Below are 144,179 nucleotides of genomic sequence, written 5' to 3'. Positions count from 1 at the left end.
GCTGATATAATAATGCTTAAGTGCATAGGAAGCAAGCAAGAGAAGCTTGATTGCTTACTACAGGGCAGGAAGGCAACTTGGTTTTAGTAGACATATCCGAGACCTAGTAGTATGATTGTTATGAGTTAAATTTAACCACTGAAGGATACAGTTTGTTCTGAAGGAAGAGAGTGGAAGAGAGTGATGGGGAGAGGGGATGGTGGGAAATTAATATAGGAGAACTGCACCAGAAGGCCATTGGTGCACATGAGAAGAAAGGGATCTGTTTTCTGGCAATTATAGAACAAACTATTTGGCTACCTACAAGGGGAGGATATGTTGGACTTTTACACAGCACTTCTACTTCTTCCCCTGCCCCACCTTTTGTATGGCTTGCTTTGACCATCTATGAAGATTCTCAGTTATCCAGGTCATGGTTATCTGAAACCATCTGTGTTTTTGAGTCTGTTGATTTCTAAAGACTGCCTGGATAGTCCCTGCAGGTTTTTTTTTAAGATTTCATGAGTGGTCTGCCATTGCTTCCTTCCTAGGGCCGAGACAGACTAACTGGCCCAGCTGGCTTCATCCCTAAGGTAGAATTAGAATTCACTATCTCTTGGTATATACCAGACACTTTAACCAAAACATCAAACCAGCTGTCTAATAATACAAATATATTGCTCTAAAATACACAACTCTATAATATTAACATTGTAAGGCGTGCAATCACTTTTGAATGGTTCCTGCCCATTTAGTTGACTTTAAACTAATTATTTCCCAGTTTTAGTATTATTCATATTGATCCATGTATGTTATAATCCCGGAGGCTATTGTTCTTGTTTCATACTGTCCTTGGGCAGAAAAGCTGAGTGGCTATGGATTATCCTAACACAATTTTTCTTCTAATATTGTGACGTGAAAAAAATTGTGTTAGAAAACTATCTCTTCCTTTGAATGCTCATGTATATTGTTTTATCAGAGAATAATGTAATCAGTGTTGTTCTGTTTTCTCAACCCTTCCCATCAGTTTGAATATTTCCAGTTTCACTGCCAAGCTCATCTACCTCTATGCTGAATGGAAATACGTTCCTACAGGAATATGTCACCTTGTTGAGCCAAGAAGCCAGAAATATGAAGGCACATATGGTACTGTTTGTATTCCGAAGTACGAAAGAACAAAACAAGTTCACAAATACAGATGGTTAAAATCAGTAAGGGTGTTTAACAAAAACAAACAAAAATAGTTGTATGTAAACCAAACCCATTTGCCGCTTGCTCCTTTTGACCAGCAGAAAAGTCCTGTTTTCTGAAGCCACAGCAGCTGCCTTCTTATGACAAATGTCCTGTGTGGGTGTTCTTCTAGGGACTTCGAGTCTCCACAGATGCTGATCATTGTTCATTTTTACATTCATAGTTGCCTAATGATTTGAGTTTCTTGAAGCAACTTGGATCTGTGACTACTGATTTGTACGGGCCAAGAGAACTAGATTAGAAGGGTTAAAAAAAAAATCCAATTTCTTAAAAATATGAAGGCAGGAAAAAAAATCCAATTTCATCAGGCACTATAGTTTACAATTCATTTTTCAGTGACTCACATGTAATTTTTATTACACTTTGTAATCCACCGTGCAGTCCAAAGAGCTCTAAGCAGTTTTCACAGAGTCTGTAGGATATCTCCATTATATTAGGATACCTTTATTGTGTTTATTTATGAGTAGCACAGATGATGTTTCTTAGTTTGAGTAATGAAACTTCTGCAAGAAGACAACCAAAGTCCGAGAACACCAAGGATGTATCACTCTATTTTAACAGGATGACAATGGTGGTATAAGTCAGACTTTTCGATTCTACAAAAGAAATATGGAGTGGGAGGGTTCATATTGGATTTTGTAACTTTGCCATGTAGTTTTGGAGAATACATGTTATTTTTTTTAAAAAAACAGCAGTGGAGGTCTATAGTGGATCTGGTTATTAGAAAAAAGAAACAAAACAAACAAAAAACAATGGAGGGCTATATTGGATCAAACTAAAGATCTATTTAGGTCATAATTGTGTTTTCTGCACTGAGTAACGAAATAGCTAGAAGGAACTCACAAGGAAGGTGTAAATGGAAAAGGCCTCTCTTTAGATACTGACAGACAGTCAAACAGATGTTCTTGAACTTTATAATAATTTGCCACAAACAAAAATTAATTCCAGCTGTTGGCTATTCAAGTAATTTCTTCTATTAAATCCGCCCATCTGCGCATTGATGATTATTAATAGCTATTTTTATATCAAAAAGTAAAGAAAAAAAGAAATGTTGCAGATTTCCGAAAGGAAATACTTCTCCTTTTTAAAACATGACCATTGTGTGGTACTCCATGGCCAAGATCTGGTTAAAGTTCTATCTTGTAACTTACATGTGATGCTGTATCATATCAACATAGCATTCATCCATATTATAAAATGCTGGTATGCTAATGCTTTATGTTAAAGGAACAATGGCACAATTTAAGACTGACCCTTGGGAAATTCCACTGAGATAAGATTGAAGAAACACATATATGCTGCCCCCACCCTTCATGAAGGGCCATGGTAGAGGTCTATGATGATATATTTACTTTCATAGCCCACTGCAAGAAGAAAATTTAGAATAAATTGTCAATCCTGCGTTGTCCATCTTAAACAAAGATTGAGTTTCTAAAATGCATATAAACTTAATGTTCTGTTTGGTCTTAAGCCTGGGAAATCTGTAAATCAATATCTAGTAGCAATGTCATACTGTTCCAGAAGGCTTAAAAGAAAAATGTAGAAATAAATATCAGGGGATTTTTTTAATGAGACATTAATCATATCACTTTGGGGTTAATCTCTTGAGCTGCACTGGAGTGGATGAGGTAATATTGGCACATGTTGAGGATAAGATAGAATAGAAATGGATGAGTGGGAGAATGGGATGGTAACATACCATGAAGATTATGAGCCTGTTGGCTGAAGTCAGTATGAGCTGTGACTGACTAGTAATGTGTGAAAATGCCAGATTAGAACGGCTTTCATAGAGAATATGATGCCCTTGGCGACTCCAGTTTTGCATAGACTGTGCTGTAAAGAGGATTGCTTGCAGAAATAGTCAGATAAGTAATTGAGGGTTTGATATAGCACTGAAAAACACTTATGGAGCCAGCATTTATAGGGGATAAACTTTCAGCTTTGTCTCTATTGATTTACTTAGGAGTGTCAGCAAATGTCCTTGGAAGTGAGATGAAGATAAAATGCTGTTTATCTAGTTTGTATGCATCTGGTACTGTGTTCTACCACTATAGCGTCATCTGTTATTGAAATTATGGAAGCTGTGTATTTGCTTCAGTGCACAGTTTAGGTCTATTGAACTCACATATCCTAAAATGTCAATTTAATTGATGAGCATTTAGCAAATTGCAGTTCAACTGGATATGTGTCTATAATTTGCTTTGGGCTGAGGTCAATATTCAGTGGGTGTGCAAAAATAACTGGCAAAAAGGAAGCTTGACTTTGAGATATGTAGAAGCAAATTCAGTTTTCTTTTTAACGTCTTGGCTTTCAAATTGCTAATTCATTGGATTGACAGCTACTGCTACTACTGTGGTTACTCATTGGTGTGTACCCAGTAGGAAGTAACTAACAGATGTCAAATTTGCTTCATGGACAAAATCTGAAATTCCATGACAGTGGTTATTGGAAAGAGGGATGTGAATGTTACTCCTCAGGTAACATTTCAGAATGTATTCCGACATTTTCTTAGAGTTATAAAGAAACGATTGGAGAAAATTTGGCAGGACCTTTTGGGTTAGTGGCATCATTGCTTTGGAAAAAAAGGATTTCAAACAATACTTTGAGATACAGCTGTCTAATTTGATTGCAAGAATAAAAGTCAGACCTGTAACTACCTGGCATGAGCAAACAGATACTAGTCCTATGCATCCAAATGCTTACCAACAGTGTAAATGACACTCAGGGTCAATTGCTCTTCCATATTATAAAGATGATACTTGAAACAACATTCCTACTGGACTATGTCATATTGGTGGCAGGAGTGGGATGCTGTCGGTTCAGCCCGGTTCTATAGAACCGGTAGCTGCGAAGAGCCAGTTCAGTGTTTGGCCCACCTGCCTGCCCGGGCTCTAGACTGTCCTTTATTCCCTGCTTTTCCCTCCTCAGCTGCTTTGCACAGCACAGCTGAGGTTGAAAAAGCAGGAAACAAGAGGATTTTCAAATGCTGCCCACTGGAGCGCAGCGCATGTCAGCTGTCCAGGCAGCCCAGCTGATGATTTCTTGCAAAGGCTGCACTCACATGTGTTATGATTGTCCACAGTTCAGAGAACCAGCAAATCGCTCCACTGGCTGGCTCCTCCCCTCCCTGCCCACTCACTCCTTACCTGGCATGCTAGCCATCCAACTTGCCTGTTTTGGTAAGTTGCTATTTTTTCTCTCCCCCCCACCCCGACCATCAGCTGTTTTGCTCTGCTGGGAGATTTAGATTATCTAGAAAACAGGAAATCCTTGGATTTCTTGCTTTCTAGCTAATCTAAAAGCAGAGCCGAACCTTCCTTAGGACTGAAGCTTCTACTTTTTAGTGCAGACTCAGGTAGCTGATTGCAGATAGATCTCTAAGTGAATCTGTCATTGAGCAACTCAATCTGCCTGCCTGCTTTGCCTGCTTTTGGGTAAAAGTTGCTTTTTTATTATAAAAAAAATCAATATTTATATACATGGTGTGTTGTGAGTTAATTTTGTGCGTTTGCTTGCAAGCAAATTTTATGTGACAGACTCAGGTGGCCAACTGCAGATAGATAACTCTCTAAATTAATCTGTGATTCTGTGAGCAATTTAATCTGCCTGCCTGTTTTGCCCGCTTTGGGGTAAAAATTGCTCCTTTTTATTAAAAAAATAAATATTTACATAAATATTTATAATAGTTACATACAAGCCATGCCCACCCAGTCACATGACCACCAAGCCACACCCACAAATTAGGCCACACCCACAGGACCGGTTGTTAAGAAATTTGAATCCCACCCCTGATTGGAAGCTGTATTTTATATTTTGTATAGGACTGAGTGAGAGGTAGCTCATTATCTGCTGAGATTTTTCTCTTCTCTTGGGACAGAGGACTTTTCAATAGATGGATGGATTCCAGAGAGCTCTTTGAAGTTCTTGTTGAATTATTCCACAGCATTTGCCAACTGTCCTGCTGAGTCTTAAGTCTCTGGCTGGAACAAAAAGATGACTCAGACGACCAAATTGCAAAATTGTATCAGGCCCTTGGTGTTCCATCCCAGCTGTGGAATTTCCTTCAAGAGCCCTTAGACCTGCCCTATCACTGCTTGCATTTAGCCATTGGAATACATTTCCTCAATGTACTCCTTAATTGAAACCAAGGGAGAATCTACATTGGAGAGCCCTTATGTGTTTAAAAGGTGCTACAGTACATGTGCGTATGCATACAGGTAGTCCTTCACTTACAGCCATTCATTTAGTGACTGAAGTTACAACAGCACTGAAAAAAGTGACTAATGACCAGTCCTCCTAGGACTAATGCAGTGTCACATGATCAAAAGTTGAGTGCTTAGCAACCTGCATATATTTGTGATAGTTGCAGTGTCCTACAGTCATGTGATTGCTATTTGTCCAACAAACAAAGCCAAAGGGGGAAGTAGCTGTGCTTAACATCCACGTGAATCAGTTCACAACTGCAGTGATTTGCATAACAATCATGGCAAAAAAAAAAAGGTTATAAAATTTGGCATAACTCATTTAACTGTCTTGTTTAGCAATGAAAGTTTTGGTCTTAATTGTGGTTTTATGTCAAGGGAAATTTGTATTCCTCTTCTCATATCCATTTACTGTTTTGTGGTTGTACAATGGTGAAGATCCTATTCCGGTCTCTACTCTATGTATCACAGAACAGTGCCTATTCTGAATGTGGGAATAACAGGCAGAGTTTGAAAGATCAGGTATGCCTTTGTATTTACAGTTGGATGACATGCCAGAAGATGTAAATATAAAGGTAACAGTTCCCCTCGCACATAAGTTTTAGTCATTTCCAGCTCTAGGAGGCAGTACTCATCTCCATTATACAGCTGAAGAGCCAGCGCTGTCCAAAGATGTCTCCATGGGCATGTGGCTGGCATGACTAAACACCAAAGGTGCATGGAACGCTGTTACCTTCCCACCAAAGTGGTCCCTGTTTTTCTACTTGCATTTTTACATGCTTTCGAATTGCTAGGTTGGCAGAAGCTGAGACAAGTAACGGGAGCTCACTCCATTATGCGGTGCTAGGGATTCAAACCACCAAACTGCTGACCTTTCTGATCAACAAGCTCAGCATCTTAGCCACTGAGCCACAGCGTCCCCTATGTAAATATAGTGCTACCGTAATATTTATGCGCTTCAATCCTTCTGGCACCATTTCATGTCCCTATCTCTGAGGTCTAGTAATCATGAAATATTATGTGGATCTTAGTTAGGCTCTTATGCTTAGTTACAACTCCAATAGTATCACAAAATTTACCCAAATTTTTGCTCAGCTTAATATCTAGGAGAGCTAAAAAATGCAGTTCTCTTTGTGAATGAAGAGACTGTAAAGGATGAAAAAGACTGCTTAATTATGGTCACAAGGGATCAGACCTGCCAACAAAAAGTGCCTACAATAAGCATCTGAAGTTATGAATGTAATGATAAGCAGTTTCAAAGTTCTTCATTATGCTTGTCAAAGAGAAGAAGTACAGTATATGCAGATTATCTAATTCAATTACACATATAGGGATTTTCTTAGAAGACAAATGCCGGCACAGATAAAGGGCAAGACTTGTAGCTCAAACAATGGATTAAAAAATCTGATTAGAGTAATAGAATCAGATCATTGCATGGACCGGGATTATCAACCAATTTTAAGATCAAACTAAAAAGGGATAATGCAGATCAGTATAATCAAAATGGTACACCTGAAGATTTTTTTTCTTTTTTCTTTAAAAAAAAAAGCTTATTCAAAGTATATGTTTAAGGATGCATTTTCATCTGCATCCCCCTAACTGATGGGAAGTTTCAGGAGTGCCAGAATTTATTAAAAATGTAATTTATTTGAAGGGAGATTGCTGGAGATTGGTGGCATATATTCTTAAATATATGAGTTATTTGTATATACATATACGGGCTCCCTATTCAGTTTCATGTTCTACAGATACCCTAAGTACAGGCAGTCCTTGACTTGCAACAGTTTGTTTAGTAGTGACCGTTCAAAGTTACAATGGCACTAAAAAAAGGTGATTTAGGATTGTTTTTCACAACCTTTCCAGCATCCCCATGATCATGTTGTCAACTCATAAAATATTTCTCTGGTCTTTTTAGAGTTGCCAACAGAAAGGGAAGGGAAGCAGTGCAGCAGCTTGCAAAACCGAAATTGCATTCCATAAATGTTTTCAAAGATAGTAACTAGGTGACCAAATTTTCTGCCGCGCAAAATTCTAACTGGAGAGCATGATTGATGACTCTTGGCTATGGATGTGTCCCATTGGAGACTATGAATTTCGATACACTCAGGGGGTGGGGGGAAAACCAGGGTCAAGGGTGACAATGAATGATGTGTCTCAGAGTCGGCTACACCCAGGCAGTGCTAGCATGTTAACTCTCAATAAATCCTTTTTAAGTTTTGGAAGTTTGGCTCGAGACTCATGATTTAAATGGGTGTAACTGCCAGAATCCTGACAGATGTGCTCAAGATTCAGATGCTTGGCAACTGGTTCAAACTTATGACCATTGCAGTGTCCCAGAGTCATGTCACCCCCTTTGCAACCTTCTGTCAAGCAAAGTCAATGGAGAAGCCAGCTTCACTTAAACAACCTGGGTTATCAACTGCAGTGATTCACTTGGGCAGGAGAGGTCACAAAACGGGGCAACAGTTACTTAACAAATATATCACTTAACAACATAAATTGGGGGCTCAATTATGGTCATAAGTTGAGTCAACGAGGTTAGCTCCTGCCTCTTATGAATTTAGTGGGGGAAAGGCACAGTTTCTCCGTTCACCAGAGCCTACCCTCTCCAGTTTTTGGAAATCTATTAACAGCCTTTTAATTCTTTTGTGCCCAAGTTCTTGATTCTTCCTTATCAGGCACGATTTCAGGATATATGAGTTAATGCCCTACTCCGAGAAATCTGATTCAAGAATGACAGAATTGTCATTCCAACCAGTGGTGGGATTCAATTTTTTTTTCCTACTGGTTCTGTGGGCGTGGTGGGCATGGCTTGGCTTCGTGGGCGTGGCTTGATGGGCATGGCTGAGGAAGGATACTGTAAAATCTCCATTCCCATCCCACTCCAGCGGAAGGATACTGCAAAATCCCATTCCCTCCCCACCCCACTAACCTGCTTTCCAGCTCCGTTCTCCTATGCAGGGCAACAAAAGAAGACCCAGCCAATCAGGGGGTGGGGCCAGTCAGAAGTGGTATTTGCTGGTTCTCTGAAGTACTCAAAATTTCCACTACCGCTTCTCCAGAACTGGTCAGAACTTGCCGAATGCCACCTCTGCTTCCAACACTTTTTAAGTCTGCAGTACGAATCAGGGTTACCAAGGAATAAACCTCACCGCAATCAATTTAACACATGGGTAAACAAGGCCGAATCAATGTGATTTAAAAATGTCTCCCATATGGCAATAAATCATTCCCAGGGCCTATACTGCAGGATCATAAAAAGATGCAAGTGTTACATGGAAGATCTATTATCACCTAATAAATTCAAACTGCTGAATTCAAACTGTTGAATGAAAAATTCAAAACAATAACAAGGTTGGTTGATATGATTAATAGATGATGGTTTATCTAATCCCTGAGCAATAAGAACACACTGATATTTTTGGACAAGGTCAGATTCTTAGCAGGAGAACCATTGGACACGAGCAAGTTATATTTTATTTTCCTCTCTACAAGGGACTAATTTTTTTTTTAAAAAATCTAGAACACAATATACTCAGAAGTAAAGCCAATCAGATTATGGCATTTTTTTTTCTAATATGGGTGCATGAAATTGCAGTCTGAATGCCAATCCACATTTAGTAGTAACAGAGGAATTGCTTCTTTGCAGTCAGTATGAGATGGCATAATCTTATATAACAAGCCTTTTCTGGGCTACATGATGCCATATTTTAGTGTACTGCTGGTGACTTGTGTTAAACAAATGTTTAGGCTGATGGAGTCCTTTCCCCAAATGTGCTGGCTGCAGTTAAGCTCAACCAATTAATGCTCACTCATTCCACAGATCAAAAGGATGCGAGATCTGGTTTAGGCAAAAGCTCTTTTTAGTTCTCCAGAGAGCTCTTCCCCTCTGTGTAGCAAAGTGGGGCCTCCTACTACTTCACTGTACTAGCCTACCACCTCTGACCTGTTTTTTGCATATGGCAGGAGATTCAGGAACACTAGGTTGCATTTACGTACAGCTCTGCCACAGGAACACTCAACCTATGTTTCCAAATAGTTGGAAAAAAAGATGGAGAGACCATGTGATATGAAACAGGAGCTCTTCCCACCCACAGTGGGGTAGGAAGTGTCAGGTCTTTTGCTGGCTATAGCAAGGTGCGAAGCTTTCCTCCACTGATTCTGCAATCACATGGGTTAGCTCCATGTCATTGGAGACTTGGCTGTGTGTGTGTGTGTGGGGGGGGGAATAATATCCCTTGCTGCTTATTTCTCCTTTTAACAGGAATCCAGTCCCATGGATCAGCTGCTAACTGGAGCATTGGTGAGGAAAGAGTCTGCTTCTACCCCAGGGGTCTCCAACCTTGGCAACTTTAAGACTTGTGGACTTCAACTCCCAGAATTCCTTGCTGGCTGAGGAATTCTGGGAGTTGAAGTCCACAAGTCTTAAAGTTGCCAAGGCTGGAGACCCCTGTTCTACACCATTTGTCTTGCCGCTCTTCTGAGCCCTTGCAGAAAGGTGGGAGCAGTCTTTCGTTACCCAAATCTGATCCATGTTTTATAAGTTTGGAAATCCAGTACGTCCCGGGGAAGAGCCAAGCTGTAAAGAAGTAAGCTCCCTTCTTGCTGCTAAAAGCAGAATGATCTTTCTCTTCAGCAGAAGTGTTGAACAGGGTTGATAAATCAGTCAAGATTCGCATCAGACGAAGGAAACAAACATGACTTCTAAACCGAAAACAAACTACAGACGAATGTAGGATGTTTCCCGCAATGGGATGAGGATGAGACAAAAAAATGACATCATGAAAATAATGAATGAGACATCTTTATGCCACAGATGGTGGGCCAGGAGGATGAGCCCAGTCTCACATTGTAAGTCACTTCGAGTGTAAAATATAAATTGGGATTTATTTATTTTTAATTTTGCTGTTAGTATTTTTATATATGAGAGGATGGGGAAGAGGAAGAAGACGGGGAAGAATAAACCAAATTACATGTAATCATTCAGCTAGGAAAATGGCATCATTTGTGTAGGGATCTATTTGGCTGGAGATCGGGAGAAGTCACATGTCCATAGCTGTCTTACATTCATTTCCAGTCTTTGAAAAGAAGTTTTTATTCCTCTAAATTGCAAAAAAATCCAAAAACCATTATAATTCCAGGGAAGACTTTAACAATCTTCTCCCCTGCTTTTAACCAACAATTAGTTTTAGAAAATAGTCCAGGCTATTGCCTGGAATCACATATGATTTCTATTCAAGGAAGACAAAAATCTTATTCAAACCAGATCTTTAAAGCTCAACACAAAACTTAAAAGAATGACTCTGAAGTAGTCTCTATCCTTCATTTTCTAAAAATGAAACAAACATGCTCCTATTTATTTGAAAAAAAAAGTTCCCCTTCTTTTTTGTCTGCCATCTGGAAATGGAAAGTTGGGCCTGGGCGTTCTAAAAATCATAATTCATTTCATCTTTACGAATCTACTGTCTCTCCACTGGTAATCCACTGCCATTTTGTAGTTCTACTTTTGTGCTTGCTGATTTTCATTATAACTTATTAACAAAACTATGTACCCAGGGAGGCATGCTAAAATGCAACATACACTGATTTTAGATGCTCATATTCATTCTCCAAAATCAATACGAGAGAAAGAGATCATCATGTAAAAAATAAATAAATACACGGGCTGTATTTATGGAGTATCAAAAATCTGTTTTGATTTCTTCTGCACAGCAAGCCTAAAAACATAGTTCCTTCCTTTACTACATATTTTACAATCAAAAGAAGAGGAAATATATAACACACACACACACACACACACACACACACACACACACACATATATATATATATATATATATTTGTTTTCTGAGGTTCTCGGGGTATTTATATGTAGATCTTTGGTTGTTCGGGTTTCTCCCGCGTAAGATTTGAAGTATCTAGGCAACGTTTCATGAAGTCTCATTCATCATCTTCAGGCTTCTGTCTCCAGCTCTGTGCTTCTCAGAGTAATGGAGATTGCAGCTGCTTCCTCCTTTTAACTGCCAGTGGGGGTGGAACTTGATTGGGTGGGGGCTTGGCTTGAACTCAATCAAAAAAGAAGAAACGACCTCTTCCCTGGTCCAACACCTCAAAGCCACAGGACATGAAATTGATTTTAAAAATACCAGAACTATCGCCAAAACCGAACACTTCAACAGCAGAATAATCAGAGAAGCCATAGAGATAGAAAAACGCCCACACAGCATGAACAAACGAGATGACACCTCCCGCCTTCCAGCCATTTGGAAACCCGCCCTCATAAACAGACGAGTACCTAACATGAAGAAGGACACTGGACCCACACCCATGAGAGCCACACAAGATGCCACCACCACACTTCCATGTAGAAAACAGACTCCCACCCATTCAGAAAATGAGAAACGACCATGGACCAGAAGCTGCACTGCAGCTGCATCACTACCCACTTCAAACCCCTCTGAGCCATACATGAAGCAAACCAACACCCACTATGAAGATGCAGCAGGACCACGAACTAGAAGCCAAACAGCAAGATCACAACTCTCCAGCTCAAATCCCCAGCAACTAAAACTAACCTGAGCACAACCAAGCCCCTCCTGAACAGAACACGCCTCCAACCAATCAGAACACGGCTAACGCCCCAACCAATCAGAACACAGCCAAACCCCTACCAATGAGAACACACCCCCACCCAATCAGAACACAGCCAAGCCCCCACCCAATCAAGTTCCACCCCACTGGCAGTTAAAAGGAGGAAGCAGCTGCAATCTCCATTACTCTGAGAAGCACAGAGCTGGAGACAGAAGCCTGAAGATGATGAATGAGACTTCATCAAACGTTGCCTAGATACTTCAAATCTTACGGGAGAAAACCCGAACAACCAAAGATCTACATATATATATATATATATATATATATATATATATATATATATATATATATAATAGATAAAATATATAATGTATATAATGTTTTTTAGTGACACAAAAAAAAGGGACACTAGATCTTTCTTATGAAAGAGAAAGAGATGTATTATTTGTCTGGCTGAAGCATTTCAAGTGTTTTCTCTACAAATGCAACCATTGGGGCTTCCATCTCCAGACTATATATGTGCAGACTGGTGCTATAGATGGCAGCAAAGGGGTTTTTCAGCATCCGTTTTCTGCCTTGTTCTGGTTATCTAGTTTCACAGCCCACCTATTACAGCCCTGTAGATTAGGAGGTACAAGTACTTTAGGCAACCTATTGTAACAAAAGTCCTAAACGTCTTTCCAAAGACTGGCAAGATTCAGGTAGGGAGTAAACTAGAGCAGGGGTCACCAACCTTTTGGACTTCAGGGACCACCAAACTCATAATTTTAAACCCCGCGGACCACTAATATGAATTTTGACTGATGGTGACTTGCTGACATTGGTCGGACAGTCAGTCCCATATTCCAGAGCTGCAGTAGTCACAGGACTGGCCCTTTGGTCATCCCGGAGCAGCTGTTCCTCTACCTGGGTGCCCGGCCTGCCATGGACCAGAGGAGGTGCTCCAGGATGACCAAAGGCTCAATCTTGTGCCTACTACAGCTCTGGAATATGGGACCGACTTTCCCACCAATATCAGCAAGCCACCCCAGGGCAGATTTCCCTCTCCAATTGTTGGTCTTACCTTCCAGTTCTAGCTCGCATGGCTCTACTCAAGGTAAGGTTTGCGCTTGGCCGAAGAGTAGGGGCCAGCGGGTGGGTGAGCAATGTGGGTGGTGCAGCCTTGTGTTCCCATGCAGCCTGGATTAATTGCTTTGGGGGGAGTGCTTTGGGGGGGACATTTTTCTGAGGACCACCAAAATTTTCTCACCAGTGGTCCCTGGCCCACTGGTTGGCGACCACTGAACTAGAGCACCCATAAAAGAGTCACTCAAGTGAACAAGCTCCTAATGCCATAAATCAGATCACAGCATGTCATCAGTGCTGCAGGAGCTGAACAGAAGCAACAACTGGAATTCCAATCATCAGTCTGACACCAGAAAAGGTACAAACAGTAGACAAGTCCAGAAGTTAAGGAATCAGTAAAACAGACATATGGTATTCTTGATAATAAAGAAAGACAAATCGTTCAGAACAAATTTATTGATTGATTGATTGATTGATTGATTGCATTAGATTTATATGACCATCCATTTCACTGTAGTTACTCTGGGCATCTAACAATGGATAGAGACCCATAGAAATAAGAATAAAAAACAACTGGAGGGGAGAGGCAGGAAGAATAAGAATTAATTGTTGAAAAGGTTGGAAGTTACTCATATATTCCTTAATCTATCTATATTTCTTCCTTCCCTCCCTCCCTTCCTTCCCTTCCTTCTTTCTTTTTTCTTCTTCTTTTCCTTTCTCTTATCTGTCTTTTATTCTTTTGTTCTATAAAAATTCTTAATAAATATACATTAAAAACAAAAGAAAATTGCAACTTAGAGTGACATCAATTGATGAGAAGCCATAAAACAAGCCTACAGAAAAGGTAATTCCGCCATTTGGGGTTCCCAAAGGAAGTAATAATGGTGACTGCTAAGTATCAGTGTAGAAATGTATGCTTCAACCATCAGTAAATGTGTTGAGTCAAACGACTACTTTGCAATAGAATTGTGGTCTCCTGGCTATTGTAACAATGCCATATAGCAGCATCAGCAACAACAGTAGCAGATGTGTTCATTTATATATCTGGAAAAGGAATGAATAAGAGGTGTGATGTTGCTATTTAAAAATTGAATTGGTAAATAGTACAAAGGTGACCTAAGGTATTGAATGGGCCAGGCATTTTTCATAGTCTCAAGAGCGGAGAAAACCAAAGGAAATAAAAGAGAATTAAACTGAACAATTTGCAGGAAGAGAAAGTAAGCAAGAAATGTTCTGTAAGAAAAAGAATAATCAAAACTAGATTAATCCAGCAACAAAATGAATGGAAAGTAGACATAAAAAGAGAGTACTCAGAAGCCCTTTGGAACAGAGTAAAAATAATTATTCTATAGAAACCACAGAAATGGGTGCATTTTTACTAATAGGAAGAATGAGAAAGGATGTTTGAGGCATTATGAGACAAAGCGATGGTGGATGAAAATAAATATATACATGAATGGGAATGATTGCTGAAAAAAATGAGGATGAGGGAAAGGTACTGCATATTGTGTACAGAAATGATAAATGGTTTCAAGGAATGTAATCAAAGGATTAAGATCAACAAGGCAGAGAAAATGTCAAGTAATTGATTTGATGGTAACAAAGTATTGTTGTGGAATGCCGATATAGAGAGCTAAAGATGAAGAGCTAAATGCTACATTCAGAGTGAATTGAATTAAAAATAAAAATGAGGAAATGATTTGGATTGAAAATAAAGTGAAAATATACTAGAAAGGGTATTTTAAAGATTTGAATGGGAATGGTAAGTGGCATGTCACCGTGTGGAATTGAAACAGATATGACAAATGTGCAAGAAAAAAACGATGTAAAGGAAGGCATAAATGTCAGAAAGTGCTAAGGCAGTTAGAAGAGATGGTGTTAAAATATGAGTGTGGTTTGTTTATGGAGTGGATGTGCAGCTTAATTAATAAACACTGAAGACTTTATTCATGCCTGATGTTAGGAAAAATGTTGTCATTGTTCTCCAATGTAAAGCAAATGTAACAAAAGTGAAGGCACAAACTACAGGGGGATTTGTTTTGTTAAGCGTGTCTTGGAAGGTGTTTGGCACAATTCTGATCAAAAGAGCATTGAAGGTACCAGTAACTAGAAATAAAGTTTATTATCTATTTGTTGATTGTAGAGAAAGCATATAATGTAGTGGATAGCCTTGATTTGTGGATTTGGAATTATTCATTTTACTGAGCCCTAAACTTGGTAGAATCAGAGTTCTTCATAAAATGTCAAATTCTGTATATTGGAAATATACATCACATTTGTCTCTTTAACTTCTATTTCTTTCCTCTCAGAGCTATTGTGGTGTTCGGAAAAGACTGAGCTGAAGTCTTCACTCCGGTCCGTGTTTCCAGTGGGAACACAGACCGTTCCTATTGGCTGATGCCGTTTGACAGCCGGATATAAAAGGGAGCTGTCAAATGGCATCAGCTGTTGTTCGCCAGCTGGCTGCCTTGTTAGCGCGGCAGCCGCGGCAACCCTTTATTGTTACAATAAAGTAAAAGCTGAAGTTCGCTCCATGTTTGCCTCAGGTTAGTCCGCCGCTCCACAACACTGGCGACGAGGATGGGATCCCTATAAGAGGCAACCGGGCAAAGAATCGCTAAGCGAAGTCACTACAAAAAGAGCTGAAGTCACTACTGAGCTGAATGTCACTTTAAGAGCTACTGTCACTATTCGCGAGCGTGAATTTTAACTTTCCTCGAAAGATCCGGCACCACTGAGTCGAGATGACTTCGAACCCTGCATTCCCGCCTTTCAGACCGACAGCGGAAACATGGGAGTCCTAGAGAAACCGATTTGACTGTTTCCTAGATGCCATAGACCTTGCTGACATTTCCGACCATAGGAAAAAGTCCTACTTTTTAAGTTTTTGCAGAGCCATAGTGTTTGACACTGCTACGGCATTATTGACTCCACGTTCAATTAAGACTGTTCCATGGGAAGAATTGCAGGAAATTCTTTCCAACCACTATTCCCCTAAGCCATCCCAATTTGCCAGGCGTCATGCTTTTAGGAGACGGATTCAGGCTGAGGGAGAGACTATTAGTGGGGACATGGCTGCCCTATGAACAGCTGCCTTGCATTGTGGGTTTAGAGACTATCTGGAAGACATGTTATTAGACCAACTAGTTTATGGAGTCAGGGATTTAAGGCTACAAAGGTGTCTATTGGCTAAAAGGGATTTAACCCTTAAATTAGCAATTCAAGAGTCTCAAGCTGCTGAACTATCAGCACTTTCAGCAGCAGAAATTCAAGGAAATCCAATTAGCCAGGGCAGCTCAGCCATCCATTACGATGAAACCTCCTCAGAAGAAGGCTCTGAAGCAGCTAATGATGTAAATCGCCTCAGGCAGCAAAAAACCAGTCAAGGGGAAAACAGGCCAAACCCCAATCTACCTCCACAGCATCAGCCCATTTGTCTAAGCTGTAGGGGAAACCACCTCAGGGCATCCTGCAAATTCAGGTCTAAAATGCCAAAGGAAAGGTCATTTAGCCAGGATCTGTCAAGCAGGAAAGACTTTTGCCCAAAAACCTCAGACAACCCAACATTTCCAAAAGCAAGTTGAAGACTGTTTTACCTGCTATCAAGCCAAGCTGACTAACAAAGGCTCTAACAAAATTAGTGTTTTTGTTTCTATAGAAGGAAAACCTTGCACGATGGAGGTTGACACAGGCTCAGCACTGTCCATCATCTCATGGAGCACCTTGAAACAACTACTTTCCAGAATGGCTAAGAAGAAGCTTCATGGCTGCCAGTTAACCCTACGCGATTACTAAGGCAGAAACATCCCAGTCATTGGAAAAGGCAAGTTTTTTGTACAATTTCAAAATTTTAAAGGTCACTTGCCTTTAGTGGTAGTGGATGGTGCCCTCCCTAGCCTGTTGGGGTTAGACTGGTTCCCTGCCCTTGGCCTCCATATAAGCGGAATCCACTCTATTACAAATGCTGAAGTGGACACCTTGTTTAATGACTATGCTGATGTGTTCAGCGAGGGGCTGGGCTGTTATTCAGGAACCCCAATATCTTTCAACTTGGACCCTCAGGCAGTACCAATCCGTTTAAAGCCTCGAAGGGTACCTTTTGCAATCCGCCCCAAATTAGACATGGAGCTTGACAAATTATTTAAACAAAGTGTATTAGAGCCTGTGGACTTCGCAAAATGGGAAACCCCAATAGTGACAGCCCTGAAGAAAGACGGGAGCGTGAGAATCTGTGCAGATTACAAGACGTCATTGAACAAATATTTACAAATCAGCGCCTATCCAGTCCCTGTTATCCAGCACCTACTACATTCTTTTGAGCCAGGAACCATTTTCGCTAAATTAGACATGTCACAGGCCTATCAACAGTTCCTTGTTGATGACACAGCCGCTAAACTACAAACTATTGTAACACACAGGGGCGCTTTCAAATGTAGGCACCTCCAATTTGGCATAAGTGTAGCCCTAGGAATTTTCCAATACTTAATGGAAAGACTTCTTCAAGGATTACCAGGCGTAATTCCGTATTTTGATGACATTTTAATATCTGCCCCTGACAAGCCTCAGTTACTGCAAAGAGTGAGAGGAGTCCTCGATTGTTTCAGACAGCATGGTCTTAAGTTAAAGAAAGACAAGTGCACTATTGCCACCCCACAGGTAGAATTTTGAGGATACAGAATTGATGCCTCTGGTATTCACCCAATCGAATCCAAAGTAAGGGCTATTCACGAGGCACCCACGCCAACTAACAAAACTGAGCTCCAGGCCTTAGGACTTCTTAACTTTTACGCTTCCTTTTTGCCTCATAAAGCTTCCGTTGCAGAACCTCTGCACAGACTCTTGGACAAGCAATCCCCCTGGCACTGGGGACCTAGGGAAGCCCACGCCTTCCATGCTGTCAAATCGTTACTTACATCCAATGCAATTTAATGAACATTTACAATTTAATGAACATTTACCTTTAGTTTTAGCAGCAGATGCTTCTCCTTTTGGCATAGGTGCTGTTTTAAGTCATAGACTGCCTAATGGTTCTGAGGCACCCATTGCCTTTTTCTCCAGAACTTTTTCCCCAGCTGAGCGCAACTACAGCCAAATTGACAAGGAGGATTTGGCTGCAGTTGCTTCTGTCAAAAAATTCCATGAGTTTCTATATGGACACTATTTCGAGTTGATCACAGATCACAAGCTTCTGTTAGGCCTTCTGTCTGGCAGGAGACAAACTCCTCAGATTTTGTCTCCAGGAATGACCAGGTGGACCTTATTTCTGGCTGCCTATTCCTATACACTGGTTCATCAACCTGGCAAGAGTCTATGCCACGCTGACGCTCTTAGTCGCTGCCCCCTGCCTTTCCTGTGGAGGATCCTGCACCAATGCTGTTTTCCAGATCAGTGATCTCAAACTCCCCATCACTGCCTTCGATATCACTGCCCACTCTTCCAGGGACAAGGTAATCGCCCAAGTTCTTGACTGGGTGGGAAGGAGGTGACCAGCAATTACTTATGCCCCCGAATTCGTGCCTTTCAAAATTCGCCAACAAGAACTATCTTCTTTGCAAGGCTGTTTACTTTGGGGAACGAGGGTAGTTATCCCTTCCAAGTTGCAAGACTCAGTTTTAAAGGTCCTGCATGAGGGCCATCCTGGCATTGTCAGGATGAAGGCCCTGGCTCGCAGTTATGTATGGTGGCCAGGCATGGATGCTCAGATTACAAGTTGGGTGAATGCTTGTCAGCCATGCCAAGCTACCAGACCTGCCCCACCCACATCCACTCCAGGCAGGTGGGAAGATTCTGTGGCCCCTTGGTCCCAGGTACATATTGATCTGGCTGGCCCCGTTCATGGGTGTACATTCCTGGTGATGGTTAATTCTTTTTCTAAATGGGTAGAACTGACCTCGATGACCACCACAACTTCAGAAGCTGTCACTAAGGCTCTATCAAGGATATTCGCTACCCATGGCCTCCCTGACACCATCGTGTCTGATAACGGCCCCCAGTTTACTTCCTGTGAGTTTGAGGTCTTCCTAGCCAACCTAGGAATAAGGCACGCACTTACAGCTCTTTCTCATCCTGCCGGTAATGGCCTGGCTGAAAGGGCAGTCAGATCAGTTAAGGAGGCCCTGGCAAGGTTTGGGCCTATAGAGTGGCACTCTAGGCTCGTTAAGTATCTCCTGACCCAGCACACAACTCCCTGTGCCACCACTAATAGGTCTCCAGCTGAACTTCTCATGGGTAGACGTCTGAGGACCACCCTAGACAGACTCCATCCGCATTATGCCCCAGTCACACCCCTAGGGTCAAAAAGCCAGGCAAGGGAGTTCACTGAGAATTACCAGGTCTATGCCCGGAACTATGCGGGACATCCTTTGTGGATGCCTGGGCAAATTGTGGCGGTAACTGGTCCTAAGTCCTACAGGGTCCAACTGCAAGACGGGCGCATCTGGTGCCGCCATATCGATCAGCTTAGAAGGCGTTGGAGTGCGTCTGCAGATGGCCCTCAAGACGTTCCTGCAACAGAGAAACTGCCGGCGCCCAAAGAAACTTCCCTCGGATCCGACAGGAATGCAAGCCTACCTGAACAGCCATCTGTCCCTCGCCCAGAAATGCCTGAAGCCGAGACACCAGCTTCATCGCACCAGAAGTTGCCCAGCAAGCAGAAAAGTTCCTTCCAGCAGCAGCTTTGTCAGGACTTAGAAGATCTGGCCACCTGCGCAAGTGCCCGAGCTATCTGAAGGACTATGCATGCTCCATTCTGTGGGAAAGGAGTGTGGCATTCGGAAAAGACTGAGCTGAAGTCTTCACTCCGGTCCGTGTTTCCAGTGGAATCAGCTGTTGTCCACCAGCTGGCTGCCTTGTTAGTGCAGCAGCCGTGGCAACCCTTTGTTGTACAATAAAGTAAAAGCTGTAGTTCGCTCCGTGTTTGCCTCAGGTTATTCCGCTGCTCCACAACAGCTATATTATATTATAACTTGAAATCAAAAGAGAGCTAGGAGTGAACAGAATCAAATTGTGTGAATCAAATACCCCTCACATTTTTAACAATACCAGCACAGAGTAATCTCTATGTATCTATTTATAGTTTTCCAGCAAGGTTTGCATATTTTTATAGACTAAGGGATTCAATTTGCATAGATTTAATTTGTAATCATTTGCTACAGAATTGTGGTACAGAGAAACATTCAATTTCAAATTTTGTTTTATGCAAATCAAGCCCCGTTAGACTCATATATGTTGATTATATATTCTCTACCTTAGAGAAAAAGGTAAACCTTATAGCTATAGGTTTATGGGCAAGATCAGTTCTGTGGTGTTCCTAGTGCAAAATTGCATTTTCAATACACTAGCTCTACCAGGATCTTTCAGGCTGACTCTCTCATTACCTTGGACAGTTCTGGGCATGTGAATGCATTGGAGGTATTGATTCTTGAAATATTCCAAACACGCTCCAAAATAGTAGTTCCAGATATTTTAATGAGATCAGCACTCCATTTTGTCGGGAATACATACCATTTACCAAGAGACACCTGAGATTTAAATGGAGGAATAGCCATTTACAATATTCCTTAAAATCCTGAAATGATATATCCACCAAGTGCCCATTTTGTCCATTTCATATCATGGAAAACCATGCTTTGATAGAATCACTTTCCATTTCATTAAAAAAAAAAAGGTTTCCCATTTCATTAAAAAAATAGTTTTCCCTAGCTTTTGGCTTACAAGAAATTAGACAGACAGACAGACAGACAGACAGACAGACAGTGTGTGTGTGTGTGTGTGTGTGTGTGTGTGTAAAACTAGATGTATATCTAGATGGTACTGATATGGCAGGTTTTCTTCTCAGTTGAGGCATCCCACTAAAGTGCAAGTTTACACTGTCTAATTTTCCAAAGGATATAGTTTAAAAATGTCATCATCTCAGAAGGGCAGAAACAAACTGAGTTACCAATTTTCACACCTAATTCTCCGTAAGGTATCCCAGCAATGACCATACTATTGACACTGATCATCTGAACAATCAACAGGGGTTTTTCCTGCAGCAAGATTGCCTGCCTTGTTGCAGTGCTCCCACATGTTCATCTCAAAGCATGGAACAGGTTGGAAGCACCAGTTCATGAAAGATTAACTACAGGGCTCCAACAGGCAAGCAGGCTCCCGTCTGTGGAATAATAGAAGTGAAAGACAAGTAATGGGAGGTGGTGAGACCTTCAAAGGGTCTTGTAACTCAAGTAGGGCTGTATTTCAAAACCCCAGAAGGCAGCAAAGGATTATGATAAGCTGTGTTTGGACTACAAGACTGTTCTTGAGACTTTTGTTTGGTGGAAGGCCTTTGGTGAACATTTCACTTTCAGGTCTGAGTATGCAACAAGACTCTGCTGGGAATTCATCCTCTTTCCCAACTGTGGGAGGGAAAAGCCAAGTCGGTGAATTATATTCTGGCTTTCTCAAGCCACCTGAAGCATAGAGGCAGATGTGCAAAAAGGTGCATACCTAGCAGACTTTCAGGAATAGAATATCCTGGGGAAATACTGTGAATTAAACTGGATTTAGTTAGATTTATTTTTTCTTTTCACTTATCTCCTACCTTTAATTTGTTTGGCTTGTTCACACTCCTTTTATGTGCTTTGTAGTATGCTGCTTACCCTGAAAGGGAATAGTTTGCTGGGTATGTATGTACAGTATGTGTCAACTAAAAAGCTACTCCTTTGGTCTTTTTAGCTGCCAGAAAAAGGGAGTGGGGGAAAACAAGGCATTCTTGAAATGCCTAGATAATCACCTCAGCAGCCCAAAATTGTCGGAGGATAAGAAGGTTATTGGAGATCATGGTGGATGACTCTTGGAGACGGATGTATCCCATTGGAGAAGTCACATCCAAGGGGCGGGGGAAAGACTAGAGTCAAGGGGAAAATGTATGAAGTGGTTTAGTACTGGCTGCACCAAGCCACGCACCAACACGGCAATTTCTAATAAACCAATTTACTTCTTCTGAGATGCGGCTAGAGACTTTTGAGGGTGGATTTGTTGGAACCCTGACAGCATGTAGGTTTGTATCTTTATATATAACTCGAGTCAAACACATTTAGCTATGAAACTACACAAATATGTGTTTGCTGTTGCTTCGATATCTTGGAGCATTTTCATGTTTTACACATGGCATGCTTAAAGGATTTTCATGATGCAAATTATACTCAATTAAGCATTTGATGGTTATTGTTTCTCGTACTTTTAGAAGTGCAATGTTAGGGGAAGAAAGTTACACTTCCTTATACGGGACTGATGTTTTATTAACTAAAATTTTTGCAAAATTTGTTTGGAGTCGTGAAGGTTTTCACTAACACTAGTGAATAATAACAGTGAACTGAATATTAATGCAAAATAGAGCCAAAGCACTTCATTAGCATCCAAAGGAAGGTAATAAGCAAGGAAAACACAAGGCAGAATTGAAATCTGAACACCAACACATAAAGATTCACAGAGCTATATTCTGGAAAAATTCCAATTGACCATACAGTTTAAAAAAATTTTAAAATCACAGAAGGAAAACTTTCTGTCTTTCTTTCCTTGGTGATCTACACAAATCTTTCTCTTTTATCAAATCATGCTCTCTCCATGCCAGCTAATTCAAAGAGTGAATTGTGTATCCTCTCTCTCTAATCCTTTCCCCCCCTGTATCTAACTATTTATTTATTTATTAAATTTATATACTGCTATCTTGTGGTTCAAGTTGACTCTGGGCGACCATGAAATAAATGCACTGGAATTATTGTTTTATCTCATGATGTTGCCTTCTTCTCTTTCCAGCCCAACTTCAGAGAGCTCTTAAGTTGTCCTTAGCTGTTTTGGTTCTCTTTGGTTCTCTTTCCTTAAGCAGATAACAAGTCGTGATAGTTTCACTGTGAGTAAACTATGACATGTCTCAATGATCATTTTGGTGCTCAAATTATTCTTTAATAGTGCCTAATCTGGTACTTTTGATGATATTTGGCTTATAGTTACATTGTGCTTTAGGCAGTGGTAGAATCTTCTTATCTCAGATCAAGCTTTTTTCTTATACTGCCAGGTCTGTGAGCTAATCACCATTTTAGAGATCTGGATTAACCAGCTAACTCATACTGGTTGTAAAAATGCACAATTAAAAGGAAGGCAGAGAGCCAGCTGTTTTTTTTGTGTTTTTTTTTGCAAACTTGTGTTTACAGTTGTAGCTGATATCTGGATTGCTATTCAACATTTACTGTTCTTTTAGAAAACTGCTAAACCATGTTCAATAAGCCACAGAATTGCATTGTTCCAGAAAACCATTCCACCCATGTTCAGAAGCAGAAGCATTCCACCCATGTTCAAAAATATTTGACAGTGGGAATTGGCTCAGAAATTTACAAACTAAAAAAACCTCTTGTCATCTCTCTTAGCCTGGAAAGCTGATCTTTAGGTTGGGAGAAGCGGCAAGCAAAATAGGTTGGTGTATCCTGGCAGATGGCTAATCCCTGAGGCCTATCCATCAAGCAATCCAACCAATTGAAACCTAAATTTTATTAGACCTATCAAAGAACGTTGGAATAATATTTGGCTTAAGAATTGACAGGAATATCAGTGTGATAAAGTGTTTTGTACTGCAGGAAGTTCACATTTGAAAATTATGCTAACCTAAGGCATTTTGTTGATTGAGATGGGCAATTGTATGGCATACAAAGTCAAAATTTAAGAAGTGTCATCATAAAGGAATTGGTGTGGCCTTTTCACTGCATTAAGTTAATTTATAAAGCAGGTCAAGGCCATCATTCTTGTGTAATAGGCACCATGGACACAATAGGCTAGTCAACATCCAGTTGATAACTTCTGGAAAATATTCTCCCTGCATGCAGATGTGCGTACAGAATCTTCTGTTCATAGTTCCTTCTCTAATCCCTCTCTTTATTCATACATCTGTAGCTCAAGATAACACAACGTGTGTCTAATAATGCAAAGTGATACCATCATAAATTGGTTCTTCCTTAAACTACTGTGATACTCCATAATCTGGTTGACACATAACAATAAACAATTATGCGGTTGGTTGGTTGTGGCCTAGCATAATAAAAAAGCCAATCCTGAATAAGAAAGATTAGGTGACAAGTTGGCTCAGTCTCTGGAAGTTGTGAGCCTGCAAAGCTGCAAGTATTCTCGGGTAAATACATACAAAGCATTGGTAGCGAAGCACATTCCTTGAATCAAGGATTGTATCTGTCATAAAACTTCTGTTCTGCAGAAAGCTTAAAGTTTGCAGAATACTTACAATCACACACATGCATGCACCCACACTGAGAAATACATTCTCAGGGCTACCAGAAAAAAAAAACTATCTTATTTTCTTGCTTGATATTTCAGTAAAAAATGCTTCTTACATAGCTCAAGTTACTTGCTTTAGTACATCTAAAGTTACAGTATAATTTAATACAACCACAGTTACAGTTTGACTCAGCAGCTTCAGGACATATTTTAATAATTCAACTAGCTGATTTATCTCTTTACTGATTTATTGGGTTCTAGGATTTGAGGTTGGATTATACAGGAAATATTCCACAAAAACATATCAACATGCCCATAGATCTTTTGTATTATGGGAAATTTGATTTTGGTTAGGATTAAGATACAAATGCAGACCCTGGGTGTCATTTTTCTATCAGTTGCTCTGTCATTTCCTCCATGCATTTTTTCATACGCCTCCCAGCAATGCTGTAATACAGTAGCACTGTATTTCCACTATAAGTTAGGCATGTATAAATAAATAGATAATTCCAATCAATACAAGAAAAAACCATTTACATTCTAAAAACAAATGCAGGTAGATCTCAACTTACAACCACAATTGAGGCCAAAATTTCTGTTGCTGTGAGATATTTGTCAAGTGAATTTTGCCCCACTTTATGACTTTTCTTGCCGCAGTTGTTAAGTGAATCATTTAACCTTTCTTGCTGCACTTGTTAAGTTAGTAATACAGTTGTTAAGTGAATCTGGCTTCCCCATTGACTTTGCTTGTCAGAAGGTTGCAAAATGTGACTCCAGGATACTGCAACCATGATAAATATGAGTCAGTTGTCAACAGAGGTGGTATTCAGCAGGTTCTGACCAGTGCTGGAGAACCGGTAACGGAAATTTTGAGTAGTTCGGAGAACTGGCAAATACCACCTCTGACTGGCCCCACCCCCATCTATTCTCTGCCTCCTGAGTCCCAGCTGATCGGCTGGGTCTTCTTTGGTTGCCCTGCACAGGAGAACAGAGCTGAAAAGCAGGTTAGTGGGGTGGGGAGGGAATGGGATTTTGCAGTAACCTTCCCCCAGGAGTGGGGTGGGAATGGAGATCTTACAGTATCCTTCCCCTGCCACGCCCACCAAGCCACCGCCACCAAGCCACACCACGCCCACCAAGGCATGCCCACAGAACCAGTAGTTAAAAAATTGGAATCCCACCACTGGGGTACCAAGCATCTAAATTTTGATCATGTAACCATCGGGATGCTGCAACAGTCGTAAGTCTCCTTTTTGAGTGCCATTGTAATTTTGGAACAGTTGCTAAATGAACTATTGTAAATTAAGGAGTGCCTGTAGATACAGATACTTCTCTTCACGTCAGTGAGGATACAATCTGCATTAACCTTTGCCAAAATTTGAGAGAAACTTAAAATATTCTTGGTCATACATTGGGGTCGATATATGAACTGCTTGTTCAAAAACTGTTAGTATCTCCACCAGATCTTCTCTGGGGGTTTGAAGCAATGCAACTGTCAAGAGAGTTTTCCAGTTCACAGTTGCTTCTAAGCGTGCATAGGACACATGGTTAGGCATAGTGTGCTCTTTGTTTCAAAGCATGAGCTCAAGACACTCATAACCCAAGTGCAAAAGTGGAAAATGTTAGAAAGGTGACATTTATTTATTTATTTATTTTATTTGTCAATTGCTTACAAGATAATAGATATAAGTATAAACATGAGTAAGAATACAGGAAATAGGTACGAATAAATGGGGACAATAGGACAGGGACGGTAGGCATGATGGTGCACTTATGCATGCTCCTTACAGACCTCTTAGGAATGGGGTGAGGTCAATAGTGGATAGTTTGAGCTTAAAGGAGTGGGGGTTAGAGGATGTAAGAACAGACTCAGGTAGTGCATTCCAGGCATTGACCACTCTGTTGTTGAAGTCGTACTTTCTGCAATCGAGTTTGAAGTGGTTTGAAGATACATTGAGTTTGCATCTGTTGTGTGCTCTTGTATTGTTGTGGTTGAAGCTGAAGTAGTCATTGACTGGTAGGACATTGTAGTAGATAATTTTGTGTGCTACGCTTAAGTCTAACCATAGGCGGTTCAAGGTTGTCCAAGCCCAAAATTTCAAGCCTGATGGTATAGGGTATTCTGTTTCACTTCCAATAGCATTGCAGATCATGGTTCAGTTTGTCTGGCTTCAGCCCAAGATCAAGTCTGAACTGTCCTTTCTCTCTTTCTGAGTAATTGTAGGCATAGTAATTTCTTTTTTCAAAAGAAGCAACCATTTTGCAAATCTCAGAGACGGGGAGGGGAGAAATAGATATGAAAACGCTCCAAGCCCATTTTCTTTTTAGTCCTTTACACATCTTTTAATTAATTATACCTGTTTAGATTCATCAAAAGCCTCAAGATGGTCAATTTCATCATCCTATCATCATTTTATTAATGCTGCTAAATCTTTCCAGTTTATTTTGCCCTAGTGGTATAAGCAGCAGGCATTTTCCTGTAGCTGCAGAAAAGGATGATAAAATTACTTTCCTATGTTGCGTTTAGCAGCCCTTGGAAGTGATAATTGCTCTAAGTCACATTATAAAACAGTATTTTTTTTAAAAAAAAAAAGAATGAAAATAGACTTAGAAGAATGAGTTGTAGAATGCACCATACGCTCCTTAAATGAGATAATTATTGTGCTGTAGGATGTACTGTCTTTGTGGATCCATTCTGTAGATACCTAAGGAATCTCTGGCATTTTGTATGAAATTGGTTTGAAATTTGTCACAGCTGTAGAGAACATCAAGACAACTGAGAAGTCAAACTACATGTTATTTCAAAATCTAGCATTTTTTTTAAAAAAATAGTGGAATGTTGTGGTTTCTAAGGATGCTTTGCCCCTTTAATTGTTCTTTTCTTAATTGTTGTGGAATTAACAATGTTAAAAAGGACTTCTAACATGCCTTCTAATTCTGCCTAGCTTGACTAGCTAAAAAAAAAATCTGCCTTATGTGACAAGATGGAACTTTTTCACTGCAAATAGAGCCACTTTATCTGCTATTTTGGGAGATGGAGACAGTGGAAGATGGCTGGCTAATGCAAGACCCAAAACAGTAACAATTATGCAGGACTACCTATATTACATTTTTTTAACTTTATACATTATACGTTTATTTCATTTAGAACTTAACTATAACATTCAAAACAGTTCCAGGACCTGATTTTTAAGAAACATTCCTCTTTAGGATATTTAGAAAATTACTCTCCTCTTCTTTAGATTTCATAAGCCGTGAGGACATACATGTTATTCAGTGGAATCTAACAATTGGAGTTTGAATATGCTTTGGTGACAGCTGTCTTTGTACAGTCAGGGGGAAAAAAATGAAAACAAAACAAAACAAGAAGATGGGTTGCTGACAATTCAAGCAGATGGACAGGAAAACAGCATTAGAACATGAGAAATGTGAAAGGTCGAGACAAAGCAGCTCAGAGATTTCCTGTGGCTCCTTTGTAATATGTATCGTAATGGATTACCTTTAATTAAGCAACGAGCATTTCTTCAATGCTAGATTAAAAATTTAAATTTCAGGCTGTTTTTGGATTTAGTTAACACGGAGGCTAGCATGGTACTCAACATGCTTCTTTTCAACTGACTTTTACATTTATTTAAGAGGAGGTATCGGGAGAGGGGATTTAGAAGGGTGCCTTGATTGCTCACCTTAAATGATTACCCACTTACTAAGCATAATATTAGCAAACCAATGCAATCGCTCGTTGAAATAAAAATAAAATATTGATACCCAGCCAGATCTACTATTAAAACAGAAGTCTCCAAACTTGGCAACTTTAAGGCTTGTGGACCAACTCCCAGCATAGCTGGCAGGGGAAATCTGGGAGTTGAAGTCCACAAGTCTTAAAGTTGCCAAGTCTGGGGACTCCTGTATTTTGTAGATCCCAAATTATAATCTTATGGATTAATGCAACAACAATAATGCATTTAGACTGGGATCAGTTATACTTTTATTTATTTATTTTTCATTTTCAGTCAAGTGGGGCTTTCAGGTATCTTAAGTCCTCCATATACGTGGACAAGTTTATTTTAGTAATCTGAGGTCCTAAAAAATATTTAACGTATTTTAAAATATGCTCTAAATTTCCAGATTAAGGCAGAATTTCATAGCAAAGGTTTCCTACCAATGTAAGTCCTCTCCTGTCCCCTCTGCTTAGTTTCGTTTAGCATCAAATCTTCCAAGTGCCTTTTGTATTTAAAGGGGGAAACATTTTGGCCAAGATAATTTTGTCCTCATCCTCATTCAGATGTTTTGACTTTACTGACAAAACAATTCCACAGAAACCGTACATGATTCTTAGGGATTGGAAAGAAGATAGAGGAGCAGTGAAATCAGAAAGACCATTTGGCTTCTTAAGAACTTAAAATATTAATAAAAACAGGAAACCCACAATACCTTGGTGTGGAATAGGAGAATCTATGCCCAAATGTAGGAGGGGAAGGGAGGGAGGGAGGATCTATATTGAAGTCATTGAGTTTTTACGGACAAAGAATTGTCATCCTTTATTTTTAAAGCCACACATAAATTTGTAGGCTTTTGCATTATTTTATGTCTGTGAAAGATTAAAAGTTTACCAAGGTAAACTTTATGGATTAGCATTTTCCAAGACTGCTAGCAGTAACTCATTGTGTAGTTCCACCTTTATTTCAGAAGGAATTACTACTTTTTTTTTTTGCAGAATACAGATAAAGGTGGGAGCTGAATACAAATTTTCCATAGGAACAGGTGCATGAACTTGTTAGGCTTAATTGCTGAGTACAAATAGTCCTGGACTTATGACCACAATTGAGCCAAACATTTCTGTTGCTAAGTGAGACAGTTGTTAAGTGAGTTTTGTCCATTTATGATCTTTCTCACCACCACTGTTGAGTGAACTTGGCTTACCCATTGATTTTGCAGTTAGAACATGGTTGTTCAAGTGAATCTGGTTTCTCTATTTATTTTGATGGTTAGATGGTCGCAAAAGGTGATCATAAGATCTCCAGGACACAGCACCTATCATAAGACAGGTGCCAAGCACCTGTATTTTGATCCCGTGGCCATGGGGATGCTGCAGTGGTTGTGAGTGTGAAAAACGATCATATGGTAAGTTGTGTTTTTTCAGTACCGTTGAAACTTTGAATGGTCACTAAATTAACTGCTGTAAGTTGAGGACTATCTGTAGATATGTTGGGCTTGGATTGTAAATCTTTCAGAACATTTGCAGATCTGCAATAAATCATGAAAAACAATTATATCTGTAGTTGTATGGATGGATAGTGCTTATGTTGCTACTAGTAGAAAGGATGAAAAACAAAACTCAAAACAACTCTGCCTTGATTGAGTTAGCTATAAAGTCAACTAGAAAATAAATTTCACAGGTTTTCAGAATTCTGTCACAATCCCTAACATCATTAAAGTATATTCCAAGACTGTTGTAGTCTTTGTTTTTTAACATTGCTGTCTTGAAGCACTGACAAACCAGGATGAAACTGAAGTACATGAATCCCAAAAAATTAATTAATCAAAATGTTCATTATTGGAATTGTCTTTTTGAACACTTCCTAATCAACAAGAAGCCAACACTCCTACTAAGATTGGCAGGGCAAACTATGATATATACTTCCCCCCAACTCCACCCTCCCTTGAACCAATGATACTTAACCTAATAATAAAACATCTGCAAGAAAACAATAAAACTCAGAGATTGTCAAAAACCCAGTGATACATTGTTTTTATTGTATTATTTATTGCTAATTTTATACTTCAGGGAGTATGGAGTATAAAAAATAAAGCAGATGTATAATTGAATTATGTAAAACATGTATGCGTAAACTCCAATTCAGATTAACACAGGTTCTGTTTCAACGGCCATCTGTTTTCTCAATTGGTTTATTGAGTCATAAGTCAAATTTTGCTATATGGTTGCCCACTAAAAAAAGCCTTTTCATGATTAAAATGGACCCTGTAATCCTTTGTATTGGGGTGGAGTCGAGGCAACTAAATGGAACTGAGCATTTACTGGCCAGATGCCCTTCCTGATGCCTATGCAGAGTTCGCAGCAGATATTTTTTCTTTGTGCCCTGATAAAGAAGCATCTGTCACTGCCTAGGATTGGACTTTTAACCTCCTGAGTGTGAGGCTGCATCTCTAGGTCACCACACCACTCCCATGATTAAAATGGAATAATAGCAATAGCACTTATATACTGCTTCATAGTGCTTTACAGCCTCATTTTACTGACCTTGGAAAGATGGAAAGCTGAGTCAACCTTGAGCCAGTCAGAATGGAACTCCTGGAGTGAGTAGCGAGTTAGCCTGAAGTACTGCATTCTAACCACTGTGCCACCATGGCTCATAATGAATGGATAAATAAAATTGTTGCAATTGAAAGATGGCTTTGGAACAATGGACATATTTGCTCATAAACAATATGGTTATTGATCTTTTTAAAAAATATTGCAGCATATTTTTATAGATCTTTTGAAACTTTGGAACATTGGACATCTCTAAAAATGTGCTCTGGGTTTTTTCTGTCTATTCTGCTGGTGCTAGTCTGCTGTGCCCGACATTTAAAAACAATACCTCCACTGCACTAAATAGCTCATGACCATGTGTGAGATCTGGAAAGTCACCTGGAAAGTTATGGAATCAATTATTTTTTTATTTTTTTTTAACAAATTTTATTCAGCTTTTCACATTAAAAACAAAAATCTCTTTTTAGTGGACAACGTATTTCCGGGTCATCACCTTTACATACAAATATGACAGCAATTAATGTATGCATACTTAATTCTATTATTACCTTTTCCATTCCAAATTTTCAGTAAGGAGAGAAACAAACACATTAATTCTAGCCTCTTTCATTAATCTCAATCGAAACATCTTTTTGTTTCATTTCAATTATTTCAAATATAATCCTTTAATATTTATTTTAAAAATAAAGATAAACAATATGTGCTTGCATAATAATAATAATAATAATAATAATAATAATAATAAAGGTTACCAATGTCTCTCCTTGCTTTTAATAGTCTATATTAACTTATTAATTTAGTTGGTTCTTTAGTCTGTCATATTTCCTTTCCATTGCACATTCTTTTTATAAATTCTAGATTAATACAAATTTTAACACTAAAGAAAAAAAAAAACAAGTATAGGTTTTCCCCCCTTTTACTGTTTTGAGTGTGACACCTCAATGATTAAAATATACCTTTATTCCCTCATCTTGATTCCCAATAAACCATTATTTTTAAGAAGTTACAATAATAATCATTAAATCTTTTCATTTGGATTCCACAGCGTATTTTCCCCCCTTAATTTTTAATAAGAGTTATCAGTATCTATATTACCCTATTTTCTAAATATTTTTAATTGCAGAAATATTCTTATTACCCCTTGTCACCCTGCAGAATCCCCTTTTTAATTCATCAACCATTATCTCTGAAAAAACAATTTCTTTTCAACATTTTACTATTTCTGTATTTCTTTATTTCATGCACCTGTTTCTTACTGCTTCTCCTCCCCCTCTTTTCCCCATATCTTTTCTCATTCCAGTTTATATCCCTCTCTTTCTTAATATCTTTCTTTCCCCTTTTCTGCTGGGTCTTTCTGCCTTTCCTGACTTCACAGGTATTCCCCCTTTTGATTGCCTCCTTAAATTTCAACTTTTTAGCCTTCCTTCTTTCTCCACTTCTTTGTAGTGTTCTTTGTGTTAATTGTCTATTTAAAATGTCTTCTCCTTGAATCGACTCCTCCTCCTCTGAAGCTCTTTCTTCTTGTTCTTCAATCGCCATTTCCATTTTTTCTAACACAGAGCAAAGTGATTTGCCTCTTTCCTGTAGTAATTCTCTCATATTTTTAAGTTCCATTTTTAATTCCCGAAGAGATATCATCATTACACACTCTTGTATTTTATGATTGTTAAAGTCCAGAAAAAAACCCACTTTTACTTTCCTTCTTTCTTCTTTCAATTTTCTAAAGTTCTCAGTTATTCCAGCCGAGGGTCTATACCAGAAACATCAATCAATCCCACAGTCAGTCTTTCCTTGCTTTTTTCTTTATTCTGGTTCTGCTTTCACTTTCTAAGATTCTTACTTTGTTTCAATATTTCTTTAATGTTATATCCACACAAGTTCATTCAGAAACAGGATGCTTTCCCTTTTGTTTCTGCTCAAGTTTTTTTCAAAAGGTGGCACTCTCCATTATACAAAGTCTTCACCTTTTCCCCCTATTTTTTTGTTTAGGGTTTTTCGAACCTCAATATTCCAGCACAGTCCAGTCTCCAATTTGTAAACTTTATTATTATTATTTTTTGACAATCTTAAGTCCAGCTTTATTTTATGCCTGTTTATTGCCAAAATATTTTAGTCCAATTTAGTTAAATCTTTAGTTCCAGCTTCTTCCTTTCCCGGTTTGAAGCCCCACTTAGCTGTCAAAAATATTTTCTTATTTTTTTTCCTGTTCCTTTGTAATTTCGCCGCTCACTTTTCTTTTCTTAAAAATTCCATGTTACCTTAATCCCGGGGTACTTTTGTTTAGTTGTATTGCCCAGTTGTCCTGGTTCAGATGTTATCCATCTCTTTCTTCCCTCCTGCAAAAATCTTAATCCAGCTGAGTCCTCCTCTTCAGGGTGGCCATTTTAAACCACCACTGCAGTTGTCTTCAGGGGGAAAAAGACCAAGCCTGGGAGGGAGATGCGGCTCCCCTCAACCTGGCTTGTGGCTTCTCCTTACTCCACCGCCCCTCCAAGGCAGCTTCAGCCCCTAATTGTAATGATCGGGGCTCTCCAATGAAAGAGCACGGACCATAGCTGCAGAGAGTCACGATCTATGGTCCATCAGCCAGGAGGCTCCGTCTTCTTCCCCTAAAGTCATGGAATCCATTATTAACCAATCCATCATCCTCCACTTAGAAACAAACAACAAACTCTCTAATAAACAATTTGGTTTTAGGAAAAAACTATCATGTAATCTGCAACTCTTACACTGCAAAAACATATGGACTATACAACTTGACCAGGGCAAAGCAATAGGCGTAATCTACATAGACTTCTGTAAAGCCTTTGATTCAGTGGTACACGACAAACTACTCCTAAAACTAAAATCTTACGGTATCTCTGGACACCTGCATTACTGGATAGAAGCATTCCTGTCAAACAGACAACAAATGGTCAAAATTGGGAGTGTCCTATCAAATTCTGTACCTGTCAACAGTGGTGTCCCCCAAGGCAGTGTTCTAGGACCAACTCTTTTCATACTCTACATAAATGACCTCTGTGATCATATTAAGAACAACTCCGTTCTCTTCGCTGATGATATAAAGCTGTTCAACACCATAGACAATACTGCTACCCTTCAAAAAGACCTTGACAATGTATCAGAATGGTCAAACAAATGGCAACTTCAAATCTAAACAAATAAATGCTCTGTCCTACATATTGGCAAAAAAATATCAGAAAATATAATACAGGCTGAATAGTCAAGACCTTGTTGATGATCCAAACTCTGTCAAGGATCTTGGAGTACTCATCTCAAATGACCTAAGTACTAGAGCCCACTGTAACTACATAGCCAAAAAGGCGTTAAGAGTTGTTAACCTAATCTTACATAGCTTTTTCTCTGGTAACATCACACCACTAACTAGAGCATACAAAACATTTGCTCGACCAATACTCAAATACAGCTCATCAGTCTGGAACCCACATTACGGATCTGATATTAGCACAGTTGAGAAAGTCCAGAAATATTTCACAAGAAGAGTTCTCCACTCCTCTACTCGTTGTAGAATACCTTCTGCCACCAGACTTGAAATTCTAGACCTAGAAAACCTAAAACTACGCCGCCTTCAGTCTGATCTAGGTATAGTATATAAAATCATACATTACAATGTCCTACCTGTCAATGAATACTTCAGCTTCAACCATAACAACACTAGAGCAAACAATAGATACAAACTCAAGGTTAATCGCACCAAACTTGATTGCAGGAAATACGACTACAGCAACAGAGTGGTCAATGTCTGGAATACTCTACCTGACTCTGGTTTCTTCCCCAAACCCCCAAAACTTTAACCTTAGACTGTCTACTATTGACCTCACCCCTTTCTTAAGAGGTCTGTAGGGGGCGTGCATAAGCGCACCAACGTGCCTACTGTCCCTGTCCTATTGTTTCTTTTATATTTCTTTTCTTACATGTATCCATGTATTCATAACTATGTTTTTACTTATACCTATTATCTTGTAAGCGATTGACAAATAAAAAAATAAAAATAAAAAAATAAAATTCCAGCTACTGCCAGCAGAGGCACTAGCAACACTGAATTTGATTCCTGTATTGAGAACTCTTCTGTTCTTTCTAAGTGCTAAATTGGGTATAAAGTTTCTGTCTCACACAACTGAAAACATGACAACTCTAGCCAGGATGTTTGGAAATTAGTTTTGCCAGATGGTGGGGGAAGGGAGCAGAAGAAACCACAACTTCCTGGAAAATCACACATTTTTATTGCAGAAGCATGTCTACTTCATCTTAAATGTGTGAGACTGATTTCAGTTATTTTGTGGTGATGGAAAAAGCAATCTGCACATGCTTGGGGACACTATAGTTTTATTAGACTTCATACGTATCCAGCAGAGCTTAGACTAGGCTTTGAAAAGACTTTTGGGCTGGTCTTTGGGGAGGGATCAACAGCTAGTGAAGCATCACAGGCTGCACAGAAGTTTTTCATTCCAAATAGAGAACAAGCTGAAGGCAAATGTTGCATTTCAGCCACAGAACAGAAAGCGATCAGGCTGTGAATAGTTCCTGGAGTAATCGGAGAGGCATATTTCAGCTTCTGTGCTCTGAGAGGAAAAGAAGTCAATTTGCTTCTTAAAAACAACAACAACAGATAGTCATAGAATAACAGAGTTGGAAGGGACTTGGGAGGTCATTGAGTCCAACCCTCTGCTTGAGAAGGAGAATCTATACCATTTCAGACAAATGATTGTTCTGTGTCTTTTTGAAAGCCTCCAGGGATGGGGCATCCACAGCTTCTGAAGGCAAGCCATTCCACTGGGTTGTTTCTTTGCACCAGTGGAAAATTTCTCCTTAGTTCTAGGCTGCTTCTCTCATTGATTAGTTTATTTATTTGATTTTATTTGATTTGTCAATCACTTACAAGATAATATGTATAAGTATAAACATGAGTAAGAGTACAGGAAATAGGTACAAATAAACGGGGACAAAAGGACAGGGACGGGAGGCACGATGGTGCACTTATGCACGCCCCTTACAGACCTCTTAGGAATAGGTTTCCATCCAATATATCAATATTTTCCATCCAATGCTTCTTGTCCTGGCTTCTTTGGTGATTTGGAGAATAGCTTGACTCCCTATTCTTTGTGGCAGCCCCTTCAGATACTGGAAGACTGCTATTGTTTCTCCCCTAGTCCTTCTTTTCACTAGACTAGACGTATCCAATTCCTGAAACTGTTCTTTATATAAACGTACCCCCGGTTCTGTACAGAAATACATGACCCAAAGACACAACAAAAGATTCTCAAGGGGGCGGTGCCAATTTTCTGAGAAAACCTTTCCAAGAAAAGTCATCACCATATAGTTCTATAGCCTTTATTTTGTTATGTGTTATGCTCATTTTTATATTTTTTTTTTAGTGATGGGGGTTTAGATTTAAAGAAGAACTGTATATTCTGAGGACCCAAATTGTTGGGGGCAATATGCTGACTCTGTAAACCGCTTAGAGAGGGCTGTAAAGAACTATAAAGTGGTATATAAGTCTAAGTGCTATTGCTGTTGTTATATTCTGTCCTGTGTTCTTTGGAGGAACTGTGTGATAAAATATAATTATTTAAATATATTTTATTGCCACATTGCATACTGCGGACAAACTATTCTTCTGGATTTGGTAGTTAGGCAGCTTAGGTGATCACCTACGTAGAATGATATTGCCAAATTGATGAACAGTAGAAATGAAGAACAGGTGAAAAGTTTACCAACTACTTTTGCCACATTTCTTCCTAGTAATGAATACAACATCTATTGATGACAAAACTCATCTCAAAAATTCAAGTTCTAATTCTCTACTCAGGACTAGTTATTCTCCAATATTGTGTGATATATAATTAGCAAACAAATTCAAAAGAAAACATTTTTTAAAGGCATGACTAAAAGATAATAATTCCATTTTAATTCGTGGACAAGGCCATATATTCACCTGTTTCTTATAGCTTACAGTTCTCAGCGGTATTTCTATTGCCTTTGTTTCTTCCAGCAACTAGTTATTTAGAGTTGATATTAGCTGGTCCAGAAACCTTTATTGGATCCTCAGTGAAGGTTATTTGCATTTGCAGCTGTACATCAGGCTGGTCTGTCTTACTTTAGCACATTTTCTTCTTTTTTATTCAGTTGTGTCTGATTCTTGGAGACTCCCTGGACAAGTCCTTGTAGGTTTTCTTCACAAGGCTTTCGGAAATATTATTGCCTCCTTTCTAGGGCTGAGAGAAAGTTATTGGCACAAAATCTACACACTATTAAGTATCACAGTTGGCTCAAATTCGGACTGATCATGCTGCAATCTAAATCTAACACAGTCTGTTAAGTAATTTGCATGACCCTGTTCAAGAAGGGTTGTTACAATAAACCCATCAGACTCTGAGGGCTTCCTGGCAAATCCCTTCCAGGGTATTCATATGTTGCCTTCAACTACAAATAGTCCTCAATACAACCCTTCATTTAGTGACTGTTTGAAGTTACAACTACACTGGAAATAGGTTATCATTGCCTCCTTCTAGGGCTGAGAGAAAGTTATTGGCCCCAAATCCGCCACCTGGCAGAACTGGAACTCATGTTTTCCCCATTTCTAACCTGATATCTTAACCATTACACCAAACTGGCATATTATAAACTAGTTCAATATTAAATAATAGTTCAATTTCCTCACCCCCACCAATTGACCCCACTCTGCCAATTCGCATAACAGAAGAACAGCTGCATGCGTTTTTAAAAAGCTTTAGAGGACTGCGAAGCTGATTTTTGTGAGAGGCTAGCCTGGGGTATATGTGTATCTCAGTAGACATTAATGAAGCTCCTGATTTATAATCTCCTGTGGATTTATGAAAGCACAAGAAAGCAATTAAATGAGAGAACGCACCAGAAAACTTTTCTTCCCCCACAAAGCAAATCAAAGGATGCGACCATCACGGGAGGGGGTGCTTTGGTATTTCACACTATTAACTATCGCAGTTGGATCAAATTAATGGATTATCCCTCTCTTCTGGAGGAAACTGTTCTCTTATTCTAAAGCAGTCTGGAAATTTTAAGGGCTCTAACGAAGACAAAAGCAATGATCAGTGCTGCATTTTCCTTCTACTCTCAACACATTCGAAGAATTCCTGAGGCACTGCTAGAAACAATCATGTTTTTACCAAACTAAAGTACACAAACTGATTCGTGGAAATACGCAAAGTATTAAATACTATGTGTATTTCCACGAATCAGCATTAATCCAGGTTTAGAGTGCATCTAATGCCAATAAAATTGCTGAATGCCAAAAGAAAAATTGTGGAACAAAAACAGAGGCCCTTACTAGAACAATCACAAAATCTGGAATTTTTGTTTCAATGTCAAAACTTGTGACATCACAAAAGCTTCATTCCTTATGCATGTTTGTGTGCTATTGCACTCCACATACAAGAGGGGCAGAGTTTGCGCTGTGATGGTGTGATGTATTTTATCAGTTTCCCCTTCTCTAGATGGCCCGGTTTGAGAAGGGCATCACATTTACAAGGACTACAAGTACCCATTTATAAGTACTACAAGTACCACATTTACAAGCAGCCACCAAAGAGGACCTGGCATGGGGATATGTGAAAGAACATTCTTGAAGAAGGTCTTGCAGAAGAAGAGATTAATTTGTGTGCCAGAAATAGCAATGCTGCTTCTCCCCTAAAAAGCTTCATGATCTGAAAGTATTTTTTGCATGGTTTTGAAGATCATGAGTTAAAAACTGTATAAGCTAATTAACCAGATGATTCACATGAACTTACAGAACTTTCTGGTATTAATACATATCAAACAGATTTCCTACTGTTGCATTTTTGGTTGTTTTTTCGTTTTTCTGTTGAAATTGCAATGAAAATAGTAACTCAACAATCAGTAAAGCATTCATTCTTAGCTTCACATAGCAGAGTTTCAGCAGATGAAACCCTTTTCCTTTCCTCTCCATTCCTCAATTATCCTTGTCTTTTTCTTAACGTCTGCATAAAAGCCTATTCATAAAAACATATTTAGACAGACATTTGATATGTAATTATTAGGAAAAATATTAATATTTTCAGTAATAATATTTTAAGATTTATGTACTACTGTGTTAGAATCCCTAAATCTCATGAATTTTGGGGAGAGCATTTAAAAAAAAAGAGTTGTCATTTGTGAAAATTAACTTCTAGCCCAGAAATCTTTGCAAATTCTCTAACTCAGGGGTATCAGACTGGTTTTTTATAAAATGACAGCCCATGGGCCAGATGTATCATGCACAGGTCACACCCACCTCAGCTCCACAAAGGCAAAAAACATCACGATATATCATGTGACATCATGTGATGTGATCGAGTTTGATACTAGTGCTGTAACTCCTCAAAATAATCAGCTGGATGGGAAGCATTTGAAAGAATCAGAACCGTGCTATCTGCAAATAGATTCAAAAGATATGTCTTGACACTCAATTTTATCCTGTAAATCTGATGGGTGGATGTTAGTGCTATTGTCAATGTTTCTGTAGCTAGATCAACTAATAAAGATAAAAGGGGGCATTTCTGCTTGGTACATCTTAAAATTATAATAGAATCTGCATCAGAATTGTTTTGTTTTATAGATGTTTTAATTGGTTCTTTACCAATCATTTTATAAAAGCCAGCTCTGAATTTCAATTTGTGCAATATTTGTTTTAAAACAATTGTATTTCTAGAGAACCAGCAGCTTTAAATGTATCTAAAGAACACACGATTAATGAAGATGTATTAATTTTTCTAATTTATATATTATTTAATAATTTCTTGATAGTGGTAGATAATATATCTTGAGTTGCAATAAAACCACATGGATCTATAGAATCAATTTTATTTATGATCACTTTTAAATACTTAACTAACAATATACTGTAGATCAGGGACCCCCAACCCCCAGTCTGTGGACCGGCACTGGTTCGCGGCATGCCAGAAGCCAGGCTGCACAAACAAACGAAGCCCCCTCTGGTCCGCGGAAAAATCTCTCTCCACAGAACTGGTTCCTCGTGCCAAAAAGGTTGGGGGTCACTGGTGTAGATAGTTGAGAAATGAAATGGGCCTATAAGATTCATTTAAATATTAATTGTTGTTGGTCATGGAATATAACTGCTGAAAAAACTTTACTTATATCTTTAGTTTTAGTCACTTCCGTTTTTAATTTCGCTCATATATTATATCACATTCATCTGGAAAAAAATATGAATGGCTAGTTGAATTTTTAAATTTTCTACACTGATTTTACCTAAATGAACTCCTGTCAAGAATAATGATGTTATGATAAGTATTTCAAATGCATTGTGGCACTTCAACCTTCTCACAACATGTACCCCCCTCCCTCCCAGACATGTTTGATAGATGGTCTTTCAGCCAGCAACCTTTGGCTCCACAGCCTGGGAATTCTAGCAGATGCAATAGGAGCATGGCTGAGCAAAACAGATTAAAAAGGAATTTCTGAGTTCAAAAATAAAGCTAAATTTCCTTCAGATCAGACTCAACTTCTGATGACTTCTTCACAAACACATTCATGTAATTTTTCTCATCAGCAACCAGCTTGTCATTACCTTCTTCCAGGCTGCTTTTCAGCTTTCCAGACTATCCCACAAGCTTGGTATTTCCTAGCAGTTTTCCATCCAAATACTAGTTGGGTCCAATCCTGCTTAGCTTTCCAGGATTAGCTGAGGCCAAATAGCTGCTGCCACCTAGCTGAGCTTGGGCCAAAACCAGAATGCACAAAGTGGGAGAGAGGCAATCTTTGAAAAATTAACTGTTTTTCATCAGGCCATTTTGTATCCATATTCACAAAATGTAGACTTCCAGCTTATCTAACCCAGACCTTTTTTCTCACTTTGTAGATTTTGCTCAGTTGATGTTAAAAGATTAATTCTTTGACAGTGGTAACAGATTCAGAAACCTAGCAGAATATTCTGATCTCAGCAGTATGTGACTTTTTCTGTGGAATGGTGATGACATGTCTAAGTTATTATTATTCTCTAAACCGAAGGTAATTTGAGTACCTTCCTTCACATGGTCTCCACATGTGTTTCGGTGCATGCTTCTTTCATATGAGCTGAGAGACAGAATACATTCTAGAGGTTGTTAAAAAGTTGGCAGAATTCAGGCCGAGCATGCTGCAGTCTAAATCTAACCCAGGCTGTTAAGTCATTTGCATGACCCTGTTCAAGAAGGGGTGTTACAACAAACCCATCAGAGCAGGGGTCTCCAACCTTGGCAACTTTAAGCCTGGCGGACTTCAACTCCCTGGCTGGGAAATTCTGGGAGTTGAAATCCTCCAGGCTTAAAGTTGCCAAGGTTGGAGACCCCTACATCAGAGGGCTTCCTGACAAATCCCTTCCGGGGTATTCATACGTTGCCTTCAACTACAAATGGTCCTCAACACAACCCTTCATGTTCGAAGTTACAACAACACTGGAAAAGGGGACATGACCATTTGTCACATTTACAACCTTTGCAGCATCTAGTCACATGATCAAAATTCAGATGCTTGACAACTGACTCATATTTATGACTCTTACAGTGTCCCGGGATCATGTGATCACTTTTTGTGACCTTCTGAAAATAAAGTCAATGGAGAAGCCAGGTTTACTTAATAACCATGTTACTAACTTAACACCTGTGGTGATTCACTTAACATCTATGGCAAGAAAAATCATAACATGGGGCAAGACTCACTTCACATCTTTCTTGCTTAGCAGCGGAAATTTTTGGCTCAATTGTGGTCGTAAGCTGGGAATTACCTCAGTGGTGGGATTCAATTTTTTTTTTACTTTTGGTTTTGTGGGCATGGCTTGGTGGGCATGGCATGGCTTGGTGAGTGTGGTAGGAGACGGCTACTGTAAAATCTCCATTCCCACCACACTCCAGGGGAAGGATACTGTAAAATCCTATTCCCTCCCCACCCCACTAACCTGCTTTCCAGCTCTGTTCTCCTGTGCAGGGCAACAAAAGAAGACCCAGATGATCAGCTGGGACCCAGGAGGCAGAGAATAAATGGGGACAGAGCCAGTCAGAGGTGGTATTTGCCAGTTCTCCAAACTACTCAAAATTTCCACACAAAATTCCACTTCCATTACCTGTATTTCTTCCAAAGGCATTCTTATTCCCACCTCTTGCAACAGATCCAGAAATGAACATTTTTTCTCCTGGGAAACTCTGGAGATCCTACCATAATAAGATAAGCATCTTATTACCTACTTGCTGGGGGAAAAAGAAAGGATACTTATATCTGTTCTTTCTAACTATCCAGCAGGAAGACTGATGATGCTGTTGTCCATAACAGTGTAATCTGAGGCAGATACCATTCTACTAAGAATATACATGTATTATCATTCATACATGGCTGTATACATTGGAGTCGTGAACCCCTGGGTTGTGGCCCGATAGTGCCCCACAGCTTGATTGAAACTTGACCTTGCAAGTGGTGAGTGAGTGCTTGTGTGCATTTGCTCTTACGCAGCTCCTCTTGTTTGACCAGTGGGTGCGCGTGCCTGCCCCTTGCGCAAATGGAGCTGGGCGCCTGAGCACGTGTGCCTGCCCCTCTCGCAAAACCATCCCCACTCCCCTCTGCTGGTCCGCCAAACTAGAAAGATTGGTGACCATTGCTTTATACATTATAAGGCCTTATAATTGAAAATACATATTTTCCCTGGGTGAAAGAACAAACATTAACTCCAGAAATAAAGAAAGCAAATATAAGAAAGCGCAGTTCTGGTTGTATAAAGAAAATACAAGGACTATGAAGGAAGAAGTTAAACCAGGCTTCATTTCCTGAATATTATATTATTCAGTAGTAAAGCTGTTAAGCAATAGCAGCAATAGCATTTAGACTTGTATATCTTCCCTTAGCACTTTACAGAACTCTCTGGGCAGTTTACAATGTAAGCATTTTGCATATTGCCCTAATAACCTGGGTCCTCATTTTACTGACCTTCGAAGGATGGAAGGCTGAGTCAACCTTGATTCAGGATCGAACTCCAAGCTTTGGGCAGAGTTTATTGCATTCTAATCATTGCACCACAGAGTAGGAGTGACCTTGAAGCTTCCCTGGATCATAGTAAAAGACACTAACTGTGATGAGTGAAAGAATGACTTGAGGAGGATAAATTTGACACTCAGATGCAAGTGAATATACTGTATATATGGAGATTCTCAATCATCCAGGTTGTGGTTGTCCAAAAGGTTCTTTTGCAAAAGACAATGGGATTTTCTTTGTTTTCCTTGAAAAAGTCTTGCTTCCCATCCGAGAAACTTCTCCAATTTATTCATCGATTAACCCATACTTTAAGATCTTGAGGGAAAATAAATCTCTCCGGAAGCATGCAGTTTGGCTATGCCTATCTGAGAATGGCCGAAGCAGGAAACCCTTCTTCATCCTTCCCTTAAGAAGAGATCCTGTGGCAGAATGAATGTGCCAACCTTCACCTTGTAGTAAAGAAGCCAGCTACACAGTAGCTTTCTCCTTCTCAGCTCAGTTGAGGACTGGAAAGTGCGGGTACTCTGCTAATATTAATGACCAGTTCTGGAGGGCTGTAACTGAGAAAGTCACTCTTGTGAGCTGTACCACTTGGCAGATCTCTCTGCAAAGAAACATGAAATCCTAGTTTCATCCCTCCCTTCAGTCCTGTTCTGTGTACCTTCTATTGTGAAATTCTTGTTCTTCTGTCCCTTTATCATCTTTTTACTGTTATCTGCGTAAGTGCCCTGATCCAGTTTTGAGTCACATAGCCAACAACTGTGAAAAGAATGATCAGATGGCAAAATGCATCTTTACTGATGGAAGCAGTTTCATCTAATTCCATTCAGGAGGGACAGCTACCTGTTTTCCTTCTGGCTGCCAACCCTTCCATCTGGCACAAAGACATCTAAAGAAGCTGCTTTAGACTGGAAGCTTCTTTCATTCTCTGGTCCATGCCTAATCTGAACTGCTCTGCTCTGCCTAGACTCTTACGCTAATAAACCTCAAAACAAGAGTATCAAATGCAATTTTTGGCTCTGTTTAATAGGGAAGAGGTTAAATTTGCTCTGTTGCTATAAAACATTACGCAACATTTTAAAACTATTCTAACTTTATGAGGAAACAATATTCAGATTATTAGCTGGCAAGGCAGTGCTATCTGTGCTGTTGTCTTTGCAACCGCACAATGCAAGCTTAAGCGCTTTTACTCAAAAGTCTTAAGTTGCTTGGGCTCCCCCCCACCCCCCTTTGTGGATTTCTGTTGACTTTACAGTTCTGTGGTTGTTATTTAAATTCCATTTTTTAGTTTGGGGGATTACGATCATTCTAATATAAGATGGGTAATAGACAGGGGTGGGATCTGACCGGTGCAACTACCAGTTTGGTGATTTTGCGTTTTGCGTGTGGAATGTCGTCAGCTATGCTGCCCGGACAGCTGAAAAGCGCTGCACGTGGGTGCGCAGCATTTGAAAAGCCTCCTTTTTCCTGCTTTTTCAACCTCAGCTGTGCCACGCAAAGCAGCTGAGGTTGAAAAAGCAGGAAATAAAGCTCAGGTAAGAGCCCGGGCAGGCGGGTGGGCCAAAACATCAGCAGACACAGAACCAGTTCTGTGTCTGCTGCTCTTCAGAGCTACCGGTTCTATAGAGCCAGACAGAACCAGTAGAATCCCACCCCTGGTAATATACTATATAAAAAAGGGACAATTTGAATAAAACACTGGCATATGTTTCCCAGGGGAATTCCTTATCATGCCTTTTAGAAAACGAAGGCTTGTTTCTGCTTTGTTTTGGACTTCTGGAGCATTAGTATTACATTCAGTAATAGCATGAGGATATTAATCTTTAGCAGGATGAGGGAAGGACTCTAGGTACCTTTCATGGAGAAATGAATTTTGTTTAACAAGTTTTACTTCTTAGAGAAAAGTAATTTAATTATATAGTTTAATTATATAAAAGTACAAGTTCACGTCAGCATCTCGGACTCCATTTGGATACTTTGCTTTGGGTGAAAGACTGCATATCATATCTTCACTGAGCCAAGAGGAAATGGGAAATCACAGAACTCAGAACACTGCCGCATTCATGTGAACCCTACCAAAGCCCACAGTCATAATTAATGATGATAGAAGCTCACTTCCAACACAGTTCTGTACAGTGTTTCAACATGTATACAGATGCCTGGAGTTCTAGAGAAGGTCTATCAAGGTAGGTGGACCAATCAAGGCACATTTATAGATGAGCAAATTCCATAACAAAGAAGTAGTGCAAGATCAGAAGCTGTGGAACTGGCCCATAGAATGGACTAAATGGATAACATCATGATAGAATAGAATAGAATAGAATAGAATAGAATAGAATAGAATAGAATAGAATAGAATAGAATAGAATAGAATTCTTTATTGGCCAAGTGTAATTGGACACACAAGGAATTTGTCTTGGTGCAAATGCTCTCAGTGTACATAAAAGAAACATACATTTGTCAAGAGTCAAGAATCATCAAGTATAACACTTAATAATAGTCATAAGGTATAATAAGCAATCAAATCATATTAGGAAACAATCAATATAAATCGTAAGGATACAAATGACAAAGTTACAGTCATACAGTCATAAGTGGGAGGGGATGGGTGATAAGGAGTGATGAGAAGATTAACAGTAATAGTAGTGTACACTTTGTAAATAGTTGAACAGTGTTGAAGGACTTATTTGTTTAGCAGAGTGATGGCTTTCGGGAAAAAACTGTTCTTGTGTCTAGCTGATCTGGTGTGCAGTGCTCTATAGCGTCGTTTTGGGGGAAAGAGTTGAAACAGTTTATGTCCGGAATGTGAGGGGTCTGTAAATATTTTCACAGCCTTCTTTTTGACTCGTGCAGTATACAGGTCCTTGATGGAAGGCAGGTTGGTAGTAATCGTTTTTTTCTGCAGTCCTAATCATCATCATCATCATCATCATCATCATCATCATCATCATCATCATATTCCAGGGTTGAAGCAGGGGAGCATATCCCTCCCACCATCTTAGTTTAAGTAATCAATAAATGTGCTGCACTAATCAATAGCCTTTCCCTTTCATAAAGGCAGTGAGGTCCTTTTTTTCTTCCATCCCGGTGGCCTGTCCCTATTTTTTAAAAGCCTTGCTCGTTTCCTTTAACGGGGATGCATGAACTGTGGAAACAACATGTTATTTTATGTGTCTAAACAATAACTCAGCATTTTCAGAATGGGAAATTAACTGTATGTACATGAAATATAGTTCAACTTCTAAACTGGAGCTCAAAGCTTAATGGTTTCATTTAGACTTTGAACATCTTAGAATCAGTTCCTGATATGATTGCTCTCACACAGTCATCTGGTTTGGGGAGCTGAGTTGATTTATTCTTGACTATGCTCAGGCTTATTAGAAGCTGCAGCAAATCTGGCATTTTCCTTTGAATTGTTATGTCTTTGCACATCTTGCTGGCAATATGTTTTCTTGTTGGCAAGAACTATGCCTCACCCTGCTTTCTAGCTCCTGGGCTCAAGCCATCTATTATTTCCTCTTTACCCCTCCTGGAACTCCAGGGTGTTTTTCTGGAAGTCATCTCCTCAGGTTTGTGTTGCTCAGATCCTACTGCCCTGCCCTTCCAATTCAACCACTGTAGCAACATATAATCCTGGTCATCACAGATTGGAATCTTGCCGGCTTGTAAAATGGCTGCCATGCTAGCATTCGATTCAGGGTGGCTTTAAAATGTAGCAGAGGAATGACAGCAGGGAGCTGAGAAGTCTTGGGAGGATTTCAGTATTTTTGTTTACACTTTGTTTCACTAACCTCCCCTATAGAGCTTCCCATCGTAGCATCCTCTAAGTTTCGGTTCCAAACCACAGGCAAATACACACAAATACTTGTACTGAGAAACATCTGTGTGTGTGCTAGCAATTTAGTTGGCTTCCTTTTGGTGTGGTGTGAAGGGAAGAGATTTTCCTTACTACTCCAAGGTAGCCCATAGGGCTGGATATTGATTGGATGGTATTCTTTGCTGCCTTCTATATTTTGGTTGAAGAGAGAGTAAGTGACTTGTGATTGGCTGAACCATCTTCTTTCCATGATCTCTGATGTTGGAAGGTCAACCAAAGTGAAGACAATTGTGGGTTAGTTTTTATTTGACTTGGGAGAGACTGGGGAACAGTGATGCTGGTATGGAAGCATCTTTGGAGGGACACACAGTCTATTTTTCTTTTGCAATGTTACTGTTTTTATCATCTCTATTCCTCTTCCTTGCAAAGGCTGATGAGAAAATGTCTGATTCACTTTGATAGGTTGTTTTTTTAAAAGCTTTAAAACATGGATGGGGAGACAAACTTTAATAAAACATTATTAATGGATCTTTTGTTCTAAAATGAAAACATTAAAATGGTTGGTTTTTAAGGTTGGTTTTTTTGACTCCAAGTTAATTGTTTCCTGTTAATTTGAACAGAAACAAACATATTAAATCTAGACTGTTGAAACATATAATCCTCCCAAAAAACAAAACAAAACCTTTATTCATCTTTTGGAAGTAAACAAGGATTGGAAAGCCGCTTTTGTTTCATAATTCCAGAAGTGCCCAAACATTTACAGCTCTTTCAGTCAAATTCCTCTACAGCCTCACTCCTGGTGAACACATCTCTCATCTTCTCCAGATGATTTTCATTGTATAAAACATCCACATCCAATAAACTACACAAAATATAGCATGAGAAAGAAAAAGGGACAGGAAATGACTCTCTTGCATGGGTTTTACATCATATTGCCTTGGGTTGCTATGTTATAAATTTTGAATATGCAAATATATATAGTATATATTATATATTCAGTCTTAGACAATTAGCTGGGACATAAACGGTGACTTACCGTTTACAGCTAAAAGTTGCTGGTTGTTGACAGTTCTCCAAAGTTACAATTTTAAGTTTAAAAAAGGAAAAGTTCAGACTAATAAGCTGTTTTTGATTGACAACTTCAGGCACAGTTACAAGTATTGAAACAGTTGGACAAATGGAGAGGAGAAGGAAGTTATTAGAAACTATACTGGGAAATTAGAAGGTATCAATAAAGGAGAATATTTGTAGTTCAGGGTTGAAATGAGGGATCCTTGGTATTCTCCGAGCTTGGTTATTTTCTTGCAGATGTTTCATTACCCTAACAAGATAACATCATCAGTTCTAGTAAGGGGTGCTCTTTGCTATCAGTTTATATTCTGGTGACTTGCCTGTATACTGGGAAATATTGAAGGATTTATAGATTGAGATAGCTAAGGAAAACAGGGGTAGTTTGGAACATTCTGAAGAATAGAAAACAACATGGGTCATGGTGATTTCTCTCATTATAGTGTTATTAGTCAGATGGAAGCTTCCATAGGAAAAATAATAATGAAATTGCTACAGCTGGAGCTTGGCATTATTAGATGTAATGTTCTACAGATTGTAGATCATCACCTTTAAAGCTTCCCTAATTCCCCTCTCCCCCCAAATGAAATTCTAGAAAAGAAAAGCAATTGGACAAACTAAAAAAGATGTTGTACAGAACGAATACAGTGATAAATGCAACCCAAGAGGAGGAAAAAAATTGATGCCTGTTCACTTGGTTCTGCAATCAGATTAGCTTCTGGCACTATTAAAGACAAATCTACTATGAGACAATGACATAAATTTAGTCAAAACTAACAATTGTAGATGGATTGGGGTGTTGTCATAGTCTCACATGCTATATCTGCTGAAATATATTCCTCCCATTTGAAAATATTGAATTCAGTATGTGTCATAATCAGATTGTGTGCATCATACCTTTTATGGTATGCCACAAATGACTATCTTTTTTTCTTTTTACCTCCCTGATTAGATGAGAAACATATTCTAAGGTGGAAAAAAAATTGACTACCGGAGGGCTACATCAAAATGCTAAGGTTTATCTATTGAATAAGGAAGAGGGGGAAACTCCTGTATAATTTATGGATACACTATCCATCATATGAAATGGACAAGGTGAAAATCTCATACAATGTTTAAACCTGATCAGTTGTCCTTTTCTAGCTTCCTCAGAGTAACTTATCAGCTCTGTGTGGGATCGACCTTTGGTAAAGGTACATCTGAGAAGAAAGTGTTCTGATAAGCCCTTTATGAAACTACCTCTACTCAGCTATCATTGAAGGACTGGAGTAACATTTTACATTCTTAATATGGAGGTGAAGATTGCCAAACTGCCTGTTAACGTCTCAGTCATCCTAACTTTTAGTTAGCAATTGGACAGTACATCAATTCCATCTCTACAGAAAACAGCTTCATAGCTTAAATTGCCATAACAATGTGGTTGTGTATGTAACTGTTTCTGTTGTTTTTGCCTGTCATATAACTGGCATTTTTTTGGAGGTAATAATAATTATAGACAGTTTGGTATAGAAATGATGTGATAATAGGAATTTAAAGTATTCTATAAAACTTCATAGAAGAAAGTAGCTCTGGAAAAGAACTACAAAACACTAATCATATCCTGAGTATGATCGTACTAAAATTTAAGCTGATTTTTTTTGTTAATTTCAGTACTGTAGTCAACAGCCTAATATAGATTTAAATAACAATATTAGTTTAATTATTAAACTTTGAAGAGACATAAATTTTTCTTTGAAAATATATATTTTCAACATTGTAGCCACATGTCAGGGACCAATTTAAAATATTTAAATTAAAGCTCCGTGTCTTGTTAGCAAATAAGAATTTTGAATGTATTGCTCACTTCTATTTGTTTGTTGTCAGACAAATATTTGAGATTTCTTCCAAGTTTTAAAGCAGCGGTCCCCAACCTTTTTTGTACCAGGGACCAGTTTCACGCAGGAACACCTTTTCAAGGACTGGTTAGGGTTTTTTATTTATTTATTTATTATTTATTTATTTATATTTTTTATTTTATTTACTATTACACTATCAACTCACCAAAATTAACCAATGTTGGAGATTACTAAAAATGTGTATAAATGCAAGACTAGACTCCAATAAAGTCATCATGATTCAGTTGATCATGATCAAACAAAAATATATGTTTGGCAAAAATATATGTTTTCTCCAAAAACATTTTGTACAGTAATAATCTGCAATTCAGATTTTACATTTAGGATGGGTTTGATCTTCCATATGGTCTTCAGCTTTCCACAATCTCAACAATTGTAAGGTGTGTGGGGAATTCAGAGAGTCCAAGTCCACACATTTTAAAATTGTTGAGGTTCAGAAATCCAGGCATATGAGGAATTCCAGGGATTCATTCCAAATACCCGGAGAGCCCACTTCTTTCCGGATCTCTCTCGCCCCATTTCGCTGCAACCCCTTGGCAAGCAGAGCATTGTCTAGAATTCTTCCAGCTGAAATAAGACTTTCAATTACCTGGGAATAAATCCATATTAAACCAGTCAAACTTTTAGTAGATATTCACTGTGTAGCTTGGCTAAAGCAACATTCTGCCCTGTATGTTTTAGGATTCTTGTCTCTTTCGCTCTCTTCTCTTCTCCTCTCCCGGTTGTTTTGGGCGGCGACTGCCTTCGCCTCCACCCAGCGCCTTTTGTTGTGCACCCTCATCCTCCCCCGACTGACAGCTCTGCCGCCACCACCGCGGCCGAGCCATGGCCCCGGCACCCCTCCGGCACCCCAGACAAGCACAGGGCTGCTTTCGGGGGCTCCCGCGAGTGGTCTGGATCGGGATCTGAGCCCCTTCATTCCACCCCACTCCAGCTTTCAGCTCACATGCCTCTCTCTCGCTTTTGCTCTTGCTCCCTTTCCCCAGGCGGAAAGAGGTGCTTCGTGGTGGAGCCGCTGAGGCGAACTTTCTCCCCACCCCGCGTTCCTTTCTCCCTCAGGCCGCCGACTGGTGCTGCTGAGGGCAGACTTCGAAACAAGATGGCGCCCAAGCAAAGTAGGCAGCCTGGTCCAAAATGATCCACGGACCGGTACTGGTCCGGGGACCGACAGTTGGGGACCCCTGTTTTAAAGAATTTAATTGCTACTGCCTAATTTTCCCATTTAGTTGTAACTATCAATGCTGCTGAATTTACTGGTTGAAACAGTAAAGGGACTAGTTATAAAATGTGAACTTAAACAACTGATCCCCCTAATTGTAGTCTTGGCTACAGTTCCTCAAAGCCAAAAATTGGGAGATTGAGCTGATTCTTTTCATTGGTTTTCCAAGGTTGGTGATGAGCAAGTCATGAAACATAAATCTTTCATCTACAATGCTTTCATTCCTGTACTGAGAAAATCTATAACAATAAACTACTTCATATTAGTTAAAATAGCTAATGATAGAAGTATTGGAATGTGTAAAATCAGTATATTAGAAAACATTGTTTCATTTTTTTATTACTATAACTCATTGGCTCCAGTGGTTACATTCCATGTGCAAATACAGTGATTGTTTCAAATACTGGACTATTATAATTTTTGGTCAGTTCTAGGATAACTCATCTCATTCCAAATTCTGCCAATGATTTATATGAAGGGCAGATCCTTGCCAAGGGGCAAAACCACATCTGGAGGGCCACAGATTCTCAATCTCTTTTATCCTGTCCAATATTTTTAAGGAAAACTATGCTATTCTTTGTAGCTTGTTTGGTAATGAAATGTAATTTTAGTAGCCTGGACTTGCTTTGTTGTAGCCTGGACTTGTGGATGCAACAAATGACTAGATCCTAAATATTTTCCCTTAATCAATAGCTTATGGGCCGCCTGTGGATCCTCCTTTATGCTTGTAGTTTGGATTAGTGACTATTCCTCAAATCGCAGTACTTTTAAAAGAGCCACATAGCTTGTATATGCCAAAGCTGTCACAATGACTTGTTGCCTTTGGTTAGCCAGCTTGGTTGCAGTAACAGATGTGTAAAAAAGGATCTTTGATATATATTTGAAAGATTAAATCTTCTTCTTTTTATATAACCACCTTCTTCAAAATAACATCTAGAATTCCAACTGAATGCTTTATGGTATGATTAAAAAACCCAGATAATATATTTATAACAAGAATAGGTCAATGTTTTCCTATTATGGGAAGGATAAAATAACTAAAATCAATAAATCTACACATCATAAATGTAACTTCAATCTGCAACATTGGGAAAATTATTAGCAGAACCTCATGATGTCTGGATGTTATAGCTTGTAAATTTCTCCATACATGTGTGTGTAGTTATGTACATACTTGCTATTCACCCCCCCCCCCCCTTCTAGAATTCTGTGAACACACTCCATAGAATGTGCATTTGATTCTCCTTTCATTTTATAGACAGACAGACAGACAACAGGGATCTTCTGAATACATGGCTTTCTGGTATTATACTGTGCCTCTCTTCCCAAATAGCTATTGGCAGAAAAAAACAATTTACCATTTTCCAAATTCTTCATATGTTCCTGGGCGGGATTCTGGGTTGATTAAAATCAAGACAGGGGATGAATGCCTGTTTGTATGTCATGTTTTTGACACCCCAGTTGTGGATGGTGGTGGTCCTGTGATGATTTTCCACAACCAACCACAGTTGTAGCAAAATGTTCTCCCTCTCTAAAATTAGTATGAGCCACCCAGAAGCTTGCAGGAAAGGTTCAAAAACAGCCCTGTGGTGTTCTTTCTTATTCTATGTCAGAGCCTTCTTGTGACTGCTGGAAATAAAGGTAAAGGTAAAGGTTTCCCCTGTCCAGGTGGAAACGGGACATTAGGGGGCGGAGCTCATCTCCATTTCCTAGCTAAGCGAGCCAGCGTTGTCTGAAGATGCTTCCATTGTCATGTAGCCAGCATGATTATATGACAAGAACACGAGATGTATGGAACTCTGTTAACTTCCCACCAAAGTGGTACCTATTTATCTACTCGCATTTGCATCCTTTTGAACTGCTCAGTTGGCAGGAGCTGGGGTAAGTAACAGGAGCTCATCCCATCACATGATACTTGGGTCTTGAATGTGGTCTGTCAGTTTTCTAGCCGATAAGCTCAGCATTTTTAATCACTGGCTGCTGGAAATGACCTTTGTCTAAATTGCTGCATGACATTAGACAGGCCAAACAGTTGTTCTCTCTTGCCTAGGAGCTTAACAACAAAAAACCGAACACAAAATGGATGCTTATGAATCCTTTTATGCTAATATATCTATAAATGGGAAAATACTGGAGAGTGAATATTTAATTTTCTGGAGTTCAATAGCATTTTCAAGTATAGTTCCTTATTCTTTTAGAGAGGCTAAGTTTATATGTAAAAATATGAACTTAGCTGCTCTGAAATGGAAGAAAAGAAATAAGCATGACAATCACACCAAGGAAAAGAAGGGATAGTAGAAGAGAAATTTGGGTAAAAATGACATAAAATAATGTCCATGCTCCAAGGCCAGCATATTGTTTTTAATAGTTACTAAAAAGAATGATTAGCCCTTTGTATTTTTTGTTAAGCTATAACAATAGCACTTAGACTTATATACCACTTCATGGTGCTTTACAGCCCTCTCTAAGCGGTTTACAGGTCAGCATATACCCAACAGTTTGGGTCCTCATGTTACCCACCATGGAAGGATGGAAGGCTGAGTCAACCTTGAGCCTGGTGAGATTCGAATTGCCAAATTGCAAGTAGCCGGCAGTCAGCAGAAGTAGCTGCAGTACTGCATTCTAACCACTGTGTCATCGTGGCTCTTAAGCAATATATTAATTTAGCTCTTAAACAATGTATTAAATTAGTTACTCTTAGGAACATAAGTTTTTATCAGATTCTTAAAGTGATTATTTGGTGACGCAGCCAGTTCCTCAAAGCAGAACAAGTTGGACAAAATTGGGATGCATGAAGTTTTGAAAGTTAAGCAGGATTGATAAACCTAAAGAATTCTGAGTAGTATACTTTCTTTCAGATAACAGATAATCAGAGTTGGAAGGTCTCTGATTATAGGTCATCTAGTCCAATCCAGTTTCTGTAATCGTTCTTCATATGCCTTAGTCTCCAGTCCCCTAATCATCCTGGTTGCTCTTCTCTGCACTTTTTCTAGAGTCTCAACATCTTTTTTATAATGTGGTGACCAAAACTGGATGCAGTACTCTAGGTGTGGTCTTACTAAGACTTTATAGAGTGGCATTAGTACCTCACTTGATCTCAATTGTATCCGTCTGTTAATGCAATTTAGGATTGCATTAGCTTTTTTGGCTGCTGCTCATATTTCACTTACAGTACTACTTTTCAAGACTTTTAATATTTTTAAAAGTATAATTTATTTTACATGGGGTGGCTTAGACAGCCTTTGAGACATCATTTTAAAAAGTTATATTTAACTAGCCACTGTATTTATTTTTATACTTATATCACCTGATGCAAGATGACATTTTTGTCTCAAAGTAAGTATTCCATAATTGTTAGATTTAGTAAGAAAACTGCAGTTTTCATATAAAGCAAGTGTAAATTTTGGGAGCATTAGCTTAATCATTTTATATTTCCTCTTCTTTCTTTAAACCAAGGGTAAACATTAAAATAGCATAGGAATTGATGTCCTGTATGCTTTCCAGAAAGAAAAATCTGTCCATTAAAAGTAGGAATGAATTAATTTACATTAGTTACGTTTGAATCAGTTATCATCCACTGCATTTAGAATAGCTCCTCTTTTTTGGTGAATTAGATATTGTTAGCAATTTTCTCTCTGAGGATCTTTAATTGCTTTTCAATTAGACTCAGACTGTAGAGATATTGTTGATGGCTCCTGAAAGTTTTGAATGTTTTGCTCATAATCTGTACAGACATGACCTTGTTTTGTCCAGATCTTCAGGTCTGAAAATCATTCAATATTTATATTTGCATATCCTTATTCTTTTGTAAACAGTTTATTTACTTGTTGAATTTGTGTCCCATCAGAATCTCATGACTCTTAGAGTATATGATGCATGCAAGGAAAGGAATTAAGATATATATGGTAAAAATAAAATAATTAAAAGCTAAATAAGGAAATATTCATTTATTTATTGAATTTGAATAGCCATAATCATTATCATAATATAGTCATAACATTAGTCTACATATATATTAATAATTTAAAAAGTGAAACAGAGCATCATTGGAATGTTCCCTGTAACAGTTCAGATGGTTTAACTTTGATTTATATTTTTACTTGTAAGTTTTAAATTGTTTTTCATTCTGATTTTAATATATACTTTTCTTCATATATTTATGTGGCTTTATTGGGATGTTGTAAATCACCCAGAGTCACTTATGTAAGATGGATGGTGTGAAAACTTAATAAATAATAAATACCTTTTCAGATATACAGTAATATTAAAAAATTTGTCACCTCAAAGTTATATAACAAAGGTCAACAATTTAGATCAGAATCACGATCTAGGAAGTGAATACCATTCTCAGGATCTTGATTTATTGATTCTTCTCTTAAATATAGAATGTTGTATAAGGAACATTTTAAAAATACATTTCAAGTAAATTCAGTCCTTTGCAGTCTAAATTAGAAGGAGGAAGCAAAGATGAAAGAAACATCGATTCATAAATATCATTGTACAAACAAAATTTGAGTGCAAATAAGATCTGACTGCAAGATTATGTTCAGTTATGTAGGTCCAGGTACGGAAAGAGTCAGAAAAGCAGAAGGAAAGGTGGCTTGACGAATTCTAAAAAGTATGTTGCATCATTAAAAAAGAAGAAAAATTAAATGCAGAGATACAGAAGTTGAGAAACAGGTAAAAAAGAAGAATTTGTGTTAAACACTGCAAGATGAAAAAGAGACTAAGGGGAGAATACTGAACATATTTGCTTAGTGCATTCTACTCATGGAATCACCTTGAAACTCTGATGTATATTTTGCATCTTTGAGGCCTGGAGAAATTTGCCACTATCATGTTATTAAAAGTTTCCATGAAGCCTCATAACATTCCAGCAGTGAGTTGAAGATCCTTAATGAGATGATTATAGTGTATCCTTTCCAGGAAACAGAGTGAATGTTCTAAAAAAGAAGAACCGATACTACTAGGAATTGATACTGATATTCATAAAGAAAACATTCCCTGACTCCTGATGGGACCAAACTGTTTGAACGTTCTTTCCTAGGAACACCAGACAATATGGTGCAACTGCTTTTATGTCCTATTTATGGGATTCTTTCAAGCAGCTGTTGGACACTGAAGAGAGCAGAATGCCGGGATTATATAAGGCTTTGATCTATTTGGCAGGACTGTTCTTCAGCTCATGATTTGTTGTTGTTAATCTTTAGATCCACTTGGTTTCCCTAGAGTATGGCGACTTCTTTCCCATAATCTTTTCAGAGCTGAGATAAGGCCCTCTTGGACATTTATGGTGAAACAGATGGCAGTTAGAGTCCACTAGCTAGTCATGGTCTCCAGTCATTCTTTCCTTTCTTGTGAGGTAATCTTTTCTTCTTCATCTCATTACCAACATCTGACCTGATGGCGCTTGATAGTTTATCAGCCCCCAGGCTCATAATGTTAACACAGCCGATCTGTACAGAGACCTTGAGAAAGATAGTAGCATATTCACAACAGGAGGAAACTGCCAACAGAAACAGTTCCTGAATTTGTTCCCAAACAGGATGATTAAAAGAAAAAAGGAGGAAAAAAAAAGAATTTCATTCAGACCACACACAAATCTTCTGGCTTGCATGTGGAGCCTCTAAGCATATACTTGCTTTACCCTTGCTGTATAAACAGCAGGATCAGAGATCTTCACATGGGTATATGTATTATTTTTGCTTAAAGCCTTTTAACTCAGCAGTATAGCAGTAATATTTAAAAAAAAAAGTTCAGAAATACCTTGACAAAAAAATTGATTCTGGAGAAAATTAAGATAGCATAAATTACAAATCATCCTTAAAATTCATAAGTTATCCTCTTGAGTAAGATACCTGGGTAGTTTTTTTTTTAAAAAAAGATAGGTACTATTGTATCTTGTTAAAATAAATGTACAAACATATGATCTTAAATATTTTTATATGTATATATGTGTTTAGCTCAGGAAAATTTAGTTAACCCAAAATAATGTAGCAGTAATCCTATGCACACATATTTGAGTTTTCCACTTAATCAATTGGTATTGATTTGCTTCTCAGTAAACAGATTTAAGATCATACGTCACAGCTATGTCACCAGTGGAATTTTCAAGGTAGAATACCTTGTGAAAGGTTAATATTGATGAAGTGATTTAATTGTAAAAATGCCCCAAATAAACCATGACAAAGAGAGGCTGCTGTTGTCTGAAAACAAATGGCTTCTATAAATTCCAGAGACAATGTGAAGACTCTATGGGAGTTTTGGAACAGCTGTTTAATAGTCAAACCCAACACCTTTAATAAAATCAAGGTGGCAGCCCATGAAAATATTTGTGGTGCAGTAAATCTGATACTGTTGCTGAAAGATACCCTTAGGCCTCTTGACCAGCCTTCAACAGAAGTGACTATGGTACTCATTCCTTCTGCAAGGCCCTTAGACAAGGGCTGAAAACTCCTATAGACTACTAGCATAGCTTTGATATTTTAAACCAATTATCAACTTCAAAGGAAACAGAAAGTTGAATTCAACCATTTGCACAGGTCACATGACAGAAGATTCTATCTTAAAAAGAAATGTGCTTTTCTTGTAGGAAGAAAAATGTATTTGTTGCCCATAATATTGAAAAGTATGCTGTTCAATTAATTAGCACTGGGAGCAACATGAAGCAAACAAGCATGATGTTATTTTATGCTGCATGTTATCCCTTCCTCTTCAGAAAATAGAATTGTGGATGGGGAAGGAGAAATGAATTTCACAGGCAAACTGCAAATAGGTCTGAAGATAGTTCTGAATATTTGATACATTTCAGAATTAAATTACATCAAAGAATGTTTTTTTAATTATCCCATAGATCAGAATAACACAATAATGCTTTCAAATAAGATATTTTTGTGGAAAGAATACAATAATAAGGAATCATCATACATACTCTGAAACAAGGCAGAAATAGCAAATTGCTTCAGAAAAAAATTTCCAACTATGGAATCAGTTCACTGAAGTGGAAAGGAACTGAAAAGATAGAATATAAACCTGGAACTCAAAACAAAAGACTGGCTTGAATGGATATTCAACACAAAATAACCACAACATTAGACTGCCACATTGAAGACTGTTGAATTTCATTATCTTGCATGTGATATTTCTAAATTCCTGACAAGTTATTCTATACAAAATTAGGCAAAATCAAATTTTCTAATCTTACTTCTTCCCTTCCCTTTCCCTATCCCTACCTCTACCCTTTCTTCTGCTCAGAGGTGGTATTCAGCAGGTTCTGACCAGTTTGGGAGAACTGGTAGTGGAAATTTTGAGTAGTTTGGAGAACCAGCAAATACCACCTCTGGCTGGAGGTTTTACAGCATCCTTTCCCTGCCATGCCCACCAAGCCACGCCCACAGAACCATTAGTAAAAAAATTGAATCGCACCACTGCTCCTGCTGCTTCAAAATGGAGAGCAAAATATGGTTTCGGGTGACAGGTCCTGACTTAGGAGAGCCTTTGCCTATTTTTCAGCCACTTTGGTTCAGAGTTGTGTCCTGGACTTTGGAAACAAACAGTGGCCAGATGTGAAAGGAAGAATCTAGTTCCATGACAGCAGGATTGGAAAAAAAAAAGATGAACAAGACAAGTTGTATTCTGGCTATGCTGAGAGGCAGATGTAAGCAGGTGGGTGGGTAGAATTGACAAGGAAGTTACCTTTTTTTTTCATTAGCCATGGGAAATGGCTACAAACTGTCCATCTCAATTCTGGGGGATGCAGGACTCAAAGTCAAAATTCAAGAATGCAAATTATTTCTTGTGTTCCCACCTGATTCCTTAACCACTATGCTGTGCTTGCACCCCAGTCATTAAGTTGGTTTACCTCTTGGTCACCTGATTTGACCCAAGTGGCCCATTTGATCCCTTGTGGATCTTCCCCCTCCAGTTTGGTTGGCCTGCTGCATTCTCATCCTTGACTTCCCTAACAGGAAACTGGCCTAGCCTCTTCTGTTTGTTTATATGTGTCTATGCCAGTGTGGAATATGCTGGTGTTCAGGTTGACATTCTGTCTGAGCTTGCTGGACTTCTGTTTCTTCCTCAGAGGAAAAGGGCAATTGAGCAAATGGCTTGCAAGAACTGGATCAAAATGGCTAGATAACACCCTAGATGAAACTGTATTAGTCATCTCGAAACCTTGGGAAGATAGATAGGACAGAATTCCACAAGAACCTCTCTCCTTCATTGCTACAACTCTCCCCCCAACCAACCCAACTTGATCCAACCCAAACTAAATGCATTAAATTAACCACTTTGTTGCCTTTGTATTTTTATTATTTATTTTTTTAGATTTATTTGTCTTGCCTTTATTATTTTTATAAATAATGCAAGGCAGCAGACATACCCTTCCTTTACCTATTTTCCTTACAACAATAATGGGTTGTTGTGAAATGGGTTGAGAGTGAATGACTAGCCCCAAACTCACCTAGCCAATCAGACAGTAGGTTTGAGATACCATTTCATGGCATCTCCAATCAGCTGCCTGAGGTGGTTAATGACAGCTCAACTGCATTGACTAAGAGAAATATGTACTTCTTGGGAATTGTTATACCAAGTGACTGCTTTTGCTATTGATGTGAAAGTTAATTCTGGTTTAATAAATGTCCATGCGTGCAGAAACTCTGCATGTATAACAGAATATCTGCAAAGATCTGAACAAATCCATTCCATGATTTTGAGCATCTGTATTTATTTTATTACAGTTTATCCCACCACTCCAATAAAAATAGTATTCATGGCAGCTAAGAATAAAACGTATATCAAGAGATAAAATTATATTTAAGATGTTGCAGCTAAAATGAAAAACAGAAATCCGGTTGATAGAAATCCTTCCAGTAGAATATTGATCAGAAAGATGAGGTGTAAACAATTTTAGATGTACTTCATTACAAATTGGCTTGGACACCAATAACTGATCTGAATAAAAATATTTGTGTCTCCTGAAAGAAATACGGTAGGGCTTTCCATAGTGTAGAACAGAGTCCTTATCTTTCTTAGGGAGATGGGAAATGGTATGATGAGGCATGAGATGAAGCCATTATGAATGCCCTTCAGTATTGGTATGGAAACCAAAGATTTATTCCGTCATATAGCATGTTGGAGCCCTGGTGGCACCATGGTTAGAATGCAATATTGCAGGCAAACTGCCTACAGCCAGGAGTTCAATCTTGACCAGCTCAAGGTTGATTCAGCCTCCCATCCTTCTGAGATCAGTAAAATGAGGACCCAGATTGTTGGGGGCAAAATGCTGACATTATAAATTGTTCAGAGAGTGCTGTAAAGCTCTATGGAATGGTATATAAGTCTAAGTGCTGTTGCTATTGTTGTATGAAAATGTAAATAAACCAACAAACTACCCTGTTTCTCCAACAATACAGCCTCCCCCAATAGGAAGTCCCAGCATGTTTTATAGGCATGAAATGAAATTAAGCCCCTCCTCCCAAATTAAGGCCTATATTAAAACATGCAAAATGGGGGGGAATGGTGGGGGGGCTTGCCGTTAGGAAGTACTTTTGTTGCACAGCCAGATTGACCCCTATACAAAGTGCCCCACCAACGCCGAGGTCAACATCCAAGCCATTGCCGCCCGCCCACCCGAAGATGCAAGGGGGGGGAATTAAGTCACCCCCAAAAAGACAGGCTAGATATTTTTTCGGGGCTCAAAAAAGAATAAGACCTGGCCTTATTATATGAGAAACACGGTACATGAGGAGGCCAAAAACTGCACAGGAGTTTCTCTTACTGCATGATTAAATAATGAATTGGTATGAATCAAGGATATAAAAATACCCTCTTAGACATATTTCTCTACGAATGCTATGCCATGCTCTTTCCTCATGTATTCTTCCATTCTATTGGCTAATATTACCTGTTAATTTTCAGAGGGAGAACAATCGTTGCTTGGAATATTTATCTAATCCTTTAATGGCTAAAATATGAAAGTTCCTTCTGCTTATTTTGAGGGTTGGTGCTTCAGGAGAACCAAGTTTCTCAATCAACTTTAACATTTGAAAACATCTTAAAGTCTTTCTCCTCTGCTTCTGAATACGTCTCTGCCCATCTTGTTCATTTCTGGATTTGGTATTGACAGTTCAGTAGTAGAATGGTAGTTGTAATATGATATTAATATTAACAGTAAATCACTTTAAAACATAGGCATGGTAGACAGTATTGGTCAATAACATGATAATGGCTTATATGTATGAGTCAGCCTAATCAGATCAGTAGTTTTGTATGACTTGATCCCAGTTAAAGCACACAAGTTTTTAGATGCAAATTTCAGATATGCTACTGATGCATGAGTTGTGAAGGAGAGAGCATACATTAGGATTAGGTTTTCATAGTTCAATTTAAGTCATTGCAATAGTAGTCTCAGAAAGTACATGACATTAAAAAAAAACTGAATTATTTTTTGAGAAGATATAAATTAAACTGGATGGAAGGTCTTGAATTGTTGGCATCTAATAATTGTTGGCATCTAATAAGATATGTCATTATCCTTAAGAACAGTACCAGTTATTGGAATATTTGATAAACATTAAGCAGTAAATATGATTTCCCCTAAAACATAAAAATGTACTCCACAACTAATCTTCATCAAAGTTATGGCATCCTAAAGAGCAATGTTGAGACAACATAAATAGAAACATTTAATATCTAAAATGTTTTTTGAAGACAGTAACATTGATCTTACTGAACCTTTCAAGTTTTCAAAGATGTGTGTGGTTGCATGGTTGTAAACTGGGAATGTCAAGATATTTAATGCTTGATTTTAATCTTCTTTACACCAGGTTTACTGAGTTCTATGGCTATTATCTACGTATTATTATACCAATATAAATGATACCAGGGTCGGGTCACTCCATGAGACAGTAACATAAAAACTCCAGGCCAAGTTCAAGTTGCATTAAAGTCATGGCTGAGAAAAGAAAGCAGCTGGAAGAAAGTACGTGTAGTATGTATCTAAGGCACAAAAGTATATAGAACTGAAATAAATATCAAGGTTAAAAGAATGGTTGGCAGGAGCAGATCATTCTGATATGGTCAAAACCCTTTAGCAGTGTTCTTACGTAGGAAAATGACTTAGTTGCTAGTTAGCAATAGCAATAGCACTTAGACTTACACATCACTCCATAGTGTTTTACAGTACTCTCTGAGCGGTTTACAAATGTCAGCATATTGCTCCCAACAGTCTGGGTCCTCATTTTACCGATCTTGGAAGGATGGGAGGCTGAGTCAACCTTGAACTCTGTCAGGATTGAACTCCAGGCTGTGGCCAGACTTAGCCTACAATACTGCATTCTAAGTATATGCCACAACAACTTAATTGCTAGTTCAGTCACCATGGCCCTTTGATCTTTATATCATGGAAAAAACTCCAACCATATGTTGATCCTTATGGTACATCTTAATATTTTAATTCATGGAATGGGACTTTGCAGGTCACAGAGCTCCTCCTCATGGTTTTGCATATTTTTGGAAGGCTTTTGCAGATGTTATATTGTCTCTGAACCTCATATATACATGTTGTTGCAGATGATTTGCTATTACCTCTGCATCTGTGCCCATACATAGACCACTGGGGCAAGTCTTCAGAACCAGCTCCTAAACTTTCCAGAGGACAATGGCTTTTTTAACATGTTCAGAAAGACATCTTTCATCATGCTAACATGCTTTGAGAAGCACCCAGGGGTGGGATTCAAATTTTTTAACAACCGGTTCTGTGGGCGTGGCTTAGGTGGTGGGCATGGCTTGGTGGTTATGTGACTGGGTGGACATGGCTTGGTGGTCATGTTATTGGCTGGGCGTGGCCAACTCAATATCACTCACATCAAGGAATGCATCTCCTTGCCTGGCCTCTCAAGACTGTGGGGATGCTGCAACAGTTGTAAGTGTGAAAAATGGTCATAAGTCACTTTTTTCAGTTCCATTGTAACTTTGAATGGTCACTCCACACAAGCAAAGTACCAGTAAAGGAGGGGGAAAAAAACTCCAGAGACATTCCTGAGACAAGCAGTCCAGTCCTGCCAAGAATGTAATAAGGGTTAACGGAGAGGCAGTTTCTGTAAGCAATACCAGAATGTTTCCTTCCTGCCTTCCTTACGGGATTAGGTCAGTAATTTCTTCTAACAACCAGTTCTCCGAACTGCTTAGAATGTTAACAACTATTCTAGTGAATAGGTGCAAACTGGTGGAATCCCACCCCTGGAAACACCTCCTCAAAATGCTTTGCACAACCCTACTATTTTCATTCATTCCTTCTCTTTAGAAACCTGTACTTCAGATTTCAAGCATATTTTAAATGTCAGATCTGTTCATTATCTTCATGCATTCCACCCAATTAGTTCTAGATTACTAATATATATATATATATATCTCCCTCTCCCTCCCCCCCCCACTTATATTTAAGTTGTACATTGCAGCAAGGGTGCCCAAACTGTGATATTAAGCCCATAGAGTGAAATGATGGAAATCTCAACCCTCTTCTTCCATAAATCCTCTGGGCCTACAATATATGCTCTGGTCTCTCCTTCCTGCCTTGGTGAAATAGTTTGGTGGTGGCTGCTATTTTCCAGTGCACCATCTAGAACAGGGGTATGTCGAACTGGTGGCCTGTGGGCCGGATGTGTCATGTGCAGGCCATGCCCACCCCAGCTCCGTGAATAGGAAAAATGCTGTGAAACATCACGTGACGGCAATGTGACATGGCGAGTTTGACACCCGTGATCTAGAACCACTATTTTCCATTGCACCATCTGGCATTACAGTCAAACAATCTTGATATAAATGTTATTCTTTATCACTGGCCTCTACTTCATTTTCAGGCTTTGTTGCTAGGAAGAAATACATTGAGAATTCATTGCTGTTATGTTTTCAGAATTATCAGCGTGCACATCTATGTATAAAGTACATTTTTGTTTGGTCCTAAATGTTTGATGTAATTTGACATTGAGAATGATAAATTCATCTAGCAATGGCTGAAATCTCCAGTTCATATATATACAAGACTTCCTTCTTTCTGTTTTACTTCATTCTCATTACCCACAAAATATGTGAACATTCCAACAGGTTAGCCAACTTTTTAAAATGTGAACTCTATCTCCCCATCTCCCTCTCTCCCTTTCAGCTAGTTCATAAAGTTTGAACATTAAGTCTAAACCCTATCAGCTTACTCCACTGATAGGATTCAAATTTTTATACTACCAGTTTTATGGGCATGGCTTGGTGGGCATGATCTGGCTTGGTGGGCATGGCTTGGTGGGCGTGACATGGGAAGGATATTGTAAAATCTCCAATTCCCTCCCCACTTCTGGGGGAAGGTTACTGCAAAATCCCATTCCCTCCCCACCCCACTAACCTGCTTTCCACCTCCGTTCTTCTCTGCAGGACAACAAAAGAAGACCCAGCCAATCAGCAGAGGAGGCAGAGAATAAATGGGGGCGGGGCCAGTCAGAAGTGGTATTTACCGGTTCTCTGAACTATTCAAATTTTCCACTACCGATTCTCCAGAACTGGTCAGAACCTGCTGAATGCCACCTCTGGTTTACTCCCTCCAAGTTATATGTGAAACACATAATAATAGCCATATTTTGTTCTAACAAAAACCTATCCCATCATAGGCGCTATCCATTTTCATTGATACATGGGAGCTCAGTATTTGGCTAGGATTCTAGCCAAAATGTGTTTATTATGCAAACCATATAAAAATCTTTCTATGTTCAAAGCAGTGCAATGCATGTAGTACTAAATATAACTATTCCAAAGGATAGATAACAAACGTCCTAATAAATGATGCCTAATACTATTAAAGACAAAAAGGAAAAGTATAAAAAGTGACATATACAGAAAGTAACATATGCTTCTTGGAACTCATAATCTAAATTATACAGTAGAAGGAACCAAAAGAATGAAAGAGAGAAGGTGAAAAAGTGTAAAAAGGAAGATATGAATGCAACAGAAAACTATTTTAGCTAATGTAATAACACATTTGGGTTCCATCTATTAAGAAAAGGATATAGTTTAGGAAATTGAAAATTCCAGCCTTTTCCTCTAAGATGTCACTGCATCTCCATCAAGGATGGAGTCTTCCATAATCTAAAATAATACTATCACCACCATTAGTAAATACTCCCTCTGGTTACACAAATTTTAAAGCCACATTAATTAGAGTCTCCCACAATATTAGTGACAGTCAACTTTCATGCCCAGATTAGGTATTTATAGAAAGATATACCTGAATTATTGTGGATTTTGCAGGCATGATCACAGTTTTTACTGTTATTATAATTGCAAAATAATATATCATTTCCTCTTGTTACTATGTACCTTTGTGCCTGTGATATTATCTTCTTTCTGGTATTTCTGCCTTTTTCAAAAGTTTGGTGGGGTTCCTTAACATACATTATATGTTACAAAGGTACATTGATTTTTGTAAATGAAAAAAACACCCAAATTTCAAAGCAGTTGGAATACTTCTCTAGGTGAGGAATTAGTATTTTAAATTCCTATATGAAAAGAAGTGGAAACATTCAAACTAGGAGATGGAGGAGGTACTTGTCTAATTGTCCTGAAAGACAAATAATTAATAGTGGGTCTTTCCCTAGAATCACCAGGGGATGGCAGCCTAAGGCACACTTCGGTTGTATGTTGTTCTTTTCTGTGAAAGAATCTAACTTTCCCTTAATGTCTTCCTTTTCCTTTGTTCGCTACTAAACTTTCATGAGAACTTTTTTTTATTAAACTTATCAGAGTATGACGTACAAATAAAAATAGAAGGAAACTGGGGAGAGGAAAGGGGAAGAGAGAAAAGTATAGGATGGGGAGAAAAAAAATTGACTTCTAATTTTTTTTCATTGCAGTAGACTAAAATAGATGTTGTCCATGGGGTCGCGGTGGGTCAGACACGACTTCACAACTAACAAAGACTAAAATAATATTATTATGGCCTTTTACTTTTACATATTGAATATATACTTGCCATTTCTATAACAACCAATTTATCTACTCAGCAAACCCCAAAGTCAAAGTTTCATTTGGTTTTCTATCTCAAGCACAAAATTCAGAAGTGGTTTCCAAACAGAAACAAATCTGGACGATCCTTTTTAAAGACTTTCTTGAACTGCTACCTCTTTTTAGTTAAACATTCAAAACTTTAGTCACTGAATTCTGCTGCTATTGTTTCTTTTTTCTCAATGGCATTTCTATATTTTTTAAACAGGAATCTTTTACATGGGACCTACATGTCAATTGTCACTCTTAAATTGGGCTTAATATATACTTGTAGAGAACTATATTAATATATACTTGTAGAGAACTATATTTTTGATGGTGGCTTTCAAAGTGCACTTGAAATCAATGTTTCCTAGGTTGTTCAGACATATATGTTTTGCATCATACTCATCAGATGTCATACTACATGTTTCACATAGGCAGAATACGGGCTATAAATCCTTTTCTCACTATCCATTTGTATATACCTATCATTTTGGTTAAATGAGTGACCATATTAATCTAACTCAGCATGAACTGGGATGTTGAAAGAATTTAGATTAAATTTGAACTTTTCACTGAGCAAGTCATCCCCCCAAATGTGGATTTTGTAGGCTGACCCTAAAAGCCTTCGCTCCTTTTAGATTAATGGAGGAAAATATTTGTAGGTCCGAGTTAAACTGTGGGGTCCTTGGTGCTCAGAGAGCTTGGTCATCTTCTTGTAGACATTTCATTACCCAAGTATTGAAGATGTTACCTAGTTGGGTAATGAAATGTCTTCAGGAAAATAACCAAAATCAGAGAGCACAAGGACTGCTCTCTTACCATGCTTTACTGATAGCAAATGTTTATTTTATTTCCTTTTTTCAGGAGCCCTTGGGTTTCAGTTTTTAGTATCCTGAAAATCTAAGGTCTACATGAGAAGTACTATATAGCAGAGATCTTCAACTTCGGCAATTTTAAGACTGGTGGATTTCAACTCCCAGAATTCCTCAGCCAGCATGCAGATTTCCTTTGAACCTTTCCTTTCTTGGGAGCAAAAAGTGAAGGAACATTTGTTCTTTAATCACCTTAAGTCACCTTAAGGACAAAAACCAAAGAAAGCACAGTACTGCAGAAATGGGATCAATTATTCTTCACTGTCTGGCAAGCAATACAAGTTATTTGGAACTGACCATTGGCATTTGAAGACCTCTTCTTTGTACCAGCACACAGAAATGGGAAAAAGCAAACAATCGCAATTTAATGTGTAAAGAAAAAAACATTCTTACTGTAAACTCTTAAGATAGCTTCTTTGTGTCTGAGGCAAAAAGACATTAAGAGGCAGCTGTATTTTTTAAATTTAAATGAGAAATGATCTCTTCTCTAAAGTGGCAATTTGATCATAACTCACTCTTCCTAGGGAGACACGATCGTGTGCTTCAGTGCTAGGAATAAATAACTTACAGCAAAACCAAAACTATTTCCACTTGCTCCATCTGATGCTGAGCTAATCTGGGTCTGGGATAGATAAAGGCTGGTGGGCAAGGGTTATCTGGGTTTAAATTCCTCAAAGTACCAAACCTTTGTTACTGCTTTGGCAAACTGCTTCATTTTTCCACCATAGAACTGCATAAACAGAACAAGTAGTAATGCAATATAATATTTGTCTCTCTGCTTGTCCCAATTAATAGAGTGATTAATGCTGGCTTTCTTTTGATATCAAGAGTTCCTTCTTCTTTGGTTGTCTGTTGTACTAGAAATGTATTATCCAATTAGGAAAGAGTCTTCTCACCTGTGGCTCCTAGGTTACAATGCATTCTCCTCCTAAATACCTTTACCTGGTACCAATATTGTAATCAATCTTTTTGGGCATCACACAGAAGTAAAATAAATATTCTTGCATCTGAACCTGATGCCACTTGAACTTTAATTTATCAGTTAAAGGGGGTTTGCTTTTCGTAAGTAATTGAAGATTTAGCATTGTTTCCATATATAAGAATTTCAAATTCTGTGCCATTCAAAAATGCAAACTGAAAGGATCGTATATAAATATTTAAAGCTATGTTTTATGTCTGTGTCACCAGAAAGATAAATTTCCCTAATGAACTAGCTAGTGATACAAAGCATGTAAGTTTATTTGAGTAGGGATAAAAAAGACAGGAACTTTTCTAATTTCATCAAAGTGTAATTTTACTGCTGTTTTCACCACAGTTGTCAGTAGGGTACTTAAGTGCTCTAATTGTCACAAGATTATATTCTCCCACACTTTTCTAAATTGTTTAGCTCTTTTAATCTATCATCATCTCTGAGAGAGATAAAACAGGCAACTTTGACCCTGAATTATAAAAGAATTAATTACTGGCAAATAATTTATAAAAAATTGCACAGCCAAAATTATCTATTATTTAACCCTGTGTAATTTTTGTATGGGTAAGAAATATCAGGAAGTATATAAATTTAATAAATTATTATTACTTCAGGCAGTATGGAATATAAGAATATATAATTAATGAATATAGAGAATGGTTAAGAACAAAGAGATTGATATAAAGTAATGTATGAGAATATAAAAAGGAAAATTGGTAATAGGTAATGATGTGAAATTAGATAAGAAAGCTGTATTTGTGATTATGGTTATGATTGATTTAAAATGTAAAAAACCTGGAACCACAGTGATCACCTAAAGATATATTTAAAGAAATAAAAATATAAAAATATTTTAAAAAATGAATATGTATTTGTCTTAGGGTGGTTAAATATACTATTCTGATTTCCCCATTTTGTATCAATTTTTCATTTATAAGTTTAATTCAACTCTGCTCACATGTTGGAGAATTATTTGTTTATTTAAAAGATAGTTATAATTTGTATGTATATTTTCCAATGATATGCATTTTTGTTTGCACTTTTATGCAGTATACATGACATAATATATGTTACATTATTTTCATGTATATACATATTTTTTTACATTTTCTTAAAAGGTGGATTGCATTACAAAATTCAGAGAAGTGCAAATCTCAAAGGATTACTGACTTTCAATCCATTATTAAAAATGAAAAGTTTCATTCCCATGTCTGTTTTGACATAGGTATGTGATGCATATAATTTTGCACACATGTCTGGTCAGAACTCTGTGAGCTAGCAATATGTGACCAAGCTACTCAAAGTATTATTAAGGAGTATCATGATTTATAAACATTTTCCACTGGAACAAATAAAATGGTTGTTGGGGTAATTCCCCGTTAGGAGAATGAGTGCATACAGGGAGACGTAGTGAGAGAAGTGTTTGAATAATACACACACAGCACACAGATACACTGTACAGTAATTGCAGGTTTTTACTTCCAGAAACTTTTAAGCAAAGTTCAAAATAAGCAGTCCAAAGTCATTCACAAGTAAATCAGTCAGTTTTCAATCCAGGTATAATCCAATAACAAAGTCCAGTGTCAAAAACAGTTCAGTATCAGACTTACATCAAATCCAAGAATATCAGTCAATTAGGAAGAATGGCAATATTCTCCAACAGAAGGAAACAGAGACTCACTGAGACACACTCTCTTCTGAGACTAAGACTAAACAACCCAGGTTTCTGCCTCCATCTTACAGCCGTTTGAGAAACCACACCTAATTACATTTTTGCATTTTCTTAAAGAGACAGTATTAAAATGTCTATCCTGGTTTATATATGTCCAACCCAAATAGCTGTTAGGTAACTAACATTCCTAACATTCTCCTCTTTTGGGTAGGACAATATATACAACCTTACATTCTAAGTCCATACACAGCAAGCCTTATGCTTTATAGAGCCTTGGGCCTTTGTAAAATGATCTGCTATATTGGTTTCTGACATACAGTATTCCAGCTTAATCATTTTACTTTGCACACATTGTCTCACATTTAAATACCTTAAATCTGTGTGTTTTGTTCTTAACAGCAATATTTGAAGCCATCTGTATTGTTGATTGGTTATCTTCGTAAACTACAATAGTATCTGTTACATCAATTCCCATGTCAATTAGTAATTGTTTATACAAAACTAAATCTGTACGTAATAAAGACAAACGTGAGAATTCAGTCTCCACTGTTGACAAACTTAGATGTTTCTGTCCAATAGATCTCCATCCAATCAATGCTTTCCCCAATAATACTACAGTACCTGATGTAGATTTTTGTGTATTTATGTCTGTAGCAAAACTTGCATCAGCATATGCTCCAAATACAATGCATAATGCATTGTTTGTTTCAGGTATCTTAACACACATTTAGCAGCTTGCCAGAGCCTTTCAGTTGGCTCAGCGTTAAATCTCGCTAATTGATTAACACTGTATGCAATATTTGGCCTTGACCAATTACTGAGATAAGATGAACTACCAATCAAGGACTGATAAATGTTTTTATCAAAAATAGGACTTTGAACATCACTGTGGCTAAACTCCTGGCTCATCGGTGTTTTAGCCAGTTTACCAAGTTTCATTTTAAAACTTTTTAGTAATTGGTTAATTTTATCTGCCTCTAAGATCTTGTATCCTGCCCTAGTTCTTTCTATCTTTAAACCAAGATATTGTTTGATTTCTCCTAACTGTTTTATTTTAAATTTCTTTTCTAACAGTGAGATTATTTTAATAGTTTCTTGTTCAGTTTTGGTGATTAATGCTATGTCATCAGTAAACAATAGCAACAATGAAATTACACCATTACTTTCTCTTTTAAACAGACATGGATCAGCCATGCCAGCTACAAAGCCTATCTTAGTTAATTCTTTCACTATACATTGGTTCCACTCATATCCTGATTGCTTCAAGCCATAAAGACTCTTTTTCAATCTCCAGCAATCAGTTGTATTATCTTCTTTAATACCTAAAGGTTTCTTTAAATAAATAGTGTGTTGCAACGGTGCATGCAGATAAGCTGTCTCTACATCCAAATGATTTACAATGTATTTTTTCTTAGCTGCCCACACTAATGCTGCCCTTAATGTTGTAGCCTTCAGACTAGATGCAAACACCTCATCGTAGCCATTTGCTGTTTGATTGAACCCTTGTGCTACTAACCTGGCTTTATGGGTAACAGTCCCATCTACACCTGTCTTTAGCTTATATATCCATTTACATCCTATGGCATGTTTACCTGGTGGTAACTTAACATTTTGTATACCTCCAACTTTTTTAATGATTCCAGTTCCTTATCCATTGCTATCTGCCAAGCAGCCTGATCCTTAGCAGGATACAGTTTTAGTTCACTATAATTACTTGGAACTGTATTCACTTGGCATACAACACTAGCCTGATATCTATCAGGTGGTTGTGTTGCTCGGGTTGAATGTCTTCATAATACAGGATTACTGGTGGACTCACCTGTGCCACCTGCTCCTGTTCTTCTACCTCCTCCTGTGCCTGTTCTCCTACTTCTCCTGTTCTTCCTCTTTAATGGCTATTTGTGGTTTACTTATTTTATCTTTAGGGACTATTTGGGTTTCAATAATAATATCATTGCTGGATTCCTGTTCCAGTTTATCCCACCAAACGTGCTCGAGAAATTTTGCACTAGCACTACAATAAACATGAGCTGTGCCTCGATCCCAGAATCTAAATGATCTATGGTTGGCCTTATAACCCACAAAAAATAACTTCTTAGCTCTATGTTGCCCTTTCAGTCTTACTTGTGAGGAAATATACACCCATGCTGGAGCTCCAAATGTGTGTAGGTAACTTAAATTTGGTTTTCTGCCATGCCAACGAGTGAATGGCAATTCACCAGTTGTTGTATTAACTACATTGTTTAAAACATGATTATTACACATTATGGCTTCACCCCACAGTGTTTCAGGCAAATCTGAGTCAGATAACATAGTGCGAGCCATGGCTTATAATGTTTGCCCTCTTTGTTCTACAAACGAGTTATGTTGTGGTCTGTAAGGTGTAGAACCAGCCAATTTCAACATAGTTTGGAATCTTTTGTTAACAAACTCAGTCCCATTATCAGGAACTAAAGTAATCACTTCACTTTTCATTTTTCTCTCAGCAAACCTTAGTTAGTTAAAAAAATGTTGGAATGTTTCTGTTTTGTTTTTCATAAGGTAGCAGAAACCGTATCATGAGTAATGGTCCATAGTACTCAAAATATAGCAGGCACCTCCTAAACTTGGTTTCTTAGGACCAATTATGTCAACAAAAACAACCTCTAAAGGTTCTTTGGTCTTAAACCCATTAAGTCTGTTTGCAGGAGTAACCTTACTCTTCTCTTGGCTACAAGCATTACAGCTTAAATACTTGCTACAGGATTTCAATTTTACTCCCTCTGACAACAGTTTGTTTGAGCATTTTGAAATTAATATGCCCCAGATGTCTATGTAGTAAATGTATACATTCATCATGTGGCTTAACATTGTTATAAACTGAGTTAGCCATCTTCAACTGGTCATTATGTACCACATATAAATCATTCTCTAAATTAGCAGTAACACTTTTACCCTCTTTCTCTATTTTTCAGTTATCTTCCCTAAAGGTTACTACATAACCAAGATTAACTAAAGCCCTTACTGATAGCAAATTAAATTTCAGTTTAGGTACATATAACACAGTTAAATGTTTGTTTATACAAGAACAATATGCAGTACCTTCACCTGATGCTTTAATCTTCAATCCATTTGCCAATGATACATGTTGCTTACTCGTGGACATCTTTACAAACTTTTTTCTATTTTTATTAATTCATTGCGATGCTCCACTATTAACAACCCACAAATCATGGTTTACAGTTGAATTGCTAGACATAGCTAAACTAACATTCTTCTTGGCCTTCTGGTGATTACCAGTATTCTGTCTTTTTCCCTTCTTACAGAATCTAGCTATATGTCCCTTAGCCCCACAAGAAAAACATTTCCTAATAGTATAGGCAGTTGAAGACAAATCCTCTTCTTGTGGTTGTTCCTTCCTCAGTTGGTCCCTATCCAGCCGTCTTCTTGCTTCTTCTAACAACCTTCCAGTTATGTCAGTCAATGTCAGTTTATCTCTCGGCAAGACTTCCAGTGAAGATACGTAATCATCATAACTTTCATCCAATGAGGAAAGAATGATGTAAACTTGATGCAGCTCTGAAAATACCAGTTCCTTTTCATGTAGTTCTTGAAAAGTTATTTTCATGAAGTTTAAATGAACTAACATATCTCCACCTTTCAGAAGATGTGCTCTAAATAGTTTATGTGTAAGATGTATGTGTGCACCTACACTGTCACAAACATAAATCCTCTTCAAATTCTCCCAACACCTAGCAGCAGACTCTTCTCCACGAATATGGACTAGCTGCTGGTCACTTAGTGTTAGTCCAATTATACAAAGAACTCATTCGTTGTTCTGTTTAAAGTCAGCAAGTTTCTTGGCATCATCCTCATTATTTGGATCCCAAGCATTTATATCTGATGGGTCTTGAACTACATTCCATAACCCTTCTCTACGCAGAAGTAGACTGCACTTCATAGACCAGGAAACATAGTTTGTTCCATCCAACCGGGTTATCAGCGATAGAGTTGTTGAAGTGTCTTGTGCCATCTTTACCAGGATAGTAACCCACAATTAAACAGTAAACAGCTGTCTGTATACAGTACTGTGCATTCACACTAACTCTCAGTTATCTGACCCTGGTATGGCCTGGGCCCATAACCAGTGTTGAGGTAATTCCTCGTTAGGAGAATGAGCGCATACAGGGAGATGTAGTGAGAGAAGTGTTTGAATAATACACACACACTATACAGTAAATGTAGGTTTTTACTTCCAGAAACTTTTAAGCAAAGTTCAAAATAAGCAGTCCAAAGTCATTCACAAGTAAATCAGTCAGTTTTCAATCCAGGTATAATCCAATAACAAAGTCCAGTGTCAAAAACAGTTCAGTATCAGACTTACATCAAATCCAAGAATATCAGTCAATTAGGAAGAATGGCAATATTCTCCAACAGAAGGAAACAGAGACTCACTGAGACACACTCTCTTCTGAGACTAAGACTAAACAACCCAGGTTTCTGCCTCCATCTTACAGCCGTTTGAGAAACCACACCTAATTACATTTTTGCATTTTCTTAAAGAAACAGCATTAAAATGTCTATCCTGGTTTATATATTTCCAACCCAAATAGCTGTTTAGGTGACTTACATTCCTAACAATGGTCACAGCAAATGTTGGATGCAATGCATGGGATGCATAATCTGTGTGCTTCAATCACTCGCAAAAATAATAAAAATGTTGGTGACTTGAAAAACAGCAGTGAAAAATAGAAGGGGTTTTCATGGAGTAATATTTATAGACTGAAAAACACCTACATTTGACTGTGAATCATAAAGATACCACAGAATAGAGAGAACAAGAAATGTTTTAGACTTATATACCAGTCCATGGTGCTCTCTGAGCCGTTTATAAATATCAATCTGGATCAACAATCTGGGCCCTCATTTTACCAGCTTCAGAAGGATGGAAGGCTGAATCAACCCCGAGCCTGTCAGGATCAAATTCTGGCTGTGGGCCGAGTTATCCTGTGATACTACATTCTAACCACTGCGCCACCTGAAGGAAAAGCAAAAAAAAAGTTAAATATTTTTATTCTTTTGAATTTTGGTGTGGCTGAAATATAAATGTTGAGATATTGATTTGGTGAAGTGTCAGAATAAATCATCGTATATCCCAAACTATTTTAAAAAATTGCTTCCTTTTATTAGGACTTCCAAACAGTCTAGCTCATTCTCCCAGATAGATGTACAAGGAGTTATCATTCAAGATAGTATCTGGATGACATCCACTTTTTGAATCTGGTCATGAACACATACCTGGGTGCCGATCAAACACGACCCCTGACCCTGAAATTCCTGAAGACGAACATTAGAAGATGAAGAAATCACCAAAGTTATGGAACAAATTATGGTCATGACCATAGGTTCTACTGTACTCCTTCTTCTTCCTATTTTCCCCACAACAACAGTGAGGTGGGTTGATCTGAGAGATAGTGACTGGCCCAGGGTCCCAGATATTTAATTTTTAATAAAATTATTTATGGAGTGCATGACATAACAATATCCTGTTTATTTTTGCGCTGGTGTTTCCATTTTCTCCTATTTACTTACTTCTCCTGGCCATACACACCCATTTAACTGAGTACAGTTCTTGATTTTTTTTAAAAAAGGTACCTTCCTAAATTTTTATTGCAAGTTGCTGTCATGAACACAGTGTCTATATTTCTGGTATTGTAAAAAAATAGGTAGTGGCTAGGATTCTCAATATGTATTTGCTAAAGAAAGGCTTGCGGAGAAGATAGACCCAGATATAATGGGCTGGTAAATCTCTGAACAATTTTGGAATATTGGAATAAGTTTCTGAGTTCCCACAGCAAAATTACCCTTCCAGAAATTAAACTGTTACAAAAATGAAAGTTTGGAGTTGATCCCTCAATATTCTACAAGTTTCTTTTTTTTTTTTACCTGCTTCTGAATGAGGACTCTAGAGATTCTAACAAAGACACATACACATACGTACACATACAAAACCCCAAATCAAACCAAAATAGATCCTATCAACTTGATAATTATTTAGAAATTAACAGACCAGCAGGGCTATATAATTAGTAATCCCAGTGTTGGGAACAGAACCGTAGGAACTCATAGAAATTTGGACGAAAGCAATAAATATTTTTTTTTCAATCTGGAGCAAAGCAATCTAAAGAGGTATCTCACAACTCCCCTATGACATATATAAAGAAGATCTTTAATTTTCTTTTTGATTAGATAAGCTCAGTTTGTCCCCTAAGCTCACAGAATACCATTTTATGTTTTCTGGGTGATTTACCTACGTGTTCTTTAATCCTTGTTTCCCCCTTCTTCCTCCCCAGTGTAAATATTTTGTCTCTGTGTCTTATCTTCCAAATCACATTTCAGAGACTTAATAATTAGAGAGGCTCGGGTTTGCCTAGTTATTTATTTGGAGTGTTTGCATTTTGTAGCATCTCAGCCTGTCAAAAAAGCCCATTAAATACTTTGAGAACTTCAGTGTTTGGCTACCCTGCTCTAAATCAAATAAATTAGTCCAGTTACATTTTGAGTTGAAAGAACCCTTGAGGATTTAGTTATTAGACAAGAAACTCTATATTTTAGAAATAAGGATATAGGGGAAAAATGAACCTAAATAAAATGCAGGTTAAAGCCCACGAAAAATAACCATCAATTCATTACAATTCTACATTCTTACTCTACAAACTACTAAGATGGTTAAGCCCTAGTCTCATTAAGTTTCATAAGATTAAACTGATTTACATGAAAGCATTTAATTTTCATTTATGGATGGAAGAGTATCAAGAAGTACCAGGGTATAGGCTAGAAGGGAAAAATAAAATACACTGCAGAAACAGATCATAGTAATATAGCTTCAGACTGAGGTCAGGAGAAAGAGCTGGACTAGATTTGAATAATACTAAAGACATACCTAATTTCTATTTGAAAAAAAAGGACATGTATATATATATGAGCGTGTACACATTATTTATTTACTATACTTGTTAAGTGGTCAGTTTTTTGCTAGAATGTTCTATTACGGTGTCCTTATCTGCCAGTTTAACACTTGCAATCAATGTGATGTTATTCAGACTACAACTAGGAACTCTTCCACCCAGGGAAATCAGACATAATTTGAATTTAGTGGCATGTTTATGTCACAATTGGAGAACTGAATTATTGAAATACTGGCTGTTTGAATTGAGTCAGTATTATTACTTTTATTACCTGAATTAGAGAATTTTCTTCCTTGTAACAGGCTTTGCTTTTACCCTGGTAAAATAAGTGCTAGAAAGACACCATGCTTTTTTTTATACAGTGGAATGTATAACAGATTGAAAATAATAACAAACTGGTTAGAAAGGCTGCAATCTTTTTGATATTAGGTTCCAGTGAATTCAGTGATTGATTTGACTTGACAGAGCTCAGAAATAAAAACAGATCCCAAATAGTTATTTACTCAAATCATATGAAATTGATCAAAGTGAAAGATACTCTTGGTTGCTATCCATTCTTCTCTCTAGGCAGCTCCAAAAAATCTATTCTAGATAGACCTCTGGTTAAAAATGGGAAAGACTATTTCCTAATTCTTCTTTTCTACCTTATGATAGTAAATAATGCCACAATCACAACCACAATCTATATTTAAAACAGTCCCTTTAATAATGTAAATGCGGCTAAAAAATATGAACAGCAGTAGATGCAAGCATTTTGTATTGACTCGTCAGTACCAAACTGACACAACCTTTATGTTATAATAAGAAATATCATCTTCAATAATGTCTCACTACTTCAGATAGAGATGGTTCTTAATGTTTGAGCTGAGAATCATCGCAACATATGGATAAAGGAATGCTACTTGTTCAGTAGGAGGGTGACTGGGTGAAGAAGGAAGGAGGAGGTTGAGAGAAGTTATAACACCTGAATTCCACTGTAAGTTATTACTTACCTTAGGTTAGGCAAACTTGGCAAGTTTAAGACTTGTGGACTTCAACTCCCAGAATTCCTGAGCTAACATGATTGGAGGAGGAATTCTGGGAGTTGAAGTCCACAAGTCTTAAAGCTGTCAAGTTTGAAGACCCCTGGGTTAGAGAATGGCACTAGCAGAACTATACTTGTTGGCCCCCTCCAACCAAGAAATTCTCAGCTTTATCCAGTTCATCAGCTGAAGGTATTTTCATTTCTGCTTTATTTCCTTTTTAAAATTTCATTCTGGAAATCAAGTTGCCTAGGAAAAAGGACAGATTGTATTTAGGGACAACTGAACACATATTCATCCCAACTTAGTGCCGTTCAGAGGTGTTAGGCTATGTTTTCCAGCATTTTCGGGCCATATTTATATTACATAAAAAGTTGAATTTGTGAAAGTCTGAAGCAGAAATTAAACGAAATAATGACAAGAACATCAGATTTATTGCACTTATAATAATTACCAGTTAGTTCTTTCAAGTGCAAATCATGGACTCGTCCACTGCTAACTCATTAGATTCTCACTTAACAGGCCCCATTTTCAGGATGCTTTTTTAAAAAAACCTTATTTCTCATTACATTCATACTTAAGTCTGTGCAAATAAGCAAAGCTTGAATTTCTTGGGGAAAATGATGCTTATATAGCACTTACGATTCTCAAAGAGTCACTGTTCAACATCCACACAAATGCGGTTTCACAAGAAGACAGAGATTATTTTATTACCCCAGGATGCCAGGAAATTTTCATTTGACTTCCTCTGATCTCTGGGATAAAAGTGGGACAGTGAGGAAAGAATTCCCTTTGCTGTCTTATATTTCTGTTTTCAAGAAAATATGTTATGTTTTCTAAGATCTGATACTTTGCAGTTTATTTTTTAGCTTACCAGCAGTATTACTTTACATTTTACCTCCTTTAAAAAAAAATCCCTGCGAAGGAATAATTTGTCTACTCTAACTTCCCCTTTCTGATTTTCTAATAGGATTGCGAGTCTGGGTGTAAACCTGATTATGCCTTTCACATTTCACAGCATTATTTCAGGTATATTCCCACACCTGTGAAAATGAGGCTTGCAATTCTAGATCACTGGGGCTGTCCTTTTCTATTAAGTTCTGCTAGGGAAATTATTTGGCAAATTATTTGAGTCCAGTTTCTCTCTGTTTTTCTCCTGATAATTTACAGTCAGTTTCATTTGCTTAAACTGCATCTTTGGAAGCAGTTGCCTAAAAATTAAACTCATTGAAAACAATGGAAGCTAATTTGAAGGAAATATAGTTAGGAAAACTGGACTCTTTTTATATAACTGCCTCTAGATTTCTAGTCTCTTCTTTCCTGCTTAGATTTCCCTCTTTCTGATGCCAGATAAAATATAGAAGATGCCAAAATGGTTCCTGATAAAATAATCCAATGATAAATTATGCTTCAGTTGGTCTGAGAAATATTTCAGTGTTTTCTGAGCACACATAGGACCCAATATGGCTGCATTATTATGCTTCTTACATTAACTCCAAACTACCTAGGAAATATTAATATTAATATTTAATATTGGCATCCCTTTAAGCACACAGCTTTCCTTTGATTTATCACAAGTATTAACAGGAAAAGGTTCCATTTGGGCCACCTCAGGATCAGGCTGCTTGGTCATTCAGCAAATGAGATTATCTGGATTGAAGGATGTCTCTGCTTCTCCTGTCACAAATACAGATACACAAATACACAACCAACTGCAAGAAACTGTTTGTGAAAATAATTTAACAGCTATGCTGGCTTCTTCTATGGCCAAGCCCCCCTGGTTTGCCCCTACAATCTGAGTTATTTTTGGCAAAGCTTTGATTTCTTTGCTCCGAGTAGACCTTTGAAATTCTTCCAATTCTGCTTCTGTGAGTACTTTATTTCGTATTATAAATCATACCTCATAGCCTCTGTTGTGTTATTTCCGATTCTGGATGTTGTTCTTTCCAGAATTGGTGCATTCATTTCAAATATCTTCTTGTTGAACTTGATCTGTAATAACAGATCATTATTCCTTTGTCTTCTATCTCTGTATATTTGCAGTGGGTAGAGACACCTTTCCTCCCAATATTTCTGCAGCTGCTGGCCCTGGCTGTTCAGTCAACATTCTGGAAACCTGTAGGCAATTTTTCACCAGAAGTTCAGGAACTCCAATACCTAGCATGTCTTTCTTGACACAGCTGATGACCTAGCTGGGAGGTGCTTCTGTAATTTACATCTCACCATATTTTTTTAACGGGAGAGACACTCTTCCTCTGGCTCCTCTGGTGAGACCCGTTCAGTATGATTGCATCTCTGACATATCTCTCAATTTCTTCAGAGCTCACAATCTCCATAACCACATCAAGGTAATGGCACATTGGGAAATTATTATTGTTGTTGTTGTTCGATAATCTACTAGATTCAGTCTAATACTGGTGGAAATTTAATATTTCAAGTCCGAATCATGGAGGTAAGAATTATTAAGGTAGCATCTGAGAATATAGGTAGTTCATAGCAGGCTGATTTTTTTAGGGGGTTCAGATCCTATAAATTTAAATTTCACAGTTATTAAGGGAATCCTTTAGGTATTTCTCAAATCATGATTGGTGCAACAGCAGATTTCTTTTTCCATAAGTGCCCAACTTTGATCTGCAAGTTCCTATTATTTCATATTTTTCCCAATTGCTCTTCCTCATTCATAATATCATTCAGTATAGCAACATCAATCAATCAGACTTTCTTCTTTTCAGTAATTGTTACATCAGCTATATGTGCAAGGCAGTTTGCACATAACAACAAAGACAACACCAAACCACAGGAAACAATGTAGATAATAATACCCAATGTCAACCAATGCCGATGCCAGCAATTACATCAAAAGTGATCTGGTGCAACAGTCTTCCTAAAAATATCAAAGTCGGTGCCAACCTAACCAAGTGAAAGAGTGTCAGCAAGGATATGTTGCCTCTGATCCACCAATCTCTTAAACAGAATAGGAGACCTTAAACATCTCTTTTCCAGAAAAGAACAATGGCAGGAAAATTCTACTGAAGGAGACTGTCCTGAAGGTGCTTGGGACCAAGTTATAAAGGGCTTTGTAGGTTAAAATCAGCTTAGTTCACAAAATTGTCTGCTACAACGTCCTACCTGTCAATGGCTACTTCAGCTTCAAATGCAATAATACACAGGCAAATAATAGATACAAACTCAAAGTAAACCGCTGCAAACTTGATTGCAGAAAATACGACTTCAGCAACAGAGTGGTCAATGCCTGGAACTCACTACCTGACTCTGGTTGTTACATCCTCAAACCCCAAAACTTTAAACTTTAACCTTACCATGGATCTCACTCCATTTCTAAAAGGTCTGTGAGGGGCTGTGCATAAGCACACTAGCGTGCCTACTGCCTCTGTCCTGTTCCCATTTATCCATTTATTCGTACTCATTTATTATGTATATACTTATACCTGTTTATACTTATATGCTTATATGTTATGTTCATACTTGTTTTTTTCTCATACATGCTTGACAAATAAATAAATAAAAATAAAATAAAATTTGGAATTGTCCCCAAAATGTTCTTGGAAACCAATGCAGAGCATGTAATACCGAATCTTTCCTGTTAGCAGTTATGCTGCCACATGGGCAGTCCCATGAAAAGAGAATGACAATAATTTAACCTTCAGGTGAGATGGCATGCATTACTATCTATAATAAAGGCCTTTTTTCTAGAAGGCCCACCACCACAATTATACCAACAGAAGCTGGACAAAGGCTCTCCTGCTCTTGATCTATAAATCTAACAACGATGATAAGTCCAGAAAAAAATCTCCAAGTTTTATGCCTGCTCCTTCAGGGGCAGTGCCACCATTTCCAGAGTCAAAGAGGAAGCAGACAGAAAACCAGTTAGTTTTTGGACAAGCAGTACAAGATGTCTCTCCTGTCTTAGAAGAGTTTGATTTCAGCTTGTTTTATCCCAACCAATCCCCTGCAAACTTGAGACACCAGGTCAAGACTTCCATCACATTTCCAGCTTGGCCCAGCATGAAGATATATTGATAATACCTCACCCTGAACTGATAGATGGCCTTTCCCAGTAGTTTCATGTAGACGTTGCAAAACAAGGGAGCAACCATCTGGCTGACCTCTCTTCACCCCTACTGACTGGAACTCCTGCAGAGGAAAAAGCAGAATCACTGGTCAAAAGAATTCCCAAAGTCCGCCCCTTTTTTGGCAGCCTAGCAAGGTACCATGATTGATGGTCTTGAATGCAACTGAAAGGTCTGAAAGAACTAGGAGAGTGGTACTTCTCCTCTTCAGGTCCTGATAAAGGTAATTCAACAGAAGAACTAAAGTAGTGTCAGGAAGAGACATGCCATTGCCTTTTTAAGAAAGAAAGTTCCTAAAAGTTTTAAATAAGTGCTGAAAGTTCCTGGATTCAAATAATCAAATATATCTCAGCTCTTTAGAAAAGTTATTTGGCGCATGGATCCAAATGATGGAACTCATGCCACATAGTTCCCCAAACAGGCATGAGGAGAGGGGAGTGTTCCGGGGCCCATGGAGCTCAAAGGGGGCCCATGAAGGGGAAATTTAAAATTTTTTTTTTTTTACAAAACCAGATTTTTTAAAAGAAAAACAATATTTGATATATACTTCATAATCTATACTTTGTGTCTATAGCAGAACAGCCTTGTTTGACATAATCTTTATTAATCTGAAACTCAGTGAACAGTTATTTCTGTAATTGAATTTTAATTTCATTTCTATGCCGCGTCCCTCCACGGCACAGAAAGTGCACTCCTGGCCTGCCCCCCCCTGCAGCTATGCCCCACTGCCTCTATGGTACGCCGTTCTCAGGAGAGGAGAGGTGTTCCCAGCCTGCCCCACAGGTGTGCAAATGCCACCCCACCCAGGCCAGCCCTGACCACATCAGCGCCATGAAGAGCCCCAGCCAAGGCCGCCGTACCACAGTCCTCAGGTGGATGCTCTGGGCCGCGGTATCCTCTTGTGAGGAGCCCATATTAGTCTTGTTCCAGCACTTAATAATCCTTTAAGCAGGCCTATCCCCATGACATACCTGTTGTGTGTTCATCATGAGGAACTGGGTTCATTCTCCTGGACATTTCAGTGGATTTCATACTTTTATAATGTTAGCTATCTAGATAAAGATGATACTCTCACATCTTGCTTTTCAGACTCATGTAAATTATCTTAATCTCTCTCTTCTTTCTTCTAATGTGATCCAAGAATGTATCTGATGTACCAAAAAGGTACCGTATTGGAGATCTGCAATGGATGATGTTGATGATGAGGATCTAGAGGAAAGGGTAATAGAAATGCATAAAAGAAACAGAGAGGCGTGAACCATTCTGGAATACAGGGAGGAATATATTTTCCAGCGTTCTATTTTTTAAAAGCCCATTATAAATCAGAAAAGTTCTTACCCACCTCATTTCAAACTATTTAAAAATTGCAATGGAGCATTAAAAGATCAACCACCTTCTCCGTCACCTCTATGGTGAGATTCAGCCTTAATCTAAAGCAAATTTCACTGATTGTTTTCATATGTATCCTTGTTTTAAAGGATAATTTAGGACTAGGAAGAAATGCCACTATGTGGAACTGATGATGTACAGATCAACTGCTTTAATTTGACAAAGCATATCATTCTAAAGAGAGAAATCTCAAATGTTTCACTTCTGCTTTAAATTTTTACTAAGCCGTTTCTCCTATTAACATAGCAGTAAGTGTCATTCTTGATGACTGTAGTCTCCACAGTCATCAAGAATCAGCTGTTGCTTTTCTCTACAAATAGGTACCATGTTCAGAATTCTTTGTTTCAAAAACATACACACTCCCACCACTTCTTTGCCTTTTGGGTAAATAAAGGCTATTTCACTAAGATTCTGGCTGTTGAAAGGGAATATAATATGCCTTCTCAAAGCCTTGTGCAGAATGATCCAAACTACACCTTTCATCCTGTTATCCAAACAGCACAGTAGCTTTGAAATGCAAATAACCTGATAATTTTTGTTATTTCCCAGACTACAGAGAGTAAGTCATAAAATATTATTCCTTAATTTATGAGCATTAGACTTTTAAATGCATAATTGGACTGTGCTGCAATCATGCATTGCTGCTCAAGTACTTTATAATGAAAAAAGTCCATTTTTTGGTTACTCCTTTAATGCTTGCATATACATAAATATCAAGTTCAATTGGTAAAGCATTAAATAATCACATAAATTGTGGTTCATATTAAACATATTCTTTAATATGTTGATAATCCATCTACTTCATAACATGAAAAATTCTTTCCGAAACCAGATGTAGGGAAAGAACCCTGCTCTAATATTAAGAGCAGCGTTCCTTTGTCATTATCAAAGTTTGTTCAGACATCCTTTGGGCACATCCATCAAAAGAATTTATGAACATCTTTTCCATTTTTTTAAAAAAAATACAACAATCTTGCCTCAGCTCAAAACCATACCCCTAACGAGTTACACAGTGTAACAGGCTCATTGTAAACCTTTACACATGCGCTTGTCCAGATAATTACACAATTAATTTTCACTTAGTACAACTGAAACAGGATAATGAAATTTCCACTGGTGTTCAGTTACATCCGGGGGTCAGGGGTCAGCTTCCTGTTTGGATAAGGGTGAGTTTAAAGAGGATTTCTGACGCTCTCCTTGCTTCAGCTGAATCCAAAAACACTGCAATGGAATTTCAATTTGCAGCTCACTTCAATCCAAAGAGCAGATGGTGGGAGTGTGCAGCCCCTGCTCTTTGAGATGCCTACAGGACAGGTGTAGTCTGGAAGGCAACTTTTTCCATGCCCAGCCCCCTCTCCCTCTTTGGATGCCTTCAAGTCAGTTTTTTATTCCTAGCAACTGCCTAGATCAGGGGTCTCCAACCTTGGCAACTTTAAGACTTGTGGACTTCAACTCCCAGAATTCCTGAGGAATTCTGGGAGTCCTGAGGGATTCTGGGAGTTGAAGTCCACAAGTCTTAAAGTTGCCAAGGTTGGAGACCCCGGCCTAGATAACTCCCTACAGTTCTTTTAGCAAGGTTTTTTGGAAGTGGTTTGTCATCGCCTCCTTCTTAGGGGCAAGGCAGGACCTTGAGCTGATTGGCTCAAGGTCACCCAGCTGGTTGAAACCATCCCTTTGGTGGGACTAGAACTCCCAGTTTCTACTCTGGTGCCTTAACCATTATACCAGTTTGACATTCCTCTCTCCTTTATTATTCCTAGGGGGATTTTTGTTTTGTTTTGGGTTTTTTTGGTAGTGAGGAAAATTGTTGGGACACAGTTTGAAGTCCATTTTCTGCTTAAATGTTAATTTCTGGTGATTTATCAACATGACAAATCCTTCTGTATAAATCTAACCTTTATTAAATAGCTCTCCCCCATTATCAGAATAGGATATGGATAAAAGAAAAACACGATAAAAGATATGGTTAGGTTGATAGGGGATGGTGGGTGATATAATGTTAGGCTATCTGAAGAACATAAACATCAAAGATGCATCGGTAGGAGCCAAGCAAGAGTGGGTAGGATCTACGAAATTTGGGAGGGTTTCTTACTGTATAGCCATGTAGAAATGGAAACATAAGGAGAAGTGGCAACAGTTATATATGGACTGTTTCATTGACTTATCTCTAAGGAACTATGATTTCTGTCTAGCCTTCCTTAGCTGGATCCTTCAGACTACTTTAACACAACTTATGGTGGTGAAATATCACAATCAGAGTGGTATCTGTAGGATACCAACTATTTCAGAAGTGCGTAGAATGTACCGGAAGAGGACGTCAGAAGGCTCCACTTTATATAAACTGGCTAGAGTTCTCCAAGATCAGGAAAATATCAGAACCATTGATTTATTGTTCTAATTCTACCACACAAGTGAGCTCCAGCTCAAGATAGCTGGCAACACAAGATAAGTAGTTAAATCTGCATTTGATAAAACATAAACAAGTCAAGTAACACATTTACTAAATAAGATATCAGTATGGGAATAACAAATACAAAGTGCCAATCAAGAAGAAAAGGCTAATTTACAATGTGGATTTTCAAATTTGCTTTAAAAGCAGCCAAGAGGACAAGGGCCGTACCTCAAGGGGAAGAGAATTTCACAGCATGGTGCCATCTTAAGAAGGCCCTGGACTAATTATTTCTTTCTCTTTTCTGGGTGGCATCACATCCTAAGTGACTCTTAATTGAGGAGCTGCTCTTCTAGTTAGTGACATATTGGGATAGGCAGGTCAGAAGCCACAACGCGTTTGTAAATCAAATGTGACTTGGAAAACAACAGTGAGTTAATGCAGCTGAACCAGCATTACATGTCAGGCTTGCCCTTCAAAGATAGGTGGGTTAAGAGGCCATTTTGGGGTGGGCTTCAGAAGTTTTAAATGAGGAGCACGAATGCTTTGAGTAAGTACCTGCATTAAAGTAACCTCAAAATTACAAAAAAAGGGATGACACTTTGGCAATATCTTTCTTCACTTTGGAAGTTCTGCCCCCCCAAAGGGATGGTGGTGGGGTACTCTTTGATTTAGCCTAATGTATGGATGGACCAGTTTATTTGTTTTAAGATTCAACTATTTTATTCTATCATTTCACAATCTGAACTGAACAGCATATAAAAGAGGGAATGATACACTTTGGGGAGGTTTCACTACTTCCAGTATCTGCCCCTTCAGCCATGGAAACTCAACACCTACTTTTGGACTAGTCAAATTATCACAGCTGAATCTACCAAAGGGTTAGGGTTATAGTTTAAATATTGGAGAGAAGAGTGCTCTGTGTGCTATCTTGAGCTCCAGATAAATAAATGAATTGCACAATACTTGATGTTAAACTGAATGCCAGGGAAAAAGTAGTCCCTAGAGCAGTATAGTATTTTTTAAGAAACTGTGTTCCATTTTGTCAATTCTCTAACAATTTGGAATATGTAGTAACAACTCAGGAAAAGATACATAGTGAAAGTAGATCACTTTTATTTAATAAAGATTGTTTTCTCTCCCTTTTTATTCAGATCTTCGAACAAAAAGATCTCATACAGAAAGTTAAAATTGGTTTATGCCTTCTTCATATCATTTAAAAAATGATAAAATACAGTTCATCAAGAAGCAAGAGATGATGTAACCAATATCAAGTCTCTTGCAGTAGACCACACCTGATGTTAGTGGTACCCAGAGACCAATTTCAGACACTCTGAAGTTACAGATGGATGAACCATAAAATTCTGACCATCCCATATGCCGATATGTTCCCTGCAAATTAAATGGCAGTTCTCCAGCAGAGAGATTTCAAAGGGAACATAGTGTGGTCTTTATTAGTCCAGTGGGTGGGGAGGAAGACATCTGAATTCATTTTACCAGAGGTCCTTGGACAACCTTCATGGCAGAACTGAAGGCTGCTTTGACAACAAAAATGTCATATCTTTTACAAAAGTAAAATGGTAAGATACTAGAGATAACAGTTAAAGTTATCATAGCTTTTTAGAAGTCTTGTTTAATATATTAAGTTGGGGTGGTTGATTTTTTTTTTGAAGTAAATAAGCTGCTATCCAAATTCCAGAATGAAGTTTATGTATGTGAAAAGGCTATGTCTTAAATATTATCCTTGTTAAAATTCTATAGCATCCACAGATCATTTAAAATGGATTTACTATCAGTCCCAAAACACCAGATGGAGACCTAGGAAATCACATTTTCTCAACAATTATTATAATTATAAATGACAAATCATTAGTTCATCCTCCCAACTCCCAGGCCTATTCCTACTATCTCTGAACCTTAAATAAATAGCAGTGTTGAAGTTCTTACTAAAAGAAAAAGTAGAGGGCAGGAAACTCAGAATTTCCTATTCTTCAAGGAGCGATGGCCTTTTGGAATGATAGATGCTGATTTATTCATCTTGTACATGTGGGAAATTAATGCGGCTTTAACATAAGCAAGAATGCTTTGAATTTAAATTAACACCTTCAAGGAAGAACAGGTCATTACCTCAAATGATTTGATTATAATTTTATTCAGTGAACTAAATGAAAGATGATGTTTATAATTTCCACATGACATTGACTGGTAGGGCAAGAAAACAAAAATATTAAGAGTCTTTTCTCTACAGAAGATAGGTCCTCCCTGAAACCAATACACATGCAACTGATATTAAATTCAAGTCAAAGAACCTACTTATTTTCATTGCATATAATTTATACTCCTTGAATGTTGTTTAATAAGGTCATAAAAATGCCAGGTGGTGTATTTCATAATACTTTATATAAACTGCTTTTACAATCTAGCCTTTGTTCCAAAGTTCAAAGTGACAACTGGAATGCATAGGCTTTTAGAAGCTCCGGTTTCAACAAAGCTGAATGCCATATATATATGTTGTCCGGGTGTTTTCCCACGTCATTGTAGTTGTGCTTTTAAAGTTGTAGCGACATTTCGGCAGAATCTCATCTGCCATCATCAGGCTTAGATTCTGATGATGAGATTCTGCCGAAACGTTGCTACAACTTTAAAAGCACAACTATAATGACGTGGGAAAATACCCGAACAAAGCTGAATACCATACATGTAAGTACCCACGAAAACTTAAGAAAACACACACACACACACACACACACACACACACATATATTCAAGTCTTGGTAATTTGGATCAGGACATTCTTTTCTTACTGATGTGTCAAAGCTGATATTTTCCAATATTTTTTAAAACTAAGAAATCTCACAAAGATTTTAAGTACTTTTAATTTTTTGCTTATCAAATGAAAATTGTACATGTTATTTTATTATGCAGTCAGTCAAAGTCAGAACAATATCTAATATGTTACCGTAACCATGGTATTGTCTCTTTTCAGTTTCTGATCACCAATTTCCAATAGTCTTCAAATGCTAAAGTTTATACCTAAAGTTTTACTAAATTCTTCAGCTCTGTTTTTTATTCATGATTTTGGTTTACAGAACAAAGCTTCACGTATTAAATCATGCAAAGAAACGTTGATACTTGCACAGACATTTGTATTTCATTGACAGCACATGGCTGTCAATAATGACTAGCAACATATTAAAACAATGAAAACAATACCAGTGAAATAAAAAGCCAACTGTGGTCAGCCCAGAATTTATTTATTTATTATTTTCAAAAATTTATATAGCCGCCTACTCACAGTGACCCAAAGTGGACCTAACAAGGCAATACAGGTAGTCCTTGACTTACGACCATTAGTTAAATGACCAAAGTTACAACCGAACTGAAAAATTGACGAAAACAGCAGCAGACATAGAACCGGTTCTATGTATGCTCTCTGTTAGCTGCTTTTCATAGCAACCGGTTCTACAGAAGTGGGCAGAACTGGTAGAATCCCATCCCTGAGCACGCCCATGATCACATGACCAAAATTTGGGTGCTTGGTATGCTGCCCACACTTACAACCATAGGGGCACTTCAACTCCTTCCCTCTATCTCCTCCCCCATCACTGCTCTTCTGGCCACTCTACACCCTGCCTTTGTACTGCCTTGTACCTCCACCCCCCCCATGGGGTGTACTAGTGTGCAAGAATTCTACAGGTGTTTATTCAACCCCCCAAAAAGAGGTCCTTGGAAAACACCCTTGTTGCGCAGGCTTAGATTCCAAACTCAGCACGGCAAGAGTCATTGGGTAACTGAGTCCAATGGGCATACATGAAGTCCAAGAAAGCAATCCACATTTCAAATGGGTCAGGATACACAGCACGAACACACAAGGCACGGAACTGGGCATGTTACTCCAGCAACACTTAAATCCTCAGGGTAGGCAATGCCAGTGCAGCCCTTCATGAGACGCGAGGTTGCCTCCTCACGAGAAGTCCAGCTGACCAGTGTTGTGCCTTTCTCCTCTCTATGTGTCCTTGGATCAAGAGGAGATGTGGACCCCACCTCTTCCTTCTTGCTAAGGGGCAACAGCTGCTCCTGGTCCTGGCTTGGAGCCTCCTGGCCAACCTGCTGCAGCTGTGGCTCACCTCCCTTAACCTCAGCCTTTTGCTCATCTGATTGACCCAGCTGAGACTACTCTGTCAGGCTACCGCTCTCTGAGCCCCAATCCTGACCAACGCTCGGCTCCATGTTTTCCTCTGATGACTCAAACTCACCCTCCTCCTCTGAACTCCCATCCATTGAGGGGTCTGGAAGCAGATCCATGACAGCTTTGTGTGCTGGCAAGCAACCCCAGAACTGCACAGCTCCTCCAGTGGCTTGCTATGCCTTGGGAAGCCTCAGCAAGCATTCATTTACCCATGTGGGTTTCCCACCGAGCCTCAGAAAGAAGTCAGTAAGCATTCCTTTGCTCCCCAGCAAGTGCCAGCAACTAGTACGGAAACCTCAACCACCCATTTCTCAAGATAGCACAGCCTTAACCAGAGGTGTCAACCCAAGGCCTGCAGGTCGAATCTGGCCTGCTGGGTGCTTAGATCTGGAGACAGAGAAGGACTAACCTGTGGGCCCTCTGCCAGGGAAAATGGAGCTTGGGAAGGCTGCGCGACGCTTGGCAACTGACTCATAGTAATGACGGTTGCAATGCCCCGGGGTCACGTGATCCCCTCTTGCAAGCTTCTGACAAGCAAAGACAACAAGGAAGCCAGATTCACTTAACAACCATGTTACCAGCTTAACAGCTACAGTGGTTCACTTAACATGAAGTGACCTGAAAGGTCATAAAATGCAGCAAAGCTCACTTACCAACTGTCTCGCTTAGCAATATAAATTTTGGGACCAATATTGGTCGTAAGTCAAGAACTGCCTGTACTGACTTGACAAAAAATAAAACCCACAAATGTTTTCTATTGTAAACTGTTTTTATCTTGAAGCTATAAAATATATTAAACCATAGAGAAATTCTACCTATGGAGAAATTGGAAGAAATTCGGTGGGAAACTGTCTGGGAAACTTTGAATCAGTCCGATCACATAAATTTTTCTCTCCAACTTTCCTACAGGAAATCTTGACTTTGTGTTTATTTTTCCTTACTTAAGATACTGACTATTGAAAATAGATTCCCAGCCACAATCAAGCTCATTTTACACACATGTACACATGCCCAGGAATACAGAGTACAAATGAATCCTGCAATTTTCTAGACATAAATGCTGGCAGTTCTTGCATAAAAATTGTAAATCATATCATTATAAATTTATTGAGTTGGAAGGGGTCATTTAGGCAATCAGATCCAACCCTGTAAATTAAATCATTCCCCAAATCATAAACGCATGGCACAACACAGGAGAATGAGACAGGACAAGAGTCAGCAGTTTGCATTTATAAGACAAAGTCCACTCTTTTGAAGACAGCAAAGTCCACATTTTGGACAAAGAGGATCACTGGATTGAAAGAGGGGTCAAAGAAGCCATCTCTGCAGGGGTGTGATTCTCCCGGTGTAACAACCGGTTCGCAAATCGCATGCTTTGTGCTTGCACGCACGCTTTACGCGCACACACAGCTACCCCACTTATTTACCTTCAATGTTACTTCAGGGAAGTAACACAGCTGAGGCATGGCAATCCGCTCTGCATCACGAATCAGCTGAGCAGATATAGGTGAGTACAGGCGGGCGGGCAGGCCTACATGATCATTGGATTGAACCGGTTCAAAGCCAGCTGATTATTGCAACTAGGGGTTCACCTGGACTGGTCTGAACTGGGAGAATTCCACTCCTGCATTTATGTCAAAATTGAACAGCCCTCTCTCAACAGAGGGATAGGGATATGACATCATCTATCTCCAGTCTACAACACAGTCCTTTCAGCAGTTCCAAGAAGACTCCACACCCATTTGCACTAAGGTGACCCTAATGACACAGATAAATTTCCAGGTGGCCTCAGTGACTCTCTAAAAAGATGCAAATGACCAGCTGTCTGCAAGGAGAATAAATCCTTCTGTTCCCCACAATTCAGTCGGAGCTGAAGAAGCTTCTTGGATGAGAAGTGAAACATCTTCAAAGAAAAACCAGAAAGTCCAGTTGCCTCTTGAAAAAGCACCTTTGGGACACCCATGACCTGGATGACTGAGAAACTTCATAGACATTCCCCAAAGAGGTCCAGTCTCTGCTCATCTTCTTTCTGGGTTGCTTCATAATTTCTATAGAATTTACAGTATTGTATTTATATTGTTACAAATTACAGAGTTTTATTTTTTTAATATTATAAGCTGCCCAGAGTTTTCCTGTGGCAAGATGGGCAACTAATAAAATTTACAAATAAATAAATTAAATCATTGCACTCATATCATTCACCCAGAATCTGCTTTCTTATAGCTTCAATACATTATTCTGTGTCACTCATTTTGGAATAAAATAAAACAGTTCTGGTCCTTTTTCTGTGTGGTATCTTTTCAGGTATTTCAAGACTGTTGTTCCTCTTACCATTCTTGTCTCTTGATCATCATTTTCTTCTCCAAAACTGTTCCACTTGATTTGAAAACTTCTTCATATGTCAATCCAGTCTGGACATAACACTTGAGATAGTGTCTGACCATCTCAGAATAAATATTAGAAAGTACCAACCACTGAATACTTCTCTAATAGTGTATTGGGAAAGTTTTACCAACAGTATAAAATTTTATTTGCCTTTTTTGCAGCTACTGCTGACAGGTTTGCAGTCAGCTCCTATTCAAATCCTCCCCACAAGTATTATGATAAATCATATGTCGCGGGTGGAGCCCTATAGAGCTTTGGTTGAGAGAGGATATGGCAGAGGCAAGCTGACCTAGATTAGTAGGTGAACGAGTGACCAGAGGGGGCGCCAGATGCTATGGAGGAGAATTGACCAAGGCAAGTGGGCAAGCCAGTGACCACAGGAGGTGCCAGATATACCAAGAGACAGCAGAGGCAAGCTGACCCAGATGATATGTACCAACAGATGGCGGAGGTGAGCTGAGCTGGGTGAAGGGAGATGCCTGGATGAGAGATCAGAATGGACTAATGTCCAGAATGACGGACACTGAAATACCCGGTGAGTGACATTGTAGTGAGGAAGAGCCTGGGTACCTGAAGAGAGGAGGTAGAGGAATTTGGACTCAAGTGGCCCTTTTGGGGGGTGGCGCTACACAGTTATACTGCATTCTCTCTACTGCCGTGTCTGTTTTGACCATCCCTGCAGATGCCATTTGATAAAGAACTGCTGTTCTAGTGCAAGTCTGCGCTTGGAGCTCACTAAAACGTGGTTCATGAAGGCTGCGTAGTCCTCTTATGCAAAAACAACAAAACAGCAACAACCGGAGAATGGTCAAGATCATCACCTCCCGCATCAATTTCACCTCCAACTGTTATTGTTTTTTAAAAAACCCTAAAAAATATTTTTATTCTGTGAAGGTACGATAACAAAAGATGACCTAACAAAAATGATCCTTTGATTTGATTAACCACCACTCTGTTTTGGTGCTGTTTTATAATTCTTAGTTCAGATGGCAACTTTGTGTATCCTTGCCTTGAACTGAATGGGGCTTAATCCTTTGTGATTTGGCGTAGGATTGGACTGTAGCACATTCTCTTCTCTAGCTACCTAATAACCACCCAAACACATAAAGCTTAGAGTTTTTCTGCCTGCTTGGCTTCTCCAGATTATGTAATATAACACTGCAATGTGCAAGTGTTCAGGGAAGTTTAAAATGCCACCTTTCTATGAGTTACATACTACATTCTTTGTGACTCAGAGTGTGGGAAACCGTCATTTGAGTTCATTTTCATGACAGAAGCACTGAACCACATTAACACAAGGGAAGATGTAGGAAACACTTTTACTGGCTGTGTTTATTCTTAACCAGTAGACATGGCTACCATTCACATTGTGACTACATAAGGTTAACTGCTGGGTACAATAACCAAAGTGTGATTCTCTCCCTTGGCTTGTGTTAGTCATCATTTCTGAACATTTGTCAGGCTTAATGTGCTACAGCAGACTGTGGGTCGTTTCTGTGTCGTTTCCAAATGAACTTTGACTTTTCCCCTCCTGGGGCCAAGAGCCAGTCATTGTTAACCTAAGAATCTGTGCCTTAAGGAGGACGAGCTGAATTTCCAGAGAATCTTTGATAGCTAAAAGGGAACTCGCGGCAACCAAAACCTACGGTCATGGTTTAGAGAAGGAAGTAGGGGCTTCATTTTGAAAAAAAAAGGGGGGGAGGGAGCATATCCTCAAAGGAATAGAATAGAATAGAATAGAATAGAATAGAATAGAATAGAATTTATGGAATGGAATGGAATGGAATGGAATGGAATGGAATGGAAGACATTATATACGGGAGTCTCTGTGGTTAAACTGGGAGAAGATAAAAAAGCTATATTATTTAAAAATTCCTCTATGGTTATCTACTATTGAAGCATTTTGTTATCCTATAATATACAAAAAGGAATAAACAGTTAGATATGGTGAAATATTGAATGAAAAGGGTGAACTCAAATCTATAGAAAAATTAGAGGAGCAAGATATAAAGTTGAATTGGTTTTCATATGTGCAAATACATTCAAGGTATGATAAAGACTCTAAAACAGAAGGTTTCTATGATAAACTGACCGACAGATAAGATTTTGACAGGTGATTAAAAAATTGTATGGATATTTATTAGAAATTAAACTAGAAGAAGAACAAGTTAAAGAAACTATGATTGCTTGGGGGAAGAATTTTGGATATGGGATTGATCTAGAGAAATGGCAAAAATTGTGGTCTCAAAATTATAAAATGACAATGTCAACAGAATATAAAGAAAATTTGTATAAGATGTTTTACAGGTGGCATTTTCCCCCGACAAGAATAGCAAGAATGTTCAAGAATAAATCTGAAAAATGTTGGAAATTACCATATGTGGTAGACTTGTGCGGATGCCAAAAAATACTGGACTAAAATCCACACTTGGTTGGAAAAAATGACAAAAAAGCATATAGATTTGAAACCAGAGACATTTTTATTGGGAATTTTACCTGAAATATATAGTAAAGACTTGAAATACCTGTAAATGTATTAACAGTGACTAGGATTGTATTTGCTAAAAACTGGAAAAATGAGAAAATACCATCACAGGAGGAAATCATTAAGAAAATATTGGAATGTGCTGAAATGAGTAGATTGACATTTGAAATTAGAGAACAAGATGATAAACAATTTTATAAAATTTGGGATGTAGTCTATCAATGGTTAGACAATAAAATATAGTAATGAAATATGTAGACTTTTAGAAAATAATAAATATATAAAGATGTATTCTTTTCTTATTATATCTACAAAATGATTCTAGGATAGATCTGGGATGACAATATGAATTGACATAAAACAAATTAAGTAAAATATGATGATTTTGTAAAACATGAATGAATAAAAGTATAGTCAAAAGTATAGTCAAATTAATAATAATATTAATGTATTTAATATTTGATTGAAAATACGAGATTATACACAATGTGATTATAATTGAAGACTATGAAATGGAAGCGCAAAACAATTTGTAAACAAACCGGCACACTGTATGTACATACATGGAAGATGACTTGATATTTTTATGTTTTGTTTGTTTTAAAAACCAATAAAAATTTAAAAAAAAAGAATATATGGAATGGAATGGAATGGAATGGAATGGAATAGAATAGAATAGAATAGAATAGAATAGAATAGAATTCTTTATTGGCCAAATGTGATTGGACACACAAGGAATTTGTCTTGGTGCAAATGCTCTCAGTGTACATAAAACAAAAGATACATTTGTCAAGAGTCAAGGAATAACGTACAACACTTAATAATAGTCATAGGGTACAATAAGCAAAGGAAGTGCATACTGTAAGTTAAGTAAGTAAAGTATAAACAATATTTGTAAAGAAACACATTGCAGATGATCCTACCATAGACCTGATAGGTTTTAAAAGAAGTCATTTAGGCCAATCAATTATGCACGACCGTGCTAGACTGAAAGGCTCTTATCCAAGACTGTGACATCAATTCCAGGTTTTTAGGTTAGCACGTATCTCTTGTATTTGTTCACATCTTCCCTGATATTTGGTCTCGGCTATTGTTTCTGAATATAAGGATGGAGCAGAAGGAATAGGATGGAGCAGAAGGAAGGAGCTGGGACTTATTGATTTGCCCAAGTAATAATCAGGTGCTGGAAAAGGATTATGGATGGAATATACATACATGCAGGCTTATATTCTCATGGCTATTTTTGAGAACAGAGCAGAATTATTAGACATGGAGCCGACTGGATGACTTTAGGCCAGGGATGTCAAACTCAAGGCCCGCAGGCTGAATCTGGCCCACAGGGTGCTTAGATCTGGCCTGCGAGGCTGCCCTGGAAACAGCGAAGGACTGGCCCATGATCCCTGTACCAGCAAAAATGGATCTTGGGAGGGCCACATGGAGGAGGCCTCTCCCAAGCTCCATTTTCACTGGCAGAGGGTTACAGGAGGCCATTGCAGCTGAAAAAAGAGCTTGTCAGCCTGTTTTTACTGGCAGAGTGCTCCAGCCACCACAGGCGCCTCCAAAATGAGTGACATCAAGCTAGCCACACCCTCTGGTCATGCCCCAACCACTACCTTGAGGTCAAACACAACCCTGATGTGTCCCTCAATGAAATCGAGTTTGACACCCGTGCTTTAGGCTAATCACTCTCTCTCAGCTCAACCCATTTCACAAGTTTGTTGTTGGGGGAATAGGAAGAAAGAGGAGTATTAAGTATGTTTGCCACTTTGAGTTATTATAAATTATAATAAATCAGGATATAAATAAATAATAAGCTTTTAAAAACTTTCAATAAAGCATACTGAATGCTAATGGAGAAATAACAACCATAATATAAAATTGCCTAAGTTTTGGCTTGCTTATTACTAAGCAGTTCTCACGGCATAAATGTGCATAAGAGTATAGACCCATGAAAATCAAGTGTGCATCCAGCTGTTTATGGAATGTGGCCAAATTATTTATATGTTTTTTAAACAATGAATATAAAATCTTCCATAATCTTTATGATCCTCATCTTCTCAAAAAAACACAGTGAAAGGCATAAATTGTGAATAGCACTTGATACCGTTGGTGACTGAAATAAAACTTTAATTGAATCATCGGGAAAAGCCCCTCTTAATCTATAGTGTTGAAAGTCAAAGGCATTTGTTTGGGATTCTTTTGAACTTTCTTCAATTCTGACATATTTAATAGGGAGTGAAAAAGAAAACATTAAAATGTTTTTTTTTCTTTTTGATGCATACTTGTTATGTCATAAATTATGAGTGTTCATTATAAATAATGTTATTATTACTGAAGACTGAATGCAAATTTAAACAACTAGTTCAGCAATTACTTGACACGAAGGGAAGTAATCTGTTGAGACAGATGTTGTTTGAAATGTAATCCCCTTGTGTCCAGTAAAACTTACTCTCAGAAACCATGGGTATTGGATTGCAGTGTTAATATTCTCAAAGGCAGACAACTCCAGGAAGAATAATTAATTGCTAATTTATACGTAGTCCTTGTTTTACGACCAAAATTGAGACAAGAATTTCTGTGGTTAAGCAAGGTTTTTTGTTAATTAAGTGGTGTCCAATTCTACAACCTTTTTTTTGCCATGGTTATTAAGTGAATCACTGGAGTTATTACGTGAATCATGCGATCATTAAGCAAATCCAGCTTTCCCCACCGAGGAAAGCTTGTTGGAGGTTTGTTGGAGGCTGGCTGGGAAGGCAAATGGCTATCATATGATTCCAGGATGCTGCAACCATCATAAATACTTGTTGGTTTCCAAGGGCTTATAGGAACCCCCCCCCCAATTAAAATATTCTTTATTCTTAATATTAAAAAGAGGCAAGATAGAATATTTCCCCTAAAGGAGAAATGGAGAACAGTCTTAACAAAGACAGAAAGCATCCTCAGTCTTCCTGCTCTAGGAAAACAGCCTCCAGCAGAAGCTTGAAAAGGCTAACCTTTAAGGGACAGAGATTTTGTATCCATTCCGAAAGACTGGGCCAATCTATTCATAAAGAAATACATTCCAAATAAGCAACACAATAGGCAAGCCAAAGCTGACAAGATTAGCTCAGACAAACACCTAGGACTTGCATTTCCCCTCTTGCCTGTTGAGCCAGCCATGACCCCTACATGACTCCATAGGAATCTGGCAACTGCCATTAAAATATCGAAGGACATATCCTTGCATAGGAACAGGCACCGCAATCACAAAGCCCCAAAGAATGCATAAAAGCCCACCTACTCTCAACCCCATTTTGTCAGCCACCCCAGAAACATTCTGCTGTCACTAGTTTCTGGCTATCAGATAAACAGAGAAGCTTGCCTGTTCTGACCCAGGCTTCATCAAACTTAATAAAACACAAACTGAATTTAAAAGTAAAACCTATTTAATACAATGCTGCGAATTACTTGAATTCCCAGCCAAAACTAATTATACACAGTTCCTCCAGATAAAAGCATGCTTTTCAGTGCTGTAGAATGCTGTCAAAAAACAGAAGTCCAATTGAGGCTAACATAAACCAACCCAAAAACCCAGAAAAAAACAGCCAGAGTACAGAGCTTCACGGAAGACTCGGATATTACTGAACTGCTTTGCTTCCTGCAAAGCTCTTTGTCATTGAGGATTAACTTTTATACCTTATGGGAGGGGCAATCACCTCCCAGCCTTCCTGAGTCACCCCTTCTGCTTCAACTGCTCCTGCCTTCTAGCAGCTCTGCACACACACGGACTGGGAACAGGCTCCTTGGGGTCCTCTGCTTCGCTGTTGCCAGACTCCAAAAGCTCCGAAGGCAGCACCCCACTCTCAGATGGTCCTGGCCCCATCCCTGCATTGGATGTAGGACCCTTGTCCATGTCCTCTCCAGACTCCCTGACTGGTTCCCTTTCATCCACACTGTCCGATACCACTGCCATCTGCGCTGGCTGCTGGCAAACCACAACACTGCCTCCATTTTATTTCTAGTGTCTTTCTCCCAGCTTGGAACCGGACCAGATTTTTTTCTTCCAACAGGCTTGAATTATGATCTTGCGACCATAATGATGCTGCAATAGTTGTAAGTGTGAGGACCAGTGGTCACTTTTTTTCAGTGCCGTTGTAACTTTGAATGGTCTCTAAACAAATGGTTGTAAATTGAGGACTACTTGCACTTACTGCAATATGTGAACAATAATAAGTAGGTTAAAGAAGGTTACACAAGAAACCAGTGACAGTGACAGAAACATAGTCTCATTCCTTCCCTGTCTTGGCCTCACGTTAGCCAAAAATATAAATGAACCAGAGGTGGTATTCAGCAGGTTCTGACAGTTCTGGAGAACCGGTAGCGGAAATTTTTAGTAGTTTGGAGAACTAACCTATACCACCTCTGACTGGAGATTTTACAGTATCCTTCCCCTGCCACACCCACCAAGCCACGCCCACAGAACCAGTAGTAAAAAATTTTGAATCCCAACACTGAACTGAACATAATTCAATTAATTTTAAAGTAAGTTTATTTGTACATCCATTTTAAAGACAGAATCATACATATTTGTAAGAACGTTGCTATCAAATATTGATATAAGAGAAAACCATCTTTTAATTTTATCCCAGGCACATTCTACATAAAATTAATGTTTTGCCTCACGGCGTTAAAAATACTCCATGGCTGATTCAAGTTCCCAAAGTTATGTTAAATAGGTAACATTGATATGAATTAAAAGCCTACAACAGACACATTTTATAAATATTTAGCTCACTCCCTAAGAACGATCTGTCTTGTTCAAAGCTATACATTTTTTTTCATTAACATGGTGCTCTTTTAGCAGTGGTGGGATTCAAATTTTTTACTACCAGTTCTGTGGGCGTGGCTTGGTGGGCATGGCAGGGGAAGGATATTGTAAAATCTCCAGTCAGAGGTGGTATTTCCCAGTTCTCCGAACTACTCAAAATTTCCACTACCGGTTCTCCAGAACTGGTCAGAACCTGCTGAATACCACCACTGTCTTTTAGTCAGCTTTCCATCAACTGGCTGTAATGTAAAGCTCCAGCACTAGAACAATGTCTCTCAACTTTGGCAATTTTAAGTTGTCTGGACTTCAATTCCTATGCTGGCTGGAATTGAAGAAATTTTAAAGTTGCCAAGGTTGAAAACCAGTGCAGTTGAGAAGCTTTCTTTACAATTAAATAGAATGATACTTTAACAACCCTCATTTTAAGAGCAGAAACATTGTGCTATTTGTGGGCCTGACTAGACCACTGGCTATTAAAGCTTTGCAAAAAAGCAATTTTTTAATGGTGTGATTTGGGAGTGGACTGGAGGACATGGGGAAATGTTAGCAGACATTTTCACTGATGTTTTCTTTTAAAGATTAGAGCCTACTGAATGCCCTGAAGTGAAATTTTGGATACTTCATGGCAGTACTCCATTGCTATGCTTGTTCAGTAAATCCCTCAACTGAAATGAACCCCTCTTGCAGAGGCTTTTGGTAATCAAACGGAGTCATTCCCACCAAATGGAGAAAGGAGATCCATATTTATTTATCTAACTGCAGCTTCTATTATGCTGATCTATTACATTCAGAGTATAATTAAAACATTTATGCTAAATAAACTGGGGATAGTAGCAGACTAATGAAATCCTTTTGTTGAGATAATCTTATCTCATATTATTTTTTTTCACAAAAAACACACTTTCAGATGGGATAGCAGTTTTCTGTTGTTGTTTATTTTCCTGAAACTCACTCTTTTCTTTCATTTGGAAGTTGCATTATCTAAAAATGTCTAATAACAGTAATTTTAAGTACAATTCAAAATATTAAAGTGAAAACTCATCAAGCAATTCACTAAAAGCTTAAGACAATCAAACAGGAAGAAAACTACCATCCGAGTGCTGTCCTTTATGAATAACTCACTGGGCACATAACACACAAAGCAATATTTCAATCTGATTTATATTTTCCCTCTATAACTTGTTTTTAATCTCTTGTCTTTAGCACATTTTTTTTCACAGTTTGCAGTCTCTGTGCTATCTCTAGTCAAATATAATTGACTCTTGCGATTCTGCTGTTTTCTTGGGGAAACAGGCTTTGAAATTTGCAAGACCAGGCTAAAGGATGGTCCCACCAGCCTCCTAATGTGGGTGAGGGAACAACTTGTGCCAAGCAGAAGTGGGTGTTCAAGCTTCTAGTGATGGAAATAAAAGCAGACTAATGCCAGGACCTAAGCAGGAAGAGAGCCAATGAAGTTCTCATTCATTCATGAAAGACTAGAATCACAGATCATTCAGTGAAGTTCATAGGAAGAAGTTTCAGAACAGGCAGAAAGAAATATTTTATCATAGAGCAAGTAGGTAAATTCAAACGTTCTTCAAGATGAGGCTGTGACTGGTTTTTCAAAAGGATGAGAAAAATTTCAGAGAATTAAGGTTGTCCTGAACTTTGTGTTCAGGACAAAATGTCGTCATTTTGTCAATGACTACTTCGGCTTCAACCACAACAATACACGAGTACACAATAGATACAAACTCAATGTAAACTGCACCAAACTCGATTGCAGGAAATACGACTTCAGCAACAGAGAGGTCAATGTCTGAAATACTCTACCTGACTGTGTGGTTTCTTCCCGCAACCCCCAAAACTTTAACTTTAGATTGTCTACTGTTGACCTCACCCATTCCTAAGAGGTCTGTAAGGGGCGTGCATAAGAGCACCAACATGCCTACCGTCCTTGTCCTAATGTTCCCTTTTATTTGTATCCATTTCATGTATTTATAATCATGTTTATACTTATATCTGTTATCTAACACATGCTTGACAAAATAAATAAATCTATAAAAAATAAAATAAAAATGACTTTTGATGGTTGCTGATGATGGCAGATTAAGAAAGCAGCATACTGCACAACCTACAAAACAGATAACAGATAATCAGAGTTGGAAGTGACCTTGTAGGTCATCTAGTCCAACCCCACACCCAAGCAGGAGACCCTACACCATTTCTGACAAATGGCAGTCCAATCTCTTCTTGAAAGTCTCAAGTGATGATGCTCCCACAACTTCCGAGGGCAAGATGTTCCATTGGTTGATTGTTCTCACTGTCAGAAAGTTTCTCCTTATTTCCAGGTGAAATTTCTCCTTGTTCAGTTTCCATCCATTATTCCTTTCTGGCCTTCTGGTGCTTTAGAAAATAGGCTGATCCCTACATGTTTTGCTGAAGCAGGGAAATATGAACACCGGTATCCTCCTGTTTATATTTTGCAGCCATTGAATTCCCAGTAGCATATAATTATGCTATGTAGTGGTCAAAAGCCTTTGAAAGACCTGTAGGAGTTTGTGGGCAGGACACAAGCAACTTTTTGTTTTCTCTCTATTTTTCAAGACACAACAATAATGGTCCACAAAGGAAGTTCATATGAAACTATGTGGTGTTGTGTGTAGGCAGCAAAGTTCTTGTAACACTATAGTTGAGAAAATAATATCCCTTTCTAATTTCTTTCTCTTCTCCATCACTGAGATATCCTCAGCTGCCTCATTGTCATGTGTGTGCTGCACAAATTTCCCTCCAATGGGCCTGCTGAGCAATAAGTATCCAAGTACACTTTGGGAAAGCTGTTTTCGTTTTCCAAATAATACAAGTAGCCCTTGACTTATGACCACAATTGAGCCTCAATTTTTTGTTGCTAAGTGAGACATTTGTTAAGTGATTTTTTCCCCATTTTATGACCTTTCTTGCCACAATTGTTAAGTGAATCACTGCAGATGTTAAATTAGTAGCACAGTTGTTAAGTGGATCTGGCTTCCCCCATTGACATTGCTTGTCAGAAGGTCACAAAAGGGAACCAAGTGATCCTGGGATACCACATCTGTCATAAATACGAGTCAGTTGTCAAGCATCCAAATTTTGATCATGTGACCATGGGGATGCTACAGTGGTCATAAATGTGAAAAGTCATGGTCATAAGTTATTTTTTTCAGTGCCATTATAATGGTCACTAAATGAACTGATGTAACTACTGTTGTACTGACTGAACTAATTCATGTTGAATTCCATTATGGATAATTTCACTTTCAATACCTTTGGAAATACAGGAACTCAAAAGAAAAAGCAAGAATTAAATATAATGTTGTAAACAAATAATCTGATATACTTGATATCTAAACATTCATGGCACTGCTTTACAAAATACTGTCTTTTCAAAAACAGATGTATCATAACCATTAAGTACAAAAGGCAAAAGGTTTACAAGATCTGAAATCAGAATATTAAGTGTGTCCTAGTCTGTGAGGAAGAGAAAGGTGTTCAAAATTAAGACTGAGCTGGAAGGTTGCTTTGTCATTTCTGTTCAACTGACATATGCTTCAAGCCAAAAAAAAAGAAAAAAAAAGAAGGCATTTGGAAGTGATTTGCAGTGATAAAATTTCCTGCTGGTTTTCCAAATGTTTGCTTCCTGATTGGGAATGCCATCCTTTGTCAAAGAAGCATGAACTGTCTACCTTCCCTTTTTTTTCTGTTCGGACTCATGCTGTATGGCTGTTTACACATTTCTGAAACAACCTTTGCATGCTGTCTTTAATTACTTTCACTCATGGCATGCTTGGTTGAAAGCAGAATTAGAGGAATGGTCAGACTGGCAATGTTTATTTATATAATACGGTTCCTCCACCACTTTCACTTCAGCAGGAATAGTTCTGCTTATTGGCCATTTGCAGCATAAGCTGGCTGACAAAACTTGGCCTATAAACATCCAAGAAAATAAATAGCATTAAGAAGATTCTCTGTTTAAATAACACGTGAAATTATTCACGCATATGGGTGAATAGCTCTGATACATTTGTTGTTTGGTTTCATTTGAAATCTAACCCTTAATGACCAGCATTTACAAAATGGTAGTTTCATTACATTTTTAAATAAAATAATGCAATGTCCTGTGCAAATTAAGCACTCTGTTTTTAAAAAGAGTTTTAAAAGGAATGGAACTTACACTCATAATACAATTTTGTTGAATCGTCAAGGTCTGGGGGGTTTTAAAGTTTGAACTCAAATCTTCCTCAAATGCAACAGGTTTCCTTTTTTTCTCTCCACCACCTGTTGGCACTACCTCCTGGAAGCCTACTTTACTAAATACAGGAGGAATGAAAGCAAACCATTCACTTGGTAACAAAACAGTTGCCTGGGCAATTTTGTGTTTTGTAGCATTGATGTTTTACTAAACTAATTTATATGTGGCCAAATGCCACCTTATATGGGGTCAAATAAAACTGTTCCTTTCATTGGTATCAATCTCCTCCTTTCAGAGGAGATTATTTTATAAAGAATCACACCAAGGAATGTTTCTGGAACCAAACTCAAAAGAACCAATCATCATCATATCTTGTTTAATGTGACTTAATCTCAACCTGCCTGAAACAGTTAAAATGGTCTCCCTCTGTAGGAGACCATTTTTATCAGCCAGAATAGTTTTGATTATATTTTCTATCATCGGGCTTTTTGCAAAACTTTGTAAAGCATTGGGAAGTTGCAGTTATGATGTTTCCATGAGTCTGTTTAAAATAACTAAGAAATAACAGGTCTGAGAATTAGAACAGAAGAATATAAAATGCAAGCATTTGCCGATGACATGGCATTCATCATAGAAGACCCTCTGGAAACAGGACATATATTGCTACAGGAAACTGAAGAATTTGGCAAAGTGGTGGGACTAAAAATAAATAAAGAAAAGACAAAGATATTAACAAAGAATATGACAGTGAAACAGAAGGAGGAATTGGAGAAGAAATTGGGTTTCAAACAACAACAAAATTGAAATATCTTGGGGTGTGGCTGACAGCTAAATGTTCATCGATAAAAACAGATAATTATGAGAAATTGTTAAAACAAATACAAAAAGACTTGGAAAATTGGGGGAAACTTCAGATATCATTGATAGGGAGAATTCTACTATTAAGATGAATATACTACCTAAGGTATTATTCCTTTTTCAAACAATTCCAATAAAATTAGGCAAAACCTTCTTTGAAGAATTAAAAAAAAAACAATTAAAATTTTATTTGGCAAGGGAAAAAGGCCCAGATAAAACTAAAGCTCCTGCAGGATAGTAAAGACAAGGGAGGTTTTGGACTTCCAGATTGGAAACTCTATTATCAGGCCACAATAATAACATGGATTAAAGATTGGGTAAATCTAAAGAATAAAAGAGTGTTAATATTAGAAGGACATGACCTGCAGATTGGCTGGCATGCATTCATGTGGGAAGGGAAAAATAAATTTCATTCATACTTTCAAAGACATCAAATTAGAGATACACTACTAGGAGTTTGGGAAAAACTAAAATGAAACCATTATACAAAGATCCCAATCTGGATCCCAATACGTGCTAACCTAAAAACCTGGAATTGATGTCACAGTCTTGGATAAGCTATGGTATACCCAGATGTTTTAGATTTGAATAAGACAGTGAGCTTAAATGAATAAGGGAAATTAAAATCTAAGCAGGAACTTGTGTTACAAGGAATAAAAGTAGATTGATGGCCATACTTACAGATACAAACTAGATGTAAGAAAGACATAGATCAGTATGGGATATATTTGGACCAGTAAGAATTGGACAAAATTTTACAGGGGCCCGAGAGAAAAATTATTACCAAAATGTACAAGTATTTGTTAAGATATAAATTGGAAGAAGAAACTGTGAAGGAAACAATGATAACCTGGGTCAAAAACTTTGGATATAGTATTAATTTGGAAGATTGGGAAAACCTTTGGAAAATAAATTATAAATTAATTCTATCAGCAACTTATAAGGATAATTTATATAAAATGTTTTATCGCTGGCACTTACAGCCAGCGAGACTTGCAAAAATATTTCTCAATAATTCGGCAAGCTGTTGGAAATGTGGCTATGAGCAGGGAACCTACTATCATATGTGGTGGACCTGCCCAAAAGCAAAAAAATATTGGTGGAAAATTAGAAATTGGCTAGACGAAATTACAAAAGTTAAAATTGAATTGAAACCAGAGATATTTTTATTAGGAATTTTAAAACAAAAAATTAGTAAACAATTATTATATATTATGCTCCATATATTAACAGCAGCAAGGCTTGCCTTTGCCCAAAATTGGTAATACGAAAATACTTCCCCCGACTTCATGATTATAAAGAAAACTTTGGAATGTGCAGAAATGGACAGGTTGTCAATGGAACTTAAAAACAAAGAGGAGTCAGAGTACTATGAGATCTGGAATTTTTGGTACAGTTGATTGGAAAGTAGACATGAAAGGAACAAAATGAAATCAAATAAAAAGGTATGACGGAAATTAGCAACATTACATGCAACTATATTTGTAATATATAATTAGATGAAACTTTGTGCTATATATTAATGTAATAAGTGGGAATGATTATTCTACATAATTTGAGAGATGTCAGATGAAGTGAACACTGTCTTCCTCACGTTGCAATAAGCGGAATGTTTGGTTTTATTGTATTTGTATAAATTTGTTTAATAAAGTATTTTAATTGAATTTTTTTAAAAAAATTAAAATATGTCCATGTGATGATGGTTCAAGCCATTTGCTACTATGCTGCTCCCTACATAAGAATAGAGGGTTTCTTTTAGATGACAGACCTTCATGTACAGTATTTTTTCATAATTTCCAAGCAGGGAGTGATTTCTATTTACTATTACTTGTTTTGGACAAAGGCTCAAAAATATCCACCCATCTCACTCAGTGTTATGCTATATAATGGCACAATACATTATATATATAATGTATATTCATTTATTCATCACTTCTTATAATACGGTTCTATTTTAATTTTTTATTACACAGGGAATCCTCAACTTACAACAGTTATTTGGTGACTGCCCAAATAGCACAAAAAAAGTGACTTATGTTTTTCATACTTATGACCATTGTAGCATCCCTGTGATCAAAATTTGGATGCTTGGCAACTGACACCCGGTGAGTTCATGTGATCCTTTTTTGTGATCTTCTGACAAGCAAAGACAATGGGGAAGTCAGATTCACTTAACAAATGTGCTACTAATTTAACTACCGCAGTGATTCACTTAACAGCTGTGGCAAGAAGCAGCAGAAATGTTGGGCTCAATTTTGATTGTAAATCAAGGACTACCTGTATATGTTTTTATCTAAGTCTTCTAGCAGCCTGTTTATTTTTCTTGTTTCTTTGCCCACTGGTGCCATGACATCATATCACGTATAGAAGAAAGCAGTGGCAAACCCACTTTCCTAATATAGCAAGATAACTGGATAGATATGTTGCTGTAACTCTCCTGGAGTTGAGATGAATATCTACTGATATGTTTAAAATAGCAAGCTGTGAATTTGTTTTTGAGACGAATTTGTTCTAGACATGCATGTATGTCATGCATGTGGATTTCTGTGCATTGTATATTTTTGCATAATATATTCAACATGTCAAGTTCTATAGAGTGAACAAATGGTTAAATATGGCTTACATTGTTTTGACTGGGATTATTCAATTTTTAAAGTGTTTAAGATCTGCATAGAACGTTGTTTATTCGCATGGCAGGATGACATTTATTCAGCAATAGCATTTATCTGCCAAAGTTACTTTGTATTTAAGATTCAGTGCACTGAAGATTTATCTGTTGTTGCCAAATAACTGTCATTCACAAATCTTGATTTGTTCCACTGTCATTCTCTCACAGTGAAACCCCTGCTTATCGAAAGCTGGGAGTCATCTTAGGAGCAACTATATGACCTTGCTTGGCATTATTCCTCAGCATATACTGTACATGCACTTTATTAAATAGTGAGGAGAAGATGAAGCTGGATCATCCCACCAATTCAAGAAGGCAGATCTGTGGAGTCATTTATCTTCTCATGAAATTACTTCCTAGCAGTTATGGTAGGCCTTATTTCATACTCATCACCAGCATTAGGAGTGAACTTTCTGCAGATAACTGAGAGAGGGAGGTGAAATAGTAAAAAAAATGTCTTTCCACATGGAAAGAGGCAGCTGTGATTTTGAAACTTTAGATAGGCTTGTGGTGCTAAAATCTAATCATTCTGTAAATGCTATAAAAACATGAGGTAATTGTTTTTTATGTGGAAAAAATGGTGTGTCTGATTGTGAATTTTTCACATACTGGAATATTATCAAACTTCAGTCCCAGTTGAACAAATCTTTCAGACACAAATAAGTCATTAAACAAATAGAAATGATCTTATTTATGAGAGTCTCGTTTATCTCGGTTAATTATAAATTTTTTTTTTGAGGGGTCTGTTTCTATAAAATAAATGTTTATGAACTTTTGGAGTATCTTGGTTTTGCTCATCAGCAACTATGAAATATTTAATATTGTTGATAACTGAATTTTATGAAACTCACCAGACAGATTTTGTTGCCAAAGCAAAGAATGCATTTTTACTGCTTCTGGAGAAAATGAATATGGTGTGAGGAAATGGGGAACAAATAATAAAAAGGGTTGTGATCTTATGTGAACATTTTCTGGAAAGAAGAGGTACTTTAGTTTAAGTATTTCAAGAAGTATTTCAAGTGTGTGGTTGTTATTAGGAAGTCAACTCCTTTAGTGTGTGCAAATTGTCGTACAGACTGAGAAAATCCATTAGGTGTAACTCTACATGTGATTCATTTCATGGAAATGGTTCTGGACCTAACTATTTACCTGGGATGCAAAATGATCCTATCCATACTCTAAAGACTCTCTAAGACTTTGTTTGACTTCCTTTTGTATCTTGATGATGATGATGATGACGAAGAAGTTATCCATCCAGTAGTGTCTGACTCTTGGCGATTCTGTAGGCCAGGTCTCTCCATGGTGTCTGATCTTGAACTATTTCTTTGTGTTTTTCTATGCTTTGGCTGGTGTCAGCTAAGAAGTCAACATTGGAGTCATATGAATTGTAAAGTGCAATCTCTACCATCCTGAAAGTAAAGACTCAGACTCCATCAAGAGATACACCATGATATCCAATGCAGGAATGTTCTTTCAAATTCCTGCAAAATATAGAATTACATTCTATGCAAATCCATCTTCTCATTATGAACTTTCAGTACTTTCCCCCAGGAGTTAGATTAGATAGCTAGATAGCTAAATAGATGATAGATAGATAGATAGATAGATAGATAGATAGATAGATAGATAGATAGATAGATATTGCTAACAAAAGGAATATTTTGTTGGCTGGCTCTACATTTTTGGGGTGAAATGTTTATACATTTGTTTTGGTGTCTATGTCAAGTGACATAACCAAGATTAAGGGGAATGCATAAGTGCACAGTCGTGTCTACCATCCCTGTCCTATTGTCCCCATTTATTTGTACCTATTTCCTGTATTCATACTCATGTTTATTTTTATATCTATTATCTTGTAAGCGATTGACAAATCAAATAAATAAAATATTAAGCATCTATCTTTTTTTAACATGTTTGTCCTGGATTAAGCTATCCAAAATGTAGGATCTTGAGGAAATCTTTTCCAGCAGGTGGACTTTTCATTTATTTTGATCCAAAAAACATACATTTATGTGCTCATCAATAAACCAAAAAAAAACATCATAGTTTTAATAAATAACATTCTTCTTCTTGGAGAAATTATGGAATGAAAAGCAAATTGAATGCAATAATCACCTTACCCACTCCAAAAGATAAAAAGCAGCAAAGCACAAGAAAACATTCATTGCTTTAATGGCATGCAGAATTCCTCAAAATGTGTGTGTGTGTGTGTGTGTGTGTGTGTGTATTTAAGCTCAATTTACATTATATTAGAGATTGAAAAAAGACCTGAAAGCATGAATAGAAGAGATGATTCCATCAGACTGTCAATTATTTGGAAGCCTGCACTCATAAACAAAAAAGTCTCCACACCACAAGCCAGGCAAACACCTGGGCAGAAACAGATCCCCCCTGATACCTCCAGCTCAAACACACCCCAAACAGGCACCCAGATGAAACCTAGCTTCCTAATAAATGATAGCCGTCCATTTACTCAGAGCCAAGCTGCACTAAAAGCCTCCAATACAGGAAACACAATGTTGCCAGCCAATCAAGACAAAAAAAGCTACAAAACAGACAGAAGATATTAGAGACACAAATCAAGCAGAACACAACAAACTCCAAGACCAATAAACACAGACCAAGACTCCCAATCAATCAGGATGAAGAGAAAACCATTCTGGCACAGCAGTAGGCTAGCCCCAAATTTAAAACAGAAATGGCTGTGAAAGAGTGACTCACAGACGAACACAATGCAGGAGCCTGATGATGGCAGATGAGATTCTGCCAAAACATTGCTACAACTTTAAAAGCACATGGGAAAATACCTGAACAAAGCTGAATACCAGAGAGAGAGAGAGAGAGAGAGAGAGAGAGAGAGAGAGAGAGAGACTCTGGGGGATGGTAGAGGACAGGAAGGCCTGGAGGAACATTGTCCATGGGGTCGCGATGGGTCGGACACAACTTTACAACTAACAACAACAAATATATCAATTCTTTCTTGATTTTTCTTTCTTGATCATTATAGTTTTTGATTGCTCGAGGATTCTTATTGGATGCAACCCTCATATTACACTATTGAATTGTTTTGTAACTCTGATAGTGCCAAAGAAATAAAGTTTTTTAAAAAACACTATTTGGTGGCATATTTGCCGAGGTGGTTCAGGTCCTATGTATATGGTGTCAGAATGTATTTTCCTGTATTCTTCTACCCATTGTATTGATGATCTACTATTTATATAAGAATCTATTTCTTATATCTACTATTTATATAAAAATCCAGGCTTGAATTCCTCTGGGAACCTTTGGTAAAATTACTATGTTGATCATGGAGTTAAAACAGGCTTAATGATATGTTTCATGTTATCCCCCATAAGGAGTAAACATTCGCATATATGTGTGCCCAATTTCACTAGGCTTGTTTTGCATACAAGTAAGCTGAATTTTGCTTGCATTTTATCGATTACTTCCTGTTTCAGTCTAAGGGGAAATAGAATTGAATTGCCTCTGGGGAAGCAATTTCGCAATTGTAGGAAAGTATAATGGCCTCATATCTCAGTCCTCCATAATCAGATAGACAAATTTATTTAAGGCAGTGTATGTTAGTATTATGATTTTTCCCAACAAAGTTCTCCCATTACTTAGGACAAAAACATGCAAGAAAAACGATTTGTTAATAACAAATGCAATGATCAGTGAGTGGACGGACTCCTGGATTAGAACCAGAAGACTGTGAATTCTAGTTTGGGGCTTAGATGTGAAAGCCAGCTGGATGACTTTGGATCATGTTTATACATTTGTTCTCTAGGAAGGAAGAAATGGCAAACCATCTCTGAAAATCTTGCCAGGAAAATTACAATAACTTGGTCCTGCAGCCACCAGAGGTTCATTCAATAGACCATAATAACAACAGCAGCACAACAATTTTACAAAGTTGTAAGCAGACAGAGATGCTCAGTTACATGACAGAACTGACAACATTCCAAGCTAAGAAAATTGTTCAAATGCCTGCCCTGTTGATATAAATATTGCTTGGTTTGTTTTGGCAAAATCAGAACATTTCAATCCCTGATTTACAGATCTACAAAATTAAAATATGATCCTTTTCAGACATTGTTTGCATGATTTCATGTACAAGGGAAGGATGGATTCATATGCATATAATTTGTACGAATTCATGGAAAAAAAGAAATGCTGTGCCTAAAGCTCATTATGTTAAGAAAAATTAAAAATGAATGTAGATTTATATTATATGCTGATATATAACAGATTAAAGCAATTGATACATTGGAATATTGCCCTGCTATAGACCGTAAAAGGATTGAATTCTTATAATGATAAGCGGCTGTACTATAGCAGTCATGGATAATTCTAACTTCTAAGTCTCTGAGAAGAATATAAAAGTAGATTTCAGGCACTCTTGACCTATCCTGAGTATTATGTTACTGTTAAGCAAGTTGTTATTTTTCTTCTCTTGGTAAAATTCTTGGGAGAAACACTATCTTGAATTTGATAATGGTATATGGAGGCTGGCAGTGCAGCGTGGTAGATTTTTCCTTGGACATATCCCAGTACACTCAGCAAAGGCTTACTCCTCATTCTTAAGGGCTGAAGTCTGAAATAGTTTGCTGAGTTTTCTTGAAAAGGGGATACTCTCTCCCATGGGACAAGAAGAGAAATCAATCCAGTGCTAGAACAAATGAACATTTGTTTGCACATAGAGGTAGCCAAAATAAGCTTGCTGATGTACCATATGTTTCCACCAGCTGGAATTCAGTCAACACTTTGTTAGGTTTTGGCATCGATGTATTATGTACCCAGGCTTACAGAACCAGCATGTTCTTGGTAACTGTGGCCTTTAATATATGGATTTTAACTTCCACAATGAATTCTGACAGTTGTTGTGAGAGGGAGAAGATGGCAATTTGTTGCAGTTTTTGCCTGGAGTTGTCTTGCAATAATAAGGATTTCCTCAATCAGTTGTCACTATCCTGAGATGCCAGTTGGAGGAAATTTCATCCATGATAGCATCTAATCTTGCAGTGTTTGCCTGGAAACCAGTTGATGAAACCAAAATAAAAAATTTCAAAGAAAGCAGAGAGAACCTTCTAGGCAGCAGCCAAAAAGAAACTCTTTGTCAGTGGCACTAACTTTACAATCCCATGTGTCATTTCTAAAATATGCCCCTTTCATTTTGGTGACGCTTTCTCCTGGGTACAAGGATATAGGATTGTGGCTAAGTATGATTAACAATGCAATTGGAAATTTTACTTATTTTTAAATGTTATAATCTGGATTTCCAAGGCTAGTAAAAATGTATGACTAGCCTAAATGGAAACTGTAAAATACAGATTAAAAGAAATTTTTAACAGGTTTCCATCCAAAAATGTAGTTGATGATAAATACATTTGTTTACTAAGGCTAACCTTCTCTTCTGAATTTTTTAAAAATGTAGTTTTATAATAGAATTATACTGCTGGTCACACTTTGTACCAAATATTTTACTAACCAAACAGTGAACACAAACCAGTTGCAAACTCTGTATCCTGTTTTATAGATAAAATGATAAATATAAAAAGTATTTTATCACAAAATATTTTATAAAATAAATAGCATAGTAAATAGAGTGATTATTTGTATACTTGTTGGCTGATACAGAGTACCAAAAGATTATCATCCTTATTTTCAGTTGTGTGGTGCAATCAGTGAATATTAGCAAAAAGGTTCTCCTGTTATAAAAAAAAAGATTGGATAGAGGCAATACTAATTCGAATCCCTAATTAAAACATTTGTATTTGACAAACAATTAAGTTGGCTGGATTAAGTCATGTTTTCAAGGACAAAGTTTGCCTGAATGAGATATTTGTTTCATAACTTATTAAGCATTACTACATTAGTACACGGCCTACAATTGGGCAATTCTTATTAATCTTTTATTTTATCATCAGACATCATCATCTGACCATTCCATTCCAGACATGGAATTTATATTTTCTGTTTAAGGAAGAACTAAGAAACTATTTAAATAATTTATATAGTAAAATTATTTTGACTAACATGCAAATGTTCCCATTGAAACACGGAGGACACCTATTGTAAATTGATGGCAGTGATTTTAAAGGATCATTCAAAATTAAGTTTCATTTTATATGAATATTAATAGACTGTTGTATTGTGCTGAAACCAATTTTTGGATAGAAATTTCATGAATATGAATTAAAGTGATTGTTTTCAAGTTATTAACAACAATGTGCACTGCAACTATTCTTTTTTCTTCTATAAGTAAAAATTAGAAGAGAAGCAACAACTACAAATTGGAAAATTGAAATACTCCAGGTACTAATGAACTGGAATATTCCTTTAACATATCAAATGCCTGTCTGTCTGTCTAGCTCAGAGGTCTCCAAATGTGGCAACTTTAAGACTGGTGGACTTCAACTTCCAGAATTCCTCAGACAGCCATGCTGGCTGAGGAATTCTGGGAGTTGAAGTCCACCAGTCTCAAAGTTGCTAAGTGTGGAGATCTCTGGTCTAGCTACTCTCTTATGTATATGTTTTTTTATTATAATATAGATTATTTTATTCAAGCGAGCAAGAACAGTTGTGGGAAAACTGGATACAGTTAAAGAATAAAAAATATTGCATTATAAATTCTATCCATCTAGAAAAATCAAGCATTTAATTCCTACAAAAATAAGCAAGTCAGTTCTAGGAAATTGGGTACAATCTATATTTGGAAAGTATTTTGACGTATTTTAAACAGTATATATTACCTAAACTGTTGTGGGTGTTCCATCACTGGAGTTTTTAAGACGATGTTAAGGAGCCATTTGTCCAGAATGGTACCAGCTCTCCTGCTCAAGCAGGGGGGTGGACTACAAGACCTCCAAGGTCCCTTCCAACTCTTTTATTCTGTATTCTGCAGCACTGCCAACTTGAAGTTACTCTTTGTAAAGCTCTCCAAAAATTGAAATAGGAAGATATAAAAAGGTAACAATTCAAATGATCAAAGAGTTAATTATTTTAGGCATTCCGAAATTGTTATAATACGATCACTATGTTATACACTCTACAATAAAAACAAAATATGATTTATTGTAAAAACCCTCATGGTCAATTTGTTTTAATTAATCCAATTCAGAACAACAATAGGGATCCTATTAAATGTATCTACTAGATTTAAAAAAAAATGTAAAGGGAGTTTAAGCTAATATATCAGCAAACGAGGAGCTATAAACATGATTAATACGCACATTAGACTTTCCTTATCACACTGTGTTGGCAGTTTTTCTCCGTCACAGCTGAGATTCCATAGAGTTCTTTTTCTTTTTGTATAAAATACAGATTATGTGGAGACAGCCGTCTGAGCAACTGGAGTTTCATCTTGCATGGCCATTAATTTATTATTGCTACTTCAGTATTTCTTATCTAGAACAGCCAAGCAATGTCGAAGTGTAGTTTGGTCCTTTTCCAGTAAGAAAACAGACACATAGGATGATGGTACTTCTGTCTCTTGATGAGGCGGCTAGATGAGCAGTTCACAAGTTCATCTTTAAAATAGTACAACCAGACCCCCAATTTATATACAGTATTAATACATTTCATGCTCATGCACTTTAAATCAGGGGTGGGATTTTACAGGTTTGCACCTATTCACTAAAACCGGTTGTTAACATTTTAAGCAGTTCCGAGAACCAGTTGTTAGAAGAAATTACTGGCCTAATCCTGTAAGGAAGGCAGGAAGGAAACATTCTGGTGTTGCTTACAGAAACTGCCTCTCCGTTAACCCTTATTATGTTCTTGGCAGGACTAGGCTTCCTGTTGCAGGAACTTCTCTGGAGTTTCCCCCCCTCCTTTTCTGGTACTTTGCTTGTGTGGAGTGACCATTCAAAGTTACAATGGCACTGAAAAAAGTGACTTATGACCATTTTTCACACTTATGACTGTTGCAGCATCCCCACAGTCATGAGAGGCCAGGCGAGGAGATGAGTGCCTCGATATGAGTGATATTGAGTTGGCCACACCCAGTCAATAACATGACCACCAAGCCATGTCCACCCAGTCACATGACCACCAAGCCACACCTACCACCTAAGCCACGCCCACAGAACTGGTTGTTAACAAATTTGAATCCCACCCCTGCTTTAAATATGGTTGTCAGACATAACACTCAATGAAACTTTTTTTCCCAAGACCAGAATGATATATGACAAATTCCACTACCAATATGGCATGTTTATATTCTTTACATAATATACCCCTCTACTCTTTCTTTAGTGTGGGGGGCATATTGGCAGGTAAGCATAAGACAGATAATGTTTCAATCAAGTTGAGCTCAAATTTCACTGGCTAAGCAGTTTCTGTAATTTTCTGTACTTTCAGATTACCTTTTTCCAATATACAGTATTTCCTCTTAATTCTTCAGTTAGATTATACAAGACTTCCCTTGTTCTCACATACAAGTTCTAACCATGTCTGATACTATGTGGCTTTTTTAGATCAGCCAATGTTTCTAGTTTTTGCTACTAAGGGAGGGAGGAAAGGAAGGAAGGAAGGAAGGATTCGTCTTCTGTAAAGAATAATTCCGCTTCTATTTTCTAAAATAGTTTTAGAAAATATTCTGAACACTATAAATGTCTGACTTTATTACAGACTCATACTTTACACCTGCCACCTCAAAGACAGCTATACCGTCCCTACCCAATAGCCAGTAAAAGGATCTCATTGGCTGAAGGGAGGGGCTGCATTAGGACCTGAAAAAATTGAGATTTATTTATATGTCAGACTTACATAATATATGTCGTCCAGGAGCTCAAAGTGGCTTACATGGGGATTTCCCTTTTATCCCTTCAACAGCAATCCTCTGAAATAGATTCAGCTGAGAGAATGACAAGCCAAAGTCATCCAGTTAAGTTCCATAGTTAGGTGTGGTTCTGAACCTGGGCTTCTCTAGTCCAAGTCCAGCCAATGGTGGGATTCAATTTTTTTTGCAACTGGTTCTGTGGGTGTGGCTTGGTGGGTGTGACAGGGGAACGATACTTTAAAATCTCCAGTCAGAGGTGGTATTTGCCGATTCTCTGAACTACTCAAAATTTCTGCTACCGGTTCTCCAGAACGGGTCAGAACCTGCTGAATGCCACCTCTGAGTCCAGCCCTACATTATACTTGTACATTAAACATATTAATTCCTATGTGCCTGTGACTGGAAGCCAAAGTATGATTTTGTTTGAACGTCATATTTCCATCCATGCTCATTTTCCATTTTGTACACATTTACAGTAAATGCACTTTTCCATCTGCCAAAGTGAATTCCATAGCATCCTGATTTTTACAATCTAGAAATAGGATAAAGCTAAAATGCAGATGAGATAAGTGATTGCCGTTGATAACAGCAGTCTGTCATTATGTTCATCTTAAAAACAGACCGTTTCCTATGTGTTGACGTTATGTGTTGACTGGACCCTGTCAACTCCAATCAATTACTTTGGGAGTAGGAAAATGTGCCATCTAGCAATGTTGCTCTGAAGGTGAATATGCCAGCAGTGGTCCATCTAGAATGCTTATCCTCAAGAAGCCATCCTTTTATAGATTTGAAAGCAAAATTATGAAACTTACTTCCTTTTGAAATTAAATGCTAAATACTGCTAAAGGAAGATTTCCTGGAGATTATACAAAATTAGGTTAATAATTTTTCTCAGGATCTAATCTGAGTTAGCTGGAGCCCATCCTCAGGGAACTTCTCTCTCTCCAGAAATTCTCTGAGGATGGGCTTTAGCACAAATCTGAAAGCCTGGAAGAATAAAACTCTGGACCTGATGACCGACTCAGATTAGATCCTACAACAGGGGTGTCCAACCTTTCACCTTCCCTGGGCCACATTAGAACATGAAAATTTGGTTTGGGCCGCACATAAAATAAAATAACAGTAACGATACCTGATCATCCAAAAAAACCATAGAAAACATAGTTAACATATTAAATTTATTTCGAAATGAAGTTAGTGAGATGTTTTTATTATTTATTATTAATTATTTATTAAAAATTATTTATTTTTATCATGATTTTTATCACAGTTTTTTTATCATGGTTTATTTTCCGGCCAAATTTTTTTGGGGGGGCGGGAGAAAGCTCACCCGCCTCGCGCCTACCTCTCCTCCTGCAAATGGCCCGGCTGGATGAGGCAGGACTGGAAGGCAGAAGCAGCAGCAGTGGTGAGGGCAGAAGCCTTCCCCGCCACTGCTGCTGCTTCTGCCCCCGCCGTGGCTTCTGCCCCGCCACCGCCGCTTCTTCCCCACCACCGCTGCTGCTTCTGCCCCCCGCCGTGGCTTCTGCCCCCGCCGCCGGCGCTTTCTTCCCCCGCCACCGCTGCTGCTTCTGCCCCGCCGCGCCTCTTCCCCCACCACCGCTGCTGCCCCCGCCACCGTTGCTGCCCCCTCCACCACCCCGCCATCGCTTCTTCCCCGCCACCGCTGCTGCCCCACCGCCACCCCCGCCGCTTCTTCCCTCGCCACCGCCACCGCTACTGCCCCCGCCGTCGGCGGGGGCAGAAGTGGCGGCGATGGCGGGGGCAGCAGCGGCAGCGACGGCAGAAGCGGCGGCGGGGGCGGCGGGGGCAACAGCAGGAGGTGGCGCTCTGATGGCGCCCGCCTTTTCTCTTGCTGCTTGGCCTGGTTCTCGCCTCACCCCGCCTCGCGCCTGCCTCTCCTCCTCCTCCTCGCTGGCTCTGGCATGAAGGTTGGGGTGGGCACTGGGCCGCGGGTTGGACAAGCCTGTCCTACAACATTATCCTGGGACATGTAGATCTGCCTTCATTTGTAAGAAATTCTCAATCATCAATATACAGTTAATGCCACTCATTTTCATTTCACTGCAATAGAATTAGCATAATGTTTCTGTAACAAACTCTGATTTGTCAGTCTGAAAATATCCAACAAGGACTTTCTAATCCACCAGATTTACTGTAGCATCAAGAACATGGTTCTTGGGCTATGTCAGCCATGGTAAATAATAAATTGTGGACTCAGGGGTTCTAGACTGGCTAGAAACAGCAAGAAGCCACGTGCTTGATTTGCCATAAGTTATATTATGTTCTGTTTGGACTTTGGGCAGGAATCTTTGACAGTGTCGGCAAAACCAGAAGAACTTTAAGATAAAGAGTCTTTATCAATGACCACTGCTTTAAGGGTTCTTTCTCTGCATTCAGGGGATTGACGTGTATAAACAATTGTCATAATCAAACAAGAAATAGGGTGTAAGTAACCCAACCATCATATGACAATAAACTACTATCCCCAGAAACTATTTCATCCAGACTATGAACCAGAGCATTTACAGTCATATAAAACCCAGCTTTGGGAGCTAATATTTGAGTTAGGACTTTCTTTTAAATTTTCCTTTAAGTAAAATGACAAAAAAAAGTCATCATCATATCTCCATCTCATCTCTTGCTCTCACTTTAGCTAGCCCTATTGCTGTTTATGGATGTGTGTCCATTTTCATTCACCCCAAGATTCTTAGCACATTAAATGATTCCTCAAGCACCATTATATCTTCTGTAGCCTAGAAAGACATTTGGATAAAAAGCAAAAGGCAGGAGACAAGGGGAAATAACAATTTAAAGAGAGAGTTGAAAGAAGAACATTAAAACAAAGTAAACAAAGAATGCAAACAAATTAGATATCAAGTGCTTGGATTCCTCTAATGGCTGGAAAAATAGACAACAGATAAAAATTATAAGACACATCAGAAAGAACAAAGTCTCTGTCCATGCATCTTTCAAAAGAAGGAATTGGAGTCAAAAGGTTAAGTGTGAGTAGCAATGAATATGAATAATAAGGACTAGAATAACTAAAAGGCAAACAGAGTTTATAAATCAGCTCTACTGCAATTTAGACTTTTCAAAATATGGGTAATGTCTTATAAAGGCCATTCCAGATACAGAATTATAGAGATGTATAAATCTTTTGAATTACATAACTTCATGAAGCAAAATGAAGCTATAACAGAAGGATTGTGGGAGAGTAAAAGGCTATTTGATCCAAACATATTTTGTTTTGTATAGTTGACAGTAAGTGTATTTTAGAATAATTTAAGCAGGACATCAGAATCCTCGTTCCCCATAACTGATGATTAGTTATATAAAAAGTATATCTGTATGAACATATTCGGCTATAACAAGTCATTGGACCGCTTTTTATTTCAACAATTTTGACGGGAAAGATGACAGAAGCACCCAGTGGGATTGAAGAAAGTAATTTTTGTAAAAGCTCACAGTTAATTTCTCTCTCCCACCCCCTGAATAAAATATCTTGGAAATTTTCAGAGCAGTTTTGGGATTATTATTACTATTTTTGTTATTTTTATCTGTTAGACTTGAGCATCAATTGTTGTGTAATCAAAATGGTACCAGTTTTCAAAGGAGAGCGAATTTCAAACAGAGTGGGTTAAAGATGCTTAATATCTACTGAATACTAATAGAATTTTCAATATAGAGGAACCTCTCTCACTTCTGACTATGACCAAATTGGGTGACAACGAAAATTTTTGCAAAATTTTTGCATCTGGTCACAAACAAACATTCAGGTGGTGATCAAACAAAGCTGTGCCGATTTCCCCTTCCATGCCGATTTCCCCTTCCACACATGCACAGAATTGTAGGTGCATGCACAGTCAGTCTCGCTTGAATGTTAATTTCCAAAATAGTTTGCTGATCACCAGTAGAAGTTGCTACAACTGAAAAAAAATGTCTCTTTTCCCATAAAAAGTATACTTGGTCTTGGATCTCACTTCTAAATCTCACCAACTGGTTCAGATGTAGCTTCATGTCCTTTCCCACAATATTTGTTTAAGAATAATTATGTCAAGAACTGAGAACTCTATTGGTTATAGTCAGTCAATACAAATATTTCTTGGATGTATAGGCTCCCCTAGATAAGTAGGGGAAGTGGTTAATTGTAACTTCATGATACTTATTCCATCTCTTCTATACTAATGTGGGACTTTGTAAGACAAGTGTAATGTGTTGAATGCAAGTGTGTCATGATGGACATTTTGTCATTTTGATATTATCATGATTAGGAATTGATACCTATCTATTAATATAGTATCAATTTGGCCATATAGCCACTACAATATGATAGCAAAGTATCGTAAGTATTTTTTTCATGAAATATTATGAAAGCATTAAATTATTATAGCAAAAATTCCAAAGGTTTTATTGTACTAGATGTTCTACTTTCATGTTACATGGAGAAGGAAAGTTTATTTGTGCCAATTTCTTGGACTTTCATTCAATTATCAAGTAGTCTGTTCTTCATAAGTTCTAGTTGATCAGTCAGTTAACTAATGCACTAGATTTACACATGGGTACAATGTTATAATATGAAAAAAAAAATTACGCAATGCATTATAACGTTACCAAGGGGAGCTTCAGGAGAAGCAATACTTGATCTCTGTGAAAGATTAGCCAATATCCTTCTAAGGATCACTCATATTTGCTGTATTTTTAAAAAGTCAATGTATTTTAGTCAATCAAAAGTATTTAAATCATTAGTTTGATCTATAATAATAATTGACTGATTGCTTATAGCGCCTAGTACAGTCTCAAGAAATGATATTTCATACACAGTATTTATATATACTGTCTTTTTGCCTAGGTATTTGTTTATCACTTAAAATCAAAAGATTAGAAAATAAAAATCAGAAAAAAAGCACCTTGGGTCATTGCTGATTATTTTAGGAATAAGTAGTGAGTTCCATAGTGACAGCATCTTTTTGGCCTTCCCTTCCCCTCAAGGCTAATAAATTGAGTAATATTTGGAGTAGGTAACTGATGGCTTGCAGTCCACAGGAGGCTTATAAATCCTTTTTATTGTGACCCTCTCAGGGTCCCCTGCAAACCGCATTGCTCACATTGGCAGGAAATCCTATTCCTATTCCTTTGCATGATATCATTGTGTTATCACACCAAATACTACAGCTCTTGGACTCACCCCACAGTGCAAACAACAACAACAAAAGGTAGCTCCTAGCCACCCAAAATGCCGTTTGTCTTTATAACTGCTTGTCCAAACTTCTAAGTTAGGAATTATTTTGGTTTTTTTAAGTAGTAATGAACACATTTGTATTCTGCAATTCAGATATTTGTTTTTTAAACTATATTTCATATACAGTATTTATATATACTGTCTTTTTGCCTAGGTATTTGTTTATCACTTAAAATCAAAAGATTAGAAAATGAAAATCAGAAAAAAAGCACCTTGGGCCATTGCTGATTATTTTAGGAATAAGTAGTGAGTTCCTAATAAGGCTAATAAATTGAGTAATATTTGAGTAATATTTGGAGTAGGTAACTGATGGCTTGCAGTCCACAGGAGGCTTATAAGTCCACACTGATGTTATGCCTGTTTAAAATGCAATCATTTAACTAACTGAGTGAGTGATTTGATTTATTTTTACCTCAGTCAATGGACTGAGTTATACTAGGTGGTGTACAACATCAAAACATTGATAAACAATGCAATAGCAAAATGTATATCATAATTGAATAAAAATTAGTAGAAAACAATAAAACATCCATGGTGAATTCAAGTTTTGAAGTTCAGATTAGTGCATCCTTGATGACCTTCCAGAAAAAAGCCATTCCAGAGAACCAGAGACACCATGGAGAAGTGGTACCTCTGGAATTCAACTCCTCGTTTTTCAGTAAATGGGGCACTTTCAATTCTTTCTCCATTGGCTCCTCCTTTGATGGCAGGAAATGGTGTTCTACCATATAATCAATTCTGTGCTGAATGCCCAATTTTGGATCTCAGTCCTCATTTATTGACAGATATGTTCAATATTGTGGAACTTTAAAAAAAACACACGCAGGCCATTTTCTGATATGACTAGGATCTTCTTTGATATATTGCAGAATCTGGTGACATTGCTACGTGCTGTCTCTTTGTCAGAATGCTAGGCTTATGTCCAGATTGTAGGCCTCTGCTCTCTTATTAAGACCCAGCTGTTATCCTTTGAATATCCTTTCTACCTAGGCCTTAAGTAATATAACCAATATGTCAGAGGGCTAGTATGCAGTAATGCAAAAATTAGAACCATAAATGACCAAGTGGCATACAATGTTTCTTTTACCTACAATCAAAAATTGAAACTGCCATAAATCCAACCACGTTTGCCATTTTCAGCCATCAGCAAATAGCATGGGAGGAAAGTTCACCAGGCCATGTTCCTTGTATTGCAAGAGTCTGCACTGAATCAACATTTCACCTCCCATGTTACTCATGAGTGAATCATATTTATTTTAATGGGGCTCAGATAGGAGGCAGTTGTGTTTGGCTGTCTGGATTGGTCTTGAGGATTTAGGGCATGTCTACACTACAGTTTATCTTTCCTCAAGAAGGGTACATGGTTGGTTTTCATTGCAGATGTGTCTGCTCATCTACTGCTTCACAAAAGTGAAAATTTCTTGATGTTGGCAGTGGATTTACTGAACTCTCCTTTAGGCTGGCTTGTTTGCTATTATTTTAAACAGGATTTATCTACTTAAGGGATAATTCACATTTATTTGTGAACGCATGCCACATAGAAAACCTGATAGATATGTACACAAAAAGAACGTCCATATTTTAAAACTGACCATCAATGACACATTGATTAAATAAAATGTAAATATTTGCAATTTTGGAAGATTTTATTGCCTGGCGATCTAGGTTGTCAGGAAATAAGAACATGATTCTTTAAAAAGTCACAGAAACAAATCACAGATAGAACTGAAGTTTAGGGGAGGACAGATGTAAAATGCAGACTTTTTTTCCCTCCAACACACAGAGTGTTGTTAAAAATATAAGCCCCAGTTTTTATCTCTCCATATAATTCAAAATGTGTCTGTGTTTTGTGTGTGTATATTGAATGGAGAAATCTGTAAGAACATATTTAAAAAACAATAAGAACCCTGAACTTCTGATTTTCTGATTTTTTTGATGCAGACAAGGCAAACCAAATGATGAGAGCTACTTTAAATGCTTAGCCAGTTTATGGCATTCCCGATTAAGATCATTCAACTCATTTGTTACAAAAATCGTTGGTTTTACACACCAAACCACATATTTCTGGTTTATTTTTAAATTCTCTATATTGATTTCTTTTTTTTTTAAAAGTGTGGTTAGAAAAATAAAAACTCACCTAAATTCCAATTGGCTGCAGAGAAAAAACAGCAACTTTTTTAGAAAGAGAGAACAAGACTTGATAAACTAAGAATTGCCACAATTGATAAGTATTAGTTAAGATACATCAAACAAGAAGCAATATTTAAAGCAAGATTAATTAGATATTTAATAAATTTTGTTAAATCTTTAACCAATTGCTTTCATTGCAGCAATACAAAATGTAGCTACTTCACATATGATGTATGGTTTTTATAGCCTAAAGGAGGAGGTTCAAATAAATTTATCTGGATTCTTGGGATTATTATTTATTTATTTAGCATGTGGCATATTTTACATGGACCAGCAATGGTATATTAACATTTCAGCTAGATTAGTAGAACTCAATAAAATATAAATGTTAAAAAGATCTATATTCAAATATCAGTGGCTAGGCCATTTAACTCTGCTACATGCTACAGGTTTCCTATATGGCCATTCACAGTTCATTTATTTGGTGCTTTATTGGTGCTTTTTTGGTACCAATGAAATGGTACCAGGTGTTGAGTGATGTATCCTCCTTTTAGGTTAGATAGAGATATTTGAACTATTCAAAATATTGCTTTCTAATCAGGGTTGGCTCTTTCCCTGAGTATTCATAGTTTCCATTAGCCAAGATCATTCACAATTAAATCAGGAATACAATGCAGTGCATCTAAAGTCCCATTTTGCTTTGTTGTTACTTTGAGATTACTTTTAATTCACAGAAAAACAATTATGAGACCTCATAAAACTTGTGTCTTTTGGCTACAGATAGAAGTCTGAGTTGCTAAGTCTTTTGTCTAAATAACAGCTATAAATAAATCCCAAGATGGTCAACAGACATGTACAGGAGATTGCATCAGCTCAATGATTCTTGGGACTTGGGCCAAGATTTTGGAACTTTAGCCTATGGACATTCCCATACAAATTGAGTATATAAGCAGATATTCATGAAACCATCTTAAAGTCACCTCCCCACTTTTCTACCTTGTCCAATCCCATTGTCAGAATATTTTGTTTTAATAGATAACACCTCAAAACAAATGACCCTCTGAAAGACAATTGTATAATTTTTTCAAGACTTTTTCCTCATTTCAGACAAATTTAAAAGAGTGTGGCATACAATTTTCCTTTTCTTCCAGTTTATTTGCCATAATGTTTGTCCTTATTTTGTGGGAAGAATGGGTATGGATATGTGAAGAAAGGAAACATTCCCTTCAAGTAGATCTGCCTGTGGGAAATAATGGGCACCGTGCATTCTTCAAACATGAAGTTATTTTTTAAATCAGAGGCTGGAAAAATTAATTAGATGCTAAAAAGGGAGAGAGGGAGGAGGTGAAACCATGGAGGTTGCTCTAACAAACTGCAGGCTATTTGTGTATGCCAAATAAAGAGCCTCAAGAATCAAATAATTTATCTGCTGATAATCTGCTGATAATCTTTGACTATCCTTCTCCCAATTCAAAGGCCGAGTGTTTCTCTTTCCCAGGTTATGTCTGCCACAGTTCTTCAAAAAGCCACAGATTCCTTGCAGCCAAACCACTGGATATATGAACGAACAGTTCAATTGCGACAGAACCTCTCTTTGGTGGAAGTGTGGCCAATTAGTCACACGTTTGGTGTTTTAATTAGACAGCCACTGGCCCTTTCAGAAAATGTGCTGTTGATTTAGGTACTTCCTCAAACAAGGCTAAATTGTGTTATGTGAAATTCAATTAGACTCTCCCCCCCCCTTAAATGTTTCCACATCTGTTATTCTTTAAACATAAAGTGATGAGGAGAAAAGGAGAAGTGAAAAGCCAGAGTCTCCATTGGTGAAATATGTTAGACCTCGGGGACCAGCCCTTTTGCCAGCTTTTGACCCTGAACAGTGATACACAGGAAGGAACAAAGTTGGAGAGCTATCATGGTGAAAACTTTGAAAATAAATCATTATACCAAGAAATAGTACAACTGTATGAGAATGCAATCTCTATCGATTGTTATGACTGGTTTTGTTTGAAAACGATGGCATGAGAAAAGGAGTTTGAAAAACCAAGAGGCTTTCAAAATTTGGTCTTAAGTGAATGAAATTAAGTAAATGAAAAAAACCATGACTTTTTAAAAATTATACTTAAAGTAAAATGCTAAAACATGGATGCGATACATCACATGTATCAATAAATGCTACTGGGCAGTTTTTTAAAACAACAACAACAGTAAAGCAACAAAGCAAGATGCAGCTTTATTTTGATGCTAAAACAACCTACTGCATTTTAAGAAAAAAAAAAATCTTGACAAAATTGTCTGTAGCATTTGTTCCAGACATTTTTGCCATTCAGCTTAACAAACCAATGTTTCAATCCCTTATACTTTCTTAAAGTACAAATGATGCTTTTGTCTAACAAACACCTAAGTGTATTTAAAATAATTTCTGAGGATTAGGCACAATATTTAGGAAACCTTTTCTATTGCATACGATTGCCAGTCTTCTTCCCAGGTCCCAGACAAAGCACACAGAAGGTGACTTAAATATCCCCAGACACAAGTCTGAGTGTTGTCAAGACACATATCACTTAAAGCAAAACAGTTGCTCTTGCATTGTGACTCTAGTGAAACCTAGTGCTGTCTAAAGGTGACGTTGTACATGCACTCAATCCTTGTTACTGTTATCACCTTTTCACGAACCAACATTTCAGACCTTATCTCCTTAGGCTGGCAGGCCATGCTTCAGGTCTGTCAGAGACCGGTATAGACTGTGTGCGGGGTTTTTTTTTTTTTTGATGATGTATCTTGATAAGATTTGTAGAAGGTGAGAGATGGAGTTGTCAGCACCATTTTATGGCACCTCTGTACATGTCAGAAAATGAAAATATTTTCAGAAGTGATAGCATTATTTTGACTGGCGACAGGGACATTTAGAACAATAAATCTGCAAGGGCAGCTCGATTTAAACTCAAGTAAAAGGCTTGTCAGGGTGCAGAGTGTGTAGGAGGCATATAGATTTTAACTGTGAGTGCATCCTTTGGGAAAGGCCTGAGACTTGTTAAGGGAAATATTTAAATACAGCTGTTGCATTTCTAGTAAAGTTGTGCTCCTAAACTTCTCAATTTCAATTTCAAATTTTGAAATTGTAAGAGTATTTGTCAGAAGCCCTGAGGATGGTATTAGAAGATAATTAAATGCTGAGGACAACTGGAAAAAATGTATGCAGCTTCATTCAGTTCAGAGACAATGCTTTATATATTCAAATATATTAGTGACAGTGCATAATTAGGACATCAGCTTTTCTAGAGATAGGGGGGCATAAAAGATAAAGGTAAAAGTTCCCCTCATGCATACGTGTAAGTCATTTTCCAGTTCTAGGGGGTGGTGCTCATCTCTGTTACAAAGCTGTGAAGATGTGCTGTGTGAAAATGTCTCTATGGTCATGTGGCCGGCATGACTAAATGCCGAAGGCACACGGAAAGCTGTTACCTTCCCACCAAAGTGGTCCCTATTTTTCTACTTGCATTTTTACATGCTTTCAAATTACTAGGTTGGCAGAAGCTGGGGCAAACAATGGGAGTTCAGTCCATTATGCGGTGCTAGGGATTTGAACTGCTGAACTGCCAACCTTTCTGTTCGACAAGCTCAGCGTCTTAGCCACTTAGCCACCGTGTTCTTATAAGGGGGCATATCAAAATGTAACTAAGTAAAGGTGGTATATTTGATCATGAAAGGGAAACCATGTTTGAGTTTATGTTGGAACAAATGGGGAAGACATTACAATTTTAACAGCCCTGCAAATAAGCAGCCTGCAAATATTGTTTAAGCCCTGATCCAGGAGTAGCAACAAGTAATTTGGCCTTCTGATGCCAGATGTGAAAAAGGGTTTCTCCTTTCTCTGCTAACACATTTGGTTTCTACGTTGGATAAACGTAACATTTTCCAGCTGCTGCCATGCAATTTTTTATGGCTACCAAAAGAATTAACCAATTCAAGCCGTATGAGAATAGATTCTATTGCTAATGTTTTTGATAGATTTTGTTCTTATTACTAATGCATTATTGTTACTATTATATTATATTCTTTATTTATAAGCAGATGCTATGTTCACTGAATATTCAAAAGAGTTTACAGTGTAAAACAAACAAGAAACCGAATAAAAAGATTTACTGAATCAGTTTTTAAAAGTAATAGGTTTATAATCTAATTTTCTATATAATATTTTGATAACAGTGACATGACTATTGTGCTATTATTCTTACAGCATTATAAATCTATAGTCATACTGTCAAAAGAAGTGCAAATAATGGTTGTATATTTGCTCCCTCAAAATCCAGGAGAATTTTTTTATGGGAAAATAAAGTTTGTATTGGCAATCCAATGAAACTTGTTTTTCTTATACCTGAAGCTGGTTGAGTAGTAGAGTTATTTGTTTATAACATTTCAGGAAATTAAAACAACATTAATCACACTATATTTCACATGTGATTAAGACAATTCTCCCTTTCTTCAAGCTTAGGTATTGCATTTGGTTCAGGAATGTACATAATTTAGGCTAGGCTGGAGGAGGTGGGGAAGCAAAAAAAAAAAAAAGAATGAAAGGATAATAACTGAAGCTTGCAGCAGCCTGACAACTCTGCTGAGAATGTAATCAAGCAGAACCGCAGTCTTGTACTACTGTGGTGTAATGATCAGATAAAACACCACACTCACAGCTAAGCTCATTTCAGGATTATTGCCTCCCACCAGTGTCGACTGAATGGCTCGCTTAGCTATAGAAAGTACCCAATCCTTAAACTTTTCATTCAGAATCAAAAACCTATCAATCTGCATTTCCAACAAACATATCTACAGTTCCTAAAACAGGCTACTTAAGGACTTAAGCGTGGGAGGAACTACATTTCTCTGAACTAGTCTTTAATGGGGAAAAGGGCAGCCTCAAAAGATTCTGGTTTTCATCTCACGTGCAATAAAAATGTCCCTATTCAAAACTGAAATATTTGTGATTTCCCTGCTTATTTTTAATGACCGATGTGGACTATATTCCAAAATACATGCAATCTTTTCATTCAGTTGTTCCTTTCAGCTATGGATAATTCAAACAGCTAGGAAACTTTCGCTTTAATTCTGCCATACAGATTTTTTCATTAAATTTGTTTACATGTTGAAAATCAATAAAATGAGATGATACAATTTTCTGTTTATTACCATCTCTTTCTCTTTCTGTGTTGTGTGGGTCTCTCTCTGAATGTGCCTATATACATGCCAAACAAACTTGTATGTATGACATGCTTTGCAAAATACTTTTCAAGGAATTAAATACAAAGAAAAGTAGCCAAATTTCATATGACAATATAGAATGTTTCAAGGTTTAGTAAGATTTTCTTACTATACTGTATAGCTAGATCCTGCATCTCTTTTTCTCTCATATTCTCTCTCTCCACTCTCTGTCACACACATACACACAGACAGAATCCAACACATCAGTACTTTCTATATAAGGGTGCCACAGGTATTCTGCCCTCATGTAAACCTACTGCTAATCCCAATATTCTATGTAGACAACAACTAGATAGGTCTTTCTTGTTTCAGGTTTTCACTGTCAGAACTGCTTGGATACACATAGAATTCCCCTTGGTAAGAGTTCTCTCTCCATCTCAGAGAGGCTGACAAAATGTATTGCTAATGCTCAGCAGGATATGCCAGCTAAATGCAGGGATGTAGAGAGACAATAGTTCAGAAGAGATAATAAAACACACAGCTGATGCTGATAACAGACTTGGATATATAGTTACTATATGCAGACTAACTGACAGCTCCTCCGATGTCTTGCTAAGAAGTAAAACAGTCTGGTATCATGCTATTAACTTCACTGGGCTCCAACAAGAGTTTCATCCTAATTAAGCTTGGCTTTGGGGAAAGTTTTTCCCCCTCACTGGCTCTAAAGTTTGTTTTGTACCACAGACTCTAATTTGGCTCCCTGCCATATAAAGGATTAGAAGTTTTCCACTGCATTTACTTTGACAGGCAGATTAAATATTTTTTGATAACATATTCTATCAGGATTTCAGCAGTAAATGGATTGCAGGCTATTACAAGGATTAGATGAGCAATAGAGCCAAGGAAGCCAAACATAAGGATGAATTTTGCTTGATAATGGGATGTTAGTCACATCAGTAGTTAATGGGACTTGAATACCTTGTGCGCGCGCACACACACACACACACACACACACAAAATGAGAGATCCTTGGGAATTAATTGTGATTTCTCAGCTTGCAATATTTTCTTACATGAAGTTAAGGAACATTGATGAAATTGATACCAAATTTATCTCACCTTTAGAAGAATAAGTTCATTGTCATATCCTGGTAAACCAAAGGAATAATGTGGAATTAAGTTAAATATATAGTATACATTTTTCCTTCAGTTTTCTTCATTTTGATATAGAAAAATAAAATAGAGGGCCTGTTTGGAAATCCTTAAATGTGACTAAATTGTTGAGATTGAATAATGACCTATGCTACTAAGTAATAAATGTCCTTATTTTAACTTCTGAAATAGTTAACATGTATTGTAATTTAATAGAAGTGTACTCCTTCTCCCCTCCCCCCAAATTGATAGGTCTGAAAACTTTAATTATCCTGAATTCATGGGCTGCAATGTTCATTTATTGCAACAATTCTTAGTAATATTATTTGATCATTCTGCTAAGATCCAGGAGTACAACTAATTGTTCAAATACATGTTCTTCAAAAAGCAGGAACAATATTTCAACAAAATAACCACTATTCAGTCCAAACATGTTCATCAGCTTATTTTACTAAAACCCATAATTCACCTCGATATCATCCTATCACTGACCATGATCCCTGATTTTGCAAAGAAAAAAAGCATGCATTTACAATGTTATCTTAAGTCATTTAATTGGAAGAACATTATTTCAAACTTGGGAGGATTTACTTTAGAAGTGTTGTTTCAGATTTGAAAAAGAAAAATTGGGTAGGGGACAGGGAAAAAGGATTTTTAGCTGGGTTGGAAATGAAGAGGCAGGCACCTTTTAACACTGCTCTATTTATTTATGGAGTTGATTGAATCAGCTAATATTTCATCTAGGAGAAGGGAAACTACAGGAGGTAATTTCTCTTATGGAGCCATACATCTCACTAGTACTTCCTCAGACAGTTGGCTTGAGACTGAACCTTTTCTTATAGTAAAGTTGATATTAGCTGTTACAAAAGGGTGAAGTGTCATTCCCAGTTTTAAAAGCTGACCGAACTCTGTAGTGATACTGCTTGTTACAGCATAAGCCCCACTCGGCATCCATTTTGTAGCTCCTGATCCTGCTGCTGAAATGTACTGACAAATCACAGAATGAGAATGACGTTTCTTTTTTTTTTTTAGTGTAAACGAGATGAATGAAATGTTCTTATACAACGATTAGCAAAAATGATACTCGCCAGTTGCAAGAAAACTACACACAATGGGGTAGGCGTTTTAAGTCCATATATGAACATTACAGTCACCTCTTCAGGAGCTGTACTCTCGTTGAATTGTTAAAGAAAAAAATCTGTCCTTAGCAAAATGGTTGTATATCACTAAGTTACAGACAATTTAAACTGCATTTTCTCTGTGTCTTCATCTTGCCATCTTTTCTATCAGCGTGCTAGGATTGCTGTGGATATACAAAACAATAGCATGGAAAGTAAGGTGAAGATTAAAAATATGCCTTCTGTAGCCAAGTCCTTCCATTGGGGTAGGTTTCTACCGGTTCTGTCCACCTCTGTAGAACTGGTAGTTCTGAAGAGCATCAGACATAGAACCGGTTCTATGTCTCTTGATGTTTTTGCCTACCTGCCCACCCGGGCTCTTACCTGACCTTTATTTCCTGATTTTTTCAACTTCAGCTGTCATGCGAGGCGCAGCTGCAGTTAAAAAATCAGGAAAAAAGGGCTTTTTCTGTTAGATTTGGGAGGATGGTTCAAGAACGGAGGCAAGACTCAGATAACAACAACAGCTCTTTATTAGTGACTTCAGATCTGAGCGAACTATTCCAGCCGCAGCAGCCCCTTATATAGGGCTGGCTGCGACTAGGCAGCCAATGAAAGCGATTTGAGTTTGCCGCTCTTGGCAGGGCCAATCGCGGCAGCTTGTTTACTAGCCAATCGCATCAGTCTGTGGCGACCAATCACGATCTGCTATTCGCGGGCCAATCAGAGTTGCAGGCTTTCGAGCCTGCTAGTCCGGAACATTTTCAAAGGCTGCTTCTCTGCACGTGTGCTGATGACGATTTACAGGTGCACACTCACAGCGTGCAGGGAAGCACATCATCGAACCTCGTAAATCACCGAACCAGTAGTTAACCCTGCCTTCCATGCTATTGTTCGAGGTAATTCTAAATCTATAATGGGTGAGTCAGTTAGTTACTCTGCTTAGCCCAGGGATCTTCAAACTTGAAAGCTTTAAGACTTGTGGACTTCAATTCCCAGAATTCCTTCTCCAGTCATGTTAGCTCAGGAATCCTGGGAGTTGAAGTACACAAGTCTTCAACTTGCCAAGTTTGAAGACACTTGGCTTAGCCCAACTGATTTATACTGTCACCTCTGGTTAACCTTAATTTACCTTAAGGTCCTAACATACCTTAAACCACACATTGCTGAAATCATACATGCCACAAGATTTGGGGCATCTCTCTATACCTATATTGGCTTGGAACTCACGGCTCAGCAGACTTTTGCCATCAGTATCTAGAAAGAACTTGCCAAGCAGGGTATAAATTGCTGCAGAGAGGTCTCATGTATTAATTGGCGCCATGTCTGTGACACCCATGTGATATCCTTTCAGCAAAAATGAATTGTGCATTTGGCATGCATCACCAATTAGTTCTGAATTATTCTCTCAGAGAGATGGGGGTTCAAAGATGCGAAAAATAAATTATTATTTTTTAAATCCATTGCTCACTACAACTAATCAATCCTTTCCCTGCTCTGAGGATGAGAGAGTCTGTTCCTCTGCTTATTCCAGCTGATTTAATAGGAATGACTAGTCCTTCAGGTACTTGGTAGAAGCCTTAATTACATCACCAAGTTATGACGTTATTCTGCGAATTATATCATTTGCAACAGTTAAAAGAAGTAAAGAATAGACAGTACACAGTTCATATCACTTGCACTATCACTTTGGCCATGCTTTTGTCCTCTTTTCCTCCCTGCCTATGCTAATCTCCCTGCATATATCCTTGACTTTGGAGTCTTAGTGGACAATTACTTAAACATGAGCCAGCAGTGTGTGACAGCAGCCAAAAAAAACCCCACCCCCTAATACAATCCTTGGTTGTATAAACAGAGGCATAGAATCAAAATCACATGAAGTATTAGTTTTATAAATCCTTAGTAAGAGCACATATGAAATATTGCATCCAGTTTTGGTTAGCGCATTACAAAAAAGTTGTTGGGAGTTTGGAAAAAGTGCAAAGAAGAGCAACTAAGATTCTTAAAGGCTGGAGGCAAAAACATATAAAGAACAGTTGCAAGAATTGAATATGGTTGGTCTAGAGAAAAGAAGGACTAGAGGGTGATATGATAGCTGCATTCCAGTATATCAGAGGCTGCCACAAAGAAGAGGGGGACAACTTATTTTCCAAAACACAGAAGGCAAGACAAGATACAATGGATGGAAGCTAATCAAGGAGAGAAGCAACCTGGAATTAAGGAGAAACTTCTTAACAGTGAGAACAATTAACCAGGGGAAGAGCTTTCCTTCAGAAGTTGTGGGTGCTTCATTACTGGAGATTTTTAAGAAAAGATAGGATATGTTGCTTGAGCAGGGGGTTGGACTAGACCTGTGATGGCAAACTTATCACGCAGCGCCATTTGTACCAGCATGCAAGCTGCAGGCAAACTTACCTCACTGGGCATGTGCGCACCCCACAGCTGATTTTCGGCCAGTTTGAGGCCTTTTTCAGCCTCTCAAAGGTTTGAGGAAGGCTTCTGCAGGCTTTGCAGGCCAAAAACTAAGCCTGTTTCATCACTTCCTGTTTTCCCCCCCAAAAGCGGAAATGACTAAATGGGGCTAGTTTTCAGCCTGCAAAGCCTGCAGAAGCCTTTGGGAGGCCGAAAAAGGCTCAAACCAGCCGAAAATCAGCTGTGAATCGCAGTGCAGGTAAGGGGGCGGGGGGGGTAGGGGGGGCACGTATTGCCTTCTGGGTGCTGGCACACATATGTGAGCATGCAGGCGCGTACACAATTTTTGGCACAGGAGCTCAAAAAGGTTAGCCACCATTGGACTAGACCTCCTCCAAGGTCCCTTCCAGCTCTATTCTGATTGATAATCAGGAGTTTGAGTTAGGGTGAGGACAAGAACATTCATTTTTATTACTTTGATGAATGAAATCAAACTAATATTTAACATTTTTATTTGATATGCATTTATCTCTAAGGTTACCACAAGATCTGTTTTTCTATACAATACCCTTGTAAGATAGGTTGAGATGAAAGAGACTGATGGCCCAAAGATACCCAGTGAGCTTCTATGACTGCGAATTGATTGGAACCAATTCCTCTCTGAACTGGATAATAAAATTGAGGGGGCCTCTGCTTCTTCTGACTTATTACTTATTTTATCAAGTTTTCTTTCCCCACAAGTCTTGCCGTTGAGTGTGTATAATTCTTATATTTCTCAAATAAAAGTGTTTTTTTTTTAAAGAAACTGATTCTTGTAAGTTGGAAGATCCTTAAAGCTATTAGTACTCCAAGAAACTTCACCTCCAGATCTCACAAAATATCAAAGCGATGTCATCGCTACTCTTTTGAATTACTATCACTTTGTGCTAATTTTTAAAACTGGTGTTTCCAAAAGCCTCTCCTGGTTTCTAACCAACTAGGAAACTTGAATTGTTTCATGGTTTTCCACCTTTGGCTTAAGACACAATCTACTACGAAATGATTGTTTCTCTTCCTTTGCACAGAAGAATGGGTTAGGACTCTTTTGAAGTGCACTACAAAGTGACAGGAGAACTGAAGGGGTGGTAATAGATAAATCTCAACTTTAATATCTTCATCTCAAGACTTCACTAATAGCCCCAAAGATATATTTTTTTTCATGGCTGCACTTCAGATAAAAGGGCAATCCATAAATTCATTAGTAAGTAATGGAACAACTTCACTTTATCATTGTCTATTCACAGGCCTAAGGTTTTCATTCTGTGCCAGGAATCATACATCACAGTCAACATGTTTGTCTCCAGAGCCAACTGAGAGAAATTGCGGAAAAAACTACTATTAACAAGAGAGTAATTACATCCAGATAAATTAATTATTAGTCACTCTGGACTGATGGGAAAAGCCCACACAAGTTCTATCAACTGAGTTCCCACTATTAAAAAAGAAATAATCAGATATGAAATCATAAAATAACCTGAGATTTATCTTTTCTGGTCTACTGGTCTTGGTTCTACATATTTGTTAATATGATATCGCTTATTTATTTTAACTTTACATGTGGAACAATCTTATGAATTAGGCAGTGGTGGGATTCAATTTTTTTTACTACTGGTTCTTTGGGTGTGGCTTGGTGGGTGTGGCAGGGGAAGGATAGTGTAAAATATCCAGTCAGAGGAGGTATTTGGCTGTTCTCCGAACAACTCAAAATTTCTGCTACCGGTTCTCCAGAACTGGTCAGAACCTGCTGAATACCAGCTCTGGAATTAGGGCAATCTTATGAGTAATAGTCACAGGAGTCAAAGGTCATTTGATGGCAAATAGCACTAGCTTAAGCAGTGGAAGTGGCAAATATAATTCCATCAGAAGCGATCAGTGAACAGGTGATAGAAGTTGTTTAGGAGGAATTTAGATAACCACAGAATGCAGATAACCTTTGCAATGAAGAAAATTGAGTTGAAAATTGAGATATGAAGGGTGGAAAAGCCAACAGATTAATGAATATTCTCTTGAACATTTAGCCCAAAATGCCTTATTTCAATGACACATAAATTGATATGTAAACTTATTTACAGTGATGGGATTCAAATAAATTAACAACCGATTCTCTGCCCTAATGATTTCTTCCAACAACCAGTTCACCAAACTGCTCAGAAAGTTAACAACCGGTTCTCCTGAAGTGGTGTAAACTGGCTGAATCCCACCAGTGCTTATTTACCAGAAACAGTGAATGGGTGTAACAGATGCTTAACCCACTGAGTTCTCAATCTACAAAATGTTAATAATTAGTACACAGAATTTCTGATCCCTAACATTCCTGCTTGGCCATTTTTAGTGCAATGGATATCCTGTATCCAGAATGAGATACTGAATGCAAGTTTTATTTTACTAGTGACCAGTCATCAAAAATCTCTATTTGCGAATACAGAACTAATCCGAGAAAAGGTGAAACAATCAGATGACCGTATAACCACACTAATTGGTGGATAACTATAGATATGTAGGTAGATACTAGACTTTACCAGTAACAAAATTACTAGTCCATGTAAGAAATTTTAAACAAATATATAAAATGCCTTGGTGTTATAAAAATACATGAGGGATAATAGCAATAATATTCATATATTAATTTCCATAAAATTACATGTAATTATATCTTTGCTGATAAAATTTTACCATTTACTCCAGCATGAACAAACTGCATGATTCCAAAGTTTCAAAGCTATGAGCAATGTAAAATCTGCATTGTTGTGAACAGTGGAGTGATGTGTTAGAGCAAATAGTGCATTCAGACTGTCAGTTAACACATGTAAACATTAAATTAATTGCCTTGGGAAACCCACAGTGGATGCTTGGGTTGTTATGTTATTTTAATGACTCTACTTTGAAAGGACAAACCCCCAAATGAAATAGCAAAGACTGTTAATTAGAGGTCTTAAGGGGAGTGGTAGTTACTCCACTCTCAGTGAGAGCTACTGAGCTACTCACTCAGAGCTGTTTACATAATCCCATGGCCAACATGTGGAGGGATTCCTTGTTTGTATTTAACTGAGTTGTACTTCATGGAGTAATGCACATGTTTTGGTCCTATGAGAAAAACTTTCTTGCAGATTTGGAATGGGAAATTTTCTTTGCTGACATTCAGGAGCCTTTCAGTAAGCACTTTTTAAAAGAGTCAGTTACATTTCCACTTTAGGAAAATTTTGCCTTATTTTGCGACTGATCACAGTTTTAACAGTAAAGAAAAAGTACTCTACAACCAATCCTCACAGTTATGACCTTCGTAGGTCTATAAAGCAAGGAGACTGAAGTAAGATGCTAAGCATCATGGCAGTTGTACTTAGTGACCATTTGCCTTAATGACCAAATTGTTGACCTCAGTTGTGGTCACCAAATGAGGACTACCTATAATAGTTTCCTGAACATCATAGGGGAGCTATCCAGATCTCTGGAGAGATATTATTCTAGAGGACAGTTATCACGACAGAGAAGGCATGTCTCCTGGGTTCTGGCAGACAATTCTGTTTGATCAAAATGTGACTTGGCCTGATCTTATCAGTTGGCAGAAACTGGAACCTGGCAGTCTCTCAAATAACCAGACCCTACTCCATGAGGAGTGGAGTGTTATAAGTGTTAAACCACTACCTTGAACTACACCACAGATTGGATTGATTTATTGAGATTTCCTGTTCTTGTTCTCATGTTTATTTTACAAAAATGAATACAACCAACTAAGCAAAAAAATATCTAAAATTTTGGTCAGGAGATACTCAAAGTCCACAAAGGGGCTGAAGGGCATATGTGGCCATGAAGTAGGTGCTGTTCATTGCTGTGCAAGACCCTGGGTATCATCATTGATGGCAGCATGGTACCAATAAATCCTTTGGGTGCTGTTCCTTCAGCTGTCAACATTACCCATCTTAACTCTAAGTCAGAGGTCCCCAACCTTTGCGGCTTGGTGGCCTGACCGGGGGGTGGGGAGGGGAACCGACCAGTTGAGCTGTGCACACGTGTCTGTGTGTGTGTGCCAGCCCACCACTCACATGAGTCAAGATGCTTGCATGCACATGTGTGCCAGCCTGCTCCTCACACCACTTGGTAGTAAGATGCAGTCCAAGGGTTGGGGACCACTGCTCTAAGTAATGAGATTTAGTAAACCTACTTGCACATGTGACATTTACTTTTAGGGCAATATGCTTTCTGATGACAAATTAAAAGGAAAATACATTAAAACATTCATAATATGTACAAATATTGGATTTAGGTTTTCATGTTACAGACAGCTAAAAACAAAGCTAAAAAGCATTATAGGAATAAAAATCCATCTAACGTGATAATAAAGTTTGCAGATGATATCACTGTACTGGGTCTTATCACAGGAGGAGACTAATTAGCATACAGGGAAGAAGTCCAGAAGTTATCCACATGGTGCTCAGAAAAGAACTTGCATCTGAACACCAGCAAGACAAAGGAGATGGTGTTAGACTTCCGGAAGCAGAGAGACGAACCTGCCCCACTCTACATCAAGGGGGGCTGTGTGGAGAGGGTCTCCTCTTTCAAATTTCTGGGACTCCACCTTAGCCAAGATCTTCACCTGGAAAAATAACACAATCCAGGTGGTCAGGAAGGCTCAACAGAGACTCCATTTCCTTAGGGGCTTGCGGAAATATCAGGTGGAACAATGACTGATGGCTTCCTTTTACCGATCTACGATAGAAAGCGTCCTTACATATTGCATTATGGTATGGTATGCTGGCTTGACAGCTGAGGACAAAAAGGCATTACAGAGGGTGATGAGCACAGCACAAAAAATTATGAGCTGTCCCCTGACACCACTGGACAAAATCGCCGGGACCTGCTGCTTCATCAAAGTGAGGAAAATCCTCAGGGATGATTTACACCCTGGTCAGCACTTCTTTACTTTCCTACCATTGGGCAGGAGATATAGACAAATAGGCTGAAAAATAGCTTTTGTCCATGGGCTGTCAGACTTCTGAATGTAACATAAACACCACAATTAGGTATAATATGAGAGACTTGCAGGGCCAGTACCAAGGAAGCTCATTTCAATTTCATTGTCCACATGTTGTGCATTGACAATAAACATTTGATTCATTGATTTTGATTGATAAAAGTCTAAAAGGCAAGTTGTAAAAAAAAAAGTCTAAAGCAACTACAAATGTTGCCGCTTAAAATGCTGTTGAATTATATTAAAGCCTGTTGGAATAACATTCAAATCATTTCTCTATACATATTCATTCTCTCTCTTTTTCTACACTCAACACACACACACACACACACGATATTGATTTCTCTCAAAGGATTTCATTGGCGGAAAAAAGCTTACTAGTTAAAAGAAGAACATTTTAATGTAAAAATATTGCTGGAAAGTTAGATCACAATTGAGTACCACTGAGCTTTTTGGCTTTCCCAAATCACCCACACAAAGAGAGATCATTTCTTTTTCTTTTAAAATGTATAATCTCAACATTCTGTCCCTGGAGCCAAAAATCTGACAAGACCCCACACAGTTATTAAAGATAATAAATCAAACAAGGTAGATTTTGTATGTACAACAGGACAGATTTTACTCTCTTTCTTGCACTTAGAATGTTAAATGGTTTTCTTTTATTTCACCCAGCTCGGGTATCTTAAAAATAAGGAGAGGACTCCAGGGATGCTGAAAGTTTTATTAGATATAATTATAGTTTCTTACTTTGAAAGATTTAAATGTATATCTTAATGGCATAGGCAGTTATCCTGACTAAATGTGATTGAGATAAAACATGCATTAACATTAAATATCTAGAACTTTGGAAATATTGGACCATAATTGCAGCTGCTCTCTTTCTGTGTGTGTGGAGGGGGCGCACGCGCATGCGAATGTGTATCTGTATCTATGTATTTCAGAGGATGCAAATTACTATTCTTACAGTGTATCACTGGCCAATGAAATTGTTTAAATGCTGTATCCATTCATTTGTTAATAAGCCCCACTGAAAAGTGGGATATCAAAATTCTTAACCTGGTGCCCTGTAATGGTCATAATTGTCTCTCAAAAATAGGATTTCTTAAAAAAGCAAAATTGATCATACAATGCTTAAATAAAAATGCTTCCTCCGCTTTTTAAAAAACACATTTGAATATGTTGCTGAATATGTCATTCTATGTAAGCTTACTGATTGGATGGACGTTTCCTTCTGAACATTTCAATCTAGTTTTAACCAATTTTGACGATAGTCACTGTCAACTTTACAATGCCAACTTTCTATACTCCTCCCAAGGAGTTTTTGTTTCAATCCTGGAGTTGACTGGTGGCCTTCTAACATCTACCTCAGCTTGGCTGAGCTACTATCTCCCAAAGTTTGCTTTGGTTTCCCTTCCTGAGATTAGCCGGCCCAGAGTGGTGTTGAGATTTCCCCTTCACTCATTTCCTGATGCCCCAGAGGGCTGGTGCAGAGAAGGGGAGATCTGGTTGATCATGGAGAATGGCAACCAAGTGACCAAATTTTCCACTCAATGGTCATCCACATGATGCTGATTACCTCAGAAGAGGGACTGGTCCAACTCTGGAAGTTCATTTCCTTTATTCCTTTATGTGCTGCTCTGTTGCCCAAGTTGTGCTGTTTACCGGTGGGCTTTTGGATGAATTCAAGGTACTAGTTGTTGTGGCATAGGGCTTAGCTATCCAAAGCAGGGGTCTCCAACCTTGGCATCTTTAAGACTTTTGGACTTCAACTCCCAGAATCCCTCAGCCAGCTTTGCTTTGCTGGCTGAGGCATTCTGGGAATTGAAGTCCAGAAGTCTTAAAGTTGCCAAGGTTGGAGACCTCGATCCAAAGAACTGTCATTGTTTCTGCCCGTCTGGAAAACACATGGTAGGGACACCCCAGCTCCCATCTTTAAAAGAGTTACATCCGGTGGGGCCTGGTGGCCTGACTTTCTGACACAAGGCCTGCCCTCTGGAGGGCTATGTATTTTAAAAGTCATCTTTTTTCTTTCAAGTGTTCTGAAGGGGAAAGCAGAAAAAAAAAGAGGGTAATTTTAGACTGTTGCCATTAAACTGAATGCTTTGAAGGAACTCTTCCCACTTCTTCCCTCTCGTTATTTTTTTTATATTTCTTTGTGTGTGCTTTTTTTATACAGAAGGATTAATATATGAATCATTATTCTTATTTTGGCTTACGAGATGCAACATGGTGCTTTTATCTCTCTCCCAAGAGTGCACATTGGCACCATAGCAGAGGACATGGAGGAAATGGTTTTCAAAGGAGCAGATGTAGGGACTTCAAGAACATCCGCACTGGTTGTTTGTGTGGAAGGGATTTCTACTAGCTATTTTCCAGCAAACCAAGTCATTCCTGCACGTTCCTGCCACTTTGAATCAGAACTGCAGGATGACATGTTATTTTAAAGGGACATCATACCATTTTCATTAAAGATTTTTCAGCCTTCCTACAATCTCAAAAAAGGAGCTACTTTGCCTCAGAGGATCAGATGGCACTGCTGAAGATTGTATATTTGTGTCAGAGAAGGAAATAAGGATTCGGGAGAAATGTAAAGGACAAGCAGGCAAGCAGAACCCAATGAAAAGCATGAGTGAAACAGAGGCCCCAAATAGAATACAGACGTTGCATCATATTTACTCTGAAAGCAAAAATAAATAGGTGAATTAATCACTCTGGCATCATGGTTACAAAGGGAACATTTATGTGCTACACAGGATTTGCCTCCTTTGCATGTGAACTATTTGGAAAAAAACATGATCTTAAAATCTTCCATTCCTTTTATATTGTACTTCTCCATGAAGATAACAAGCAGAGTAGATGGCAAATAGAGACCTAAACAAGATATATTAATGCAACAACAGGAAAACATTATGTCAATAAATATAACAAATAAGCAGCTTTTGTACATTTTTCCTTATTAATTGATTTTCTATTAATGTATTTTTCGGATTTTTAAAAAGCCATTTTATCCATTTAAACATTTTTGTAATATGCAGAGAAGTCTGATTCCTGGTTTAATTAAAGTATAACCAACCCTAACTCTAACCCTAATCAATACAATGCAATTATAAACAATGAAAAAATAAACAATATATTATTAAAATTATGTCCCATAATGTACTTCTATTTAAAGAAACATTGTAAGCTATTCACAATGATAAAAATGCAATAAAATGTATCACAAGTCATTAGTGTAAGAATATATCCTAGCTTATCCCCATGTGAAATATATTGATTTTGATTCTTCAAATACTACTGAAGAGCACTGAAGTCCATCTCATCTAAATGGGTGTTTTATTGAGAATGTTGTTAACAAACAGTTAAGCAGTTATAAATGAAGTATATTTAGCTTATTTATTCATTTCAATGATGTCCCAATGTTGTATTTGGCTAAAGCTTTCCTTCTCTTTGTCCAACATCTAGGTGGAACAGGCTCTCAGTTTTAAGTGTAATTAATTCAACACAGCTTATATGATTACTCCCATGTACAGTATTTAATAGCATTCTGTTTCTGTCACGTAAAGTAAAAGTGATACTTCTGAAGGGCTCTGGAGACAGCGTAAAAAACATTTTGAGAAGAAAGTTGTACATTCTTAACTATAAGAAATATGCTTAAAAGTTTTTTAAAGTCTCATTTTAGAAAATAAAGCATGCTAACATTTGAAAGAGACACTGGTTGAAATCTGATAAATTTAAATTATTCTCCCAGGAAGGAATATGTTTACATCATTGCCAGCTGTACAAATAATCTGAGAAAAGCTTTTTTTTTTCTTCTATGAAGACATTTGTTGAGTTTATCCATTTTAGCAATCTCTAAAGGTTTCCTCAGTTAGGACTGTACCGTTTCCCAACAAATGATAGAGTTGTCTTTTTCCAGTTTCTAGAACAGATAATCTTAAACTGTTGCTAACAAATTCATGGCTAGCAGTCCAATGTCTAGAGCAGTGTTTCTCAATCTTGGCAACTTTAAGATGTTTTGGAAAGTTGATGGATTTCAACTTTAAGAATTTCAGCCAACATGAATTCTGATAATTGAAGTTCACACGTCTTAAAGTTGTCAAGCTTAAAAAACACCGCTCTAGAGCTTTATTTCAAGTCTGCTAAAATCCTTCCAACATCATAGGGATTTTAAGTCAGATTCTTCTGTATTATCCTAGATATTATAGTAGGATCTAGCTGATAAATAGAGATTTGATAAGATTAAACATATTTGAACTTTCCAGATAAAAGAGACTTGGAAAGGTGATTTTTTATCTTATGTGCATTGTGCGATACAGAAATTATTTATATAATCGTTTTTGCATTTTTCCCTTTTTTGAGAGCTCAAGAAGCTTATATTCAATCTGGAATATAATAGTAACTATATACGGTAAGTATATTAAAATAAAATGTTACATGTAGTCAATTCTAGCGGAAAAGTAAGATATTAAAATAGCATTTGAGACTATGGAGATGATCCACAGAAACATTCTCACAAAAGTGCTCAATAGAATTTGGGAAGCAAATTCAGGTCGGCGCTACAAAATGGTTGCTTTGAAGCTAGATATGCATGTAATTCATCTTCACCTCATTCTAGCTATCATATGAAGATGCCCCATGAAATGTTTACAAGTGAATGTCAACATTACATTGTCATTGTCTCAACTCCATGGCAGAAACACTTGCCTGTTTACCTGTTTGTTTTAATGTGTTTTTCTTCTTCAACCAACACAAGTCCTGCTGTGGACATGAACTGCATCAGTGTGGTGACAGATGAAGCAGTTTTGGTCACTTTGTACTGTTACAAGTGGACCCCCTTTCCTACACTCATGGGGAACTACATTCCATGGACATTTTGGCTTGTGTTACAGAGGCTGCCACAGTAATACCTGACTAGTGCTTTGGAAAATCAGGGGTCCATATGTTATGTCTCCTCTTGGAAATTCAAACGAACAAACACAAAGCAGCCGTTTCACAATCAAATCAAACTGCAGGAAAATAACAAGATAACAGCTGCCAGAAACTGTTAGGACTCCCCTTCAAAATTCAAACAAACAGAGATCTCTTTGCAGAAACGTCCTCATTCAAAATAGTCATTTTGTTTCTGGCAAAAGGCACCAGCTCAGCTGTGTCCTTTTATACCCATTAAGGCAACGTGCTAATTAACTGGCTTGCCCTTCAGATTAACGTTTCCTGGTTCTGACGTCAATCCACGATCTAACAGTCATCAGATTCAAAACTCCTAACAGGACCGATCCTTCCAATCACAACATCCATATATGCAATAATTTAGCACTCCCTTGGAAAAGCACCAAATTATTTAAAAAGCAGGTCTAGAACTCTCTAGAGGAAGATCTATTTTGCATTGAAAGTTTATTTAAATTGGAAAGAGATCTGGTTTCTGTCAGCTGCATGCTCCTGGTTCTGTCCCAGTTGAAAACATCCCCAGTTTTCTACTGCTTCTGCTGGTAGGACTTTCTCATAGTCTTATTTTATTGTTTTATTCCTTGGGTAGCATGCCAGTTTGCATATCTCATGAGCTACCTTTGGATGCTACTGGCCATAAGGTCAGAATGCCTTAATGAGTCAACACTAGCACTTGCTCTAATTGGGAGAAGAAGCCTAACTGATTAATTACTAGATCAAAGACATATTCAAAAGAGAAAGGGCACACTTCTCCCTGATCTCATCCTATATTGCAACCTGTCAGTTAAGTCTAAACACAGGTCTAGGAATCAGCCAATAAGATTTTCAACTTAATTTAGTTTATTGTTACAGCTGACCGATGATAGATAGACAGATATAGAATATCTGAGGGGGGGGGAGGGAGGGAGGGTGTTTCTTTTACTCTTGTACCTCAACAAGGGCCTACTAGGAATAGGATGAGGTAGGCTATAAATATAAATAAACAAATAGACAGACACATGTATCATTTAAGGAAAGCATGTTCCTTATAATTGTAAATAATTGATGGAAGGAATATTTTTATTTTTTTTTCTTTTAAGGGATGAGGGAATTAACATATAATTCTACTTGGGATCTGCCTTTAAATAAGCTTTCCTCATATTCATTTCATTTTCAGTTAAATATAACATTGCTTTTAATAAACACTAGTAATAATAGTCAATATTTTTTCTGGCTCTCAATCTCATTTTTAGAGCAAATAAACGTTATGCATTTTTAAGATTCTTTCAAATTCTCTTCTGGTTTTTTTTTTTAAAGAATTCTAAAATTCAAATCCAGAAGAGGTTTATTGTATTGAAATCATGCTTTAGCACTTTAAATTCCTTGGAATGTCTCAGTGAGAGTGATGATGGCAAGCTAAGAAGAGCACTTGGCATTGTCACCACTTGGGATTGGTGTTAAAACCCAATCCTTTGTCTACCTAAGTTTCCTTTTTCCGCTATGTATTCCTCTTTCTGCTATGGACAGTGATTAATGTAATGTATGTATATTGCATGTGTATACCTGTGTTATGTATGTGTATGGGTAGATATATATATACTATATTT

The sequence above is a fragment of the Pseudonaja textilis genome, chromosome 1 (assembly GCF_049901715.1).
Source record: "Pseudonaja textilis isolate UNSWEBS1 chromosome 1, rPseTex1.2, whole genome shotgun sequence".
In the NCBI taxonomy this organism is placed as follows: Eukaryota; Metazoa; Chordata; class Lepidosauria; order Squamata; family Elapidae; genus Pseudonaja; species Pseudonaja textilis.
This window is presented reverse-complemented; position numbering follows the sequence as displayed.